Below are 144,179 nucleotides of genomic sequence, written 5' to 3' on the forward strand. Positions count from 1 at the left end.
GCAGATGTAATAACAGATGAAGAAGACATTGACGAAAATGTATTGAACAATGAGTCCGTTGTACAAGATGTAGCCGGTACTTTAGAGAGAAGCTCTCACTTTTGGATGTCCGACAGAGAAGAATGATGTTTTACCTATCAAAGAAAACAGGATCAGTATCAAAACGCAGGCGACTACAAGGAAGCAAATTGATGGGAGGACGGGTGAGCACAGATGTTCGACTAGATCCAGAAAATCATTTCATTGTGCCAAGTGAAATACAGAAGAGAATAAAACACAGAAAAGATGTGCTTACTGCAAGAAAAAGAAACAACAAAAATTTGTGATAGGTGCAATGTTCGTCTACACGACACGTGTTTTGCTTCATTTCAAACTGAATAGACATTCAATAATATTAAAACATTCTTTATTTATTGTTTGTGTTGTTTCTTACAGTATTATCATGGAGAATAAGGTTGTGAATTTGGATAGCGCATTTGGCCAAAGTCCCAAAAATGGGACCGACTGTAGTTTTTGTTCTAATAAACTGATAATTTTCAGAACAACTTTTTGTTCAATTGATCACTCAATGTAACGTATTTATGTATAAAAGTTTGCAAAAAATGTTCCGATATAGTTTTGGCCAGTAATGGGTTAACAGTATTTCACTTTTATAATGTTCTTTCCCGTTAAAACATTAAGATAATTTTTCTGAAACAAGAGGGGCGGGTTTTCTGCAAGCTTTGTTAATTTCCAGGTGATTTTCTTTGTGCGAACACTAACATTTATTACTCACGCCTGGCTTGGTAAAGATATTGGCACTATGCTTAACCACTACGCGAACTCATTAGTGCAATTCTTAATGCAACCATTTTATTTTCTCTCGTAATTTTTGTAAATTTTTTGATAGTTTTGTGCCCGAGCACGCCACGTTTACGATACTGGACGATTAGACCACGTAATCAGTTTGTGCTTTCTTTGGATAAATACTCAGTACTAAATCATTCCTAATGACGTAGACTTCAGCCATCCCCGTCGTGTTAAAACCAGAGCTATAGCCGTACTTTTTCCATGAGATAAGCGCCTTTGGTCCCTTCCGGCAACTTGTGCTGGAATCGGCTGAGCCGCGACGGCACCGATCACGGCAGTTGCAGTAGAAACTCACTGTAATTTGGTTTTCCAACTAGTAACTAGGACAACGTGTAATTTTTTCGGTCAGGTCTTTGTTTTTGCTTCTGGAACTCTCAACTTGCAGCCCATTCCGTAGTCTATTTGGTTTCTCGCATCTGCTCTTTGTGCTGCCAGTAGAATTGCGGTGCTTTGAGAACATTTGTGTCTGTGTGTGTGTGTGTGTGTGTGTGTGTGTGTGTGTGTGTGTGTGTGTGCGTGGGGGGGGAGGGGGAGGGGGGAAGAATTATGTTTTAAATGCAGTCATCGGGTCCATTAGAGAGGCAGGAGAAAGTTAATGACGCCAACTCCCACATAGTGTGGCCCAGAATAATATGGAAATAGAAGACCATTTGCACAGTTCATTTGGATTTGTGTTTGGATTGAAATGTGTGTAGAATAAAATGAAGGAAAATTTTTTAAAGGGATAAATGTAAAATATGTCTTAACCAAAATAGAAAATTAAACCCTCCTGCCAACTAAACCCACACAGTATCAATCAATAAGTAATGAAAGATAGTTACTGTCCCCCCTAAAACAATTTCAAAGAAAGTAGTTCTCATAGGCAGTATTCTTATCAGGTTCAGCCAGTAGTTATATCCGTAGGTGAGGTATGTAGGTCAGGCATGCTTATAGCACGCGGTTACCGCCTACCCCCGCATGCGTTGGTTTGGTGTGTAAGAACAGTTGCCCGTTGAGCAAATTTTTCCTGTAAAAGTGATCAAATTAAATGGAGGTTTATATGAAATGTCTTGCACGCATATCCTCAGTATGAGGTGCGGGAGGTGCTTTGTAGTACAGTACAATAATTAAAGAGAATTAGAGCCATCGAATGAAGATACAAGCTTTCGCTGTATGTCTGCCAAATTAAAATTTAAGAACTACGGCTAGAGGAGAAACATGCACACTTACCTAAATGTCGGTGCTTATATATCCGCACCAGAGTCGGGTTACATGTTGTAGACGATACAGCAACGCTCTCTGAGTGAAACTTTTTATCGTGGCTTATACAACTGGGATACCGCAGATTGTCAGGAGGATCACGTTGACGACTGTTTCTCCTAAACAGCAGTACACAACATAGCAGTTTGGTTCACATTGAAGGTGAGAGGTTTATGCTGCCCATGAAATTGGAGCAGATAAAGACAGTTACAAGTTCGCTGTGACACAGAATAGTCCATTGTAACTCCAAACTGTCGTTATTGAATCTTTCTTAGAGCTTTCAGTTATTGAAGCTGTAGACTGGTTATTGCATAAATTAAAAATGCTGGCTGATCCAACTACGTTTGAAAGCACTGATGTAATTTTAATAGAAGACGGCATCAAAAAGACAATTGTTTGGAAAGAAGTGTGCTACGTGCTTTAATGTGCTAACTATTATCATTTCTACGTAGGCGCACAAAGTAGGTAGATATAATGTCGTGTACATTGTATATACGGGGTGAATACCAATAAAATTGTCAAACCATAAGGATGGATTCCTGACTGGAAATGGAGGAAAGAAGGTCCTATTAACACGTATCCGGCAATGCATCGTTGCCACGGTAGATGGAAACGGTGGAGGGGCAGCACAGCTACACGAAAACAAGTACCCAAACAGAAACCAACCACATCACGCAACATTCTGTAAGTAGGCTGTTTAGGCTTTTTATTGGTAACGCCACCTCTGTATGAAAATCACTGGCTGTGCTGTGTGCAGTCTGTGGCTGCTTTGCATTGTTGTCTGCCATTGTAGTGTTGGGCAGCGGCAGCTGGATGTGAACAGCACGTAGCGTTGCGCAGTTGGAGGTGAGCCGCCAGCAGTGGTGGATGTGGGGAGAGAGATGGCGGAGTTTTGAAATTTGTCATGAACTGCTATATTTATATATGATGATATCAAGGTAAATACATTGTTTGTTCTCTATTAATATCTTTCATTTGCTAACTATCCCTATCAGTAGTTAGTGCCTTCAATAGTTTGAATCTTTTATTTAGCTGGCAGTAGTGGCGCTCGCTGTATTGCAGTAGCTTGAGCAGCGAAGATTTTTGTGAGATAAGTGATTCGTGAAAGGTATAGTTTAATGTTAGTCAGGGCCATTCTTTTGTAGGGAATTTTGAAAGTCAGATTGCGTTGCGCTAACAAAATATTGTGTGTCAGTTTAAGCACAGTCATGTATAATTGTTCAAAGGGGACGTTACAATTCCAAGAACTTTTAGGGCGTGTGTGTGATCGTGCGTCCTTTCAGACGAACGTGCAGGGATGCGGCGGACTGTGCGTACAGCAGATTTGCAGAAAAGGGTTCTATAGGATAGTGAGACGAACCCTAGTACAAACTCCAGGCAAGTTGCTGACCAACACGGTGTAAGCCAAAGTACCATTATGTGTATCCTCTATGACAATCGATACTACCCCTATCGCCTGCAACGAGTGAGACTATTATCAGCAACGGATTTTGATCAACGGAAAAGATTTTGTCGATGGTTTTCGCGCCAGACCATCACAACTATGGGATGTCTATCATCAGGTCACTTTTCCGATTAAGCAATTTTTACGAGAACTAGCATCATCAGTCCGCACAACCGTCATCTACAGACAATCCTCGGGGAATGGTTGAAGCCTCTCATTAGCGTCAATGTGTGGTCATGGATTCTTCGCGATCACACGGTTGGACGGGTTATTTATCGACAACGCCTTGACAGAGGACCGTACCTGGACTTCCAGCGGAATGCTCTGCCTGGGCCGCTTGAGATTGTGCAATACGGAAGGTTACGTGGTTTCTCTATGACGCACTACTCAACTCCCTCATTACTGTTAACAGACTCCTCAGCATCTTCCCGGACGTCGAATAGGACGCAGAAGCGATGTAGCATGAATCCTGGGGAGACATCTGAAACGCGTTATGTATGACGAATTAGACCCTGGCGTGCAGACCTTTCTGTAACGTGTCCACGGCGCCTGTGACACTATTCAGAGAGAGGTCGGAACGTGCGAAAGAGTGCCGCAATCCACGAAGACACATGTGAAGGCTTACATTCGTCCCATTGAGTCCAGTTTGAATATCTGTTGTGAGGTGGATGCGATACAACTCTGTACTGTGTTCTGGGATGAGTTTTTGTCATTTCGTGCACACCGTCCACTTCCAGGTACATGTTCGTTGATCATTTTCACCTCCAATTCCAGTCAGGAACTCGTCACTCCAGTTTCTCGATTTAATTAGCGTTCACCCTGTAATTCGGAAAATTACGCTGTGAGTTTCTCCTTTAGAAATCGCTTCTGAGTGTCTTTTGTTTGTGAGAATGGCTTGATATGCCTCGTGTAAGAACGAGAAACGTTTACAGCACGTTTTAGATTTCGGTAGTAGCAAGATCGTGACCTCCAGGAAGTGAGGCTTCTCTTTCCTCAGAATTGTTGGCTGCAACTGCTGGAACTGCCACTGAGGTCACCTGGCTGTTCTTCGCATCGTCAACTTCAGCTGACGCTGCTGTCTGAAGGTGGCCGAAATACAGGCCGGAACCGGTCATTTAATAAAGTACCACCGCCGTCTAGACTGTTTTTTCATTAATGTTATATAGACTACACGATCGTTGCGTCCTGAAAATGTAACCAAAAATTTCAAATAGTTTATTCTGCATACCCCGGCGGGATGAGTTTTCGTCATTTCGTGCACACCGTCCACTTCCAGGTACATGTTCGCTGGTCATTTTCACCTCCAATTCCAGTCAGGAACCCGTTACTGCAGTTTGTCGATTTAATTAGTGTTCACCCTGTAGATAGGAAAATTCCGAAAGAAAGGGTACTGTGGAGATGTTGCTCAGAAACAACATTTGGGTCCCAGCTTTGGGAACAATACAGCCTTACTTCACGTGGAAAACCGGTTGAAATTATCCACTTTTTCTGCATTTACTGCAACATAACATCCTACGTTGCGAAATCGGAGTGCCTAAACGAGATTTTGTGTTATGTTTATGTGACTACACGAAAAAGTGCAGGCTCTCAACCGGTTTTCTACGCGAGAGAAAGCTTAGTAGTTTTCTAGTAATGAATTTGATGCTTTGTGGTAAGTACTTGTCTAATTTGTTATAAAAAACTTCCATAATTTTTTAAAAGTCTATAACCGATTCTTTACAACGCAAATATCTGAAACTTTATGGCTGATTGAATTTTTAGGCCAGGTTATGACTCGAATCTGAGACTCCAATGCTGTGGATAACGTAAGACATGTTGCTGGAATATCTTTTCCTCCAGGAGTACTGGCACTCTGAACCATAAGGTGCAAGGTAGCTGGCGCTGTACAGATGCAGATGTAGTCGTAGTCCTAATATGTGGCCGGCCGGTGTGGCCGTGTGGTTCTAGGCTCTTCAGTTTGGAACCGCGCGACGGCTACGGTCGCAGGTTCGAATCCTGCCTCGGGCGTGGATGTGTGTGATGTCCTTAGGTTAGTTAGGTTTAAGTAGTTCTAAGTTCTAGGGGACTGATGACCTCAGATGTTGAGTCCCATAGTGCTCAGAGCCATTTTTTTTTCCTAATATGTGAAAACGAAAATATCATGAAATATTCCACGATACAACCATATGATGCCTTGCTAAGAAGACGAAACGCGTGTCAGTGCACAAATAAAATAAAAATTGGTTTCCAACCTGACTTGACAAGTGTTTAAAACTTAATGTGCAGCATGATAAAGTTGTTTTTCTTGTAAACTATTGCAATTTGTTTATTATCTCCTGCGAAGCTGATTAGTGTGTCTCAACAATAATCGTTATTTCACTTCCGGTTGATAGATGCCTCTGGTACTAGCCATTGCTTGCTGCTTGTACTGAGAGAGTCTGCAGTTCTGAAGCCGAGACTGTAATTACTCTACCAGCTCTAAGGATTGGATTGTGACCCCTTGGGCTTGCACTGTTTCTGCAGAGATTTATGTTCTCTATCTGGTGACAATTTGATTTATCGTTATCCTGTGCTACTGAGAGATCTTGACCACTGCAGTGTTCTGTCAGATTTCTCCATCTCCGTTCTCAGTAAATTGTACTGCAATTTGAACCCTTGACACCTTGCGTGCCCGTTTGGACCGTTCTGTGTGCAAATAATGTGAAGAAAGAACCCCTTGCTTTGCCAAGAACCGTGTTTCCACGCAGGCAGGTCTAATTCTGATGTGATTAACTTCCTTCAATTCATTAATTATGGCCTAATGGCTGAGTAAACCAAAAACTCCATAAGTTATGTTCTGGTTGCGATCAGTGTAAATGTATTCCAGTTGGCCAGAAGAACCACTGACGTTTATTTAGACTGGCGTTTAACTTGTTTAAGACATAGAGACTTGGTGTGATTCCGTCGTTCGCTTCGAATATCGGTCAAATTGATTGCAGTTTTGAAAGCTAGTGAATCATAAAATTAATTATATTATTGATGTTAAACTTGGTTCTATTCAATACATCTATTAAATATTGCTCATATCTTTAAATATTTTGGTGTCCTGCACGCAGATTTGCTGTAACGTACATTAGAATAGATGAAACCGAAAGTGGTTAAGCAGAGGCCGTAGCTTTCCGAAATTGCTGTCTGTAACTGACTGGTTGTTGCCCTACTCAAACCGAGCCTTCATGATTTGATATCTAACTTGCCTAAGAGATTAGAGCTTTAATATTAGTCACTTGTAACAGTTGTAACTTATTTTGCCGGTCTGAAGGCGAGTATTTATCTATACAGCGTGTTAGGCGTATAAGAGCAGGTATTTTTATTCGTGATTGAGGGCGGTGTACTGAACACATAACATCAAAAGTTACATCATTTGCAGCCTAACGATTATAGCTATTAGGAGTAATATGTTTTTAGCAAGGTTAGTACCATCGAGTTTATGAGACAACAACAAGTCATTGATGCTTACTTTCCCCTGAGCAGCAGGTGAGGTGTTGAAGGACGACTGTTAGATGCAGACAAAAAAACAACACACACACTAATGTGGGTACATGTTAGCACTGTATTCCACTAACGTGCTTTATGTTATGTTAACTCATCACTGTTCGTTTTCTGCGATCCAAAATTTTGGTAATACGAAACTTAATTTATTAGACAATCGTAAAATTTTCAGTTAGTTAAGTGTTACATTCAAGTTTCATGGCTTCTAAATAAAATTTTAAATGTTGTGAATAAGAGAAATTTATTAATATTGAGTATAGATTTAAGTGACAGGAAGTCGTTTCTGAAAGTATTTGTATGGAGTGTAGCCATGTATGGAAGTGAAACGTGGACGATAAATAGTTTGGACAGAAAGAGAATAGAAGCTTTCGAAATGTGGTGCCACAGAATACTGCTGAAGATTAGATGAGTAGATCACATAACTAATGAGGAGGTATAGAATAGAATTGGAGAGAAGAGAAATTTGTGGCAAAACTTGACTAGAAGAAGGGATCGGTTGGTAGGGCATATTCTGAGGCGTCAAGGGATCACCAATCTAGTATTGGAGGGCGGCGTGGAGGGTCAAAATCGTAGAGGGAGACCAAGAGATGAATACACTAAACAGATTCAGAAGGATGTAGGTTTCAGTAAGTACTGGGAGATGAAGAGGATTGCACAGGATACAGTAGCATGGAGAGCTGCATCAAACCAGTCTCTGGACTGAAGACCGCAACAACAACAACAATTTTTGTTTGTGGAGGATCTGTAACAAGCTACTAAACGGGATTCCACATTGATGATTATTTATAATAAATGAATTGAAGTTGAAAGAATGTTTATATTTTAATTCCTTCTAACACCTACTACTTAACCACCGGGACCAGCCGTACAGTCCATGACTGCAGCGCTCTTAATCGCTCGGCTAATCCCGTGCAGCCCTACCGTTTCATATACTTAACGTATCAAAGAAAATGTTATGTTGTTCCATGTCCGAGCCATCATTTACTGAGAAGTAAGAAGGTCTTCACTCATCACAACAACGGAGAAAGCATATGGAGCAAAATAAATCGTAGAGTGTCAAGAAACGTTATTCAGCTCAAGTAACCCTCGCAAAGCTTTGTCAGTTACACCAGAAAGGAGTACATTGGCTCTTACGTTCGCAGGAGAGACAGATCCTGATGTGTGACAAGTACGTAAAATGTGCCTTTCTGCTACCTTGACAGCGTTGTCTAAGCGCCACTTCGCAAACGCGCTAGCCTAGCGTGGTGGCACCCAGCCTAGTCTCGGGCGCTATGCTGAGACAGCAGAATTCGTCGCGCGTGCGTCGAGACGTCGAGACACGGCTTCACTCGACTCCCGCAAATTGGAGCGCTGTGCACTGCGTCTCCTGCCGCTTCACCTCCGTTCGTCTCCACCCCTTTCAGTCCTTTATCCCTCTTCATCTTCCCTCCCTTCACTTTCTGCCCCTCATCCTCCACGAGAAGGGCGCTATTGCACGAGTCCACTGGAGCGCGTCGCGCTATAGCTCATTCCGCCGTCCCGTCGTGCACGTTAGCTGGTTACGCATGTGCTTGCGCACACGCGCACTGCCCTCGATTGAGCCGGCGCGGCAGGTAGAGGCGGGTAATTGTGCTTCCGGCGGCGCCGCTGGCCGCACAGCGCGCTCCCCAGGCGCTATCGATACGCGGCCAGCGCGTTGTGACGTAGCAGGAGGAGGCCAGACCGTAAAGCCGCCGGCAGCCGCCGTTAAAAGCGCCGCCCCTGTTTACGACGCCGGCGGCGGCAGATGACCCGCGTAGAGCAGCGATGCCTCGAACTCCACGCTGGTAGCTCGGCTCCGACGGTTCGCTGCCCTCAACTTTTATCAGCTTCTCTTACAGGAAACATAGTATGAGGCACCAGTTCGGCTTAAATATCGGTAGAAGAAATGTGAAAAATATACATATCGTGGGAAATGTCTGGTATGTTTCTCAGTTAATTTGAAATGAGTAAAACTTTGAGGAAGTACAAAAACGTTCATGGTAAGTAGTACAGGAATATTAACCACTTGGGAATGAGATAAGCGGGAAATCCCGGGAACCAAGGCGAAATCGTTGCACGAAATATGTGAAGAAACTGAGAAACTAATTTTTGTCTGAAGGCTGGTTCAAATGGCTCTGAGCACTATGCGACTTAACTTCTGAGGTCATCAGTCGCCTAGAACTTAGAACTAATTAAACCTAACTAACCTTGAAACACGTATGTAACGTAGCAGCGATGGTGAGGCATGATAAAATCTTTGACCAGAGAGCCTTTTATCGTGGTTAGTCTGCGCTTGACCGCGTGAGTGTTGCGAGCAGTACGCTAGTAGTCGTCATGCAGAGCAGTCGGTCGGTAGTAGCAGCCCAGTGCGGTTGTGTGATGCAGTCTGTCGGCAGTAGTGGTCTAGTTCTGTCACGGTCGCGAGCGGGACGCAGTCGGCGAGCGTCGACATGGCATTCTGGTCAGGATGCTGAATGAGGTATATTGTTAATTAAGGTAATCATCAGATAATGTAAAGTTTATTTATTGTAATTAATTTCCAACAAGTGCCCCAATAATAATTTTGATTTCAAAGCAAAAAAAAAAAAAAAATATTATTTGCAATGCAGTTCCTCCAAGCCGTGGCTAACAATAAGAGCAGAAATTTGACAAGCAGTTTCAATGAGGTAAGAAATTAATTCTGATTTTTGCACAAGGGCCAAAGACCGATATTTCGGTTTAATTGAATTTTCATTGTCACTGAAGTTTCATTAGCACTGAATTGTTTTTCATCATTTTCGTGACAGCTTATACTTTCAGTCAGATTGCGATTCTCACTTTTATTGTCATTAAATTTAATTGCTAGGGAGGTTACACTTAGCGCAATGTCCATTAGCATTCTTAAATAATATTGTCATTTTAAAATTTTTGTGGGGAGGTTACACTTGGCGACACCCAGTCCAGAATCGTATTTCGTTGGGAATCTTTTGAAAAACAGTCAGATATCTGCTCTTATTTGCTTAGATATAATTAGGATTTGGCGCAACGCTTTTACTAATCTTGTGACTTTCTCTCTACAGGTCAACGGCAATTCGTTACTCTGTTGTATTTGTGTTTGTTGCTTTTTGCATCTGTGCTTATTTCTTTTGTGAACAATTGTGACTATTGTAAAAATGCCGCGAAAGACTGTGAATAGTGTATCGCGAAGTAATTTGAATGAAATTACCTACTTAAACAGCGTGACCGATAGTAATTGTGACCCGCAGTGTCATGATGACAATCCTGCGTTCACTGACAATCAGTGTATTCCAACCACTAATGATGACTTTTGTCTTAATGATGAGCAAACGAACTCGGTTATGTCCTCTGTTGATTTGACGACAATCGATGACGCGGGACGCTCTATTGTAATGAGCGCTGCCCAGCCTAACACAACCGGTTTACTAAATTTACGTGATGAACATACAAATTTGTCTAATGAAAATGAACAGGATACACAAAGTACGACGGATTTATTTAATTCCGAAATAGTGAGTGACAGTGTAGGTCCGACTGATAATCCTTTTTGTAAATTGCAGAATGACCAAATGGTCACACAAAGCGCGACAATTCCAGGTACACAATCAAACAGCACAGATAATGGAGTAGGTAATGTTACTTTGGATCAATTTATAGCAATAATGCTACAGTTCAGGAACGAACAGAACGAAAAACAAGACAAACTTAGTGAACAGGTCAAACAACAGAGTGTAGATAACAAACAAGGTAACGAAAAACTCAAACAATACTTAAATGAAAAATTAGACGACAATTCCAGACAGTTAAATGAAAAATTAAACGACAATTCCAGACAGTTAAATGAAAAATTAGACGACAATTCCAGACTGTTAAATGAAAAATTAGACGACAATTCCAGACAGCTTAGTGAACAAATTAGAGCCGTTGCCGCGCAGTGTCATGACACTAAGGAACAGTTGCGCCCGGAAATTGAGGCTTGTTCACGAAAAAATAGCGAAGAAATTAAGTCTGTTGCGCAAGAATTAAGGGAAAGGCAAACAGCCGCAACAGAAACACTCAGAGACGAAATTAGCGGAGTCGCTAAACAATGCTCTGAAAAGGCTACACAATTACGCGACGAGTTTAAAGCAATGACAGCAGAACTTTCGCGCACAATGGATGAAAAGATAGACGCGAAATTCGAACAACAGAACACTCAGATTGACGAACGCTTTAATCTCCACATACAAAACAGTGATACGCGTTTCCGCAAATTTATTGAGGATCAAAATAAAGTAAAACGTCAAGTAATGGAAACAATCACTGCTCAGAGACAGGAAGACAAACGTAAAATGTTTGCGAAGGCAAAAACGTATGTAGATAATAATATTGCCACAGTGTCCGACGAAATTAATACCATCAAACATTCGAACTCAGAATTACGTGACGAAATTTCGGATCTTAAATCGAAAACAGACACATACACAACCGATTTTCAAACAGTGACTGACAGACTCGAACAATTAGAACTAACACAGGATTCCGATGTCGTAAAAACCTGATGTTAAAAAACTGACCGAAACTGCACGTAAGTTGCAAAAACAGATTAATGCGTCCGATTCTAAAACCGATGAACAGGCAAAAATACTGACTGAAAAATATGATGAATTAGCCAGTCGTATTGATGCTATTGAAAGTAATAATGATAATAAATCAGACGATACTGCACCGATTTCATTTAACCAAATACCTGAATTTCAAAATTTACAGCAGACAATTAATGAGATCGATTCGTCTAATAACATGTTGCGTAGAAAATTGTCGAGTTTACAACAAGAAGTGACAGAGATGAAAAGTATTTCAGTTAATAACACATCACAGCAGACGCCACTTTGCGAACATCTGGCAGACTCGCGCAACGCGTATAATTTGGGTAATCTACAGAGAGTACGGGACTTAGATTCCGAACAACCACAGTTCAATAGATTCTCTTACAATCCTGAACCTGTTCCATCACACAGAGACGATAATTTTGATTACAAACATTTTCTGTCAGTGAGAAAGTTTAAAGTGTTTAAAAACGACAGAACACAGATTCACCCACTGGATTGGATACAACAGTTTAGCTTTGCTTTTCCACCGACTTCGCCTGTAACACATAAACTTGAATTTATTTGCAGTTTTTTGGAAGGCGAACCGGCCACTCGTATGAGACCGATCGCGAGACAGTGTTACTCGGTAGAGGAATTTCAGAATGCTTTTCTGTCAGCGTACTGGTCGAAGACGACACAGCGCGGAATTAAAGATCAACTAATTAGTTTGCCAAATTATGAGAACTCCAATTTTTCCAGTGTCACGCAATTTTTTGAACATATGGTACAACAGAACCAGTACCTAAGTGAACCGTACAGTGAATCTGCACTTATACAATTATGCATTTCCAAATTACCACGGTCATTACGAGTGTCACTTCTAACGGGCCAGCAAAAAGAAAACATTTCAGCATTCAGGGATCTGTTGCAGCTTTTAGAAGTACAGCAATCTGATTATTCATTTGTAAACAAAAACTTTTCGTATAATAACCAAGGTCAACAAACTTACAGTAATTATGATCAGGGACGTAATTTCAATAGGAAAAGTAACAGACGCTTTAGGAACGACAACTACCAAAACTTTAATAACTGCCAAAATCCTAATTAACAATACCGTCAAAATTTTCAGCAACAGGAACCACACTTTAGTAACAATAGAAGTGTTTCACAACAACAACATCAAAACCAGCCGGTTAGCATACCTAACCAACAATGGAATGCACAAGGTCAACCAGGCTTTAATGTTTCGCCGCGTGCACGTGTAGTCCCTGATACAAGAAATAGTAACGTACGGCAGCAAGGAAACAACTACGTACAAAGAAGACAGTATTTCAATTCGTATCGCAATGCACCGTATAGGAATGACTATCACAACAGACGTAAAAACGATGAGCATAATTACCAACATACGTTTAATAACAGTCGGTCTTACCAGCAACAAAATAATCAACAAGAACATATTCTCATGAATGAACCCGACAGTAGGTATCATCCAGAGCGTAACACGTCTGGAAGAAGTAATAGAACAGTTCAAATAGTAGAAATGCCACAGAATCCTCCTAATAATAATAACACGTCAGATAGAATCTGACTAGATACTGCACAGGACGCATCTTCCAATAACACAAGCACTACGTTTGACACGCAAAATGTTGTTCACGAAAATGTAATTACTTTTGACGATATCAGAGACACACTCTTGCAGGAAAGACCATTTGTTGAGAAAACTATTTCACATCCTGTCATCGAAATTAAAATTGGTTCATCGAAATTCTCAGCAGTAATTGATTCCGGATCACCTATATCAGTAATAAATGAGGAGACTTTTAACGAGTGTAACAAAGAGAATACTTATCCGACATTACCTTTAGGCAAAACAAAAGTGAAAGGAACAGTACCGAGTAAAGGAGTAGTCGTTAAATTACAGACGCATTTATCATTTTGTATTGCAGGTCATACCTTCCACTCAAATTTTCGGATTGTTCCTTTATTGTCAACAGACGTAATTTTAGGTACGAATTTTCTGGTACAACACGACGCAGTTATTGATTTTCAGAATTCTTATTTAATGGTGAAGGATGAAAATATACAATTTGCTATAGAATTTCAGCACTCACTATCTGCGGAAGAGCAAACAATTAATCGCACAGAGGTCATTTCCGCGTCACATAACATAGACTGTAATCCCACATTGTTCACGGATACGTACGTACACAACTATAATACTCCAGACGAAGCTGACTACGACGTAATACAGATGATTTCTGATAAGGTTAAAGAGAGCAGTGCAACTACACACAACGAACGAACGCAATTACACGAAATTCTTTTACAGCAAGCTCCAGTTTTCGACAACATTCCTGGTACTGTGTCCGGATTTATGTATGAATTTCAAGTCAAACAGCACGACACATTTAAAGCAAAGCATTATCCCATTCCATATATCCACAGAGAACAGGTTAAAAAGGAATTGCAGAATATGCTTCACCAAGGAATTATAGAACCAGCAGTTAGTCCGTACATAAACCCGCTACATATTGTTAAGAAAAAAGATGGCTCACTTCGCCTCGTACTTGATTCACGTCACATTAATGACATTATTATTAATGAAACAGATCGACCACAGACACTAGAGGAACTTTTACAGAAATTTCACGGTACAGCTATTTATTCTACATTAGATTTGAAATCGGGATTTTGGCAAATTCAACTTCATCCGAATTGTAGAAAATATACAGCTTTTCTCTGTTTTGGTGATTGTTATCAATTTTGCAAATTACCATTCGGCTTAACTATTTCTTCAGCAGCCTTTAGTCGCGGTTTGAACACAATACTTCCGACAGAACTTAAGGACAGAATTACGACGTACGTAGACGATATTCTTATTGCAGAAGCTAACTGGTCTGAACACAATGTGATTTTAGAACGTCTGTTACAAACTTTCCATGCACAAGGACTCACAGTTAATCTTAGTAAATCGCACTTTGGCAAAACTTCCATAAAATTTCTGGGACACGTAATTTCAGCAGAAGGGATTGCACCTGATCCGGAAAAACTTCAAGCTCTACGTGACATTACTATTCCTACAACAAAAAAACAATTACGCAGTTTTTTGGGTTTAATTAATTTTTTTCGTAAATTTATTCATCACTCTGCTTTAGACACACCCAGATTATGCCAATTAACAGGTAAAAACAGTATTTGGTCTTGGGATAAGCAAGCACACTCTGAATTTATGAACCTGAAACATGCTTTGTTGAATGCTCCACTTTTATCGCACCCAGATCTTACTAGAAATTTTTCCATTGCCACTGACAGTTCGAACACCGCTTTGGGCGTGCATGTTTTCCAGGAAATTGAAGAAGATGGTTCAATAGTAATTAAAAACATCACATTTGCAAGCCGCATTTTGTTACCTGCTGAACGAAATTACTCCGTTACAGAACTGGAAACATTATGTGTTGTATGGGCTTTTACGAGATTTCGGCACTTTCTTTATGGCAGACATACCACCGTTTACACAGACCACAGAGCGATACAATTTTTACTTTCGGCCAAATTTACTCACGACAGATTAAGTAGATGGAAACTTTATTTACAGGAATTTAATTTTACAATAGTTCACATTCCCGGCACACAAAATGTTATAGCAGACGCACTATCGCGTTCTCTCGGCAACAATCAGCAAGACGTAGCAACCAACATCTGCAAAACAGATTTCAGTGTCATGTACATTCAGCAAGTTGCATTTGAAAATTTTATTTCATCGTCATTACAGGACATAGCACAAGAACAAAATAAAGACAACGTGTGGAAAGAAATTAAACACCTTTGGGAAGATAAGAATAATGTTACGATTAGAAACCATTACACTGTACGCAATGACATTCTGTTTCGCCGCTCTCATCCTGACAGCAACAATTGGTTGTTATGCATTCCTGACGAACTGGTTAACAAATTAATCTGGTACACTCATTTAAGTTACGCACATTACGGAGCACGAAAATGTTTTCTTATACTGAGACAGAACTGTTATTTTACTAACATGGAGAAACGTATACGACGAGTTTAAGCGTCTTGTAAAATTTGCCAGAAAGCTAAATCTGACACCACTTCACATATTCCTCCTTTATATCCCATTGTACCTGTTAAATTAAGACATATGGCCGCTGTAGACATTTTTGGTCCGATTCCGAGAAATAACAGAGGTTTTTGCTACATCTTTGTCGCTGTTGAGCTCACTTCAAAATTTGTTACTTTCACTCCATTACGCAAAGCTACTGCTAAAACTGTTTCGAAAGAATTTGTAAAACATTTTCTATTTCATGTAGGGCATGAGATGAGAGTAATTTCTGACAATGGATCTCAATTTCGTAGTGCCATATGGACACGCATGTTACGAGCTAGAAACATTTCTGCGATTTATATATCCAGGTACCATGCTTCTTCGAACCCTTGTGAACGGTTAATGAAAGAAATTGGTAAGCTGTGCCGAATATACTGCCACAAAAGACATATTGATTGGGATACACACATACTCTCATTCCAAGATGTAATTAATTCCATTCCAAATGAATCCACTATGCTATCTCCGTCTGTTATATTGAAAAACGTTGAACCACCAAACAAAATTAAAGAATTAGTAAACTTCCCTAAATGTCGTCGACTAAGACACCACGAAATAATTGACATTGCGCTGAACAACATCAAACGTGCCGCAGAGCGCCGGAGAAGACAGCAAAAACAGGTTTGTACACGCCGCGACTTTCACGTTGGACAGAAGATATTAGTACGTACACATATTTATCCAGCAGAATAAAAGGTAAGTGCAGTAAATTTGAACTTCTATACGCAGGTCCATATCGGATTCGCAGCATCCCTCACCCCAATGTTGCACACGTCGAAACTTTGAGAACCAGAAAATCGAAAGGCAATCACCATATCTCAAACATTAAACCGTTTATTGAATGAAGACACTTTATAATTCAACACACTATGATGCCATTTACTAATGCAATTATATTCACCTGACTAATTGTTGATGATTTTCGTATTTTTCCTTGGCAAGTGCCCGACAAGGTAAGGTTAGCAGGTCGCTTTTCTTGTCGTTACACATCAGACCGTGCATATTTTTCCAGATGAACTTACGTATTTTATGAATAATTATGCAATTCTATGTAATGACGTAGTAATTTCATCAAATTCTCTCTCCATTAAAGTCTTTAATTCTCGCCTCGATTAACTACACTACATACAAGCTGAACACAACGAACGTCACATTTTGTCCTTTTATGTATGATTGTTTTCAAGTTTTGTTTGTATGCACTGTGAAATAGTTAAGATATAACACACACCAGTCGACTTTAACATTTTTTGCCTCATGCCATCTCAAGATCATGACTGTTTTACATTTTTTGCTGCTGCATTGTGATATTCTATGTACATTTTTGCATCTGAACACTGTCAATGTCTTTGACATACTACGTTTTCTGTCATGTTATGCTGTAGGGTTAATTATGTCACCATAAACTAATCATTGTTTAGTGGGTATATGATTTAAATGCAGGACATTAATCTTTGTTCATCAATTTCAGAAAGAAATGATGCGTGTAAGAAATAAATTCAACAGAAATGGGAGTTTCACCTACGGAATAAACGAAAGAAGATGCAATAACTTTATGGGGAAGAGTAAATGGATCAGGATTGCAGGCATTAACAAGAATATACTATACTCATCGTAGAATAGCAGTCTTAACTAATTTTTTCTTTCAGAATACAAGGTGATTGATGCAGGCTGTCAGACAGAACTACACATCTTAGTTTTAGTGATGAAATATGCTAGAGATAAGGAATGGTTGTGTAATGAGTAATGAAGTGATTTTTTGCAGATGATAATGAATGCTGATGAATAATGATGAAGAATACGGTGTTATGAATAATGAAGTTTTTCTTTACAGGTGATGATAATAATGAAGTAATGATAATATGGATAATGAATAATGAAGTTTTTTCTTTACAGATGAGGATAATGTTGAAGTTATGTATTTATGCTATATAGTTATTTAAGTATTTGTTGCAGTTTGCTTTGACAGCAGGCGTTATATTGCATAGTAGGATGACGGAAAGTTTTGGAAAGGACAGCTATGGAACACATTTTTATACACATTTCACTACCTGTTAATTCGAAGTTCACTACTTTTCAGCATAGTATGCGTTTCTTCTTTCAGGTCAATAATACATTTTGTATTTTTTCCAGGAGAAGCTTTTCATGATACTTACTAAACCTGTTACTTATTATACCTGTTCTAGTACTTGCATTTTTTTTACCCATTTGTGTCTATCATTTATAAATGTGATCACGGTGCTCCCTGCCGCCGTTGGATAAGCAGCTGAGCAGCAAGTCGTATACTCCTAGCTCACTCATTTGTTACATAGTTTAACTCTTAATTTCTTTGCGTGTTTTTGGTTCTTGCATTGTTTAATTCATAAATTTCGGCCGTATTATAGTATTTGAGAGTGTAGCATCGTGTTTTAGTACCTGAATAGTGTAATTTCGCTTAGTCTCCTTCCGCCGCCGAGCAGTGTCAGCAGTGCGCAAGTAGCAGCATTACTGCATTTACTAGGCAATATTGTATTTTAATAACCGTTTAAATTTTGTCGATTTGTTTGCGCTCTCTGTAGATTAGTTCAGACGTTCTTAGCAAAACAGTTTTTAGCATGGATAGGGACTGCAACTGCTGTGTTCGGATGCAGGCTGAGTTGGCATCCCTTCGCTCCCAGCTTCAGGCAGTGTTGGCTTCGGTCACACAGCTTGAGGCTGTTGCCAATGGGCATCACTGTGGGGGTCGGGATGGGGGTTTGTCGGGGACGGCCAGCTCGTCCCACGCATCCCCTGATCGGACTACGACTGTGGTTGCCCGGGATACTGCCCGCATTGAGGCTGATCCCTCACCTGTGGTAGAGTGGGAGGTCGTTTCAAGGTGTGGCAGGGGGCGAAAGACATTCCGGAGGGCTGAACGGAAAGCCTCTCCAGTTTGTCTGACGAACCGGTTTCAGGCTCTGTCTCAGGCTGATACTGATCTTCGGCCTGACATGGCTGCTTGTCCTGTTCCAGAGGTTGCCCCTCAGTCTGCAAGATCCGGGCAGTCGCAGAGGGTGGGCTTACTGGTAGTTGGGAGCTCCAACGTCAGGCGCGTAATGGGGCCCCTTAGGGAAATGGCAGCAAGAGAGGGGAAGAAAACCAATGTGCACTCCGTGTGCATACCGGGGGGAGTCATTCCAGATGTGGAAAGGGTCCTTCCGGATGCCATGAAGGGTACAGGGTGCACCCATCTGCAGGTGGTCGCTCATGTCGGCACCAATGATGTGTGTCGCTATGGATCGGAGGAAATCCTCTCTGGCTTCCGGCGGCTATCTGATTTGGTGAAGACTGCCAGTCTCGCTAGCGGGATGAAAGCAGAGCTCACCATCTGCAGCATCGTCGACAGGACTGACTGCGGACCTTTGGTACAGAGCCGAGTGGAGGGTCTGAATCAGAGGCTGAGACGGTTCTGCGACCGTGTGGGCTGCAGATTCCTCGACTTGCGCCATAGGGTGGTGGGGTTTCGGGTTCCGCTGGATAGGTCAGGAGTCCACTACACGCAACAAGCGGCTACACGGGTAGCAGGGGTTGTGTGGCGTGGGCTGGGCGGTTTTTTAGGTTAGATGGCCTTGGGCAAGTACAGAAAGGGCAACAGCCTCAACGGGTGTGGGGCAAAGTCAGGACATGCGGGGACCAAGCAGCAATCGGTATTGTAATTGTCAACTGTCGAAGCTGCGTTGGTAAAGTACCGGAACTTCAAGCGCTGATAGAAAGCACCGAAGCTGAAATCGTTATAGGTACAGAAAGCTGGCTTAAGCCAGAGATAGATTCTGCCGAAATTTTTACAAAGGTACAGACGGTGTTTAGAAAGGATAGATTGCATGCAACCGGTGGTGGAGTGTTCATCGCTGTTAGTAGTAGTTTATCCTGTAGTGAAGTAGAAGTGGATAGTTCCTGTGAATTATTATGGGTAGAGGTTACACTAAACAACCGAACTAGGTTAATAATTGGCTCCTTTTACCGACCTCCCGACTCAGCAGCATTAGTGGCAGAACAACTGAGAGAAAATTTGGAATACATTTCACATAAATTTTCTCAGCATGTTATAGTCTTAGGTGGAGATTTCAATTTACCAGATATAGACTGGGACACTCAGATGTTTAGGACGGGTGGTAGGGACAGAGCATCGAGTGACATTATACTGAGTGCACTATCCGAAAATTACCTCGAGCAATTAAACAGAGAACCGACTCGTGGAGATAACATATTGGACCTACTGATAACAAACAGACCCGAACTTTTCGAATCTGTATGTACAGAACAGGGAATCAGTGATCATAAGGCCGTTGCAGCATCCCTGAATATGGAAGTTAATAGGAATATAAAAAAAGGGAGGAAGGTTTATCTGTTTAGCAAGAGTAATAGAAGGCAGATTTCAGACTACCTAACAGATCAAAACGAAAATTTCTGTTCCGACACTGACAATGTTGAGTGTTTATGGAAAAAGTTCAAGGCAATCGTAAAATGCGTTTTAGACAGGTACGTGCCGAGTAAAACTGTGAGGGACGGGAAAAACCCACCGTGGTACAACAACTAAGTTAGGAAACTACTGCGAAAGCAAAGAGAGCTCCACTCCAAGTTTAAACGCAGCCAAAACCTCTCAGACAAACAGAAGCTAAACGATGTCAAAGTTAGCGTAAGGAGGGCTATGCGTGAAGCGTTCATTGAATTCGAAAGTAAAATTCTATGTACCGACTTGACAGAAAATCCTAGGAAGTTCTGGTCTTACGTTAAATCAGTAAGTGGCTCGAAACAGCATATCCAGACACTACGGGATGATGATGGCATTGAAACAGAGGATGACACGCGTAAAGCTGAAATACTAAACACCTTTTTCCAAAGCTGTTTCACAGAGGAAGACCGCACTGCAGTTCCTTCTCTAAATCCTCGCACAAACGAAAAAATGGCTGACATCGAAATAAGTGTCCAAGGAATAGAAAAGCAACTGGAATCACTCAATAGAGGAAAGTCCACTGGACCTGACGGGATACCAATTCGATTCTACACAGAGTACGCGAAAGAACTTGCCCCCCTTCTAACAGCCGTGTACCGCAAGTCTCTAGAGGAACGGAGGGTTCCAAATGATTGGAAAAGAGCACAGATAGTCCCAGTCTTCAAGAAGGGTCGTCGAGCAGATGCGCAAAACTATAGACCTATATCTCTTACGTCGATCTCTTGTAGAATTTTAGAACATGTTTTTTGCTCGCGTATCATGTCATTTCTGGAAACCCAGAATCTACTATGTAGGAATCAACATGGATTCCGGAAACAGCGATCGTGTGAGACCCAACTCGCCTTATTTGTTCATGAGACCCAGAAAATATTAGATACAGGCTCCCAGGTAGATGCTATTTTTCTTGACTTCCGGAAGGCGTTCGATACAGTTCCGCACTGTCGCCTGATAAGCAAAGTAAGAGCCTACGGAATATCAGACCAGCTGTGTGGCTGGATTGAGGAGTTTTTGGCAAACAGAACACAGCATGTTGTTATCAATGGAGAGACGTCTACAGACGTTAAAGTAACCTCTGGCGTGCCACAGGGGAGTGTTATGGGACCATTGCTTTTCACAATATATATAAATGACTTAGTAGATAGTGTCGGAAGTTCCATGCGGCTTTTCGCGGATGATGCTGTAGTATACAGAGAAGTTGCTGCATTAGAAAATTGTAGCGAAATACAGGAAGATCTGCAGCGGATAGGCACTTGGTGCAGGGAGTGGCAACTGACCCTTAACATAGACAAATGTAATGTATTGCGAATACATAGAAAGAAGGATCCTTTATTGTATGATTATATGATAGCGGAACAAACACTGGTAGCAGTTACTTCTGTAAAATATCTGGGAGTATGCGTACGGAACGATTTGAAGTGGAATGATCATATAAAACTAATTGTTGGTAAGGCGGGTACCAGGTTGAGATTCATTGGGAGAGTGCTTAGAAAATGTAGTCCATCAACAAAGGAGGTGGCTTACAAAACACTCGTTCGACCTATACTTGAGTATTGCTCATCAGTGTGGGATCCGTACCAGGTCGGGTTGACGGAGGAGATAGAGAAGATCCAAAGAAGAGCGGCGCGTTTCGTCACTGGGTTATTTGGTAACCGTGATAGCGTTACGGAGATGTTTAATAAACTCAAGTGGCAGACTCTGCAAGAGAGGCGCTCTGCATCGCGGTGTAGCTTGCTCGCCAGGTTTCGAGAGGATGCGTTTCTGGATGAGGTATCGAATATATTGCTTCCCCCTACTTATACTTCCCGAGGAGATCACGAATGTAAAATTAGAGAGATTAGAGCGCGCACGGAGGCTTTCAGACAGTCGTTCTTCCTGCGAACCATACGCGACTGGAACAGGAAAGGGAGGTAATGACAGTGGCACGTAAGGTGCCCTCCGCCACACACCGTTGGGTGGCTTGCGGAGTATCAATGTAGATGTAGATGTAGATGTAGACATATACTGCCTTGTTACACAACCTTGCTACAGCTGACTCATGACGAATGACGTTACCTATCCTCATTTGCAGCAATAGGCCAAAAGCAAACAGTGTTATACCTCAGCAATTAATTATCGATCCCAACGCAATGCATTGCTGACCAAAAAATGTATTACCAGTCCCAAATAGTGATACCAGTTTGAGAAAGTTCTGAGTAATGCTGAACAGCAATGAATAATATGTCACTTGGAAAATGATTAATTGATTATGCTATGCTGTGTAATTGGAAAGGAATGTGATTGTTTCATAATGCTTTGTAATTAGGAGAAGGCTAATAATACTTACTGTATTGGAATGACAAATGATTAATTAACTATGCCATACTTTGTAACTGGAAAAGAATGCGATTGTTTAATAATGCTTTGTAACTAGGAAAAGAAGGTTACTGATTCTATGTAAAACAATTAATGAACATTTTTCTGTAATACTACATACATGGTACAGAAATGTTCAATAAGTGGGCTATGAATGCCGCAAACTACTAATGTCCTTTACCTTATGAGCTAACTACCCTGAATTACTGCAATGTCCATTTGTCCTGTTTATCCTAATGATCATGGAGCACTAAATTTGGTTTTGCACTAATTCTACGTTGGTGTGCCTTGTAAGAGCGTGGTGTTGACACGACATGCTGTTCACCATCGTGAGCGATGAAGACATTATTATGGTAACACTGTTTGGTGTACCTAATGTACTGCCAAAATGAAAACATGGAACATTACTACGACAGTTCAGTGTCTCGGCTACGCTGATAAATTCTGATGGGAAAAGAACTTCAAATTGTGTCACATGGTGTTGTACTTCTGTGGAAAGATATGGACTTTCAGAACAGCTGTGAGCAATCTAAAGTGATACAACCATGATGCAATCCTTCCCTTTCCTATCCTAATTCTTGTCACATAGTGAAAATCATTTTTTTGCTAACATCATTTATGTTCATGGCTACACATTTTTTTCTACATCTACATTGATACTCCGCAAGCCACCCAACGGTGTGTGGCGGAGGGCACTTTACGTGCCACTGTCATTACCTCCCTTTCCTGTTCCAGTCGCGTATGGAACTCCAGTGCGAGTACATTTATGTCACTTGTCGATATGATTTTTTTGCCATTATGTTTATTTGTTATGAAAATGCTAAAGACATTTTTTCGATTTGTTCTGAAGTACAGTATATGTGCACTCTTGTCCTTTATATTGTATATACATTTTTTATTTTGATGATATGTTCTGAACTACAGTGCATGTGCACTTATGTTAGGTATTAATATGTTTTCTTCTGAACTTCAGTGCCTGTGCACTTTTCTCATTTTGCAATATGATTTGTACTCATTCTGTATATTCAATACTTCAGTGCGTATGCACTTATGTCATTTGTTACTCATTGTATATACATTTCGTCATTTGCTAATATGTTCTCAACTCCAGTGCGAGTACACTCATGTCACTTATCAACACGATTTTCTGCCATTCTGTTTATTTGTTCTGAAAATGCTAAAGAATTTTTTCAGTGCATGTGCACTTTGTTTTCTGTCAAATAATTTGTATATACAGTTTTCTGATTTACTACTGTGCTTTGTACTCACATCCTGTCTTTGTCTGATATATTTTGTACTCGGTGCGTGTGCACCACATTTAATTTATGTACTAAATTTGAATATTCTGTAAATTGTAAAAATTTCTTGCGATGGCAAGTCCAAATGACTCACCATCGCAGCCAAATTTTTGCCCCCCCCAGTGGAGGGTTATGAAACACGTATGTAACGTAGCAGCGATGGTGAGGCATGATAAAATCTTTGACCAGAGAGCCTTTTATCGTGGTTAGTCTGCGCTTGACCGCGCGAGTGTTGCGAGCAGTACGCTAGTAGTCGTCATGCAGAGCAGTCGGTCGGTAGTAGCAGCCTAGTGCGGTTGTGTGATGTAGTCTGTCGGCAGTAGTGGTCTAGTTCTGTCACGGTCGCGAGCGGGACGCAGTCGGCGAGCGTCGACATGGCATTCTGGTCAAGATGCTGAATGAGGTATATTGTTAATTAAGGTAATCATCAGATAATGTAAAGTTTATTTATTGTAATTAATTTCCAACAAATGCCCCAATAATAATTTTGATTTCAAAGCAATTTTTACAAAAAAATTTATTTAATTGAACTAACGATTTCCTTCCACTTCGCTTAAAGAAAAGTTTCAGTTAAATTTAAAAAATAAAAAAAAAATATTATTTGCAATGCAGTTCCTCCAAGCCGTGGCTAACAATAAGAGCAGAAATTTGACAAGCAGTTTCAATGAGGTAAGAAATTAATTCTGATTTTTGCACAAGGGCCAAAGACCGATATTTCGGTTTAATTGAATTTTCATTGTCACTGAAGTTTCATTAGCACTGAATTGTTTTTCATCATTTTCGTGACAGCTTATACTTTCAGTCAGATTGCGATTCTCACTCTTATTGTCATTAAATTAATTGCTAGGGAGGTTACACTTAGCGCAATGTCCATTAGCATTCTTAAATAATATTGTCATTTTAAAATTTTTGTGGGGAGGTTACAACCTAAGGACATCACACACATCCATGCCCGAGGCAGGATTCGAACCTGCGACCGTAGCGGTCACGCGGTTCTAGACTGAAGCGCCTTTAACCGCACGGCCACACCGGCCGGCTTGTCTGAAGGGTCGACCCTGCATGTAGGAATGACAAAACCACCTTTGGTGAAACTAGAAGCAGTGATAATTCCGCTGTTAGATGCTGAGGAGAGAGGAGATGCGGAAAGAGCACATTCTGTGAGGGGAGTACGTGTCTGACGACGTGACAGGAGAACAAACAGGAGTCGACAGCGATGAGACACGCGATCCAGTACTGGAATCGGAATTTAAAAGCGCTTTGAGGGACTTAAAATCAAATAACGGAGAAGGGATCGACTATATTCTGTCAGAATTTCAAAAATCATTGTGGCAAGTGTCTACAAAACAACTATTCACGTTTGTACAATTTATGAGACTGGTAATATGACCATCTTTCGGAAAACCATCATTCACACAGTTATGAAGACACCAAGACACGACAAGTGCGAGAATTGTCGCACAATTAGCTTAACAGCTCATGCATCGAAGTTGCTGACAGAAATGATATACAGAAGAATGAAAAAAAATGAGAATCAGTTAGATGACGATGCATTTGCCTTTAGGAAATGTAAAGTCACCAGAGAGGCATTTTTACGTTGCTGTTGACAATGGAAGCTAGACTAAAGAACAATCAAGATACATTCATATCGACATGGAAAAATGCATTAGACAATGTGAAATGGTGCAAGTGTGACAAGCCAAGAGCGAAGTGCTCGGTTTAAAAAGGGTGTAAGGCAGGATGTGTTCCTTCAACCCTGTTGTTCAGTCTGTACATGGAAGAAGCAAAGACGGAAATAAAAGGAAGGCTCAAAAGTGGAATTAAAATTCAAGGCGACAGGATATCAATGATAAGATTCGCTGATGGTATTTCTATTCTCAGCGAAAGTGAAGAAGACTTAGAGGATTTGCTGAACGGTCTGATCTAATCAATACGGACTGAGAGTAAAGCGAAGAACCGCGAAGGGAATGAGAAGTAGCATTAATAAAAACAGGGAGAAACTTAACATCAGGATTCGTGATCGCAAGTAGTTAAAGTTAAGGAATTCTACCACTTGCCCAGCAAAATAACCCATGATGTACGGAGCAAGGAGGACATAAAAAGTGGTATAGCTCTGGCGGGAAGGGTCTTCTTGGCTAAGAGAAGTATAGTGGTTTAAAATATGTGCCTTAATGTGAGGAAAAACTTTCTGAGAATATATATTTTGAGCACAACATGGTATGGTAGGGAAACAAACACTGTGGGAAAACCGGAAAAGAAGAGAGTGGAAGAATCTGAGATGTTATGCTACAGGGAAATGTTGAAAATTAAGTGTTCTGACGTACTGACTGTAGCTCGTTGTCGTGTCAAAATGTTGTCATCACAGCTAGCGGTTCATGTGAGTGAAGATATCGTCGGAGACTTGTTTGTAGGCAACCCGGTCAGGTTGCTCGCCTTAGTCACACTGTCCAGCCAGTGCAGCAAGGAGAGGTTCCCTGCTGTTTCGGGGTGGCATTATGTGCGGCCGACGTACGCCGTTGGTGGTTATGGAAGGCGCCGTAACGGCTGTACGATACGTGAATGCCATCCTACGACCGATAAAGCAACCATATCGGCAGCATATTGGCGAGTCATTCGTCTTTATAGACAACAATGCGCGCCCCCATCGTGCACATCTTGTGAATGACTTCCTTCAGGATAATGGCATCGCTCGACTAGAATGGCCAGCATGTTCTTCAGACATGAATCCTATCGAACATGCGTGGGATAGATTGAAAAGAACTGTTTGTGGACGACGTGACCCACTAACCACTCAGAGGGATCTACGCCGAATCGCCGTTGAGGTGAGGGACAATTCGGGCCAACAGTGCCTTGGTGAACTTGTGTATAGTATGCCGCGACGAAAACAAGCATGCATCAATGCAAGAGGATGTGCTATTGGGTATTAGAGGTACCGCTGTGTACAGCAATCTCGACCTCATGATTGTGGAAGTGCTTACTCTCTCAGCTACGGATGCCTTAACTGCAAGTACTGGCAAGCATACGAAATTGAACGCAGGCCTAAAAGTCTCTAACTCGTATTTCTCGAATACTGTTGAGATATGCGTCCTCCTGTCTACATATATTGATATCCCCGTCGTGCCCTACACACAATGATGATATGAACCAGATCCCTTAGAATTTCCTGAGGTCCCCTTGTTAATGTTGACACCCTTGCTTTTAATTTCACAGAAGACTGCTTTTACTTTTTTGCATGTTGAATCATTCCTTCCGACAACCATCCCTTTCTGATTTTTTCGCACTAACGTGGGAGAGGAATTCGAGGCGGCCAGAATCAAATCAGGCAGAAGGCGGGAGTAAGTTCTCAAGCCGTTTAAAAATAGCAAGTGGCAGAGTCATCTCTCCAAAGCAAAGTTTTTGTCAGCCTGACGAAGGTGGTGTCCAGATTAAGAAACAAACTCACAACTCCAGAAAAATACAGTGTCTGTTTTCCGAATTTAGATAGATTACAAGTCGTCTGGTCTGCCTCCTTCCATTTATATTCTAAACTGATCTGTCTCTTGTCATGACGCGATAGGCGGGAAACCTTAGTTTCAACATGATTAAAGTGTCATATACGTTATTTAATGCTGGGGAAATTATTTTATAAAACTGCAGTGGTTGTCAGTCAAAGCTTATAGTTTACATTCTAAGAGTGTGTGAGAACCGCTCAGATCGCACCCAGTTCTGAGAGGGACAGGGGAGACCAAACGGCATTCAGAGGCTTTGTTGCGGTTTACACGTGTCAAAGTGCCACATGAGGAGGCTCATGGAACTCCCCTGTCAACCAAACTAAGACGGGGTTCACTGTATTCGGCACGGTTCGGCTCTGTAGCAGGCTGAGGGCGGTAGTCTCAAGTGCTGGCTGCCATTTAATAATTTATGGTGAAAAATCACAAGTCTCGGAAAGTCTGGGCTACATGGTTGGAGGAGAAGCCTCGCGGAGTACCGGTCACATTGGTTAAGGTTCTGGAAATTTAGAAGCGTATAAACAATGCTCTGATAAGCCTTTCATCTACTGATGTCAGACGGGTATTCATAGAGCAAACTGGCGAGAACGATGTGCAGCCATCACGCTTCTGTCGGAAAGAAGTAACATTTTTACTGACTGGAGATTTCGGCCGGCACTGCGCATATAGTATGGCTGGGAGCAGGGACACCGGAAAATAGACATTATGGGTTCGGATGTGGAAGGTGAAGCGTCGCTGGTCTTAGACGTCGAGGACTCTGTCAGATGGTGGGTGCAACTCCCCACCCAAGGTCTGACAGTGTCCTCGACGTCTAAGACCAGCGGCATTTCACCTTCCACACGGCGTCCGAGTCCTGACTAGCGAGATTCTGGTTCTTCACTGCAACCGTGGACGGCCGACTTAACGCCACAGCAGATTGGTGAGAATATGCATCAGCTCCGACGATTTTTGGGCGTTGATATTTGCAACGCGGAAGTACCGTTGACACAGTACCGGTGAGCGCCGGCACAGTGATAGAATCGTTTTCATTTGTCACTCAATCAACCACAAGAGTAACTAAAACGTTTAGTGGGTTTCACTCGTATTAGTGATTGAATGTGCAACTAGGATACCGTAGTCCTCCGCTTAAATAGCTTCATACCTTGGGCATTGAAATCACCTTTTAGGATAGTCATGTCACTGACACACATGCGGTGTCATTGTCTTCAATATAGTAAAACATCAGTTTAATGTTATTTGTATTTCGTTTGAAGTATCTCGCAGTTTCCTTTGATTCGTTATTGTTATTATTACTATTGTTATTATTATTACTTATCGATTGTGTAAAAATAGTCATTTAGCCGGATTTTAAACAACTTCCTTAGCATTTCATGTTAGTGTCATTTCTGAGATAGCTACTCTATTGGGCAATTAAAATTTACCATCGGATCTTAACGGGTGTTTGACGGAGTCTGCGCAGTTCTAGCATTCCGGTACGATTTCTCAACCACACAGCGTGGAATTTTGCTATTTTTAAAGAGTATCATTTCAAAATTTGGAAGGTAAAGCTTTAGATTTCGTCTGAAATATGCAACATTATGAGAACTATGAGACTGCATTGTGTAAATCCAGAAGGGAAGCTACTGGGACGACTGAAAACCTTGTGACTAGTTCGGGGATGAATACAGTCTGGGATTAACTTAATGTAATAGTTTTTTTTTTTTTTTTTTTTAATTGACGATGGCTCTGTTTCTGACAAAAGAACCCTAGTGTTCAGTTGTGAAGACTTGAACATTCCAAGGCTGTTCGAAACAACTGAAATAAGTATACACCGTACACACTACTATGGGAATCGCAGAAGAAGAGATGAAGGTGTTTTCTATTTTGTTCGCTCTGCTCTCAGACAAAAGCCAAAATACATATGAAAGTTTTTTTTCTGCACTGAAAAGTAAGATACCTGAATGCGCATCAAAAATCGCCATGCTTGTTTCACATGGCTACAATTAAAGTTATGAAAAAAGTGTTCCTCGAAGCATCCGTTTCAGGTTGAAGTTTTCCGTTTAAGCCAATGACTGTGAACGAAAATGCAGGCACTAGGATTAACGGAGGATTACAAGGATAGAGAAGAAGTCCGCTGTTTGATTATATGCGTGCCCAGTGGCACATATTCCACGAAACGGTGTTCATGAAGCGTGAATGGTAATACTGGATGAAATGTCCGGTGGAGAAAAGGTCATGAAATTTGCACATATTCCACGAAACGGTGTTCGTGAAGCGTGAATGATATTACTGGATGAAATGTCCGGTGGAGATAAGGTCATGAAATTTGCAATGTGTCAATCAATGGATGGAAAATCTTAGCGTGCCAATGAAATGTGGAATGCTTTTAACCAGAGACACAATGCTGTCGAAGTTTGATACACAAAACTGCTCAGTAAACCATAAACACCCGAAATTATACTTAGTGATATATAAGCTGAACGAGGAAGCAGTAAAAGCTACATTTGAAATAAAAAAAATCCCATTTGCCTACCTCTTCAAAAAAGAAGAAAGATACATATATCTTCAAAACAGGTTCTGCTTTTGTGTTCGTGTGTGTGTGTGTGTGTGTGCGCGTGCTTATGCGTGAATTTGTGTGTGTGTATGTGTGTGTGTGTGTGTGTGTGTGTGTGTGTGCGTATGTGTGTGCTTATGCCCGAATTTGTGCGTTGCAGATGCTCAACGACAAAGTTATCTCAGCGCCCATGCAGAGGTTAACAGACAGGAACGTAGTTAGAATCCGAGAAAAAGTCGCTCTCTCTCTCTCACAGTGTCTCACGTTCACGTCCACAGTCACTAGCTCACACTGTGTAAGATTGCGTTAAAATAGACAAAGTTCTAAAACTGTCAATTAAAACACAAGTAAGACAAGGGAGAATTTAAAATATGTAGATTCGCAGGAATGCATGGCTGGTTGATCACTTTCAAAACACATGGATAAGCCAGCCGCTCTGGAAAACACATTAAAATTATCACCATAAAATTTTAGGGGAGAAGTCGAGCACTGCAGAAAACTTAAAAAACGTACCACATTCGTGTCATTGTTATGTAAAATAGAGGCCTAATAAGTTGATAACTGAGCTGCTGCCCTCTTGTCTGAATATAAAACACGGTGTACTAAAATGTAGCGTATAGTGATCTGCACGCCACAAGCTCCACACTGTGGAGGGCTCTCTCGCAGGAGGATGGAGCTACGCCTGAGAAGACTCGAGCAAGAAGGAGCCCATACCGTCTGTGAGGTTGGGATAAGATACGCTGTGAACGGGTTGTGGACTGTCTCAGACGCAATTTGTTGTCTCTCTCTTCTAGCCGACAATATATGAATATATAGGCTGAAGCAGAATTTCACCGACAAACTTTTTGTGGTGGTTGTATGGGTCAAACCAAGAAGAAACTGTCTAGTAAACACGAGTTCAAAAACTGTCTAGTAAACACGATCTCAAAACTGTATACCTTAAGAATTATGCACACTTTTCTATTTTTGCTACTGTGAGACATCTCTCATGCAGAAGGCAAGAAAATTGTCTGATAAACATGCCCACTAAAATGCACTCCTTAAGAGCTGTGAGCACTTTTTCATCTTAGCTACTGTGAAACAAATCTCTTCTACTGAACAACTGCTTAAAGCCCTTAACGTATGCATATAACAGCTGACGTCTGCTAGACATTTTTACTTGTTGTGGTCCCTACTAACACGTCTTAACATTCGTCGGTGGAGTTCAGGTTCGCCCTGCATAAAGACTTGGGGATTTAAGATGTTTAAAATCTCTGCCTTCCTCACAAACAGTTGCGTCAGTAATTAAAATTGTCTAGGTAGGAAGTTTAATCATTTGCTGCAGTAATGGTACAGAAAGAAAAAAGGTAAAAATAAATCGAACATAAAAAATTGCAAAATAAAAATAACAAAAAAATTAGAAAAGCATTTAAACATACATTGTACTATGTTCACGGAGGGTCCTACGCCCTGTTGAAACATATTGGGATGTTTTTATCACAAAACAGTTGGCAGAGTCTCTCCACTGTTGCACCTAAAATATTGTCAGCGGGAAACCCACGTTGAGGTCATGCTCCGTGAAACCCATGATCGTAAACTCCATGACATCCGGAAGGATCTGGGTGACGCTTGCCTCAGGTGTAGCTGTTCCATACTGCAGGCCTACAGCGGAAAACACATGAGGCGGCTCTAGGATGCGCATATTTCAGGACCTCAGCTTTCATTCCATGCCCCTGTCGGAGACATGGCTGAAGCAGTCGTCTCGGAATATGTAGACATTGACAACTACGTTCTTTTTTTTATCAGACTTGGCAAATACACGATAGGGTCAAGTTAATGTGATCATCTGCCAAAAGAGGGAATAACTACATTTTGGACCTCAGACATGTAGGAAGAAAGCAAATGAAATTCTGGATAGTCATAAGACTCCAGTACCGTGGCCAGCTAACTGTGCTATGATTCGCGATGGAGGATCCATAGCCTGAACAATCCGATCGAGATGGTTCCACAGACTCTACATTTTGAAGGCCAGGGGAGTGCATACACTCACTCCGATGCTTTTCGAAGCGAGCATGTACACTACGAGCTGTGTGACACATTAAACTCTTCTGCTGGTACATCATCTCATGCCGAGGAAAACTAAACTACATTTGGGGGTTACATGGTCTCAGAGGATAGATACTCACTTATGTTGATACAATGTGTCTTCCAGAATGACTAGATCACCAAAGTAATGTCACGGAAACGTGCCCCAGACCATGAAGCTCGCTCCTCCTTGCCAGACCCAATTGTCGTTGCAATACCATACTGCGAGCTAAGATCCCATAGATGTTCGGGCTCACACGCCGTTCCTCTTCGTCGAAATGCCTTTGCTGAAACTCGTCTATGGGTTGAACCGCACGTGTAACACTACACGCCCTAAGTTAGACACTTTATCCTCTGGCTAAATTGTCTGGCTGATGGCAAGTTTGCGAAATTGTATGAAAGAAAATTAATGTAACATGTAATTACAGTGATAATAAGATCGGGAGCTAAATGAACGACCCATAAATGACACAATGCGATTTTCTTAGAATAACGTTTATTCATAAAGAAAACTAATAGCGAAAGAGGTCGCATTTAGATCTACTATTACACTCGAGTGCATATCCATTTGACACAGTTCGATCATTTACAATCTCATCGCGAAACACAAGTGAAAAACTCCAACTCGATATTTACGCGAAAAGTTAAGAGTTCACACCAGACGCGCAGGTACTCACCACTCAGAGACTAAGTCCCGCGATACCACACAACGCGAAATTTTCTAAGTCGATTCACTTCCTAGCTGCCTAAAGACCGACTGCCCGCTTCCCCGTCTCAATCCGAACTGTACCCTTTCGTGTGTAGACCAAAATTGTTCCTCTGCCAGTCTCCGGCCGCGTTCCTGACTCGCCCAACATCTTCGCTCAACTGATTAGTGCAGTTCCCTTTCCTGAAGCCGTCCATCTGATTGGCTACAGCTTATTCTACATCGTTTTACATTTTAACATATTTAAAGAATCAAAGCTTGACCACTTACACGTTCTAATTAAAGGAACAATTATATCCATTACATCGCTATGGATCGGAGGAAATCCTCTCTGGCTTCCGGCGGCTATCTGATTTGGTGAAGACTGCCAGTCTCGCTAGCGGGATGAAAGCAGAGCTCACCATCTGCAGCATCGTCGACAGGACTGACTGCGGGCCTTTGGTACAGAGCCGAGTGGAGGGTCTGAATCAGAGGCTGAGACGGTTCTGCGACCGTGTGGGCTGCAGATTCCTCGACTTGCGCCATAGGGTGGTGGGGTTTCGGGTTCCGCTGGATAGGTCAGGAGTCCACTACACGCAACATGCGGCTACACGGGTAGCAGGGGTTGTGTGGCGTGGGCTGGGCGGTTTTTTAGGTTAGATGGCCTTGGGCAAGTACAGAAAGGGCAACAGCCTCAACGGGTGCGGGGCAAAGTCAGGACATGCGGGGACCAAGCAGCAATCGGTATTGTAATTGTCAACTGTCGAAGCTGCGTTGGTAAAGTACCGGAACTTCAAGCGCTGATAGAAAGCACCGAAGCTGAAATCGTTATAGGTACAGAAAGCTGGCTTAAGCCAGAGATATATTCTGCCGAAATTTTTACAAAGGTACAGACGGTGTTTAGAAAGGATAGATTGCATGCAACCGGTGGTGGAGTGTTCGTCGCTGTTAGTAGTAGTTTATCCTGTAGTGAAGTAGAAGTGGATAGTTCCTGTGGATTATTATGGGTGGAGGTTACACAAAACAACCGAACTAGGTTAATAATTGGCTCCTTTTACCGACCTCCCGACTCAGCAGCATTAGTGGCAGAACAACTGAGAGAAAATTTGGAATACATTTCACATAAATTTTCTCAGCATGTTATAGTCTCAGGTGGAGATTTCTATTTACCAGATATAGACTGGGACACTCAGATGTTTAGGACGGGTGGTAGGGACAGAGCATCGAGTGACATTATACTGAGTGCACTATCCGAAAATTACCTCGAGCAATTAAACAGAGAACCGACTCGTGGAGATAACATCTTGGACCTACTGATAACAAACAGACCCGAACTTTTCGACTCTGTATGTACAGAACAGGGAATCAGTGATCATAAGGCCGTTGCAGCATCCCTGAATATGGAAGTTAATAGGAATATAAAAAAAGGGAAGAGGGATTACCTGTTTAGCAAGAGTAATAGAAGGCAGATTTCAGACTACCTAACAGATCAAAACGAAAATTTCTGTTCCGACACTGACAATGTTGAGTGTTTATGGAAAAAGTTCAAGGCAATCGTAAAATGCGTTTTAGACAGGCACGTGCCGAGTAAAACTGTGAGGGACGGGAAAAACCCACCGTGGTACAACAACAAAGTTAGAAAACTACTGCGAAAGCAAAGAGAGCTCCACTCCAAGTTTAAACGCAGCCAAAACCTCTCAGACAAACAGAAGCTAAACGATGCCAAAGTTAGCGTAAGGAGGGCTATGGGTGAAGCGTTCATTGAATTCGAAAGTGAAATTCTATGTACCGACTTGACAGAAAATCCTAGGAAGTTCTGGTCTTACGTTAAATCAGTAAGTGGCTCGAAACAGCATATCCAGACACTACGGGATGATGATGGCATTGAAACAGAGGATGACACGCGTAAAGCTGAAATACTAAACACCTTTTTCCAAAGCTGTTTCACAGAGGAAGACCGCACTGCAGTTCCTTCTCTAAATCCTCGCACAAACGAAAAAATGGCTGACATCGAAATAAGTGTCCAAGGAATAGAAAAGCAACTGGAATCACTCAATAGAGGAAAGTCCACTGGACCTGACGGGATACCAATTCGATTCTACACAGAGTACGCGAAAGAATTTGCCCCCCTTCTAACAGCCGTGTACCGCAAGTCTCTAGAGGAACGGAGGGTTCCAAATGATTGGAAAAGAGCACAGATACTCCCAGTCTTCAAGAAGGGTCGTCGAGCAGATGCGCAAAACTATAGACCTATATCTCTTACGTCGATCTCTTGTAGAATTTTAGAACATGTTTTTTGCTCGCGTATCATGTCATTTCTGGAAACCCAGAATCTACTATGTAGGAGTCAACATGGATTCCGGAAACAGCGATCGTGTGAGACCCAACTCGCCTTATTTGTTCATGAGACCCAGAAAATATTAGATACAGGCTCCCAGGTAGATGCTATTTTTCTTGACTTCCGGAAGGCGTTCGATACAGTTCCGCACTGTCGCCTGATAAACAAAGTAAGAGCCTACGGAATATCAGACCAGCTGTGTGGCTGGATTGAAGAGTTTTTAGCAAACAGAACACAGCATGTTGTTATCAATGGAGAGACGTCTACAGACGTTAAAGTAACCTCTGGCGTGCCACAGGGGAGTGTTATGGGACCATTGCTTTTCACAATACATATAAATGACTTAGTAGATAGTGTCGGAAGTTCCATGTGGCCTTTCGCGGATGATTCTGTAGTATACAGAGAAGTTGCAGCATTAGAAAATTGTAGCGAAATGCAGGAAGATCTGCAGCGGATAGGCACTTGGTGCAGGGAGTGGCAACTGACCCTTAACATAGACAAATGTAATGTATTGCGAATACATAGAAAGAAGGATCCTTTATTGTATGATTATATGATAGCGGAACAATCACTGGTAGCAGTTACTTCTGTAAAATATCTGGGAGTATGCGTGCGGAACGATTTGAAGTGGAATGATCATATAAAATTAATTGTTGGTAAGGCGGGTACCAGGTTGAGATTCATTGGGAGAGTGCTTAGAAAATGTAGTCCATCAACAAAGGAGGTGGCTTACAAAACACTCGTTCGACCTATACTTGAGTATTGCTCATCAGTGTGGGATCCGTACCAGATAGGTCTGGCGGAGGAGATAGAGAAGACCCAAAGAAGAGCGGCGCGTTTCGTCACAGGGTTATTTGGTAACCGAGATAGCGTTACGGAGATGTTTAATAAACTCAAGTGGCAGACTCTGCAAGAGAGGCGCTCTGCATCGCGGTGTAGCTTGCTCGCCAGGTTTCGAGAGGGTGCGTTTCTGGATGAGGTATCGAATATATTGCTTCCCCCTACTTACACCTCCCGAGGAGATCACGAATGTAAAATTAGAGAGATTAGAGCGCGCACGGAGGCTTTCAGACAGTCGTTTTTCCCGCGAACCATACGCGACTGGAACAGGAAAGGGAGGTAATGACAGTGGCACGTAAAGTGCCCTCCGCCACACACCGTTGGGTGGCTTGCGGAGTATCAATGTAGATGTAGATGTAGATAATAAACGTTAAATTCTTTTACATAAAACCAATACAACTTCCTTCTTAACTTTGAATGTCACGGCCAGTAGCCTTGCACCAATGTGCTTTCTGATAAATAAATAAAAAACAGAAGTTACTATTATGCACTAAACTTTACGACAAATATTCTGTTACCTAATGATTCAATAATGTGTCATGCTGTCATCGTTTAATGTGTTTTTTGTGGAGGAAGTGATGATCAGATGCTTAACGGAAAATACCGATAATTTAAATTTACTACACCTTTTAAACCAATAAAGGTACATAATTGACATTTCCAACATTTGTCATTTTAATGATGCGTTTCTATATGAAACGTCGATCATTAAGATTCACCAAAGTGTTCAGATTTTAGCATTCAAGTCTTTGTTATAAACTTGTGAATTTCACAACTATTATAGATATGATCAGTATTCAAATTTTATTGGGTTCACCATGAAAATTCATGAAGGATGGTAGATTAAAATTACTGTAGCTTCATTCCCTTTATTACTACAGAATTAAATAGGTTTCCATAGATGTTTCCCTTTATGGCCGATCTTAGGTCCGCCATATTTAACACTCCCTGGGCACAAACGCCTTCAGCTGGGCTTCCCTATGACGTAGGTTCTCGTCTGTCTCACTCGCACACTACTGCGTTTAGGCATCAGTAGACAATAGATGGCTGTGTGTGTGTCCCCATCTCGTGGTGAATCGGCTCCCTTTGTGGCACGCGGTCCTGGACGACAGGGTTCGTTTCACAATTCGTGAAAGCTGACTCTTTCGGCCATATACTTAAATGAGAGGTTAACTCACAACATGACAGCTAATCCATGATGCATATAAGGTGATTCATGTGGAAAGGCCACCTGCAGCCAGTCAGTAGACGTCGATTTCCGCTACTGGAGTGCTAACTCCAACCTTCATCGCCCATGAACAGCAGTCAGCATGGGTGCACGAACCAGGCGCCTGCTGCTGATGACCATAAGCAGCAACGGTCACTGAACGGTCGTTGAGGAAACCCTGTTCAGCAGTCAGTTGCTCAGAAGTTGATTAGATTACTTTAATGTGATTGGACCGTTTATAACAAGCGAGGAAAGGGGGGCAGTTTATACACACGCAAACGTATGTCTCGAAGTCGAGCTCATATCTAGAAAGGAGGACAAACGGACCGAGTACATCTTCATTCAATTGAAACCATTCAGGAGCAACGCTCGTCTGTGTACTGTGTCACCCACAGTTTGACAGCTTTTATGTATTATCATTACACTAGTTCAGTCAACTTGTCTTCCGTATCGAGAACGATCTTAGACTTGCAGCATTCTGTGAATGACAACTATTAAGAGTACGCTGAGATGCTGTGTCCACTTTCTATGTGGGACTTTGGTAAATTAAATCGATTTGTTAGCTAGAAAGTCTCCGTAAATTAAAGGCGTTGTTGCAGAAATTTTGGTCTCAAGAAAGATTGAGTTGTTAATACGAAGCAGTTTTTCGCTGTTCAGCACACTCCTAAAACAAGAAAATGTATTACGGCATTGACGTCTTTGAATATAACTGAATTTCCTCATGCCAAGAACTGTTAGAGTCAACAAGTAAACAGTTAACTGAAATTAGGTTAATTTTTTTATTTCCGTTCCTCTCGTGAGAGCCAGTATACTCTGTAGCATTGAATCCGCAGTATTAGGTCTTGAATCGTTGCATGACTACATAGCACAAGTCTTCTAAAAAACTGTCCCTTAGTTCCTAATTGCTCTAGCGTTACCCCGATTCGACTTGAGCCACCCCTCTTTTTAATTATTGTTACCAGAGTAGATTTATCAGTGTCGGTCACATTACTGATACTTGTATCCAACTTGTTTTCGTCAAGTGCATTAAGCAGCCGGCCGAAGTGGCCGTGCGGTTAAAGGCGCTGCAGTCTGGAACCGCAAGACCGCTACGGTCGCAGGTTCGAATCCTGCCTCGGGCATGGATGTTTGTGACGTCCTTAGGTTAGTTAGGTTTAACTAGTTCTAAGTTCTAGGAGACTAATGACCTCAGCAGTTGAGTCCCGTAGTGCTCAGAGCCATTTGAACCATTTTTTTTGCATTAAGCAGCTCCATCTTCATTTCAAGTAAAACATTGCTTGGATTTTCTCATGATTTGAGGAGTGAAAATATTCTGTGCAAGATTTCGAAAATAACCACCATGTGAAACAAAGATCGCTCTGTTCGCCCATGAGAAACACAATGCACTGAGTAACAGTGCCCAGTTACTGCCATGTTCCTTGACTTCCAGAAGATGTTCGACGCAGTTCCACACTGTTATCAAATGAAAAAAAAACGAGCGTACGGAATATTTTATCGTATTTGTGACTGGGTTCCCCGCAATTCTTAACGGCCAGGAATCTTCAGATGTTAAAATAGCTTCAGACATACCCGAGGGAACATTTATAGAACCATTATTGCGTATTTCCAACATGACGCTATAGCAGAACTAGAAAATTGAAAAATAAATTCTTTATTGCAATTCCATACAATTACATTTTGCTAAGCGGACGACTACTTTTCAATAATCAAGTTCATTTTGAAGCCAGGACTATTAAAGCTAAAATACAAAATATTTATCAGAATTAAAAAAAAATTGGAAAATAAAATACAGTTCTTGAGAGTTCAGGAGAAGTTTACCGAACTGAAACATACCTGCACTAACAACGCTTCGCTAGACGACAGTAAGTTCACACATAGGTAAAATATGTACATGATACATAGTTACAGCGTGAACTCTTTTCAAAATGAAATGCATTCATAAACTGCACATGAACTAGACTAAGGGCTAGCGCTGGAGACGGTTCCATAGAAAAACAGCTGATGTCGATAACGTCTCGTTTGCTATCCCTGCGCGCGCCTATAGTCAGCGGCGCGTCGTATATAAAGTCCAGACAATTCATGCCCACCTTTGCATATCGTCTCACTTACCTTACATGGCAAACGAAAATGATAGTGTCTGCTGCTCCATTATCAAAATATACAGTTGACTGTACATATAAAAAAAATTTGCAACGTTAGTAGTGAAACGTCTCCTTAGAAAAATCTGTGAATTACTGTGCTGATAAACCCTTTACGTTATTTGATTTTCAAACAGCTGAGCAAAACTGAACGTACTCAGACATTTCTCTCTTTACGTATTCTGATCATCACTAAACTGACACTCAATATTTTTAGCGCAACGCAATCTCACTTTCAGTAATCCCTACAAAAGAATGGCCCTGACTAAGAATAACCTATACCTTTCATGAATCACTTACCTCAGAAAAACCTTCATTACTCGAACTACTGCAATACAGCGAGCGCCAATACTGCCAGCTAAATAAAAGATTCTAACTACTGATAGGCATAGGTAGCAAATGAAAGAATTTGATAAAGAACAAACAATGTATTTAACTTAATAGCGTTCAAAAGTCATTTTATATATATATAAGTTCATGACATCCAGTCTTACAAATTTACTGTCTCTGATGGACGCAACGCTACGCACTGTTCACATCCAACTGCCCAACACTACAATAGCGACTATTCGAACAATGCCACCCAGCCACAGACTGCACACAGCACAGCCAATGATTTTCATACAGAGCGCTACGTGGCGTTACCAATATAAAAACCTAAACAGCCTACTTACAGTAATAACCAACCTAAGTACGTTTGCACAATTGTACTTGCTAACAGTTAATTCTTTAAAATAACGAAACTATATTGACTACAAGGACCTCAGTGCTTGCAGTCTTACACTGGAAAAATACGAGTAGAACAAGTTCGGCATACGCGTCTCAAAACCATTATTGTTCTCAAGTTACATACATGAGCTAGTGTAAGCTCCACGTAGCTGTTCGCAGACGATGACATTATACACGGTCTAGCCACATTAATGCGACCACCACCTTGATCGACATTGACGTGCAATAACCACCTATAGACAGCAGGTGGCAGTACTAGCAGTGGAGCTTATACAGTGTGTCCCATTTTAGTCTATACCGGCCGATATCCCTGCAGCGGCACAATTCTGCAAAAATGGAGTCTGTAGTAAAAGTTGTAAGGTTTGAAGGTGGTCATGGAATAGTTACCTCGAAATGGCCTTTAACCCTGTTTTCAAGGCCTATCCAAGATCAAGTTCATTTTTGCAAATGGCAACCCCTATTTTTTGTTCCATATTAGCATTCTATGTGAAAAAGCAGGATACGTATTGTTTGTAGAGAACATTTTTTTCGAAGAACTAGTGGTTAGTTGCCAGGGAGCACTTCACTGTAACTTTCCCGGGTTATCAGTATCTCGAGAACGAAGCGAGATCGGGAAAAATTTAAAACGAAAATATTTTATGGTTTATGATCTCTGTACACTGGTGTAAGTTACGTGAACTTGAAATGGCCTGCAAATTCTTCAGTAGGGATTAACCTAACAGCAAATACCGTCGGCATTAGCGGAACCCAGTGAGCACCATTTGGAGGGTGCCTAATCAGATACTGGCATCAGTGAAGAGAAGGTTGGAGTTTGAGGCTAACTAATATGTGTCATTGTCGGGGAATTTGAAATCATGACTGGGAGGGACGGGGTTCAGAGAAATTTACCTTTGGAGACTCTGAAAATTTCGCGGCTGTGCTCTTGTCTGGCGTGACTGTCAATACTTTTTCTCTTATGGAATTAGAAAAAATGAGTGTTAATGAATTTAGAAAAGTTCCACCTCATCGGACGCAGATGAATTTCGCCTTTTGGACTCAGAACAATCACGTCTCTCGAGACCCTAACGAGTCCTGCGAAGTTAATTTTTTTTCAAATCCGTACAAGCAAAATTATACTTAAAACGAATGTTTGGAGCTCGTAAGAGAAAAATTTATCTGAGTCACCCAGACTCGCAATCTACTTTCTCGGGCCCGTCTTTCATTTCTGCACTGGCCGCTGTGGCCGAGTGGTTCTAGGCGCTTCAGTCCGTAACCACGCTGCTGCTACGGTCGCGGGTTCGAATCCTGCCTCGGGCATGGATGTGTGTGATGTCCTTAAGTTAGTCAGGTTTAAGTAGTTCTAGGTGTAGAGGACTGATGACCTCAGATGTTAAGTCCCATAGCGCTTAGAGCCATTTGAACCATTTTCTTCCCAGAAGATTGGTATTCTCTAGTAAGGAGTGCCCCAAAGCAATTCCAAATGGTCCTTGCGACTCAAGATTTCATTAAGGATTTCAAAGCCCACCTGTAACCACTTTTTAAGGAATCTGTCAAAAATTATAAACCACTATTCACAATATCCAAATATAGAACGTTTGTATTTTCAGGAGGTAGTATTTCAGTGTCTGAACCACACAGTTCGTTAGTAAATCAGAAATTTGTCTTCGTATTTGAATAGAACGGATTACCATGGGGTGTTCCATTATTTTATTATTTACGTCAAAATCGAGATATGTAAAGGTGCCCTCTTGAATGACACACATCCATTAGACACCTAAGTAATTTTCTGAAAGAGGGTCGGGATTCACGTTGTGGCGTAAGCAATAGCGAGCATGTGTGACAACCGGGTCGCGGACGCTGTAATAAGTCAGCTGTCCTGCAACACGCTGCCCGGATAGTTCGTCGAAGAAAAAACCTAATAAAACCCATAATAGTGAAAGTGATCAGTACATTTTATTTTTAGACTTTAATGTGTCCGAAATGGCTGATTACACGCCTTTCGAAATGGTGAGAATGATAAATATCGTAAGCGAGTGTCGCGACAATTATGCAGCTGCGCAAAGTTATCCCGTAGTCCGTCATCCCACGAAGTTTACAATTAGGTCTCTGGTAGGACGAGCTGAAAGAGGGACCTTGAAAAGGCAGAGACGAAAGACGGCCCGAGAGAGGAGATTGCGCTGGGAGTTCGTGCTATCGTAGCTGAAGATCCACACCTTTCGACTCGTCAGATTTACAGAATGCATGACTTGCCTCGATCAACGGTGTCTCGTGTTTTAAGATACTTTAAATTCCACCTATTTCGCTTACAAGCAATTGAGGTTGGGGATCTTGAGAGACGCCTGGCTTTTTGTCGATGGGCTGATATGCAAATACATCGTGATACTTTTTTATTCGCACACACTCTCTTTACAGACGAGGCAAACTTCGACAACATCGGAAGAGTTAATCTCCATAACGCACACTACTGGGAGGAAGCAAATCCTTTCTGGCGACGAGATCACGGATCACAGGGACGGTGGTCGACAAAAGCCTGGGCGGATATAGTTGGAGATTACGTGATATGTCTTGTTTTTTATTGCGAAACGTTGAACGTCTTGCGCTATCTTGATATTCTCCAGAATCTGGTACTTCCTATGCTAGAAAATAGCCCCCCAGACATACGAGCACGTATGTGATTTCCACATGATGGCACCCCTGTACATCAGGCCTTATCTGTCAGAAGGTACCTCAATGCAACTTACCCGAAGTGATGGATTTGTATCTGTAGTGCATTTCGTGAATTCCCTCCAAGATCGCCAGACGTAACACCATTGGACGTCTTCTTACCGGGAGATGTGAAGTAGAAGGTGGACTCGACTTCCCCGACGACGCCAGAAGATACAAAAGAAAGAATTGCGGCGGCTTTCCAGGCAGTCACCCATCAGACATTGAATGATGTCGAGACTATTTTCCGATATAGAGTAAAAATGTGTATCAGGCAAAGTGGGCGGTTGATAGAGCATCTGAGATCCTAAATTTCCAGTGAGAACCATCTTAATCAGCCCTTTCCACGGCCCGCTGGGCAAACTTCACGTGTTGCAATTTTGTTTCCGCTAATGCGGACGGTGTGTGCTTACCAGTTAATCCCTGCTGAAGAATTTCAGGACCACTTCAAGATCATGAAAATTTCACCAGTGGACAGAGTTCAGATAACATACAAAATTTTCATTGAACGTTTTTCCTGATCTCGCTTTGTTCTCGAGATACTGATAACCTGGGAAAGTTACACTGAAGTGCCCCTGGAGGCAAACCATTAGTTTTCAAAAAAAATATGCCCTACAAACAATGCATATTTTTTCACGTAGAATACCTTGCTTTGACTTTGAAAACAGGGTTAAAGGTCATTTCGAAGTAACCATCCCATGACCGCCTTCAGACCTTACAATCTTAACTAGAGACTTTATTTGCACAATTGTCCAGAGATTAAAATGAGTCACCCTGTATAAAACATGTCCGAGAGACGCAGAAAACTGTGCAGACGTTGTCTTAATGCGGAATTTGGTTAGGCGACAATCAGTTCACACATAGCAATATACACATATTACACAGTTTCATAGGCTGGCTTTCGAGCCAAAAGTTTCTTAGGCTGGCTTTCGAGCCAAGGGCGGAAACATTTCCAAAACGGCTAAGTTTGTAAACTATTCACGTGCTGCCTTGGTTAAATTGTACCGAGCTATCCAAACTTTGGAGGTACTAGCAGAAGTAAAGCTGTGTGTACCGGCCGTGAGTCGTGCTTCGGTAGCTCGGATGGTAAAGCACTTGCCCGCGAAAGGCAAAGGTCCCAAGTTCGAGTCTCGGTCGGGCACACAGTTTTAATCTGTCAGGAAGTTTCATATCAGCGCACACTCCGCTGCAGAGTGAAAATCTCATTCTGGAAACATCCCCCAGGCTGTGGCTAAGCCATGTCTCCGCAATGTCCTTTCTTTCAGGTGTGCTAGTTCTGCAAGGTTCGCAGGAGAGCTTCTGTAAGTTTGGAGGGTAGGAGACGAGGTACTAGCAGAAGTAAAGCTGTGAGTACCGGCCATGAGTCATGCTTCGGTAGCTCAGATGGTAGAGCACTTGCCCGCGAAAGGCAAAGGTCCCGAGTTCAAGTCTCGGTTGGGCACACAGTTTTAATCTGCCAGGAAGTTTCAAGGTTTCTATTGTTTTGCTAGGCATTGCCTGGGTATGTATGTATTCCAGTATTCTATTAGTATATATTCTAGTGTTCTACTGCTCCATCTCGTTCTTTCCCATCTCTCTGTCCATCTCTTTCTTCACCCTCTCTTTGTCTTCTCATCCTCCCCCTATCTCTACGTTTCTTACCCACTTTTCCCTGCACGCTGTCTCCCTAATCACAGTAGGAGGTTGCTGGTTCTTAGCCTTACAGTATTTATCTCCGCATTGTATGAAAAATGTGTACCAAATCTGGTTGAAATAGTTGTAGGGGCTTAGGATGAGCTTTCTTCCCGTGGATTAATTGCGCGTACGCACACGTACTTCCACACAAATTTCACCCGTGCTTCCAGCGAATTTTGCGCTGCAGTTTCATTTTTATGAGGTTCAGTTAGTAGTACAGAAATAATATATTAAAGTTTCACGCTTCACGAGGCAGTTTTATTGCATGAACAGCGAAAATCTAGTAAACTACAAACTTCTTCCTTTCATCATTATGTAGGGATTCTCAGCAAGAAAAGGTTTCTTTAAAGTTTCAAATTATACCGCTATGTGATAAAAATTATCCGGACAACCCCCAAAACCGACGTTTTTCATATTACGTGCATTGTGCTGCCAGCTATTGCCAGGTACTCGACATCAGCGACCTCAGTAGTCATTAGACTTCGTGAGAGAGCAGAACGGAGCGCTCCGCGGAGCTGACGCTCTTCGAACGTGGTCAGGTGATTGTGTGTCACTTGTGTCATACGTCTGCACGCGAGAATTCCACTCCTAAACATCGGCAGGTCCACTTTTTCCAATATGATAGTGAAGCGGAAACGTGAAGGGACACGTACAGCACGAAAGCGCACAGGCCGTTCGTCTGTTGACTGACAGAAACCTCCGACAATTGAAGACGGCCGTATTGTGTAATAGGCAGACATATATCCAGACTATCACTCAGGAATTCCAAACTGCATCAGGATCCACTGCAGGTACTATGACAGTTAGGCGGGAGGTGAGAAAACTGGTCGAGAGCCTGCTCATAAGCTACACATCACGCCGGTAAATGACAAACAACGCCTCGCGTGGTGTAAGAAGAGTAAACATTGGACGATTGAACGGTGGAAAAACGTTGTGTGGAGTCACGAATCATGGTACATAATGTGGTGATCAGATGGCAGGGTGTGGGTATGGTGAATGCCAGGTGAACGTCATCTGCCACGGTAAATTTAGGGGGCGATGGTGTTATGGTAAGGTCGTGTTTTTCATGGAGGGGGCTTGCGCCCCTTGTTGTTTTTCTTGGTACTGTATTATCACAGCACAGGCCTACATTGATGTTTTAAGCACCTTCTTGCTTCCCACGGTTGAGGAGCAATTCAGGGATAGCAACTGCATCATGGCAACATGATCGAACACCTGTTCATAATCCAGGGCCTGTGGCGGAGTGGTTACACGACAATAATATCCCTGTAATTGGCTGGCCCGCAGAGAGTCCTCACTTGAATGCTATAGAACGCCCTTGGGAAGTTTTGGGAGGCCGACTTCGTGCCAGGCCTCACCAACCGACATCGATACCTCTCCTCAGTGCAGCACTCCGTGAAGAATGGGCTGTTATTCCCCAAGAAATCTTCCAGCACCTGCTAGGAAGTGTTCCTGCGACAGTGCAATTTGTATATCAAGGCTAAGGTTGGGCCAACACCATACTGAATTCCAGAATTACCGATGGAGGGCGCCACGAACTTGTAAATCATTTGCAGCCAGATGTCCGGATACTTTTGATCACATAGTGTATGTAAGTTGATGGTGGAGGGTGGGAGGAAGATGGGAAAAGGAAGGGATGGGACTAGTGAAGTCAGCTGCTTGGAATCAGCTGCGATGATTGAAATTGTGTGCCAGATTGTGATTCAAACCAAGGATCTCCTGCTTACGAGGCAAGTGCGTTAACCTACAAACCCACGCGAGCAGTGCAGTTACCATAACTACGTGGAATGTCTGCGCCCGCCTCTCGGCCAACCCACATCCCCACCTAGCACTCCCTGTCCGCAGTCCTGGTCCATATCCTGACATTCCAGCGATAGGTTCGGACGTATTTGTGCATCCTCAATGCAGAAGGTGGATTCGATGCCCCGTCGAGGCGAATCAATTATATGAAAGCCTGGAGTCTAGGCGCTACAGTCTGGCACCGCGCTACCGCTACGGTAGCACTTTCGAATCCTGCCTCAGGCGTGGATGTGTGTGATGTCCTTAGATTACTTAGGTTTAAGTAGTTCTAAGTTCTAAGGGACTGATGACCTCAGAAGTTAAGTCCCATAGTGCTCAGAGCCATTTGAACCATTTTTTGAAAGCCTGGAGTCTTTTGTTTCGGATACTTCCGACATAATAGACACAACACATTCGTATGTTTGAAATTATGTGTAAAATTGTTGCAAATTTCTTAATCTGAATAAATCGGTGACTAAAGTACGGGCGTCAGTGCATTGTGGGCTATGCTGCTTTTTCGTCCCTCTCCAATCGCTTTCATGGGTAAATGGGTCTTACCCCTACAGTGATTTTTCCTGTCAGTAAGTGATATCTGTGCCAAGTTTGGTTCCAATCGGTGCAGCAATGTAGGAGAAGATGTGAAATACACATACATACACATATGTATACGTACATACATTTTTATAGTATGTATGGATTTAGTTACACCAGATTACGGTCTTAAAGACCTCCATTACATTTTTATAAAACCATCACACTATTAATAATTGACATTAATACTAATAATAGTAATAATAATAACTAACGGCAATATTAATAACAATAGTATCGTTTAGTATAGCACTGTGAAGTCGTGTTTAGTACAATGAAAAATGGAAGGCATGATGAAGGCGGAAAGACTGAAACTATTGTGACAATGGCTGTCAAGAAAGAAAATAATTGCTGTAAAGGACGCTACAGCCAAGAGACTGTGAAAGTGCTTTGGTAGGGGGTTCAGGTTTGACGACAGTGAGCTGCCGTGCGGAGTGGCTGCGCGTTTGAGAGCGCCATGTCACGGATTGCGCGGATCCTCCCGCCGGAGTTTCGAGTCTTCCCTCGGGCATCGGTGTGTGTGTGTGTGTGTGTGTGTGTGTGTGTGTGTGTGTGTGTTGTTCTTAGCGTCAGTTAGTCTAAGTAGTGTGTGAGCCTAGGGACCGATACCTCAGCAGTTTGGTCCATTAGGATTTCACACGCATTTGAACATTTGACAGTGAGCTGTCTACAAGTATATGGAAGTGATAGCTCCTGTTATCGCAACTCAACGACTAGTTGTCTGTTTAAGTTTGAAAGGAATTTCATTTCTCTGATATTTTGAGGAACGCTATACCAAAGTCGAGTTCCTGACACAAAAAATTATTTTTGAGGTCACTTTGTTTTGTGGTGCTTCAGAGAGGAATTTGCGTTGTTCACAACGAGTAATGGTACACTGATCACGAACAATTCAGATAGTAGTGTAAGCATTTATTATGAATTAGAGGGAGTGCAATTGCTGAGAAAACAATAGAAAATATTTTTCTTTATATCTCCGTAGCCACTATATCTGTATAAATTATTGTCCAGAATTGTGCCGAATTTATTTGCTTTAAGAAAAAATTATTTCTGTGCCGCATGCTACTAAGGCTGAAAGAGATTCTCTGAAATGAGGGGTAGTAAGTCTTTTGTGGATGACTAAGTTTTCTTTCGTTTTTGACGGGCTAAATTTCAAACACAGTTTCTGTTCCAACTCTGACAAGGCAAGTAAGACAGAATTTATATCCTGGATGTATGTGCACAGGTTTCATTGAAGGTCGTTATCGTATAACATTTGAAATGGAAGAAACTAGTAGAAGCTTCATTAACATATAACGAAGAAGGTAATGGAACTCTTAATACTACATCTCTCTATTGCGAACTTATTGTTCCGATCACCAAACGCTGTAGGTATGATGTTAGGTATGAGTAGAACCATTGTACAGTACGTGAAGCAAAATTTTGAGCTGTGAGTTTAGCAAATAGAACGTCAGACTCAACAGTGTCAAAAGCTTTGCTGAAGTCCAAAACACAAATGGCCATTTGTTCGTGCTTAGTTTGTTTCAGTTATGAGCCCCTTTAATGAGAGCAGTCGCCGTCCAGCGTTTTTTCTGGAAAACGGACTGGTGTACGTCTAAAAGATTGTCTGTGATGGAGTAATTAGTAAACTGATCGTGAACTGTGTATTTTGAAGCCTTAGATGATACTGGTAGAATGTAAATGCGCCTGTAGTCGGAGGTTGTTAGCAGATTCCTTTTTGGGTGATGGTTATGTGAGTACCTAGCTTTAGGCTGTTGTGAAGCTTCTGAAGGTTAAATGTTCAAATGTGTGTGAAATCCTAAGGGACTAAACTGCTGAGGTCATCTGCCCCTAGACTTACATACTGTTTAAACTAACGTAAACTAACCTATGCTAAGAACAACACACACACCCATGTCCAACGGAGGACTCGAACCTCCGATGGAAACGACCACGCAATCCGCACATGGTACCTCAAACCACGCGGGCACTCCGTTCGGCCACTGAAGGTTATTGGTTTATTAATAAGTTTCGTTAGTTGTGGCCTTAATGTTATGTGCTCTCCAGCTGCCCAAAGAATTGGTGAAATTGACTTCCTTATCATACTGAAATATACAGGCGGCAGTTTGAAATAATCGTTCGTATGACCCATTACTTCTTTAAGGGAATTTTACGTTGCAGATAAAGATGTCAGCGTGACGTAGTGCTGATTTGTATCCTCAATAGGAAGTTGTGCTGCAGTTGTGGATTTCGGTTTGGCTATTCCTAGACGTCATAGATTTCTGCACAAGACTGTGAACCTTTGAAAGCTCTCAGTTAAAAGATGAGTTTTCCTGAGTTGCAGTTCTCACAGACTGTCTAAATCTGTTCCGTTTCCGTCTGTAGGGGAGATGATTGTTGGAGGTTGGGTGTAGTTTACATGTCCTGTATGTTGCGTCTCTGATACTCTTAAGGTTTAGAAGGTCACAGGTTTTGTCTTTCAGGTTTCGTCTTTACACCCACTGTTTTTAGAGACGCATTGTTTGAATTGTTGAACATCTCTGCAAAATTTGTCAATTCATAGTTTATGTCGAACTTGTTTCCTGCCATTTCCTGTCAAGGAGTACCATAGATGTCAGTTGCAATATCAGACATAATCGTGCGCTTTAAGTCCCTAAATCCTTACACACCGCAAAGAGTAATTCATGAAATTTTCAGCATTAACAGACAGGTCAGGTGCAGAGATTCCATCAGTGGGAATTAGTCTATTTGGAAATTTAGTGGCAAATAATGTGTTGACAAATGTATTAATGAGATTAAAATAACGGTACTTTAAAAAAAAACCTTATAATTATACCAATAGCATACACAACGAACAATAAGGCGTGAATAATGGCTGCTACGTTCACCTATTAGAACCTGCGGTAGGATAGACGATTTTTACGAACAAAGCGTAAAGTCACTGTTATTGTTACTAATTGACCGCAGCCCACAAAAGTTCTTTCCTCGCAGTTTGTGAGAGTTGTGTCTTACGTACCTCTGTTGAGTGTAGCTGACTGTTTGTGTCTGTGATGATGAGAGAGGGAAAAACCTGTTGCCGGTATATAACGCGCTTCTCTCGCTAGCACCCTGAAAGCTGCCGAGCTTAACGTCCCTACTGCTAAAGCTCCATGACTCAGTGAAGAGGTTTGGAGTATAATACGGGACACTGATTCTAAGACGGGTGAACCCGAACGTAAAGATACCACATCTCTTCCCCTTGTCGCCGAAATGCTGGTAGCGAGATTTTCTTCCGCCTCCAGGAATCTAACTGGCTACCTACTAGTCAAGCGCCACCCCACAGACTTCCGTTAGCAACCTCCCCCAGGGCGGCGGGTGTCTAGGCGTCAACAGAAACCTACACTGAGGTTTAATTTACACATGAGACTACTCAGTTATTATTTTCAAAAGGTCTAGACCACTTTAAAAGGTGTATCACTTACATGTATCTCATACAGCCTTCGTTAACCTTTACAATTAAGTTTAGGATCGAAGTTTTCTTCGCGTGGCTACGGCCGTCGAAGTTTCGAGTCGTCCGTTGGGCATGGGTGCCTGTGTTGCCCTTAGCGTAAGTTAGTTTAAGTTAGATTAGGTAGCCCAAGGACCGATGACCTCAGGAGATTGGTCCCATAGTCCTTACCACAAATTTCCAAAGTTTTTTTGGAAGTTTTCATTTACCTTTCAGAGAATTCAGTGTGCTCTTCTTTGGACGTACGAAAATTATTGCTATTACGCCGCAGCTCACCCAAACATGTTGGAAGTGGAAGTGCATAGACGGTGTCGAACAACTTAAAAAAATTAAAAATAAAAGTAAGTTAAAAGAGAACCTGTTGAGACGAAAGTTATCTGTCACAGTCGCACGACTATTTTTACTGATTCTTCTTTCGCTTTTTTTTTTAAACGTAGGTACTAGGCACTTTAGAAATATGCTTTCTGTACCGAGAAACTGATCTCTGAAAACATAATTGCATATGTATTGTCTTTGACCCACTAAGTAGGAGTATGAAGAAATACTTTCGCGAAGCGTAGACGGCTCCCAGTAAGGGACAAACGTGCCACCTGTTCTACTAGGAAAGTTTTGCTGGGATGCAGAATGGGAGTAGCGCACTAATTCGAGGTAAGAGGTCTAGATTGGCTGGAGTGCAGAGACGGTGTTACGGTTGAGTCATTTACTATGTGCCGGCCGGAGTGACCGAGCGGTTCTAGGCGCTTCAGTCTCGAACCACGCGACCGCTACGGTTGCTGGTTCGAATCCTGCCTCGGGCATGGATATGTGTGATGTTCTTAGTTAGTTAGGTTTAAGTAGTTCTAAGTTCTAGGGGACTGACGACCTCAGATGTTAAGTCCCACAGTGCTCAGAGCCATATACTAACTATAAACAGAGTTGAAGTAATTTTCTCTAGTCCGCTCTCGGATTTCGTGCCTACAAATTTGTGTCTATTTTCTGATTATCGTTGTACGTTTTGCTGTAATGGTGATTACAGCATTTTCAGAACTTTAACGAACACTTATCTATATTAATCCATCCGAATATTAGTATCTATAGCTTGTTCTCGGATATTGTGTCAGGAAAGGCGTGTCTATTTTCTGGTAAGGCTTGCTGTAATGGTTTCAACAGTATTACCAGTTCACTAACGAACGTTTATCTAAATTAAAACATCCGAATATTATGTCTGCTGAATTCATCACAACTTCCCCAAGTGACTCTTTTCCTGTACTTTCTTATACGTATGTAATTCTTTTTGTTTAAATCGTTCATTTGAGGTGATGTGTTGTTTCGTGGTGTACACAATAAAGCTTTAAACGCAATTACATTTAGTCAATCAAGGATTCTGAGGGTTATTCGTGATCCCTTTCCATTTCTGATATCCTTAAACCTGAGTATGCACTTTGCAGTGGTCTTGGAGTAATCTCACGTACTGTACTTGGTTTCAAGCCTTCGACAGAGATACTAGTTTTCCTGATGCATTGCTACTCTCAACGTATGTTTATAAAACTCCAGTCATAAGGTAAGCAGACATTAAAATCAGGCAGTTTTTCACTTAATGTACGACGTAATTGCCTTGTGCTTTCAGTTTCAGATTCCTGAGTACAAGCGCTTACACACTGCGCCTTGCCTACAAGCTGGGTATTTACACGGCACTGACGTTTACTAACATCCTTATCACATTTTAGTACAAGGTGTGAACAAAAATATGGCAACACCACAACCACAATACATTACTGACACGGCATAGGAAAACCGTTAGCATTCAGAACTTCGTCTTCGAGTGGGTAACTGCAGTTATATTTTTCAAGGGAATCTCATCCCATTCTTCCTGTAAAACAATGACACCTTCGAGTAACGATGGGTGTGGATAGCGATCGCGCACCCTTATCTCCGAAGCAAACCACAAAGCATTAATATTGACATCTGCTGACAGTGATCGCCAGGAGAGATGCGATAGTTCATCCTCGTTTTAATGGAACGTCCTGGACGGTGCGAGCTGTCTGAGCAAGAGAGCGTGTTGTCCTGGTGCGCAGTACCATCGTTAGGGAACGAACACTGTACCGTGGGTCCGACGTGAAGAGTAACGCGATCTTGTAGAGTAAGCATGCGAACAATTGAACACCTGGGATGGGGAGCAATTTCATCAGCGAATTTTCGTCATGTTTCATTCTTAAGGACGTGAACTTGGACAGAATCAGCAAGCTTTGTGAATACTTACGTTCAGGTTGTGAGTTGTTTTTCCGCTTTCCCTGTATGTTGTATAAATCTTCGATACGGTGCCCCTTGAAACTCCAAACTCTTCGGATTGCTTGTTTATGGAAGCACCCACCATTATGTCACCAAAAACTTGCCCACGTTCGAAGTAACTTGGCGCCTACATAATACATCTACAACTACACACATCACCTTTCATATTACGACTGATACTTGCAACGAATCGAGGATATCGCACCGTTCGTCAAATGCAACAGCGCAAACAGCGATCTTGGCTAGCATCTACATTTGCGTTCAAGTATTCCTTTCTCTAATTTTTTCCACATTTTGCAACAAGTCCTGTACGTTCAAGGAGTTCAGTCAAGACCTTATTTACTCCCGTTAATATTAAGTTGTGGAAAGGAAGCTTTTCCTTTACCTTAAAAAATGTAGTTAGGTAGCATTATCATATGATTTCGTGGGCATAAAGTTAACACAGAGGAGGATCTGTTTCAGGATGAATATTTACATGCAATACAAATAGAAAAAGAGATTAGATGGCTTTCGACTTATGCCAGTGAAGTGGTGCTACGTATAATACCTTTGGTAGCTGGGCTATCACCAACACGACCTGATGCGCATTGGGAGATTAACAAGAGAGTTATGTAACAGGATCTATGAGAACACCCAATGGCAACCAAATGAAATGCAATATTTTAATTGCTGCAACATAATCTCTTCGTTTTGATGTGTCATTTAACTTTTACGGCTGGTATTTGTCATCATTCATGTAGAAGATTTAGTCTTGTGAAATAGAATGGCTTTCTTTCCTTTTAGGTACCCAGTTCATCGACCTTTCCTCCAAGGCTATTTCGCGTGTTCTGGGCTATTCATAAAGATGGGCCCAAATTAATTTTTTAATTGAATTGCATTTCACGTCATACACACATCATAAACGTTTTGGATCACCTCGGATCCTACAGTTCCAGACCGGTACAGAAAATTGGAATTGAGGGCAACATAAACATACTATCCGCCATTTTTACTGCTCATGAAAACCACACATTGCATGTTGTACCACCATACAACGAGACCTCCAGATGTGGTGCTCCAGATTGCTTTACACACATTTACCTCTAATACAAAGTAGCGCGTCCTCTTGCGTTGACGCACGCCTGTATTCGCCGTGGCATACTATCCACTAGTTCATCATGGCACTGCTGGTCCAGATTGTCCCACCTCAACGGCGATTCAGCCTAGATCCCTCAGTGGTTGGCGGGTCACGTCACCCATAAACAGCCCTTTTCAATCCATCCCAGGCATGTTCGATAGTGTTCATGTCTGCAGAACATGCTGGCCACTCTAGTCGAGCGATGTCATTATCCTGAAGGAAGCCAGTCACAAGATGTGCACCATGGGCGCCCGAATTGTAGTCCATGAAGACGAATGTCTAGCCAATATGCTGCCGATATGGTTGCACTATCGGTCGGAGGATGGTATCCACACATCGCACAGCCGTTACGGCGCCTTCCATAACCACCGGCGGCCTACGTCTTACCCACATAATGCCACCCCAAAACAGCAGGGAAACTCCACCTTGCTGCACTCGTAGGACAGTGTGTCTAAGGCGTTCAGCGTGACCGTGTTGCCTCCAAACACGTCTCCGGCGATTGTCTCGTTGAAGGCATATGCGACACTCATCGGTGAAGAGAACCTGATACCAATCCTGAGCCGTCCATTCGGCATCTTGTTGGACCCATCTGTATTGCGCTGAATAGTGTCGTGGTTTGCATAGGTGGAACTCGCCATGGACGTCGGGAGTGAAGCTGCGCATCATCCAGCCTATTTCGCACGCTTGAGTAGTAATGCGACATCCTGTGGCTACGCGGAAAGCATTATTAAACATGTTGTCGTTGCTATCAGGATTCCTCTGAACCATATTCCGTAGGTAGCGGTCACCCATTGCAGTAGTAGCCCGTGAGCGGCCTGAGCGAAGCATGCCATCGACGGTTCCTGTCTCTCTGTATCTCCCCCATGTCCGAATAACATCGCTTTGGCTCACTCCGAGACGCCTGGACACTTCTCTTGTTGAGAGTCCTTCCTGGTACAAAATAACAGCGTGAACGCGATGGAACCGAGGAGTTGACCGTTTGAATACAGACAACACGAGCCTTGTATCTCCTTCCTGTTGGAATGACTGGAACTAATTGGTTGTCGCACTCCCTCCGTCTAATAGACGCTGCTAATGTATGGTTGTCTACATTTATGGGGGGGGGGGGGGGGCGTCTGTGATATCTCTGACTGTAAAAGGGACTGTTACTGTGATACAATATCCGCAGCAACGTCTATCTTCAGGAGTTCTGGGAATCGGCGAGATGTGAAACTTTTTTTGATGTATGTACAAATCATCGGACATGAACAGTTCACATACCGAAGGAAAGATTAGGTCCCAATTATTTTTTTGGTCTTTTGTTAAGCAATAATTACGTGAACGGTCCCTTGGGCGGTGACAGTTGTGTAAATGGCAGCTAGATTAGTCGCCCCAATTGGCAGCTGTGAGTAAGATGGTTACGATGCGTTCTAGAGTTTGCACTAAAGGAGTTCGCAGTTACAGCGCAGCTGGCATTTCGTCTCAGATATAACAGCTTAATATACACGTTCGAAATATCGGAAGAGCTATTATGCATGATTGTACCTGAAATTTCTTCAGCTGTGTTTCAAGGAGTGCTGTTATATGTTAAGGTAAGTTTACGTCGAAAAGTTGTCAGTAAAGTCTTTAATTTCTTTTTCGCATTGGACACATCACTCTACAAAAGCTTGCTTATTTCCCTCCAACTGTCTAATCCTTTCAATTTTTTTTTATAATAGCAGTTCGTACGGGTGCGGAAAATTTCTCGCACATGATAAAAAATTATCAACCTTAATTTTGTCTCTGTATTCTACTTCATCGGTACATTCAAACATAATAAATTGACCACTGATTAGCTTCTGAAGGTCGAAGTTCACAATCACTCACTCCGTAAATCACCAAAAAATTTTGTTCAGACACGTTGTTTACATATAAACTAAAACTTTTTTATTGATTGGCGACTCCATGTAGTGTTCTGTGCACCACGACCAGATAATGGATATAAATGGAAGGAGAAACAGCATTGGTCGTATTTTTTTATTATCCGCAAAATCGATTTTCGGTCACTTAGTGACCACCCTCAGTGCTGTAATGTTTATGTGATCGCTCTAAGCTTGTTAATACCAGTGCCTAACAATTTTAATTGTATCTTTCAGCACTGAGGATGGTCACTAAGTGACCGAATATCGATTTTGCGGATGATGAAACATAAAAAAATATGCGACCAATGCTGTTTCTCCTTCCATTTATATAAAACGATGACATGGTTACATGTTGGTGGGTTTTATTATCTGTCCATAGGCCGAAATTTGCACTTCTGAAATAAATAAATAGTACAGTCAACAGTGAATGTGATGTCCCTAAAAAAATACACACTCGTTAACAGACACAAGGAATGGCTACTGAACCAACGAACACTGGACCCGACATCGATACCTGGAGAGGAATCCCAAGTCAAACGAACTCACAGCGCTTCTGTGTTACCCACTGCAGTCCGAGCCCCAAAGCAAGGTAAACCGCTTCGTTTGCTCCTATTTGTTGCCCTTACATACCAAGCAAATGTCTGCGAACGAAGCAGTTGATGTTCGTTGTGCTCTTGTGTACGCATCTTCATAGTATGACGTCAGGCGAATACAAGACAGCTGTGTTTGTCGATGTGTGACACTAGCAATACCTCAACCAAATGCATGGGAGGTGGCGATTGCTCTACAATACCTACTGCTCACAGCTTATGCCGGCTTTTCTTAAGAATGACGAAGAAGAGAATCCTGAGTTTCATAGTGATACACTAGAAGTGATTGAGGATGATTCGTCTCTACAGCGCTTAAATTGTAGTAAGAAGCTACGTTCCGTATTAGTAGACGAAAGCTTATTGACCATTCAATCTTTCGGAAAGCACTGTAAGTGGAATAACGTAACTGGAGATGGTGGAACAATAGATTCTGCCTCAAATTACCGAAGATTCACGAGGCTTCATGTTCCAATAGGATGGAGCTCCACCCCATTGGCACAGTCATGTCCGAAGATGTTTAAATAAATCCTTTTCTAAGCGATGGGTATGTTACAGGGGAAGTCAAGACCTGGCCCTACAGTTCTGGCTACAGAGGCCTCCAGATGTCAAGCCCTGTGATATTTTTTGTGGGGCTATATTAAGGAAGAAGTTTACGTCCCACCTCTACCAACAACTCTGCCCCACCTACGGAACTGTGTCACTGCTATGGTGAACTCCGTAACACAAGACATGCTTCTTCATATTGGGAACGAGTTTGGCTATCGCTCAGATGTTTCCTGTGAGCAAAAGAGTGGCGCATTGAACATTTGTAATCTGTCTTAAGGAACTTTGAAACTTCCTCTTTTCATTGATACGTAGTCTCTTTATATATAATTTATACCTAATAAAACACAAATCAATTACACTGAGTCCACATTTTTGAATAACACTTACGTCTTGGAGATTCAGTGGAAGTACGCTTCCTTTCTGGTCACCATAACCTAGAAACGACCAGGACGCTAACCTCGTAACAGACGATCTTGAGGCGACAAATAATAGATGAAACGATATGCTACCAAACGTTACGAGTAATTGCCTATTACTTATACATAGACATTTTTGGATAGAGAATTTCTCTGTGATTCCTGCTGAATTTTGTGGTTTTTTTTCTCTTTAAGTGCTCAGGAAATATTCATCGCCTTTTGCAGTGTAGCATCTAAAACACAAGTATTTCACGTTAACTGATACCTTAAATTTCATAATATCTCATACTTGATCGTCTAGTGTACATTAAATTGTATGAGAGTGGGAATTCTTTATCGGAACTCTGTTCTCTCTAAATGCATTAAAGATAGAATCCTTTTCTCTTCTTGTTCTCTGCAACAGATTCCTTTCCGTAGGCTATATTAATCACAGAATGGCTTATGCGCAAAAAAAGGAAAATTTAAAAAAAATTTAAGGTCATAAGTAATAAAATTTTGTTTTTTATCTCGTAGATTGATCTAGATAACCTCAGATTCATAAAATCATATAGCTCGACATATAACAAGTGATTGATGCCAGGAAGTCCATTAGTCTTGTATTACTATGATTCGGAGAAGAATTTTAGAAAACGAAAAAGTTGGCTAAAATGGTACAGTAGTTTCCGTTCTATAAGCAGCAGGTTTCGCTACTCGCTCGCACCGGGAAATAGAAACAGAGGCGGCTCCACAGCCAATTTTATTAGACGACGTTGCCGGCCGCGGGTGTAACAGAACCCATGTGGACGGGTGGAAAGAAATGTGTCAGGCTTCATAATACGTATTTATATGTGTCATGTATTATGCATTTCTTGTACGTGGATGTGAATCTGCACATGAACTTTCCTACTCCTCCTCACACCTTTCCGCAAAGCGTGGCCAAATCTTTATTTGGGAAGTGTTTCTGTAGTATAGTAGTGCCAACCTTACTCCTGACTAGGGGATCATAGAGACAGCACAGGCAGGTAAAAGTCAAACACTTTCCAGTGTCACAAGATTTGGGGTGGAGACGTTGGTCACGGCCAAGTGGTTCGACCACCCCCTCCACCGGGGCCCAGGAAGACCTCCGGATGCCCGCCATATTCTAGGAGTGTTACAGAAGACGGGTAAGTGAGCAGACGTGCCCTCAGTGCATCTGTCTCAATGTTCACGCATGGAAGAGAGGTATTTGAATATTTGCACTAATTCTTTTACTTCCAGGTTCGGATTGTGTAAGGAAATGAATGATCTCGTTAATTTATGAAATTTGACCCCTGTATTGCATCTGGTCCTCAGTTTGCCCGTTATCCTCCTTACATAGAGGATGTCCTGTGTAAAATACTGGAAGACGTTGGTGGTATACATTTGGCCAACGCAATTCCGTCTTACCCGCAGAAATGTGCTTGCAGGTTAGTATATAATATACCCGAGCTATAAGTTGGAAAATTGTAATATCTTTAAACTGAAACAATTGCTGCTATTGCTATAAAGTCGAATGATAATGTTTAAAATAAATAGGAAATCAACTGTCATCAATCTTTAACATACCTTAAAAATGACAAAGAATTTATGTTAAAGGAATTTATTTTAAATAAAATCTATAGAATGCAGGGACCCACACATCAGTGTGTGAACCCTCCAGCGCCTAGTATCGTAGAGAAAGGACATGCTCTCTAGGTAGCGCTCTCAAGCTCCCCTCCCCAGTAATCCGTTGCGCAGTTTTGATTCAGGGCTTGACGACATCAACTTTCATCGGGCTTCCCTAGGCAAGGAGGTAAGACGGTAATCTTTCATGGTGTCATGTATTGAGCTACTGTTCCTTTTCATAATGTCCGTCTGTAATTTCACCAGTTTAGATGGCATTGTGGAGTTTATGCACAATCCTCTGGGTACGATGTCAAACAAAACGTGTTGCGCTAACAATAGCTAGTTAATACTGTCACATGTCGTATGGAAAGAAATCGATATTCTGATGAGCGATCGTCAAATACCATATAGGGGTTATGTAATATTCTACTAAATATCCTCCGATGTGTTATTGTTGAATGACCTACTGTGATAATCCAGTGGGCCACCTGTTACTTCAGGCTGTTTCAGTTACACTGGACGGTAGACAGCCTGAACGATGACTGTAGGGGATAAGATAGGAGCTATGTGTCAACAGATTTTGAAACCGAATTCCAACAGTTCAACTGTCGTTTCTATTCTCCATGATTACTCTCTGTCTTTTCGATATCGCTCTTTCCATGACTGACCATTAGCCTGAAACATATTTCATGAATTCATCTGCGATACGGGAATTTAGCATTATGTTTCTCCACCACTCGAAAATTCGACATACAGAGAAGAGTATGTAAAACTAGTTTTACAGCAACGCAAGGATGCTTCACCAAGAAGTAATTTTAGACTTACACCATTCCTGTATAATGCCCAGTGTTTTTTGTATATCACTACAAATTATTCAGAAACATAAAATAGTGCAAGATGTCTGAAAGATGAGTAATATGGTGTCATAAATAAGCTTTGTAACCTCACGCTTTGAATTCCCGTCTTTTCCAGCAAGTTGGGTCGTGAACCCCAGTTTCGAGAGAGGGCGTGGGTATCGGAAAACAGACAGACGCAGCACCATGTCGAGGCTGTCTGTAGAACTGTAATTCCATCTTGGGCTGGCAACCAGCACTGGGTCGCTCTGAGCAGCGACTGACAAACTGACAAGTCCTGGTGTGACGCTGGGGCCTTGGGTAGCTTGACAGCCAGTCTTGTTATGCATCACGCACGCCTGACCTCGTCTCGTGGAAACCAGCACTGCATCGTCGTGGCAAGCAGCTGACACGAGAAACTGAAGGCATGAGAATGATAAGTGGATAAAGACCACTTTTTTAATTTCAATTATTAGCAGAAAATACAATTAGAATGCATGCTCCGTCTATTGGTGTGTGAATGTTGCTAAAATACCTCCCACAGAAGGCGCTCGATGGCTCTGCAAGTTATCACCTCATAGATATCCACTTTTCATTGAGAATGAGAAGTGGACGAAGACCAGTTAAATCCTGTTCTCACTCTGAAGGTGATATTTATACCATGGCTACATTTACGTGTTCCTCTGATGAAAGTGTTGATGATCCTAGTTATGTTTGGAAGATTTTAGTGACAGTAATGTTAATGTTAATCACGAATCTCCTAAGAAAGCCTAGAAAAGATCTAGAAATGTGGCACAATGGGAACAAGTCAACAGAAAACAACGCAATAATGGACAAGCATACATGTCCACCAGTGGAGAATTAGTTCTAGAACAGAAATCGTCAAGTATGGGTTTAGAACCTGAGTATATTTTCTTGCTTAACTAATGAACGCAAGATGTATATGTACCATGAAGTGACGGGAAACAAAGGCCGTAATGACACAATCTCATTTTTTAAACATTATAGAGATAACATTATACCTCCAAAGGTACAAGCTTTGTATCTCTACAGCGACAGCTGTGGAGGTCAGACTAAGAACCTACTCATGGTGAAGTTTCTATCTACGTTAGCTGCTAGTGGAAAATTTGACAAAATAATATATCACTATCCTGAACGTGGCCATTCATTCTTACCTTTTGATAGGGCGTTTAGACTTATTGAGAAATTAAAGAGAAAGAAAGAGTATGTCTTCTTCCCAAAAGCCGGCCGCGGTGGTGTAGCGGTTCTAGGCTCTCAGTCCGGAACGGCGCGACTGCTATGGTCGCAGGTTCGAATCCTGCCTCGGGCATGGATGTGTGTGATGTCCTTAGGTTAGTTAGGTTTAAGTAGTTCTAAGTTCTCGGGGACTGATGACCACAGATGTTAAGTCCCATAGTGCTCAGAGCCATTTGAACCATTTTCTTCCCAGAATATTGGTATTCTCTAGTAAGGAGTGCCCCAAAGCAATTTCAAATGGTCCTTGCGACTCAAGATTTCATTAAGGATTTCAAAGCCCACCTGTAACCACTTTTTAAGGAATCTGTCAAAAATTATAAACCACCATTCACAATATCCAAATATAGAACGTTTGTATTTTCAGGAGGTAGTATTTCAGTGTCTGAACCACACAGTTCGTTAGTAAATCAGAAATTTGTCGCTTTGAAGAAAGAAGTGCATCCTAATGAAATTAATTCGTATTTAGCTACAAATTTATGCAATTCACCATTGCCAATAAATCAGAAGGAACTCGATGATATTATGAAATTGGGAAAGTTTATTCCTCCAGTGTATAAGCAGTGGTATGACCCTACTGAAAAATTGGTGTGAATGATGAAAATAATTAATGAAAAGGCTACCATGTATAATAATGTGCCTTATATTTTCTAATTAATTTGTTAATTTTTCCATACAGCCACATAATATTATCTGATGCATATTACAAAACAAAATAAGTTAAATAATTCAAATCGGTGGTGTTTCAGTTCACACATCAGTGATTTTGTGGTGGAAAAAATTCACAACTTTGATTGATTATGAGAACTGGATAAGTCCATCGATATTTCCTGTTAATAATTTACTTAAGTCTGGCATAATATTTCTTTTATTACTAAAAAATGATAAAAGATATCGATAACATTGCTGACACTACAAAAAAATTGTAAATGGTGAACTAAATCAATTTTTATAGTATTCCTAGATTTTGTCAGACGTAGTGAATTTGTCTTTAACTACTTATCATTTTCATGCTTTCAGTTCTTCTAAGTACTTTCACGTAAAATTACCTTGGCCAGCTAACTTGGGAACCGGATCGTAAAAGTAATATGTTATATTTACTGGTCACCAGGAATCCCGAACTTAGTTGACGTAGAACAAGAAATCAGTGATCATATCGGCATACCAGCGCAGAAAACCAAAGTGATCGCCCCCTCAGCGATCGAGCACGTGAGATTGCACCTAAAACAATCGATCCCAGACTGGTCACGATGGTGCGTCCATGCACCTGACTCCGCCGTTTCCGCCAGCAGCAAATACCAATCAGGATGAACATTGCTTCAGTGGTTCACGGGTATCGCATCGGATAGTGATGTGATGGCTGCAAATTGCTCAACATTATCGAACGCGATGTCCGTCAACCACTGAAACAGTTTTTAGGTCCGGCACGTCTCAAACAGGCGAACTGTTATTTATTTCTATCCATAGGCGTGATACTACAGTGTTAAATAATGTCGCACCACGGAATATATCTAGTAGAGGGCCAACCATGACTCATTCTCCTCTCAGTGTTGGTTGCAGAAATTCCTAAGAGCCTGTAGGCTAATAAGAGCATTGTTTATACAACTGAGAACTTCCTACACGCCAGTCGAACGCGACAGAAAGACCACCAGGTTCTGTTCGCACTGCAGTAGGAGTTTAAGAACAGTGTGTTCCCTCCATATTTTATCAGGTGGCGGGCCAGTCTTTAAGACTAAAACTCGCCATCCGGCCATCGGACAGTACCATACGCCACAATATCGAAAATCCTGACTTTCCTTGATTGACACGAGAGTCCCACGAGGGTCACTCGAGTGTCTCTACATCCACGCATTCGTGGAAGCCAGGGACTTAATCCCCTGAGTAGCGAGCTGTCTGTCCCGTTCTTAGCAGCGTTGTGCACCTCAAACGATACTCCAACTCCCGGGGAAACGAACTGCAAGGTTTCCCATAATTATCTTGGCTGAAGCGAGATAAGTTGAGATAGAACACACCGGCACTTCTTATGAGACACAAACTCAAAATCAAGTACGGTAATAAGAGATCAATAGATTGATTAGAATCATGTGTCTCGCATATTTCCAGTCATGATAAGAAGCAGATAGTGTCAGCTTATTAATAGAAGAAGGCAGGCCAGGCTCCTTGTAACGTTTCAAGATATTTCAGCTTAGCGAGGGAGACAACAAACATATTTCAGATTACCTGAGCGGCCAACGTGAAAACTCTTCTCCAGCTCCGAGAATATTGAGCAGCCATTAACAAAGATCAGGATCGTTGTACAATCGCTTTGGATAGGTATATCCGAGAATATTATGAACGATGGGAGACATCCGTCGCTGTTCGACGGCGGTGTTAAAAACATGCCACGAAAGCAAAGGGAGCTTCACTGCAAATTTAAATGTAGTCAGAGCTTCACACATAACGAAAAACTGAACAAAACCAAAATAAGCTCAAGGAGAGAAATGCGTGAACAGTTCAACGAATTCGAAAGTAAAACCGACGTAACAGAAAATAGTAACCAAGTTTGGTCTTGTGATAACCGTATCGAAGCCATCTGTCCACGCACTCTGTGACAATAACGACCTCGAAACAGAATATAACAGAGAAAATGACGAACGATAAACCTCCTTTTCCAAAGGTGTTTCATTGAGGCAAATGGAACTGTAGTTCCTGCTTTAAATAGTCGTACCAACGTCAGAATGACTGTTATCTAGACAAGAAACTATGGGATAGGAAATCAACAAAAAACTGAAATGAGGATAAACCATCGAGCATCATGTGATACCAATGCGAATCCACATAATATGAAGGGATATGTACCTCTTCTACCAGCAGTGCACTGTAGGTCGCTGGAAAAACGAAGCGTTTCTAGAGATTTTAAAAACGCACAGATCATCTCTGATTTCCATATGAGACGTAGAACTGACAAACTATAGTCCTACTCGTATACACGTGACGTTGGACTGCTGTAGAATTTTGTAAAATGACATATTACCGCGTATTATGACATTTGTGAAGACCTAAAATCTGTTTACGAATAAAAAAGGAGTTCCGAAAATAACGAGCGTTTGAATCTCAGTGTTGTGTACATAGTTCCCCGTAGTCAGCGCGTACACAACTTTCCCACTAGAGCGCGCCCCGCTAAGCACAACAGTGCAGGCGCAGCACTCATCCATCTCCGCACTACGAGATGGCGCTGCCTTACAGACGGACCAAATTCTGCTTCCGCCGATCCACGTATTAATATGTAACGTAGCCAATGAGATTGCTGCTAACGTAGAATCTTTTCTCCTCGCAGATCACTCTCGCGCAGTGATACCTGAACGCGCGAGGTATTATAACGAATGTACAGACCTCCGATCAGTCAGTGTGCATTTATCTGCACCTGTCTGTACCAGTCTACATTAGTCTGAACCAGTCTATTGTCAAGTTTCAGTCTGCCCCTAATAAGATTACCATATTCCTGTACATAGCCACGAAGATAAATGAATAGACACTTTGTCAAGTATCTGAGATATGTGAGAATAAGATTAATGTACCAAGACCAAAGGAACTTCAGATTGTCAGTTTTGGTCACCGTCAATCTGCTACTCTAAGCATGCAAGTGGCATTTCTATCGTCTGACCTAACGGGAGAAGATAAACACGCCACAATAAGACCACGAGACATATTGCTGACACTCGCCTACTTCGTTAGAGCGACAAGTCAAAGAATCTGATGGTGTGTGTACCGAAGGTCTTACAGTAAGCACACCACACTCAGCCAGCTCTCTTCGCCCACAACACCCAGTAGATACGGCCTCCTAGGCTGACGACGTGTTCGTTGAATTCTTGAAGCCATTCGACACGTATCCACACTGCCTCCTAATGAAGAAATTACGAGCTTACGAAGTACCTGAGCAGCGCTGTTATTGGACCGAAGAGGCGGGGGCCCATCACTGTAGTGTTGCCTAGCGTGGTTTTTTAGGCAGAATTCTTTACAAGTCTTTAATGTGCCAACCTGCTGTGATCCGGAACTTAATGTGTAACATCGATTACATGTGTAGTAAAGGACATCTGGAAATGATGCGTGAAGTCTCGAAGTCGATCACGCAAAAAATTTGTAAAACCATAGCTGCAGTCTGATGCTACTTTATTTTTTATTGTGATTGTACACTGCAGCAAAAAAAAAAAAAAAAAAAACAGTACACTATTTTAGAGGTTTACAATTCACTCAAGATTTGTTATTGCAACAGTGCATGTGGAGTATATGAAAGGACAACATTTATAGATCAGTAGCACAAGCGGTTCTGAGGTAGCAGGTATTGATCCACGTTGCAACACCCATATTATTACGTGGTGTAGCCTCCATGTGCAGTCAATGCAGGGGCTTACTCAGGCATACAGTCGATCGTATAGATCGGAAACGTTATGCCACCCTGCTCGATGTGTTCACGTAGTTCTGTAAGAGTTGTTGGTTGACGAACGGCAAGAGTCTCTTCACATCTCACACGTGTTCGATTGGAGACAACTCCGGAGAGCGCGATGACGAGGGATGTTGCTGAAAGCCTTGCGCGGCACGTTGACTTTCTCGGGCAGTGTGTAGGTGAGCATTATCCCGTTGGAACAATACACCATCCTCGTATTGCGAAAACGGTGAAACATCGACTCTAACAACCTTCTGCACGCGGCAGGCGCTGGGTAGCGACCTCCACAGAAATACCAAACGTGTACGAGAGTTCTAGCATATAGCACCTAAGACCATAAGGCCCGTGATATGGCAGTGTATGCCTTGGACGAATGCATTCTACGAGACAGCGCTCACCAGGTCTACGTCGTACGTGCGAACAAGCATCACTTGCGTATAGACTGAATCGGCTTTCATCACTGAAGACCCTTCCACCTCCCAAGCGATCTTCTGACGCCAACAGTCATGCCGTGCAAGTCGATGCTGCGGCATGAGTGGAAGACGGGCAGGAGGTGTACACGCTCTTAGTCCCACTGTTAATAATCGAATCGAAAACAGTCACTGCTACGCATAAAGTACGACGATCTGGCAGATGTCCGTGCTGGTCGGACGTCATAACATCATTTACATGTGTCACAATGTTGCAAAAGTTACGCAGCCGATCCAACTTGTGTGAAAGGACAATCCCGCCATTTGGAAGGCCACAGTTTAAACCCTTCCATACTTGCTCAAATGGCTGTAGGAAGCACGAGTGCCTGCTTGCATCGCACGTGTGCACCGCTCTGACCCTTCTGGCTGTGAGCATTCCCTATTAAAGGGTACACAAATAGCGCTCTAGTAGCTATGCCACTATGCTATCTGTTGTTGGATAACGTTCAAACCACTATCAGCACATCAGCTATCCTTCATGGGATGAAAATCGACTTCGTCTTTCCTGGTATACAATTGTTGAGTAGCAGTGCATTTTGTACCCAATACCATCCTCTACGTCGCACCAGTTACTGGGGCCAAATCTCGGTGACAGATAAAAGCTGGTAAGGTTCATTCTTGTCGGAGTATCCATACAATGATACGTCCATCGCCGGCCGAAGTGGCCGTGCGGTTAAAGGCGCTGCAGTCTGGAACCGCAAGACCGCTACGGTCGCAGGTTCGAATCCTGCCCCGGGCATGGATGTTTGTGATGTCCTTCGGTTAGTTAGGTTTAACTAGTTCTAAGTTCTAGGGGACTAATGACCCCAGCAGTTGAGTCCCATAGTGCTCAGAGCCATTTGAACCATTTGATACGTCCATCGCGTTGCTGTGTAAAGGACGTGGACTGTCCAGAAAAAAAATTACATGGTTCCAATGTTGCCATTGACCACAGCACTTCCAGGATTCCTCTTTCTACTAGCACCGCAAGGGATGTGATAACAGTGGCCGCTTAACTGAGAGCCCTTGGTTCTTCAGGCATTGTCGGGAAGTCCATGAGTATATTTTTCTCACTGAAAACAGTTTCCCTCAGTTTGTTTAGCTCCTGTACGATCCTGCACGACTGGGCGAACAATAGGCCGATCCTCTCGAGCGCTAATCGCGTGTAGTTATTGAAATCTTATATCGCATTGGAAATGACACTACTTATTTCATTGATTCCAAAATCACATGAGGACCATGAGATCCTTACCTAGAACGACCATGGGACAATAAACTGCATAATTAATAGAGCTCATTCCTGCTGCTTTAGAAGCCATACAGCAGCTGGTAGACGTCCCTCCTTCTTACATGATGCATAACACTTTTTTTAAAATCGTCAATCTTCTGACTGGTTTGAGACAGCACGCCATGAATTCCTCACCTGCGTCAACCTTTTCCTCTCAGAGTAACACTTGCAACTTATGTACTCAATTATTTGCTGAATATTCCACAATCCCTGTCTTGCTGTACAGTTTATACTCTCTGTAACTCTCTGTAGTACAGTATAAGCTATTCCATGACTGCTTAACAGACGTCCTCTCGTCCTGTCCCTTCTTCTCGTCAGTGTTTTCCATGCATCCCTTTCTCCGATTCTGCAGAGAACCTCCTCATTCCTTATCTTATGTGTCCACCTAATTTTCTTCTGTAGTACCACATCTCGAATACTTCTTGTCTTTTCTACTCCGGTATTCTCACTGTCCATGTTTCACTACCAGACAATGCTGTGCCCCAAACGTACTTTATCAGAAATTTCTCCCTAGGTACATGTTTGGCACTAGTACAATACTTTTGGCCAGGGAAATCCATTTCATCTGTGCTAGTTTGTTTTCTATGTCCTTGCTCCTTGCTCCGTTTGTCATGTCTGTCCTAAACTTCATCTACTCCGGGACCATCAATCCTCATGTTATGTTTCTCGCTTTTCTCATTTCTGAAGCTTCTCATTACTATCGTCTTTCTTCGATTTACTCTCAATCTGTATTCGGTACTCATTACTGTTCATTCCATACAGCAGATCCTGTAATCTTTCATCACTTACACTGAGGATAGCAATGTCATCAGCGAATCTTATCGTTGGTATCCTTTCACCTACAATTCGAATTTCACTCATGAACCTTCTTTTATTTCCGACATTGCTTATTCGAGGTATAGATTGAAAAGTAGAGGCGAAAGACTACATCCATGTCAAACACATTTTTTAATCCCAGCACCTCGGACTTGTTATTCCATTCTTATTTTTACTTCTTGGTTGTTGTATATATTGTATATTACCAATGTTTCCATAGGGCTCACGCCGAATTTCCTCAAAATTTCGAACATCTCGCACCATTTTATACAGTCAAACCCTTTTTCCAGGTCGATATATCCTACGAACACATGTTGATTTTTTTTTTGTCTCACTTCCGTTATAAACCGCAACATCAGAACTGCCACTGCATAATTTTCTTTATTTGCAGAACTTACAAAACGTTACTCGAACCTGGCTTTTACATATGGGCAGAGACGCATGTAGTAACACACTTGTGAAAATGACGTTATTTCATATGCAATTTAATTACCAACAATACATATGGGGTGTTTTACAATTCATGTTACATCCTTCTAGAGACTGTAGAGGGGACTTACTGGATTAAGTTTTACCCAGGAACCTGTGCTCGGAATTGTCATTCGACGACACTACAGAGGCCGGCCAGAGTGGCTGAGCTGGTCTAGGCGCCACAGTCCGGAGCCGCGCAACCGCTACGGTCGCAGGTTCGAATGCTACCTCGGGCATGGACGTGTGTGATGTTCTTAGGTTAGTTAGGTTTAAGTAGTTCTACGTTCTAGAAGACTGATGACCATAGCAGTTAAGTCCCATAGTACTCAGAGCCATTTTTTGACAATACAGAGCGCCAAAGTTATAGGCGCCAGCACCTGTAAATGTATGCGTACGCAGGGTGATTTCGTTTTGATGTTAGAAACTTTCTAGGCTGATGGGAAAGATAAATGTACGAATTTGATGGAAGGGTTGCTGTAAAGTAAGCGAAAAGCCGAAACAGTTCTGATGCCGCATATAGTGCAATACATATAGTGGTACTGTTGTTGCTAACACCGTAGCGCAGACAGCTTTCGGAGAAGGTAGTATGGCCAAAACAAGGCAAAATTATCCAGTAACGCGGGCTGTAAAATGTATAACTGAGGAGCTGTGAGCACTTGTTCATCTTCGCTATAGTGAAACACTTCTCCTCTTCTTAACAAGTGCTCATAGCTGTTACGGTATGCATTTTGAAGCCCTTGTTTAGCAGACAAATATCCATGTTTTGATTCATACTACCCCCTCTGAGAGTTGCCTCTCTACAATCCTAACAAGAACAGTACCTGTGCATGTCAGAGGTAACAGAACAGCTTTTGCGTATAAGTTACGAATCGTTACTTTTCGGTACATTGGACCCTTATCTCAAATTCGTACGTTTATCCATCATTCTAAAAATTTTGTAACATCATCACGGAACCACACTATGTATACATACATTTACAGGCGGCGGCGCCTATAGCTTTGACGCTCTGTAGTATTGTTGGGTGGCGTTTCCGGAGATGGTTTCCTATGCAAAACTTGATCTGCAGTGTCTCTGCATCCGGTATAGCCTTCTCTCTTATTCTACAAAGAGTGGTCCGGGAAAGCGACAGCTCTCTAAGAGCGCCTTGCTAAATGCAATAATACGCGATTCCGTGTCCTCTGGTAAGGGGGCCGCGTGTGACAGATTGGCCTGCCCTGCGCCACGCCTGCCGTTAGCGCACTCAGCGGATGAGCGCCGCCTGGAGCGCTGCCAGGCCGGCAACCCGCAACGCAGCCCCGGCGTGCTGTGGAGACCCGGGCCGGGCGTTGCAGTGAGATACAGCCCCGCGTGCAGCCACCACTTGTTTTTCCGAACTCAGGTAATTATCGGAGAACGTTTACTGCCAAGGGTTAATTCATCAGCGTCTGGAGAACAGGAAAGGAGTGCCGTCGCCGCCGCTACTGCCTGCTTGTCCCTTACACACAATGGAGGAACTCGCGAGTGCAGCCTATCTAAAGTTTCTGCGCAGGTATACAGCGAGGATACTGTCATGAAACTCTGTAGATGACCTAATACACCAATTTACAACGGGTGTTATAGCGAAGGATATGAACATTACCCAAGCGTAATCTTACGTGACGTGCATGATATTCAAAACAATATGGCGGCGCATGTGACTTTGTCGTCATGTTCTTTTGTAGACGAGCGGATCGGTCAGTGCAGTAAGTGGCCTTCCTCAGGACGATGAACTGACTATCTCATAAATAACAAAATATGCCGATAAAGCCTCTTGTAACATTTTGTGTACAGAAGAACATGACCACCAGTCCACATACCCGGGATAATATTACGGATTATTAATATTTTTTCCTTCTATTCAAGTAAACCCGTGCATTGACTGTGAATACAGCGAAATAATGCTGATGGTTACGTTAAAAGTATAGTGTGTTGTACTGTAACAAGAAACACAGGGCACATCGTAATTCGGAATAACACAGACGCTGCAATATCGTATTTATCCACCTCAACTGGGCAAGCAACTTTTAAGTGAAATGTCTCCCCTGTAAATGGATGTACGAGTACAGTTTGTATGCACATGGTTGAGGGTATACGAAAGTTTGGGTGTGGCGCTGCGTCGTGAATGGATGGCCAAATTGTGAGGTGACCGCTAGCGGTAAGTGGGAAATCCAGTTTCGAGTCCCGTTGCGATACAATATTTCACTTTTGTCATTCCATTCTACAGCTGATGGATGTCCTTATTCGCAATTGCGAATGCATGAAATGTATGGAAGTCTGAGTATGGCCTGGATCTCGACGTCAGTCGCGTCCGGATAGCCGAATTATAGGGCGACCGCAAGCGATAAATAGGATATCCGGGTTCGTGTCTCAATACAGCACAAATTTTCACCGTCTTCATTCCATTATCAGCTGATGATTGTTCGCATTCGCAACTGCGAATGCATTTCATCAGATTCTTTTTCTGTGTGTTGACAGTTGTTGGAAGCCACACTGATAATACCAGATTAATGTATGGCGATTGTGTTTAAATAATGAAAAGCCCAGAACAATGAGTGTAAGAAAGAGAAGGAGGCCTATTTAAGTGTATTAACACAACGGGGATATGTGGTAAGTCACATCTCAATGAGATTACAAAACGTGTTTATTTATTCCTTGTTAACAAGTGACGCAGGAATTAATTGGCATCCGATGGCAACCTTCACCGCCGCACGAAAAGGTGCAACTGGATATATTCGCCACTGTGTTGACCACGTGGGGATAAAGGATATGGCAAGAGACAATTAACTGCTGTGACCACTATTCGTTAATAATGAGTTAAAGTCAAAATACGTTTTGTGTCACTATAACTTTTCAATTATTGTTTGAGACATCTATAAATAGCAAATGTATGGCACATATTTACAGCCACGATTGATTACAATATAAAACTATAATTATTTCAAGTTACTGCACTGCAAAAGTTTTTACTTTAGTCTGTGGAGTAAATCTTTCTGATATGAGCTTCACGTGTTGGTAACGTGATTTGAAGTTATGTGAAAATTACCTACGAAAAGAACCAGCAAATAATTTAAAAGTACTGATTTGAAGTCAACAACAATTACAACACTCAAGTAGTTGTGAAAGGCTGCCTCTGGTCACTGCATATTACGAACGCACGAAGTAAGCTCTGAATATTATGGATAAGACATTTCTGAATTGTGGAAAGTGGCTTATAGCATATCATTCATAAAGTGATCGTAGCGAGTGTATATTCCAAGAGCAATCTGGAGTTAATTGAAATTAACTGTCTCATGCATCAGAGAGCATTGGATTCAAGTCGCGATATTTAGCAGTTAATCCTACTTAATAGACATTACGACTAGTCTGAGTACAGTATTACATATTTAGAATGCGAACGACAGAATAGAACAGAACATGGCCTGCCGGTGATCAATGCTTTAATTTGGTGAATATCCAATTTTCATACAGTGCTTAACAATAACTAAGCTGTATTTACTCGAACGTAAATATCGCTTAACGCAGGGATTGTGACATTTTAAGAAGTGGAAACTAAGATTTACCGCTCGTCACGGTAACAACGAAAAATCAACAACGTCGCCACAATGCATTACAAATCTACATTTGACTAAATATGGTTGAATACCTTAACAAATACACTCTAGACTTACTGCCCTTAGTATGACGCCAAAATCGGGTAAAACCACAAAACAATCAAATAATAATTAATTTCTTCCAGGATTTTCATAAGCTTTGTGAGTGATAAAGTGAAGCGAAGATACGTAGCTAAACTTACGTATTGCTGCTTCATTACGCTACTGCACATCAGAAGCCCATCCTGCGACAAATGGTGAACATGTGCAGTACATCACACCATTTAAATATTGGGAGCTAATACTAAGAAACAGTTTGAAATGAAAAGAATGGACAGAAAAGGCTCGTTCGGACGGCCATGCTCGTTAAAGCGCCCACTTCGGGCCCCAGTTCGGATCCACCTGCCGCATTAAAGATGGGGGCTGATGTGCCGCTGAGCCTGGTTGTCGTTTTCGGTTGGTTTTCTACGTAGTACTGCGTTAATACAGAACTAGTAACTATTTTACCATTTTATGCTCTTTAATATTACAATCATATGTGGGACCATAGTCTTACTACAACTGGTCATCTAAACAAAAAATGTAATAGCGATTTTCTCCGGAATTTTTCCAGACTTTATTATATTGCAGATCGCCCCTATTCTAGCAATTCAGGATTGTAAAGATGTGATTATTCTTACCAGAATCGATGAAGAGATAAACAGAATGTATGAGGACGTTGAACGGGCAATACAGTACGAAAATGGAGACGAAAAGATAATAAAAGAAGAGCAGGGACCTGGAATTCTGCGAGAGAGAAAGGAACAGAAGACAGAGTTATGGTACAGTGCCGAAATGGTAGTAGAATCGAAAGAGCAGAAATAATTCTTCAGTTAGCAAAAAAATTATGTCAAATGCAAACGCATTGTACAAGGATCACAATAGGAGGGGGTGGTCTGGGAAAAGACCCGGAGACACAAGAATATGCCAGTTATATGACATCGTGATAAGACAGAACCTAAAAAATCAGACACTGAACTGTAAGACATAACAAGAAGCAGGTTTCGACTTAGTTACAATTTAGTTAGGATGAAGAATGGGTTAAAGTTTAAGAGACTTGTAAAATGAATCAGTGTTTAAAAGGGGATACTCAAGTAGTGAGGAATGAAGATGTGCGCCTGAAGTTGGCAGTAAATGCTGTCATTATTAATATCACTCTAGGAAGATCAGTTGAAGTGGGATGGACAACCTTACAAATGTTTATTTCTGTAACTGGAGGGAAAAACATAGGTACAACAAGTTAAGTACGCAGAAACAGTGGTTAACAGAAGAGCGAACGCAATTGATCGAGGAAAGAAAGAAATACAAAAATGTTGAGCAAAAACAGGCTCATAGCAGTAAGAATGAAATAACTAGACAGCACAGGGAAGTTCAAGTGATATTTCTGCAGGGAAGAAATCGGCATATAAAAGTGTCAAAATAACCTTCGGTGAAATTAAAGGCAAAGCTGCCGCCATAAGCGTGGAATTCCACAGTCAAATCCCAAAAGAAAGGCGCAAATTTGTACAACGGAAAAATAACACAGCCAACCGGTTGCAAAAAATTTTTTTATGCATTGACCTAGGTTTCGACAGCTCTAAGCGTGTTTTCATCACAATGAAATTTTTACCACCGTAAAGTTATATTGCGAGAAGGCAACAGCTGAAGATTGGACCAGACGTGCTCAGATAAAAGATTAACAATTGAAAATATTCCACTCTTTGCTACCTATACCTTACAATGGAACAGTAACATATAACATCGGTACGTGGGTGAACATTATCTTGTTGGAAAGGATCCCGTTGAATGCTACTCATGAATGGCAGCGCAACAGGTCGAATCATCCGGTTGACGTACAAATTTGCAGTCAGTTTGCATAAGATAACCACGAAAGCGCTCGCGCTGTCATGCGAAATCGCATCCCAGACCGTAAGTCCAGGTGTAGTTCCAGTGTATCTAGCATGCAATCATGTTGGTTCAAATAGTTCAAATGGCTGTCAGCACTATGGGACTTAACATCTGGGGTCATCAGTCCCCTAGAACTTAGAACTACTTAAACCTAACTATTCTAAGGACGTCACACATATCCATGCCCGAGGCATCAAGCGCCTACAACCGCTCGACCACACCGGCCGACCAATCAGGTTGGTAGCAGGCCCTCAACTGGCCTCCTGATAACCAACACATCGCCATAGATCCCGCCACGATAGAACCAGACTTCTTCAGGAAACACAACAGACGTTCACTCTGCTCTCCAATGAGCTCTCACTTCTTTCATCAGAAAACACAACAGACCAACAACGTGCCCTTAATGAGCTCTCATTTGGCACAACTGAAGGCGAAAATCGCATTGGTTTGGGGTCAGTGGAATGTACATTGTAGTGCATCTGGCTCGGAGCTGTAGTTGAAGTAACAGATTTGCAAAAGATCGTTGTGCCACTGTGGTGCCAACTGCTTCTCAAATTGTTACATCAGAAACAGTACGATGCGCCAGAGCCGTACTCCGAACACGGTGGTCTTCCCTCTTTGCAGTGCCACGTGGCCGTCCGAAGCACGGGCTCCTAACGATCGTACACTCTCTTGACCACCGCTGCCGCCGATTATGTACAGTGGCTACATTCCTGCCAAGTCTTTCTGCAGTATCTCAGAAGGAACATACAGCCTTCTCCAGCCTCGTTCAAAGTGAGTGACGTGTTAATAGTGGAGTCTTTGTCGACTGAAAGATATCCTTGATTTACATCAACTCACCAGGTCAAATCTCAAAGGTAACTAACGCTAATTTTCGTCTTCATCCTCAAAATGACGAGACTAGCTCCACTCTTATGTGACTGGCGTGATGTCTGAATAAACATCATCTTTCAGTTGTAGAAACACGCCCACTAACTTTCCTTTAAGTCGCACAACTCCATCTTGGTGCTGCGATAATTTTCCGTCATTGTATATTCATGAGTTGTAGATCGGTACGTATGCTACAGTATGCGCTACGTAATATGCTCCAATACGCCGCCCACAAAATCGGAGTTTTTGAGGGGCTCATGTCTTGGGTCCTGTAAGTTATAAAAAGATAGGGTTAAGTGTTCTGAGTAGCCCTTGAGACCGTACAGTACAGGATCAAAGTATGAAAATTTTCCTCCTCCTTAGGGAAATGGAGCAAATCATTTGGTTGTTTTCGCATTTGACATGATCTACGATTTGCCTCAACGGGATTCATGGGGGGCCATTAGTTCGTAGACAATCCCACCACCGTCCAAGAAAAAGGTTATCACCAAAACTGAGCCGCGAATTCTAAGGTAACTATGCAGAGCAAATGGCTCAGATTTTTACTCTATGTCCCCAAGATCCCATTTTCAACTGACGTTGAAAAATTTCTTGATGCGTTTATCCGTTTCCGAGATGCAATTTACGCTACTTATTCAAGTAAATTACATGTCTAAAACCCGTTATGAAGCAAGACGTTGTACCTCATGATGCAGTCAGGCAAGTCTTCACATTTTTTACGTCTTCATCTGTTTTTCTTTTTCTTTTTACAGCTCATAAGTTGGTGATAAATCAAAACACATTACAAAGAAAAAATTAAAGGAAACAAAACGCATATTTCATTTTTGAGTTTACAGCGATGTCGTCCACCGGGCACTCTTCACAAAGAAAATGATAATGTGTTCTCGAATAAAAAGAGAGACAAAAACGAAAATGTCCGTTGGTGTGTGTGTGTGTGTACGTGCGGTCCTCGCTGGCGCTTCTGCTCCGGGAACATTGTCTTATAGAAATAATGGAGATAACCGTTTTCTTGTGGCCAGCGTGTTACGTTTCACCGTGTTCAACATCAGCTGCTCATACCCGGGACATCCAGCTGGGCGGGGGATCTCATAACGCACTCCCCAGGAAATTAGAAAAATAATGTTGGTGTTTCAGGTTGCACGCAATCGCTGTATGTCGGTCACGCAGGTGGGAATGGAAGTCTAGCACATTCGTCGGGCAGTCGTGAAGCAGGTAAGGCACCGGATGGGCTAGTATCCATGTCACCGTGATCGTCGTGGTTCTTGGGTGGTATGTTCTGTCCGGAAAAAGAATAATGGCTTGTGGTCCTGCATGGGGAAGGAAGGAAATCATTTTCGTCACTAATGCCACACTTCCGCAGACGGGCCGCACATACAACAGAGGGCGTCGTCAACTGTAACCTGACAAGCTTGACATAATGGGGAGTTCAGCATACTTATGGCGCGGGGACGGGATTCGGTGACTTGGTTACCGTATCTCGTCGTTCGTGTTTCTTTGTCCGTATGGTATGACGAATTGTCCGCAATGTCGCCGTCTAGTAGACTTTGGGTTGACGCACTTCCGCAGGATTGGAGGGGAAGCTACTCGTGAGTATACGATAGATGCTGCGTCCTGCCGACAGTCTGTTGGACCGGAGATCGGCCATAACGTTGTTATATTCGAGAAAAATATCTCTGATATGATGAAATGGTTGTGAAATGTTCTTCACCGTCACCGGTGCAATTCTGGAAGTTGCTGCCAGTTCGTCTGTCAAGAGTGCTGACAGACTCGGATGTTTTCTATCCCATATTTTCGGCATCGCGCTGAGACAAAGGGCCAACGTACGTTCGTGAGCGTGTACAAGTAGTGGATTCAGGGCGTCATATAGGATCTTGAAGAGTAATCTCGCGCTAACGAAGTATCCAGATGCTGCACATAGAGGAGAATACGTGACGCCAAGAAAGTATTTATGTAGATTAGCCGTTAAATCATGTCCAAGGCGCGTAATCTGATCGCTCTGACAAGATTCCGAAAGACTTGGGGCAACCTCTTGAAGCTGATCGCCTCTGTGCGTCTCACGTTGTTGGTAAAGACGGACCCCAGTCTCGTTGTACTGTCCCGCGTTTGGAAAAGTGCAACGCATTCCAGTTCCAGTACTCGAAGCGACAATTTTGTCTACGTTCATTGGGCTAACCTTAGCAGCGAATTCTCTATTGTTCCAGTCCAACGCCGCATTTGTGTCGTTGCAAGACTGCACCACCTGTAGTAGGTCGTCTGCACACACCTTGCGCTGAAAGCGTGTCTGCGTATCCTAAGTCCTGTCAAGCGTTGGCGAAGGCCGCTGAGAAGTGGTTCAAGGACCAGCGTATATAAGATCGTGCATAAGGGACAACTTCATCATATCGAACTCGTAACAGTAAAGGGCCCCACCAATTGGCCATTCGTAAGCACTTCGCATGTGGCTCCTTGTGGTATCCCCACCATCGTGACGATATAGGGCTGCGGGAACCTCATTTGTGTCAACAATTCGGTAATACAGGTATAACTGATCCTGTCAAAAGGTTCGGACGAAGTCTATGGATTTCAGAGCTCCACGTAGTCCACAAGCTTTCGCCAGTGCGATCGGATCCCGCTATTCGCCGAGTGTTGTCTGGATGTTTCTATCGCCGCCTAGGGATATCTGATAAAATAATACCGTGCCGCCATCAATGTGGTCTTGTTCTTCTTCACGTAATGTATTAGGCAAATTGCCTGTTACGGTACCCATCACTTGCAAGGTCTTCCTATATTTCTTCTTCCAGAAAATATATGATTTAGAGCCTTTACCTGGAATCTTTGTCCACCCACCTGGCCTACATATTCTTTCTATTTTCTCTAATTTTCCTTTAGTTTTTCATTTAGGTTACGTTTTTCTAAAAGTTTCACTGTATCTTCATTTATTTTTCGATCTTCTCTTGCACATCCTTCTACTATATTTAGAAATCTCGTTTATTGAGACTGTATTCTACTTTGTTGGTGTCTTGTGGCCCATGCTTCACTTCCATAGGTATGGGTTGGTACTGCTATTGTTTTATAAAACTTAAGCTGCGTTACTTTCCTAGCTTTATTCTGTCAAATTTTTACCATGGTTGCACATATTGAAGCGCATTTATTAAATTTTTGGTACACATCACGGTTATATTTGTATCGATGCCGCTTCCTAGATATTTACAATGTATTACTTGCTCGAAGGTTTGATTGTTCAAGAATATTTTAGATCATAATGTGTCTCTGTACTGAAATGCCATCACTTTCGTTTCATATACCGACAATGTTAGGCTGTAATCTGTTCTAAAAGTTTCCCTGTATCTTCATTTATTTTTCGATCTTCTCTTGCACATCCTTCTACTATATTTAGAAATCTCGTTTATTGAGACTGTATTCTACTTTGTTGGTGTCTTGTGGCCCATGCTTCACTTCCATAGGTATGGGTTGGTACTGCTATTGTTTTATAAAACTTAAGCTGCGTTACTTTCCTAGCTTTATTCTGTCAAATTTTTACCATGGTTGCACATATTGAAGCACATTTATTAAATTTTTGGTACACATCACGGTTATATTTGTATCGATGCCGCTTCCTAGATATTTACAATGTATTACTTGCTCGAAGGTTTGATTGTTCAAGAATATTTTAGATCATAATGTGTCTCTGTACTGAAATGCCATCACTTTCGTTTCATATACCGACAATGTTAGGCTGTAATCTGTGGCTAACTGCTACAACTTGTAGACTCGTGTTTGAAGGTCATCTTCATTCTCTGTAATCAGGGTTAGGTCATCTGGATATAACATTACATTTAGTCTAAAGTCACGATCTAAAAGAACTGCATTTATGTTTAACATTTTCCATTTGCTGATAATTTCATTTATATAAGTACTGAATAGCGCTGGAGAAATACAGCATACTTCTCGAACTTCTCTGTTTGTTTTCACTGGCCTTGTTGATATATTTCCCACATCTGTAACCATTTCGGTGTTTGTGTATAGACTCTCAATAACATTTATGTGGTGAGATGGACAACCTTGTTGAGCAATGATATTCCACAGCCTCTCTCTCTTCACATTATCGAAAGCTTTCTCCAAATTCTCAAAAGCAAGATGGTTTTTCCGATCGAAAACTCTTCTCTCGTTTCCGTAACTTGTTTCAGTGTTAAATCATTGTCAATAGTTGATAGTCCTTTTCGAAAACCTAATTGCAATTCAGATATTAAATTTTCCATAACATTCCTAACTCTTGCATTTAGGATTTCGGCACATAACATATAGGGTAAATGCAGGAGGGCTACTTCTGGAGAGTTGCCACATTTATTTTTATCGCCATTTTTAAAGACTGATACTACTTTGGCTCCGTGCCAGTCTTCTGGTACCTCCTTGTTTCTCCAACATTAAATAAACTTGTGGAAAATTCTTAGACGCAGGAATAGCCCTACATATTTCCACAGTTCCGTATTGATACCTCGTAATCGGTGTTTCTCCATCAGTTCTCTTATAGCAGTGTCGTCTAGCCGTTTTTTGTCATTTACTTTAGGTAACATAAGATTTAAAGTATCATCATAACACAATTTTTTAAAACGAGCTATCCATTCATCCTTTCTCATATGTATAGCACGTGTACGATCATTTTCTTGTCTGCAGAGATTTCATCGCTCTGTAAGTGTGTCCGCCATGTAAAATATGCTCAATGTAGTTAATAAAGCGTTCCCATGATTTTGGGTGCCCATTACGCATTGTTTCTCTCCTCTTCGATTTGATTATACTTTTCATAAATGGGATTATTAATGTAGGTCTTGAAATGTACTTGTTCTCATAATTACCATTTTCCATCTACTGCATCCAAATACACTCCTGGAAATGGAAAAAAGAACACATTGACACCGGTGTGTCAGACCCACCATACTTGCTCCGGACACTGCGAGAGGGCTGTACAAGCAATGATCACACGCACGGCACAGCGGACACACCAGGAACCGCGGTGTTGGCCGTCGAATGGCGCTAGCTGCGCAGCATTTGTGCACCGCCGCCGTCAGTGTCAGCCAGTTTGCCGTAGCATACGGAGCTCCATCGCAGTCTTTAACACTGGTAGCATGCCGCGACAGCGTGGACGTGAACCGTATGTGCAGTTGACGGACTTTGAGCGAGGGCGTATAGTGGGCATGCGGGAGGCCGGGTGGACGTACCGACGAATTGCTCAACACGTGGGGCGTGAGGTCACCACAGTACATCGATGTTGTCGCCAGTGGTCGGCGGAAGGTGCACGTGCCCGTCGACCTGGGACCGGACCGCAGCGACGCACGGATGCATGCCAAGACCGTAGGATCCTACGCAGTGCCGTAGGGGACCGCACCGCCACTTCCCAACAAATTAGGGACACTGTTGCTCCTGGGGTATCGGCGAGGACCATTCGCAACCGTCTCCATGAAGCTGGGCTACGGTCCCGCACACTGTTAGGCCGTCTTCCGCTCACGCCCCAACATCGTGCAGCCCGCCTCCAGTGGTGTCGCGACAGGCGTGAATGGAGGGACGAATGGAGACGTGTCGTCTTCAGCGATGAGAGTCGCTTCTGCCTTGGTGCCAATGATGGTCGTATGCGTGTTTGGCGCCGTGCAGGTGAGCGCCACAATCAGGACTGCATACGACCGAGGCACACAGGGCCAACACCCGGCATCATGGTGTGGGGAGCGATCTCCTACACTGGCCGTACACTACTGGTGATCGTCGAGGGGACACTGAATAGTGCACGGTACATCCAAACCGTCATCGAACCCATCGTTCTACCATTCCTAGACCGGCAAGGGAACTTGCTGTTCCAACAGGACAATGCACGTCCGCATGTATCCCGTGCCACCCAACGTGCTCTAGAAGGTGTAAGTCAACTACCCTGGCCAGCAAGATCTCCGGATCTGTCCCCCATTGAGCGTGTTTGGGACTGGATGAAGCGTCGTCTCACGCGGTCTGCACGTCCAGCACGAACTGAGGCGCCAGGTGGAAATGGCATGGCAAGCCGTTCCACAGGACTACATCCAGCATCTCTACGACCGTCTCCATGGGAGAATAGCAGCCTGCATTGCTGCAAAAGGTGGATATACACTGTACTAGTGCCGACATTGTGCATGCTCTGTTGCCTGTGTCTATGTGCCTGTGGTTCTGTCAGTGTGATCATATGATGTATCTGACCCCAGGAATGTGTCAATAAAGTTTCCCTTTCCTGGGACAATGAATTCACGGTGTTCTTATTTCAATTTCCAGCAGTGTAGTTGCTCCTCTCGGTTTCTTTATCTCCTTTTCTTCCTCACATTCTCATTAGCAATATTCCATACGGCTGTTTTAAGTTATTCATTCTTCTCCCAAGTCTTTTACCGTTTCTAAATTTGCTAACGTATTTCCCAAACACTTTTGACAGAGATCTCTTATGATGTAAATAGTCTTCACGGGTGTGCCACCGGATGACGTTGTGCAAATCCCACAATATTTCCGCGGAGCAACTGTCCGACATCAGTAGGTGGTTGAACCTCGCTGGTGACTAGGTACGACTGACAAGATCCGCATGTCGACGCCGCTGTAAATAGAGCACGCGCGTGAAGATTGCGCAGGCGTGGGAACCACGCATGCGCAAAAATTTGCAGATAGTTGGCGCCAGACTCAAACGCCCTCTGCCGGGAAACGCAGAGTGGCCGTTCTGTGCGTGCTCTGACGGTGTGTTTACTAACATGCTGCCAAAGTTATGACGGGTCTATTATCGAAAGCTCTTTGCTTTCTCGTCGTGATTTAAGAGCAGCCAATGCAGGGTTCCAGGCTGTATTGAATTGAAATCCCGCATCCCTGTTGATAAGGTTATCAGCTGTACGGATATGTATTGCCTCCCTAATGACGCAATCCCAGAAAGAGGATGCTGGGGATAAAACTTCCGTCTTTTCATAAATCATGTGATGTCCTGTGTTCAGACAGTGTTCTGCAGTTGCCAACTTGTCCGGTTGGCGTAGGCGTGTATGAAGGAAAGCAGATGGAACCTTGGGACACAGCGTATACCGCAAGTCAACGTATACAGATCTATATTTGCAGGCCACAAGCTGCCATCATCCAGCACAATGCGGTAGTGCATTACGTACGCTAGTTCATAGAGCGCGTGTGGTATCTGACTCTGAAAGCGTGCCGAGTGAGATGCAACATTTGAAGACCCGTCAAAACGGTTTTTCTGAGAGACAGATACGTAATGCATTCAGGCCCAAGCGAGTTCAATCTATAGAGCAGAATGAAGATACGAAGACACCCACCACCTTGGCCTTCTTGCCGTACTTTGGTCCCATGTCGTCAAGAATTGGAAGAGTCCTCGAAAGGTATGACATTAAGTGCAAAACTGAGGAACCTGTTAGGTTCGGTTAAGGATGATCTCGGTCTGAGGAAACGTGGTGTGTACAAGATTCCTTGTCAGTGTGGGGCGGCATATATAGGTTAGACATGTCGCACAGTACAAGTACGTTGCGATGAACATCAGCGTCATACACGCCTACGCCAACCGAAGTCGGCAATTGCAGAACACTGTCTGAACACAGGACATCACATGATTTATGAAAAGACGGAAGTTTTATCCCCAGCATCCTCTTTCTGGGGTTGCGTCATTAAGGAAGCAATACATATTCGTACAGCTGATAACCTTACCAACAGGGATGCGGGATTTCAATTGAGTACAGACTGGAACCCTGCATTGGCTGCTCTTAAATCACGACAAGAAAGCAAAGAGCTTTCGATAGTAGACCCGTCACAACTTTGGCAGCATGTTAGTAAACACAGCGTCAGCGCACGCACAGAACGGCCGCTGTGCGTTTCCCGGCAGAGGGCGTTTGAGTCTGGCGCCATCTATCTGCAAATTTTTGCGCATGCGTGGTTCCCGCGCCTGCGCAATCTTCACGCGAGTGCTCTATATACAGCGGCGTCGACATGCGGATCTTGTCAGTCGTACCTAGCCACCATCGAGGTTCAACCACCTGATGATGTCGGACAGTTGCTCCGAGGAAATATTGTGGGAGCTTTCTAAACCGAGGCGCTTCTGTCCAATTAAAGCGGCTGATAGTAGTCGAATTGAGCCCTCTGCTGAAACTGTTAGCGAATTCACACAATTGATTTTAGACAATAGCGTGGGCGGGATACCGATCACGCCGGAGAGTCCTGCGGAGCGGAACTCAGTTTCTTCTCTTTCTCGGAATCCAGACTTCGAGTAGCACCGACCTCTTCTTGGAAGGCAGAGCCTCTGGCTCTTCTTCCACAACCGGCCACCTGCCGTTACCCACTTCAATTAATTGTCCGACCTCTTTGACTGGCCTAAACCTACTAACTTCCGACCGTAGGTGCACCTTCAGTACTCCGTACATTAAAATATATCCTCTTCATTGTACTTAATTCCATTTATTGTCTAACTGCAGCCCTGGATGCCCATATCAAATCCTGACCGCTCGACCACCTGCATACTGCCGCCAAGAGGCATATTTAACAAACTTCTTTCCCCTTCCCTGACATTTTATACATTAGCATTGGTGTCAGATGTTTGTCTCCCCATCCCCAAACCACGTCCCCTTTTACAATTGTTGTCAGAAGTGGGATGTAACAATTATATCCCCCTTCTCGGCAAGTACTCTTTTAGGAATACAGGCATGCATCAATGCAATAGGTCGTGCTACTGGCTGTTAGAGACACCAGTGTGTGCAGCGGTCTGGATCACCACCTCTGAAGGTCTCGCTATATGGTGGTACAATATACAATGTCTGATTTTCATGAGCAATAAAAAGGGTGGAAATGATGTTCATGTTGATCTCTATTAAAAATTTCTGTACAGGTTCCGGAACTCTCAGAACCGAGGTGACACAAAACCTTTTTTGATGTATGTGTTCAAATTGGTTCTGAGCACTATGGGACTTCACATCTGTGGTCATCAGTCCCCTAGAACTTAGAACTACTTAAACCTAACTAACCTAAGGACATCACACACATCCATGCCCGAGGCAGGATTCGAACCTTCGACCGTAGCAGTCGCGCGGTTCCGGACTGAGCGCCTTAACCGCGAGACCACCGCGGCCGGCTGATGTGTGTGTAATAGATTTATATCATCTTTCTTACTAGGTGAATTTGTGTATGTCTTTCTTTATAGGTAAACTACTGGCAATATTTAAACAAATAAAAGTAGCAAAATCTCTGAGTGTTTCTCCACCTTCGTTACAAATGTTTTCTCAAATGTGCTTACTATTTTTCTGGGGCATAGGTTGCTATTATCATTAGAATTCTCCTTGGACTTTTAATTCCTACTAGTTCAATGCGTTCATTTACATATTCATAGTCTATTTTATCTTCCTGTTTTCTATGAAAGTAGAAGACAACAACTTTACTTGCTCTTTGTTCCTGCTTTACTCCACTGTAGATCATAATATAGACGTCTATGTATTTAGTTCCAGACATTTTCTTCTTTGTTTCTGTAATTTCTGCATTTCTGTTTCCCCCTTTTTCAGTTAATTCGGCTTCCTTAGGAGCAGTTCTCCTAGGTTTCAGCTAGCAACTTTTCGTCCTCATTAAACCATTTTTACTTGTTACTATTTCTTGTCCATGTCGTATTCCGGTAATCCGTCCTGTTTCCCAGGCTAGATTGGATACTGAATGTACGTTTTCTGAGTACCTGAATGGAACACTGTCCTATTTCGCGTAAGTCTGGTGACGGGACTCCCATCTCTGACCTTTACCACCCACAGCTTGTAACTCACGTAACCGAGTATCGTACAGTAATTCCTCTGTACTCGATGTTATGGTTATACCGCCAATACTCTCTCGTCAGAGCCTTGTCTACTCGGCAGGGTACACCTCTGACAGGTGGGGCTCACAGTTGGATGTGAGCGGCTGTATATTCGCACCATCATCCCAACGATTCTGGTGAAAATCTTACAGTCGCGGTTAAGTAGTGTTAGTGGGCAGTTGTTTCTAAGTCTTGTGCCGCCTGTAGGTTTAGGTATTGGAATAAAGTGCCCTTTACAAAGGAAGGCGGAAGTGGGACATCGATTGATATTAGTTCGCAGCACATTTCAGTCGACCAGGGAGCCACCAAGTGTTGAAAAGGTCAAACAGAATTCCAATCTTGTTCCGGCCTCTCCGGCATCTTATTGGGCGCTTCATTGCCTATGGCTTCTACCATTTCGTCCTCGATAATATCCTCTAATAATACGGCTTCCACCTAGTGATAGAGCGTTCCATAGAGCGCGTGAGTAACGTCTAGTAGGGCTGTCCCGTCTCGTTATTCTTCGGTGTATAATCGGGTATAAGAGTCAAAGAAAGCATTTTATATGTCACTTTAGTTTATTCGTAGGTTAGTTTGGGGGGGGGGGGAGGGAACCAAACAGTAAGTTCATCTGCCCCACAGAATTAGGTAAGGATGGTGAAATGGGTCGTGCCGTTTCAAAGAAACGATTCCGGCATTTTCCTGAAGTGATATAGGGAAATCACGGAAAACCTATTGCAGGATGGCCGGACGCGGGTTTGAACCGTCGTCCTCCCAAATACGAGTCGAGTGTGCTAATTACTGCACTTCGTCGCACGGTATGTCACTTTGTGCCATTATATGTGCGCCATCCTTTGTGTCAATGCTATGTATTACGGCTCTGCGGTGCCGCCTACGTTCGTTAATGGCATAGTGCATCGATTGGCGCAATAGTGCGGCGACCCAATTCAGTGTCCTCGCGTGGACCGCCGCTCCTTCAAAATGAGAACGCATAATAGCAATGATTCTTGCCTTTGTTGTACCCTCACCTGTCGTTCAGGAGAGGTGGTCTCGTTGGTACATTCTAGTAATATCTCTAAATACAAGTTTAAAGTCTCCTGTCTCCACTGTGAATGTGCGCGTCCCAACACAATCAATGCACGCCGGATCACCCGTTCCATATATTCCAACCAATAAAGTAAATGCGCAGGGTATATCCGTCGAGGCCCTCACAAGATCGCCAGCCTTCTTCAATAACTTGGTGACGCTCTGGAGCTTTAACAAGGGCTACATTCATTTTCCACAGACTGCCTCATCTCCATACTAGCTGTCTTTGGAGCACTATCGTGCAGATAGTACACCGAGAGGTGGGCGAAGGCCACAGTTCTACTTCGTGGATGTTAGTTTGGAGGGGGCGTGTGACGTAGACGCGATCGATGCTGATGTCGGAGTGGCTAGTTACATACGTATATTCGATTCGGTCTCCATGGATATGTTCCCACGAATCTACAAACTGCAGAGTTTTTAACAATATTCTCAATTCTTGGCATGGGTTATAAATGGTTCATATGGCTCTTAGCACTATGGGACTTAACTTCTGAGGTCATCAGTCCCCTAGAACTTCGAACTAATTAAATCTAACTAACCTAAGGACATCACACACATCCATGCCCGAGGCAGGATTCGAACCTGCGACCGTAGCGGTCGAGCGGTTCCAGACTGTAGCGCCTAGAACCACTCGGCCACTCCGGCCGGCGGCATGGGTTATAAAGTGGTAACATCCTTCAGCGTCAGCACAGAATTGAAGCCGTCGCCCAGGGTGTAATGAGCTTGCCGTCCTAGAAAGAGTGGTGCTATTTCTTCCGCCAAGAAGCGGAATCATTCTCTTCATTTGTCCGTGCCTGTCACTTAAGTTCAGTCACCGCCATTCTGCGTGCCAGTGGTAGATAGGCGAGGTCCTCCGCTACGATGCCCTCCTTAAGAATATTGCTATGCCATTACCGGTTCCTGAAGTTCGTCTCCGGAAGGTAGGAGACGAGGTACTGGCAGAAGTAGAGTTGTGAGGACGGGGCGTGAGTCGTGCTTGGGTAACTCAGTTGGTAGAGCACTTGCCCACGAAAGTCCCGAGTTCGAGTCTCGGTCCGACACACAGTTTTAATCTGCCAGGAAGTTTCATATGGGCCATCATCAGTTATAATGTGGGATCTGTGGGGGCCGGGGAGAGGGGGAAGGGGGAAGTTGCAGATAGCTGGGTCCAGTTTTGTGAAGACGACTCTTGGGGCCGAACCTTCTTAACCTCTGCTTTCTCTACTGTGCCGAATTCTGAGACATACTGAGGATCTACTTGAAAGGTCTCGATGGTGGAGAGAAGGCCTTCGCATTTGGTGGTATAGTGTCGGTCGCCGTTGGAGATCCCAGAAATCTCTACTGTTACGTCGTCATCGTCTGTCTGTTCCCCTTCATCTTCTCCCGTACAGAGAGAGTAGTCGTCCGATGGTGTAGGACATCTTTCCTTTCTCCGTTTTGGTGACCTCTGTTTCCGCTGTCGTACACCCATCTCTATATCTGAATGCTGTCTGGAAGGCCCGTCGACTTGGAAGTCAGGGACAAAAGTTTGTGTCGGTACCACCTGCCGGCCGATTTCCATACTCGTCTCCGTTCCCGCAACATCGGACTTCTATTGCAGCTGCTCAGCGGGGTGCTCCCCGCTTGACATCTCGGACGCATTATCATCCACCTGTGTCGTCTGTTCCACGGGGTCGTTCGTCATTTGATTCAATGTGACGTGCAAGGGGAACTTTTCGGAAGACAGCAGCGTACGAAAGAGGCACGGATGATGTCGTGGGTGGCGGTAGAGCTTCGCCCATCTGTACTTGAATTATTCTCGTTTGGACAAACTCTGAGCATAAGTGGCCCTCCTTGCCACAACGCGAGCAGATTATTAAAAGATCTTGTAACTTGAGATTCGCCTACAACCCACATAATTTCATTGAAAGAGGACAAATACGTTTCTAACATTACCGCTGGATATATTTCGTAAACCACATCAAATACTGACGAATCGATTTCACAGACCGAACGTGAGGAGAGGGGCTAGTGTAATTGTTTAACACAAACCATACGTTTTTTTAAATGGAACCCCGTTAGTTTTGCTAGCACATCTGAACATATAAACAAATACGTAATCAGTGCCGTTTGTTGCATTGTAAAATGTTAATTACATCCGGAGATATTGTAACCTAAAGTTGACGCTTGAGTACCACTCCTCCGCTGTTCGATCGAGTGTATCGGAAAGCACCGAATTACGTAGGGATCCAAAGGGAACGGTAATGGACCTTAGGTACAGAAGAGACTGGAACAGCACATTACGTCCACATGCTAACACCTTTTTATAGGTCTTTTTCACTGACGCACATGTACATTACCATGAGGGGTGAGGTACACGTAAACACGTGGTTTCCGTTTTCAATTACGGAGTGGAATAGAGTGTGTCCCGACATGTCAGGCCAATAGTGGCCATCATTTGCTGCACACAATTGCAATCTCTGGCGTAAAGAATGTCGTACAAGCCGCAGTACATCTGGTGTAATGTCGCCGCATGCTGCCACAATACGTTGTTTCATATCCTCTGGGGTTGTACGCACATCACGGTACACATTCTCCTTTAACGTACCCCACAGAAAGAAGTCCGGGGGTGGAAGATCAGGAGAACGGGCTGGCCAATTAATGCGTCCTCCACGCCCTATGAAAAGCCTGTCGAACATCCTGTCAAGGGTCAGCCTAGTGTTAATTGCGGAATGTGCAGGTGCACCATCATGCTGATACCACATACGTCGACGCGTTTCCAGTGGGACATTTTCGAGCAACGATGGCACATCATTCTGTAGAAACGCGATGTATGTTGCAGCTGTTTGGGCCCCTACAATGAAGTGAGGACCAATGAGGTGGTCGCCAATGATTCCGCACCATACATTTACAGTCCACGGTCGCTGTCGCTCTACCTGTCTGAGCCAGCGAGGATTGTCCACGAACCAGTAATGCATGTTCCGTAGATTCACTGCCCCGTGGCTTGTGAAACCCGCTTCATCGGTAAACAGGTAGAACTGCAATGCATTCTCTGTTAATACCCATTGACAGAATTGCAATCGATGATTAAAGTCATCACCATGTAATTGCTGATGTAGCGACACATGAAACGGGTGAAAGCGGTGACGGTGCAGTATGCGCATGACACTACTTTGACTCAGTCCACCGGCTCTCGCAATGTCCCGTGTACTCATGTGTGGGTTCATGGCAACAGAAGCTAACACACCAACTGCACCCGCTTCTCCTGTGACGGGCCTGTTACGGACCCGTTCGCGTGCTACGACCATACCTGTTGCATACAGTTGGCGGTAGATGTTTAGCAATGTGCGGCACGTTGGATGCTCTCAGTCCGGGCACCGTTCTGCATACACCCTGCAGGCTTCAGCTGCATTTCGTCGACACTCGCCATAGGTGAGTATCATCTCCGACTTTTCAGAGTTCGAATACACCATGGTCACAGTTCCTACAACACTACACTATCACAGACGTCTGGTAACACGGTGTACTACAGTTGGTCTGCGTGCGGAGACGAATGCAGAATAACAATAGCAGCAGAGCGCTACATGCGGACACTGCGACAGCTAGACCAAACCACAACAGTGCACTACAGCCACACTCGTAAACACGGTCGTCATCGTAAACATGTCCCTGCAGATGCTGCTCGCCGACCGTGGCCCGTGTCTGTTACAACACGCAACCGAACGTCGGAGGTTTCAAGCGTCAACTTTAGGTTATAATATCTCCGGATGTAATTAACATTTTACAATGCAACAAACGGCACTGATTACGTATTTGTTTATATGTTCAGATGTGCTAACATCACTAACGTGGTTCCATTTAAAAAATAACGTAGGTTTGTGTTAAAAAACATACTTCCGTGCATTTTTGTATGGTTTGTATTAAACAATTACGCTAGCCCCTCTCCTCACGTTCGGTCTGTGGAATCGGTTCGTCAGTATTTGATGTGGTTTACGAAATATATCCAGCGGTAATGTTAGGTGACTCACCCTGCATATTGTAAATAAGTGTGTTAATGTTTTATTCATTTTGTAGACGTCTGATATGATAACCTAACTCGTGAACTACGGACGCGTAGAGATGTTTATTTCTTCATCCACAGATGGTGCACAGTGCTTCCGAGAAATCTGGGACGTTGTGCACCCTATAAATAGTAAAGCTCGCAAAAATGTGGTCTAAATAATATGAATGAATGAAAACATTCGCCCTACTCCTTCTAAATAATTTTCTTGCGTTTTCAATTTTTTTTTTTTTTTTGAGGTTACTTGTGGTTATCCATTTCCATTACACTCTTTCTGGTTTTAGCTTTTGTTACTAATGAAGGTACATTTAACATGTCAAATTGTTTGCTCCGAAGAAGTCCGTGACATTCGAAGAAACCTTGCTACCCCGCGTGTTATTTAGTCTGTCTTGCGAAAATGACTGTACACAAAGCCTATAGGACCATTTGAGTCCTGATTTACGCCGATAAGCCTCGACAAGAGCTATTGTCTTTCTGGTTCTTTCTCATAAATGTTTTAGAGTTAATGGTATGTTAGCCTCTGTGCCTGTATCAGGACAAAAGAGGGTTAGTGGGCGGTGGGCCATCAGTCTTCGTTCAGTGTGAAGTCTTGTCAAAGCGCGGAAACGACATCGATCCACGTGTTAGGCGATTAAGGAGTTGTGGAACACGTTAAGGCACGGATATTTGTATTGCTTACAGTTGTCAGTTCACTCTTGTGTGCAACAACCAGAGTATACTGCCGAGCAATAATTTCAGTATGTAGTGTGGCATCTTGTAGTCAGTCATATATCTCCTTTCACTACAAACGACAGGGAAGGAATGCCAGTTAAGTTTTTATATTGTAGCTTTAGAACTCTTTTGCTGATGTAGTACTTCTTCATCAGGTTTATCGTCAAGCAGTTATGAAGATGGATGGCAAGATATACATTTATTATTTCTCCTTACTTAGCGTAGCGTCACTGATACTGCGTTGATATATTTACAATAGAAAATGTCAGTGATCATGGCACACTTGGCACATTATATTGCAAGTGGTTAACGTTCGATGCCCTAACACTTAAATCTTTTTTAAAATAAATTAAAAATATTAATCAAGTGTGTCAGATATGAAGGACGGTATCCTTTACGCAATAAACTAGAAAGTCTAATTCTTGAGCCGGTGGGGCATTACCGTGGACTCCGAACCCACAATACTGCGCAGCGTCCAGCTTAGAGGACAAAATATCGTACATACTTTAGTTTGTAAAAAGCATACCCATTGTTTTAATTGCATAGTGTACATAATATGAGAGGTTATGAAACTTGTCTCCATCTCGCTGTTCTCATTGTTATCTGAACAGAAGTTCTAAACCTTTTCCCAAGTGGATGGCGACTATTTTTAATGTGTTGTAGCTTCGTCGATCAATCGAAGGATGCATACTCAATTTCTTTGCATCATTCGTGTGTCAGAATTCGAGTCTCGTAGCTGGTCATTGTAGGCCTACTGTTTCACTATGTCATTCTTGTGACGCGACAGATTTAATTCCTCATCTCAGTTTCCCCTGCCTACGCAGTATAGCATGGGTCTAGAGAGAATATGATCTCTGTCTCAAGCAGTCTATGGGAAAAATTATTGAGTTAAAGCACTTTTTCTCCCAGAAGACAGACCTGATGAATTACTGAAATACCCATCGTCACTCGTTACGCAGTTAATTTGTCGGCTTTTCCGATCTGGTTTGTGGATATCAGCCAGCATATAAATAGTAATAGATAATGATAATAGTATTTCATCATAGTAAAATTTCTAATGGTGCTTAATACAAACTTTGTGCATCTGAATTTTGTACGTAAGGTCAGTTCATTGTAAGTTTGACCGCGAGTGACTCTGCTGAAAATATTTATTTATCGGACTTCGTAGATTGAATAGTTCCAAAGCATTGGTTCGTGCTGGACCATTCATAAGATTTGTAACGCGGAACCTTTAGCCATTCCAAGACGCGGTTTAATCAGAACAATAGCTTGCAACATAAATGAAACACAAGATTAAATAATATCACTGTATTCACAAAATATTACACTAAATTAAATTGCATTGACACGTTAATTCTGTTGCTGTGTGTAGCTATGAGTACGCCTAGTGAGATTGTGTCTTAATAAAATAGAATAATGGCGGGGTGCCAAATAATTGTCTGCAACGATGATAGATATGCGTTCGATCTGGACCGCCAAAACATAAAAAAAGGTGTCGTCTTCTGGGAAAGACAGTTGAACCGCGTAATTATTCGAATGTTCCAGCGGTTGACGCCACAATCGATACAACCGCTTATACTAATTAATACCTGAAGTAATTCTTTATTTATATTCTGAAGTTATATCTACGTTTTTTGCAAGATATCAACGGCCATCCTGCAAATGTGACTTTAAACACACAACACAAATTAAAGAATAATCGTAGATAATTTATGAGCGAAATTTGTGAGAGAAGACGCGGGTATGGAGAAACATATTACGGACACACAGGAAACCCAAAATTCTGAAATGACTAATGAAGTGTGGGAACACCGTTGACAGCTTACAATCGTCTCGGAAAGGATAAATATAGGCCATGTGTGAGTTTCAAAGAAATCTTATACCTTTCTTACTGGAAAACAGTGGCAAATTGAGGTGACGATGATGGAGGTGGAAACGCATCACGCACACTTCTGTCCACGGTAGACCACAAAGGCTCAAAAACACTGAGATCTGGTGACTGTGGTAGCAGGGGAGATGCGAAAATTCATCCTCCGGCTCACAAAAACCGTCATGGACGATGCGAGTTGTGGGAAGACGGGCCCTGTCGCCTTGGAACACTAAATTACCGTTGCGGAGTAAGTATTCTAGCGTGGGATGAATCTGTTCCGACAAATGGGCACACAATTGGTGGCGGCAATGTGACCTCGCCGAGTAACCATGAGGCCCATGGAGTACCGCGATGTGACTGCTAAATTATTATCGAACCCTGGCCACGTTTCACTTTCGGCAGCAGCAGTCTGCATCAAAGGCATAGGACGGCGTCGATGAGACGTAAGATCGGCCACAAGTTGGAAACAGTGTGAAAGGTGACTTACCCAAATAAATCACTCTGTTCCATTGCTCCATAGTCCAGGTTTTGTGGGTTCTGTAGCACGTTTTCCTGTTACGGGCATTAGCATCAATGTTGTGTGATTCCTGCAAATTCCAGTTCTCCCTGAAGTTCCTTTCGTATTGTTCTGTGCTTAGGGGCTGACTGGCAAGTGCCACATTCAGTTCTGCAGCGACTTTTGCAGCTGTCGTCCTCTTATTTTTCGTCATAGTCCTCTTCAATAACTGTCTGACGTGATCACTCAATACAGTCACTCAACAAGCAGTTTCGCTCGTGTTGTGACTTAGCGAATGACTTTGCTCCGTTTTTTCTCTGTGTGGTATAAACCTTCGTTACGGTGCCTGTTGAAGCACGAAACACTTTGCCTCCCTTCCCTACGAAAACTCTCACAACAGAAGCACAACTATTTTGCCCGTTAGCTGCCACATACTGCACCCACAACTACACAGAAACCTGTTCTGACAGCAACTGACACTGGCAACGTATTGAGGACTTTTTACCGGTGCCTTTTGCGGTCAAAGATAACACTGCCACTTGCAGTTTTGGCTAGCACCTCCATAGGAGTACTCCACTTGAAACACTCCCGTTTACATTACTTTATTGGGTTTTGTGTAATTTTCCGAAGCCGCCAAACAGTTAATTATTATATTTATATGACCGTGTGCTTAATGGATGAAAGGTTCAAATGGTTCAAATGGCTCTGAGCACTATGGGACTTAACATCTGTGGTCGTCAGTCCCCTAGAACTTAGAACTACTTAAACCTAACTAACCTACGGACATCACACACATCCAGGCCCGAGGCAGGATTCGAACCTGCGACCGTAGCAGTCACGCGATTCCGGACTGAGCGCCTAGAACCGCTAGACCACCGCGGCCGGCAGTGGATGAAAGGCCATCGTTTTTTTTTTTTTCTGCTGTGGTTTCGGGGGTATTCCAACCAAGTGCCGCTGTTCTGAGACTGAATAGTGGACTGATTGAAAGTTTGTCTATTATTAAGGACCACAAACGTTGCGATGTACAAACTGATACGTATTTTCTACTAACACAAAAATTCTGAGGCGGTTGCTACCTTCGCCTTACACGTCTAACTACGGTTATATCTTTTATTGGCTGCTGATTGTAAGTACTTCGTCACACGCAATGATGATGGTTAAAATTCACAAAAATCCTCACAGCAATCCATGGTTGTTGCTGGCCGACGCGGTTGACGCGAAACACGTAATTCGGCACTTGTCACTTTTGGTTTCATATCATTCGTGAATCGGTATCGATGAGGGTCCACCCCACGACGATCAAGGGAACGCGCTCATTTGTCACACTCCAGTGAATTTACCGACCACTCGACCACCATTCTTGGCCGTCTCTTCAGCACCACTTCTCCCTCGACACTCTCCAGTACTACTGCTCACTCGACACTCGTCTCACTGCCTCCACTGCCTCCTGCAGCGCTCGACAATCGACTCCTGTCTGCTATCGACCTGGGTGTCGCATACCAATATCTATGTTCGTTGGATCACGTATCCCTTACACACTTCACTTCAGACCCATGTCGCTAAAATCGATTTAGGCAGGGATTTGAAACATATCCTGTATTGGAACATAATGAATTATCTCGAAGAAAAGGATTCGTTGATAAAAACCGAATACCGATTCAGAAATTATCGACCTCGTGAAACGCAACTAGCTCTATATGCATACTAAGTAATGAGTGCTATCGACAGGGGATGTCAAACTCATTCCATATCTTTCCAGATTGCTCTTGATGCCGTTCCTCACAGTTGAATTCAAATGCAATTGCGTGCCTGCGGAGTATCGTCTCAGATGTGCATTGGATTACTGTTTTCCCATCAGAAAGGTAACAGTTCGTACTAACTGGTGTAAATCCGTCGAATAAAATAAAGTAATATCTGGCGTTCCACAGGGAAGTGTTATAGACCCACTGCTGTTCAGTATCTATGTAACCCGAATTAGGAGACAATCCGAGGAGATCTCTTAGATTACTGGCGGATGATGCTGTCACTGATTATCATACGATAAGAACCAGTTTCAAAATGATTTTGACAACAAAAAGTGGCATTTGTCTATACATAACGAAAAATGTGAAATCACCCACATGAGTACTAAAAGAATCTGCTACATTTCGGTTACACAACAGTTCTAAAGGCTGTGAAGTCAACTACATACTTAGGTATTACAACTGCGAACAACTTCAGCTCGAACTATCACGTAAATAATGTCATGGGAATGCTAATGAAAGACTGCAATTTATTGGCAAAACAGTCAGAAGACGCAGCAGGTCTACTATAGAACTACCTATACTATCCTTGTTCGTCGCCTTGAGGAGTATCCGCATGAGATAGGACTGACGGAGCACTTCGAAAAAATTCAATGAAAAGCAGCTAGTTTGGAATCATCGCGAAACGAGGGAGAGAGTGCCTCTGATGTGATACGTGAATTGCGGTGTCACTCATTAACGTGCAGTCCTAAAGCATCGACTGCACACCGATCAGCGCAGCGCCAAGAAACGGCATCTTGAATGTGCTGAAACGCCCACTAATGGAATGAGTGGGCAGCGCCACATCTCCAGGAAGAGGAAGAGAGAAAACAGTGTCCCCTGTCAACGGTCATTTAACCAGCCTGCCATAGCTGGTCGTCACGGTTCCGTCGCAGACCGCTAGAGCGTCACTACTCTGTAATAGGAAGACGTCATTTAGCCTACGTTCTACGAGTAGTAATAGATTGTCAATGTAATTGCATATACTCGCAGGAAGCACAGAAAGTTTAGCCTTGTTTCTTACCTTAGTAAAAATAAAGTTTTCTATTAATCAGAAAGTGTTTTGTACCGATCGTTTTGGATTCCTGCCACCCGCCATTGCGACTTCTCTCCTTTTTTCTCTGTGTCCTTGCTTACTCAGGCATTCTTCGTTGGGGCAGGATCTCTTCGTCAAATTTCAGTAATCAGTTTTCTTCTTACAATCTGAAAACATTTCGTTGCACATACTTACATTGGGGAAATGATCATTATATTAAAATAAGAGACGTCATAGCTCACACGGAAAGATTTAAGTGTTTGTTTTTCCCGCGAGTTGTTCGAGAGTGGGACTGTAGCTAAATAGCTTGAGTGTTGTTCGATGTCACCCCTGCCAGACGCTTAATTGTGAACTGAGAGGGTCATGTCGATGTCGATATAGACGAGTTCGTGTTGAAACATGTGTTTCTTGCGGTATTTTCATATTTTTGTGCAACACATGTCTGATAGTGAATCTGGGAGATGGTGATTATCCGATCTCTCAAACAACCGTCAGTTACGTGAGATTGATTGCCTTTAGTGTAAAACTGCTGACATTAAGCTGTCCAGAAATTTCCGGAGTTTGTTTGCTGATAGCGAGATGTGATCAGTGCTTGAAACACAATGTCATACGACATTGCCCATGGAAGATAGTATCATCACAGCTGCTCGAAGTGTTACTTCCAAATCTTGGGAAAGCTTTCATGTGTACGTAAAGAGCGATGGGATGTTGCCCACTGTGGTCACCACACAGAAGTGCGGTGGTTTCTTAATCCGTAGGTGGCTTCCAGACCGACAGGATGGTAAAAAGGCACACGATATTGAAAGGAAAGGTATTCTGTGAGACGCGCCCTCATTATCCAGCACGGAAGCCTCCTCCGTCTCTAGCGCAAAGTGCTGACGATAATTAGAGTTTTGCACAGGACTTTTAACTATTCATTTCAGATCAACACACTAAAGGACTGCAGGAGTCCCGTATAAAATTAAAACATGAGCAATCGAAAGAAAACCTAAGGAATTTTAGCAATGATGACAAAGCTTGTCGCCCTGCAGACCTACCTGACTTTACTCTCATGATAACAATTTAAGCAGTAACTACTATGGATATTTTTTTACATTTTAGTGTGCTTCTTTTCAGCAGACAGAGAAATATAACTTCGGAATGATTTTCGCATTGAATTCAGGAAACAATGGATGTTCTATTTTCATTTACATTGATTATTCAACGTCCACTATAACCATGATAATATCATCTCACTTGAATTCCCCTGGACAATAATTTTATCATCTTTAATGGGAGCTCTACCTCCTGCACATTAAACCATTTCTGCGTTCGCACAGATAACGGAGTTTCCTTAGGGGACCGTGAATACACTATTTCCGCTGTCGACAGAATTAATCAAGTGATATTGCTGCCATAGTCATATACGGACTGCAGGAGTCCCGTATAAAATTAAAACATGAGCAATCGAAAGAAAACCTAAGGAATTTTAGCAATGATGCTTGTCGCCCTGCAGACCTACCTGACTTTACTCTCATGATAACAATTTAAGCAGTAACTACTATGGATATTTTTTTACATTTTAGTGTGCTTCTTTTCAGCAGACAGAGAAATATAACTTCGGAATGATTTTCGCATTGAATTCAGGAAACAATGGATGTTCTATTTTCATTTACATTGATTATTCAACGTCCACTATAACCATGATAATATCATCTCACTTGAATTCCCCTGGACAATAATTTTATCATCTTTAATGGGAGCTCTACCTCCTGCACATTAAACCATTTCTGCGTTCGCACAGATAACGGAGTTTCCTTAGGGGACCGTGAATACACTATTTCCGCTGTCGACAGAATTAATCAAGTGATATTGCTGCCATAGTCATATACGGACTGCAGGAGTCCCGTATAAAATTAAAACATGAGCAATCGAAAGAAAACCTAAGGAATTTTAGCAATGATGCTTGTCGCCCTGCAGACCTACCTGACTTTACTCTCATGATAACAATTTAAGCAGTAACTACTATGGATATTTTTTTACATTTTAGTGTGCTTCTTTTCAGCAGACAGAGAAATATAACTTCGGAATGATTTTCGCATTGAATTCAGGAAACAATGGATGTTCTATTTTCATTTACATTGATTATTCAACGTCCACTATAACCATGATAATATCATCTCACTTGAATTCCCCTGGACAATAATTTTATCATCTTTAATGGGAGCTCTACCTCCTGCACATTAAACCATTTCTGCGTTCGCACAGATAACGGGGTTTCCTTAGGGGATCGTGAATACACTATTTCCGCCTGTCGACAGAATTAATCAAGTGATATTGCTGCCATAGTCATATACGATAGGCCGCAAAGAGTGATTTGATGTAAAGAAGCTGGATCAAGAGGAAAATTCACAGATTTGAGAGTGGGAAATCTTGTTCTCTACGGCACATTGAAAAAATCAGTAAAAGTGCGTAAGATGCCGAATTCAGGTTATTACTGAAAGCTAGCGGTTTCGAGTTTTGTAATAGAAAGTAGCTTTCGTAAGACGAGCAACATTAGAAAATCCAATGTACCTACAGGCAGGAGGTGCTCTGCTCATGAAATGTTATCTTTTGAAAGTCACACTTGAAAACTTGTGATTTCAACGTTGGCTAAATTGTTGCAACATTTAGATCTTTCCTAATACTTTTTCTTACGGCAAAAAACAATATGAGGAAATGTAATATTAGACTCTGGTGTAGTCCATCGCTCACAGGATGACTTCGTGATTTTACCTTGTTACTGTTCTTAAACAACAGTTATTGTTTTTGGAAACCCTTAACACATCAATAAAGAGCAATAGGACCGTGGAGAACCAGCCTACACTAATTATTAGCCGGCCGCGGTGGCCGAGCGGTTCTAGGCGCATCAGTCTGCAACCGTGCCCCTGCTACTGTCGCAGGTTCGAATCCTGCCTCGGGCATGGATGTGTGTGATGTCCCTAGGTTAGTTAGGTTTAAGTAGTTCTAAGTTCTAGGGGACTGATGACCTCAGAAGTTAGGTTCCATAGTGCTCAGAGCCATTTGAACCAACTAATTATTATATCTGTTTACACGAAAGCGAACTGGCAAAAATACAATCAGGAACATGTGGCGCATCGCATCATATTCGAATAACGTACAGAACTTTTCTCTCGGCAGATGTTTTACCCTTTCGATAGAGAGAATTTTGCTGGTATTAAGCATTTAATTACATTAGCCGTTTAATTAAAATACGCCATTTATTAATACACAGAACACAATTTTAAAAAAGGGCTGGGGGAGATTTTATTTCCATACGCAGCTGTTTTTTTAGCAGTGTGGCTGCTGCTGCTGTTTTCCTCGGTTGATAATGCGAAAATTACAAAAGACTTGCACTGGCTTTTAGAACCCTACGACGAGATCTCAGACTAAAGGGCTGCAAATGGACCTCCAGACTGAACTGATACGACCGTACAAGAAATGCGTGACATTGGGTGCACCAAAAGAATGACTTTCGAAACAGCTGGGATAAAAGTATGACAATTCATTTCTCACGTCACATGTTTGCAGTTGCTTCACCTTCCGGTTGCAAGATGAAAATTATCGTTACAGCTTTGACGTAGAAGTATGTCGTTAAATTGGGGTGGACGAAAACGAAACTCTTATTTTTGAGAAGCTTGGACTTATCATTCTGATTTAACAGCTATTGTGATATTCCTTGAGATGCACAGTAGAAACATATTTCACAAGTCCGACGGAATAAATTCGGAAACGAAAAAGCATTACTGTATGTAATTATACTACATAGTTGGCTATGATTAAAATGATGGTATTCCGAGTGCTGCAGTGTGGGCTGCATACAACGCAGGCATGGGCGAAGGGAAGGGGCTGGAGCTATCTAATGCATGATAACAGCTTTTCTGGAACATTTATAAGGATATGATCACTAGTTACAAAATATGTTCAACATGTTCTTCCCACTCAGCATCATCCTGCATTCATGGCAAGTTTAACAGTTGGTTGTAGGACATCCAGTGTAATCAGAGTGACATGTCATCATATGCCCGCATCTCGTGGTCGTGCGGTAGCGTTCTCGCTTCCCACGCCCGGGTTCAAGGGTTCGATTCCCGGCGGGGTTAGGGATTTTCTCTGACTCGTGATGGCTGGGTGTTGTGTGCTGTCCTTAGGTTAGTTAGGTTTAAGTAGTTCTAAGTTCTAGGAGACTGATGACCATAGATGTTAAGTCCCATAGTGCTCAGAGCCATTTGAACCTTTTTTTGTCATCATATGTTATGCTTCAGATCAGGACGAGTCCGGTTAAAGCCCTAATAGATACAATCTTTCATGTGTTACCACTACCAGAAGTTGCATGGGTTAAAGTCATGGGATCTGGAAGGCCACAAATCGCGAATTTGTCTAGAGTTGATGCAGTCACTAACAACGGCTTCACAAAACAAATATTACACCAGGAAAGTAACATTTAGTGTTGCCCATCTTGCATAATAATAGTGATGTGGACACAGTTTCGTTTTTGCAAATGGACTACATCTCCTAATTCACTTCACTATTTCCCTGTTGCTTGCAACAGTTCATTTTTTAGAGTCAACAATCTACTGGCGGCCTCGAGTTCCTCTCCTGTGCCAAAATATTCATCTCCATGTGCTACCTACATCCTCATTTACTTTCTGGATGTATTCCATTCTTTGTCTTTTTCAATAGTTTCTATCCTCCACAGCCCATCTTGTACCATGGAAGTTATTCCCTGATGTCTCAACAAGTGACCTGTCATCGAACCCGTTCTTCTTTTCAGTGTTTTACATGTATTCCTTTCCTCGCCGATTCTCTGGAGTACTTTCCCATTCCTTCCTTACCTTATGTATGCCTAATTTTCCACATTCTTCTGTAATGATGATAATGAGGTCCCATACTCCGAGGAGCGTAGAGTATGATGTGGGAGACCCGCACCGCCGAATAGGCAAAGTCCTGGCGGAGATGGCTTGCCATTGCCTACTTCCGACCGTAATGGGGATGAATGATGATGATGAAGACGACACAACAACACCTAGTCATCTCGAGGAAGGGAAAATTCCAGACCCAACCGGGAATCGAACGCGGGACCCCGTGCGCGCAAAGCGAGAACGCTACCGCGAGACCACGAGCTGTGGACTCTTCTGTAGTACCACTTCGTAAATTCTTCGATTCACTTCTTTTCCGGTTTTCCCACAATTCATGTTTCACAACCAAACAATGGTGCGTTCTAAATGTTAATTGTCAGAGAAATCCAGCGTTTAATACTAGTAGATTTATCTTGGTCAGGTGTGCTCCTTTTGCCAGCGGTAGTCTGGTATTTATGTCCCCATTGCTCTGTCCGTCATAGGTTACTTTAATACCTAGATAGCAGAATTCCTCGACTTCGTCTACTTCGTGATTCACAATTCTGATAGTAAGTTTCTCGCTGATCTTATTTCCCCTGCTTCACAATATTTTCCTTTTTCTTCGACTTACACTCAAACCACGCGCAGTAACCAATCGAATGATCATTCCATTCAACAGATCCAGTAGTTCTTCATCACTTTCACTGAAGACAACAATATCATCAGCGAATTTCATCACTGACATCTTTGTACCACATATTTTAATCCCGCACTTGAACATTTGTTTCATTTCCATCTTTTGCTCTTCGATGTATAGATTGAACACTAGGGGTGAATCACTGCGTCCTTGTCTCACACCGTTCTTAACTCGAGTACTCCGTTCTTCGTCTCCCGCCCTTATTGTTTCCTCTTTGTCCTCGTATATACTGTTTATTTCCCATATTTCTTTATAGCTCACCCATTCTCTTCGCAGAATTTCAAACACATTGCACCATTATACATAGTCGAACGACTTTTCCAGATCGATAGAACCTATGGATGTGCCTTGATTCAGCTTCAGTATTGCTTCCAATATCAACAGCAAAGTAAGATCTGCCCCTCTGGCACCTTTACCTCTCCTAAAGCCAAACTAATCGTCATCTGACAAATCCTCAATTTTCTTTTCCATTCCTCTATGTACTTCTTTTGTTCAGTAACTTGTATACATGAGATTTTAAGATCACTGTGAGATAATCCTCACACTTGTCGGATCTTGCTGTCTTCGGAACTTTGTAGTGATGTTTTTCCGAAAGTCTGATGGTATATAGCCAGTCTCATACAGTCTACACAACAATTTGAGTAGTCATTTTGTTGCCAGTGCCACAATGATTTTACAAATTCCGATGGAATATTAAGTATCCCTTCTGCTTTATTTGACTTTAAGTCCTCCAAAGCTCCTTTAAATTTTGACTGCAGTACTGGATCCCCCATCTCTTCCGTATTGACCCTCTGTTTCTTCTTCTATCGAGTCTTCAGACACGTTCTCCCCCTCATAGTCGCACTCAGTGTACTCTTTCCACCTGTCCACTCTCTCCTTTGCATTTGACAGTGGGACTCCCACTGCATTCTTAATGTTACCGCTCTTGCTTTTCATTTCGCTGAAAGTTGTTTTGGTGGTCGTCCGTGCTGAGTTAGTTGTTCTGACAGTCAATTCCTTTTCAGTTTCATCGCATTTTTCATACAGCCGCTTCGTCTTAACTTCGCTGCACGTCCTGTTTATTTCAATCCTAAGTTGACTGCCATCTCTGTGTTCCTGAACTTCCCTGAACATTTTTGTACTTCCTTCTTTCGTCGATCAGCTGAAGTATTTCGTCTATTACCCCATGGTTGCCTCGCAGTTACCTTTCCTGTACCTATATCTTTAATTCCAACTACTGTGATAGTCCTTTTTAGAGACGTCCATTCCTCTTGAACTGAACTGCCTTCTGAGCAGTTCAGTTTGTAAACAGCGGCAAAAATTGAAATGCCGATATCAGTAAATTTTAGTCCTTCAGGAGGCCAAGGAATTTTCACCGTGTTAATTTCTTTAAATAGGCTAAAACAGTGATATGGCAGAAGCGTTTAGTCTTAAATTACTACATTTTTCGGCTATTGTTGCGAAAAGGATCGCTATGAAAAGTAGTTGTGTTGTACCAATGTATTCTTCTTTTTTTATAACTTAGGAAATGTGGAAAGAGCATCGTCAAATGTCACCACAACTTTCTCAGTCTTCTGGTAAATAAAAACGTAATAAGTATTAGCCTCTCCCCGATGTTATTCAATCTTTATATTGAGCAAGCAGTAAAGGAAACAAAAGAAAAATTCAGAGTAGGTATTAAAATCCATGGAGAATAAATAAAAACTTTGAGGTTCGCCGATGACATTGTAATTCTGTCAGAGACTGCAAAGGACTTGAAAGAGCAGTTGAACGGAATGGACAGTGTCTTGAAAGGAGGATACGAGATACAAGGGAGACCATAAGGGAACAATTGTCACAAATGGGGGAAAGAAATATACTAGGAGAAGAATGGGTAGCTCTGAGGGATGAAGTAGTGAAGGCAGCAGACGATCAAGTAGGTAAAATGACGAGAGCTAGTAGAAATCCTTGGGTAACAGAAGGAATATTGAATTTAATTGATGAAAGGAGAAAATATAAAAATGCAGTAAATGAAGCAGGCAAAAAGGAATACAAACGTCTCAAAAATGAGATCGACGGGAAGTGCAAAATGGCTAAGCAAGGATGGCTAGAGGACAAGTGTAAGGATGTAGAGGCTTATCTTACTAGGGGTAGGATAGACACTACCTACAGGAAAATTAAAGAGACCTTCGGAGAAAAGAGAACCACTTGTATTGATATCAAGAGCTCAGATGGAAACCCAGTTCTTAGCAAAGAAGGGAAAGCAGAAAGGTGGAAGGAGTATATAGAGGGTCTATACAAGGGCGACGTTCTTGAGGACAATATTCTGGAAATGGAAGAGAATGTAGATGAAGACCAAATGGCAGATACAATACTGCGTGAAGAGTTTGACAGAGCACTGAAAGACATGAGTCGAAACAAGGCCCAGGAAGTAGACAACATTCCATTAGAACTACTGACGGCCTTGGGAGAGCCAGTCCTGACAAAACTCTACCATGTAGTGAGCAAGATGTATGAGACAGGCGAAATACCCTCAGACTTCAAGAAGAATATAATAATTCCAATCCCTAAGAAAGTATGTGTTGACAGATGTGAAAATTACCGAACAATCAGTTTAATAAGCCACAGTTGCAAAAAACTAACGCGAATTCTTTACAGAGGAATGGAAAAACTAGTAGAAGCCAACCTTGGGGAAGATCAGTTTGGATTCCGTAGAAATACTGGAACACGTGAGGCAATACTGACCTTACGACTTATCTTAGAAGCTAGATTATGGAACGGCAAACCTACGTTTCTAGCATTTGCAGAATTAGAGAAAGCTTTTGACAATGTTGACTGGAATACTCTCTTTGAAATTCTAAAGGTGGCAGGGGTAAAATACGGGGAGCGAAAGGCTATTTACAATTTGTACAGAAACCAGATGGCAGTTATAAGAGTCGAGGGACATGAAAGGGAAGCATCGGTTGGGAAGGGAGTGAGACAGGGTTGTAGCACCTCCCCCCCACCCCCTATGTTATTCAATCTTTATATTGAGCAAGCAGTAAAGGAAGCAAACGAAAAATTCGGAGTAGGTATTAAAATCCATGGAGAATAAATAAAAACTTTGAGCTTCGCTGATGACATTGTAATTCTGTCAGAGACAGCAAAGGACTTGGAAGAGCAGTTTAACGGAATGGACAGTGTCTTGAAAGGAAGATACAAGATGAACATCAACAAAAGCAAAACAAGGTTAATGGAATGTAGTCGAATTAAGTCTGGTGATGCTGAGGGAATTAGATTAAGAAATGAGACACTTAAAGTAGTAAAGGAGTTGGGGAGCAAAATAACTGAAGATAGTCGAAATAGAGAGGATAAAAAATGTAGGCTGGCAATGGCAAGGAAAGCGTTTCTGAAGAAGAGAAATTTGTTAACATCGAGTATAGGTTTAAGTGTCAGGAAGCCAATTCTGAAAGTATTTGTATGGAGTGTAGCCATGTACGGAAGTGAAACATGGACGATAAATAGTTTGGAGAAGAAGAGAATAGAAGCTTTCGAAATGTGGTGCTACAGAAGAATGCTGAATATTAGATGGGTAGAGCACATAACCAATGGGGAGGTAATGAATAGAATTGAGGAGAAGAGGAGTTTGTGGCACAACTTGACTAGAAGAAGGGATCGGTTGGTAGGACATGTTCTGAGGCATCAAGGGATCACAAATGTAGCGTTGGAGGCCAGCGTGGAGGGTAAAAATCGTAGAGGGTGACCAAGAGATAAATACACTAAGCAGATTCAGAAGGACGTAGGTTGCTGTAAGTACTGGGAGATGAAGAAGCTTGCACAGGATAGAGTAGCATGGAGAGCTGCAACAAAGCAGTCTCAGGACTGAAGACCACAACAACAAACAACATTAGCAGTAAAAGAAAAATACTTACTTCATTCCATATCATGTATATTTTACGACATTGCAATGGTACTAACGTTACGTTTTCATTATACAGGATGTCTCACGAGGAATGTTCAGTATTTTGGGATTTGACAGGAACGAACATTTGAACCGATAAAGTCTAGCATACGTCTGATCTAAAACGCAGACTTTGACATCGACAACAGACCAGAGTGAAGTAAGCAGGTCAAAAGTCGCCCTCAGTTAACTATCAAGAGCTTTGGAGATGAAGGTAGCAAGTCGATCGCAGCGGCCGTTCGACGACGACGACCGTTATTAATATGCAGCGGTATTACGAACCTAGTAGAAAAATGTTATACTTGTACATTACCAAGCAACGAAAGCAGTTTCCCGTTTTCTGATAAATCAAACTGGGAAATATAATCTTATGTTATCTTCATGATATTTTATAGCATTGTGAAAAAATACTGGGTCTTGGACACAACGAATCCTGTATTTGTTAGCAAGAAGGCAAACATTGAAATGAGATGCCAACATGATAACATTCAGTTACTATAATTATTTAGTGCTGAAAATGGGGCACTGTACCCCAGGGCTGTATATCTCGCCGTAGTGTTCGATGGATGAAATCTGCAATGCCTGCCATGCATTCGCGGGAAACTTTTATGGCGTTCACGAATGGCGGGTACTTGGCTGTGTAAGACTGAAGTGCCAACTTTATGGGTGTCGTAAATTCTAGCGAACGGTCCTAAAGGAAATGAAGGACAGTCGGTTTGTGTTAGCGCCATTACAGTGTAGATGGTAAGCATGGAGAACTAAGCACTGTCGATTACTAAATACAGAAATGTGGACGTTCACATATTAAGGATCCCGAATTATACAGCGAATTCCATTCCTGTTGTAAAATTGCGTCACATATTTTTGGAGTAGTCACTATAAAGTACTTCTTCCCATAGAAATAAATGTCGTTGCCCAGTACAATGAAGTCACCTATAGAATGACAAAATGAACGGAAAATAGCGATCATCATGTCAGTATTCATTCCGAAGAGATATCAGAAAGTCTGATTTTTATCTCCGTCCCGTTATTGTGTCCATTTTTGGGGAATTTTCTGCTGTTCGGAGCTCCACGAGTGCCTCATTGCTTCTGTTGTTTTCAGCTTAAACATTTGTATCTGGGAAGCCCTAGACTCATAACTAATGAGGACTTTTGCCAAGGCTTTCTTCCGTCTTTCATAAGACGAGCAGTTTTGAGTTTCTTTTCTGCATGCGTTGAGTATATGCTGTTAGTCCTATTTTGTAAGAGTCACAAACACTCGAGCGACGTCGTATGATGTGGCACAAGCGCGTTTTGTAAGCAATCTCCTTTTCTGACGTTGCATTTACCACTATCTCACCAACTAGTTCAAAAATGGTTCAAATGGCTCTGAGCACTATGGGACTTAACATCTATTGTCATCAGTCCCTAGAACTTAGAACTACTTAAACCTAATTAACCTATGGAGATCACACAACACCCAGTCACCACGAGGCAGAGAAAATCCCAGACCCCGCCGGGAATCGAACCCGGGAACCCGGGCGCTGCGGGAAGCGAGAACGCTACCGCACGACCACGAGCTGCGGACACCAACTAGTCTAAGTCTGCGTTCTGTTTCGCCTATGACCTTCCTTCCTTACGTGATCATTCTATTTCATGTTCCCACACCACGTTACTCCCAGGTTGTAAGACTCGAATGATTCCTGTTGTGGTTCATTGATACAGTAGTACTAGAAATCATAGTTTTACAATTCTGAACATTTAAACCGAGTCCCACTTACAAATCTTATCAGGACTTAATTGAATATTTGTTAAGTTTCTTTTCAAACAGTTCTCCACTGCACAACGTCATCATCTACGCAAAGCATTAGGTCAGTATTAATATTGTCATTTATATACAACATGAACTGGAAGCGTTCCAAGCAAGAACCATGTGATACTACTACATTTTTTAATAATTTTCAGTTCATGATACCAGTTGCGTCCTTCCTTCTCAATTAATCTTCAGCGCAATAACAAATTTTATTTGATCCCCATATGATAGTTGGTATTGATAATAAGTTATCTAGTATGTCTTAAGATTCGTCGTTTCTTTTAGTACATCTCAACAGATATAGGATTTCATCCTCTCCTTTCCCTCCTTTTCGTCCTCAACATAAAAACAATACTGCTTTGCACAGGCGCTGTGATGGTATGCATGATGGTTTAGACACTAAAGCCGAAGGACGATTTAAGCTTTAGTGGAGAAGGTTGCTTGGTTCTATAATCTGTAGGGAATGGTAAATGCACGGAATTAAATAAATATTGCAGTATTATATGCAGTAGCCGTCAGCTTCGCTGGAGCCGAAATAGGAAGAAGTAAGCAAGACAATTCATTCAGTGTTTGCTAAAGTTAACACGTTACCTTCAAGTGATTTAGATGCCAGAAATGCGTGCCCAGTGTCTTAAGCACTATGCAGTCTTGTGAAGAGCATATTCAGCAACAGTGTGTACGTAGTGCAACAAAAGCCATTTATTATGTTTATACCAAATGGTGGTTTTGAAGGGTAACATTTTTGACTCGGTAACCATGGTGGAAAAGCTGGATTTAGTTTTTGCATGAATTTTGATTACCTGCGACGTTACTATATGTTCCTCCTTTCGGACACACTTGAATGTCGGATTGCATCGAAATTATAAAAACACAGGCACTGAAATATCTTATTTATTCCCCGTGTAATGGGACATCCTTTCCTAACATCACCTTTTATTCTAGAAGTAGCTGATACTAGAATTAATCCCGAATCTGGTATAGGTGAACATTCTCGGGTGTTTCACTGAAAGAATTTCATTTGATTTTGCATACGATGCATTTTATTTCAGGTTAAAATGTATAAAAAGAAATTAAGTTGTTACAGTCGATACTAATAAAATTATTCTTCTTGTAGTAATATCTGAAATTAAGAAATTTCTGGTATGCTTAAAATTAATATTATTAATTGCATAATCTAACGCTAATTATTAACTTTCCTTCTAGGTTCATTTCTAAAATAGCGTTATAACTTGGAGATGATTCTTCTTTTGTCAAGAAAGTCTGTAAACTCTCTCGCTTTGTAAACTCTTTGGAATATTGTGAGTATCGCAGAATGTGAGGAGTAGTGGGCATGCCTCTGATACAAGCGCATGTGTTTTTTAATTTTATGTACAACAATCTAATTGATGATTTTATGAAAATGGAGATTGTGAAGTCAGTGTGATATAGAAGAATGGGATAAAATAAAAGAAAATCATATTAACCGGCAGTACTTCATCAGTTCAGCCGCGAGAATGCACCCCTAGAAGCAAGAACTGCAGCCAACAACAACAACAACAACAACAACAACAAAAGAAAATGAAGTTTTTCTTTTGTATATCTATTGCCTCTCGAAGCTTTTGAAACTAATGAAAAGACTAAAAAATTAATTGTGATGCGTGGGAGATTAAGATTACAACCGATAACGCGCAAACGTCTTTCAATTAAAATATCTAAAACATAAGAGACAATCAAGTGAAAAAAGTCAGACGGGAAGAAAGTAATTTAAATGTTAATTGTTTCAAAAGTAATCGCCATAATCGTTAATTTATCTTGTGTAAGCCAAGACGGTTCATCGAAAAATATTTGCGGTTGCGTATGGAATCACGACAGTACCCTGGCGAGTGCCTTTTTGTCCGAAGCAATTCGACTGCCACAAATGTCTTTCTTCAGGGTTCCATAAATAAGGAAATCGCATGGTGAGAGATCTGGTCAACATGGAGGCTGTGTAAAGGCTTCCCAGCGAAAGTTCTGCAGCGTAGTGAAAACAATCTTGGCCACATGTTGTCCTCTATGAGTCCCGTTCCCTCCCAAGTGATTTCCATACTTTTGGTGCTCTGAAGAAAGACATTGGTGGCCGTCGATTTGCTTCCGACGAAGAGATGCACGCTGAGTACAATAATGGTTTCATAAGCAACTGCAAACATCATTCCAAGGAAGCAGTGACCGTCTTGTCTCGCACTGGGATAGAGGTATTCAAGGTTATTGAAACCACTTTAGAAATAAAGTTTACTCACTTTTTCCACGTTTCTCGTTTTCAATAATAAATGAAAAACACCAGTTTGCTTTTGTTCTACAATATTCTCGTTTTTATTTGGCGGCCTCTTATACTTTTCAGTAGGACAAGTTGGCAAAATAATTAGTTATTGTATCAAAACAAAAACTTCTGCAGGTAGCTACAGTTCATAAAGCCCCACACAATTAATAGGTTTTAAGAGAAAAAGACTCCAAAACTAAATAAATTAAAAACTGGTAAACAACACTTCAGCATAACCTCGATTTTGCGTGCATCAGTCATTGATATTCGCTACTGTCAGATTGATTTTCGTTTCCACAGTACGGAAGGAATCAAGGGAGAAAGAATATTGGGTCTTTCTGCCGACGACGATGTTATTAAAAACGGAATACTACGTCAGGCTGGCAAGGGTTATGTAATTCTGCAAAACAATAGATGATAGCCAGATGTTGATTCGAACCAAGCTAGGTGACATTAATACGAGTGTGTGGTGTCAGCGCGTTGTTTCAGTTTACTCTCCCTTGTCTTGGAAATATGGTATTTCGTCTGCATGTCGACTCCAAATCAAATCGAGGAGAAAGAGAACTACAATCATTCTGTTTGTGGAAGAAATACGAACCTGTAGACCGATGTGTGGGGATGAACGTAAATTTACACATCTGTGAGAGAGAAATAAAATACCTCATGACATTAATGGCAAGTAAATAATTTTAATGTTGCTTATCGAGAAATAAAAGTAATCTACTGAGAGACTGGTGCAGTGAAATATTTGTTTTAACACTCTATGGAACACTTCAGACTTGTGTGAATGCTGGACACTTCACCAAAATACTTTTGACTCAGGAGGAATGTGAGTATACAGGAAAATATCATCAGCACCTTGTAATGACGAAAAATAGCTTCGACAAGATCTACCCTATATTAATCAGCAAAGTTCAATCCTTAGCACCACGGAAGAGTGAGATAAACAGAAAAAATTAATACTAATACCTCATTACTTCCGCCTGAATGGCTTATTCCAGAGAAAGCAAAATCATACATATACAAACAGAATCAGTACAACCAGGAAAGCACATTTACAAAAACTGGTTAGAAAAATTTACAATGGGAACCATAACCATTGACATAAATTGCAAGAGAATTGCAAAACGAACAAGATATGTGGTTTAGGAAATGTGCTTCCCGTATGTAGATAAATGTGTCTAATAGTAACGAATAGCTTCACAGAGAAGCGTAGTTAATAACAAACCTTCGTAATTCATGAAGACAGTATCTATTATCGTTCATATAATTTTGGTCTTTGGTGATTCAGCTTTTTTCTAAATATATGAAAACGAAATAATACGTAACAGAGTAGCCAAATGCGGGAGATATACGAACAGATTAGTGAGGTGCGGCCCAAGCATTCTGTATGAAAATCTTAGCATGTTATTTAATAAATGTATGTAGTATGGGGAGGAAATGCTAACAGAGGGGAACTTATCGTATCTAAGCCCGACAGATACAAATAGAAGCATGAGAGTGTGTAGCAGACACACTTATCGTGGCATTACAACACGCAAACACTGTTCGGAGGTTGTACGGGTGATTTTAAAGTCAAGAATGGAGAAGATTTAAATGAAGTTTAAGAACAAAGAGGTTTTAGAAGAGGCAGGTAATGTGTAGATAACATCTTTCCAAGTCAAACTATGGAGAAGAGATTGGAGAGATTGGAAAATAATCATTTGGTGTTCATAGATCCTGACAAAGCATATGACATAGTGTCAAAAGAGCTATTTTTCCTGGCGCAGTGGTCAGGAAAGTGACAAAACTTTTTCTAAGAAGTATCATAAACCTCTACAAGTTGGCTGAATGTGTCGTTAAAGTGGGGAAAGACATTTTTAGAGAGATTTCCAGAATAACTAAAGGACTGAATCTTCACCCTGTGTGCGACCTCTTTCAGATGTATTTGCAGAGGGCACTGGAAGAATGGTGTAGAAAGTTCATGGGCATCGATATGCAAGTACGGAACCATTGTATGTACACACTTTTCTATGCTGATGATCAGGTCGTTGCAGCAAACTATGAAGCAGATGTATCTTACACGCTTAGGAAGTTGCAGGAAAAGTATAAAAAGTGAGGATTTAAAATAAATTTTGAGAATACGGAATAACTGCGTTACGGCGAGGTGGGAAGCAGCTTGAACACAAGCGCACATCATGTTAACGTGTGTAAAGGGCTAAAGTACATAGGTGGTAGCCCATAATGTGATGGAATATGTGACAAAGGTATCCAACAACGTATCAGGCAGGAAAGAGTGACTACCAAGAAATTAAATTCTGAACTTGTTGTTGTTGTTGTTGTAGTCTTCAGTCCTGAGATTGATTTGATGGAGCTCTCCATGCTACTCTATCCTGTGCAAGCTTCTTCATCTCCCAGTACATACTGCAGACTACATCCTTCCGAATCTGCTTAGTGTATTCATCTCTTGCTCTACGATTTTTAACCTCCATGCTGCCCTCCAATGCTAAATTTGTAATCCCTTGATGCCTCAGAACATGTCCTACGAATCGGTCCCTTCTTCTTGTGAAGTTGTGTCACAAACTCCTCTTCTCCCCAATTCTATTCAATATCTCCTCATTAGTTATGTGACCTACCCACCTAATCTTCAGCATTCGTCTGTAGCACCACTTTTCGAAAGCTTCTATTATCTTCTTGCCCGAACTATTTATCGTCCTTGTTTCACTTCCATACATGGCTACACTCCATACAAATACTTTCAGAAACAGCTTCCTGACACTTAAATCTATACTCGATGTTAACAAATTTCTCTTCTTCAGAAACGCTTTCCTAGCCAGTTCCAGTCTGCATTTTATATCCTCTCTACTTCGACTATCTTCAGTTATTTTGCTCCCCAGCTCCTTTACTACTTTAAGTGTCTCATTTCTTAATGTAATTCCCTCAGCATCACCCGACTTAATTCGACTACATTCCGTTATACTCGTTTTGCTTTTGTTGATGTTCATCTTATATCCTCCTTTCAAAATACTATCCATTCCGTTCAACTGACTTCCAAGTCCTTTGCTGTCTCTGACAGAATCACAATGTCATCGGCGAACCTCAAAGTTTTTATTTCTTCTCCTTGGATTTTAATACCTACTCCGAATTTTTCTTTTGTTTCCTTTACTGCTTGCTCAATATACAAATTGAATAACATCGGGGAGAGGCTACAACCCTGTCTCCCTCTCTTCCCAACCACTGCTTCCCTTTCATGCCCCTCGACTCTTATAACTGCCATCTGGTTTGTAAATAGCCTTACGCTCCCTGTATTTTACCCCTGCCTTTCCCGTACTTAGGTGCTGAAAATGAGGTTAAAATGCGTTCCTGGAAATGCGTCATGGAACATACAACGTGCTATTGTATCGAGTGGTGAGAAATCAAGAGAAGAAGTAATAAGAACCTTGACCATTTGAGAATAGCATATACAATTTTCCGACTCGACCACGTAAGAAACGAGGAAATAAGAGAAAGGATACAGAATCATTACAGTAGTACGGATAGAATAGAAGAAAAGCAGCTAGGTTGGTTAGTGGATGTCAAAGGAGTGGATGAAGACATATAGCCCAACAGACTAGTTTCAAGTTAAACTCCTGTAAGGATAAGAAAAAGAAGACTTCGGAAAGAGTTGTTAAGGAGTATCCAAGAAATGATTAAGGAACAGAGGATGAGGGAGAATGGCGAGGACGTGGGAGAATACGGTGACACCTGTAAGACACCTGCAGCAAGAAGATGTAGTAGCCGAAAGTATCTAAAAGACGGTGTCGTCAACAATCGACCACCGCAGTGGAGCCATGAAGAAAGACATTTGTGGCCGTCGGCAGAAAGGTGCTCGCTAGGGTACTATCATGATTCCACAGGCAACAGCAAACAAACAAAAATGGTTCAAATGGCTCTGAGCACTATTTGACTTAACATCTGAAGTCATCAGTCCCCTAGAACTTAGAACTACTTAAACCTAACTAAGCTAAGGACATCACACGCATCCATGCCCGAGGCAGGATTCGAACCTGCGACCGTAGCGGTCGCGCGGGTCCTGTCTGACGCGCCTAGAACCGCTCGGCTACACCGGCCGGCCAACCGCAAACATTTTTCCATGAAAGCACTGACCGCCTTGGTTCACAGGAGTTATATTAACGATTATGGCGATTATTTTTGAAACATTGAACGTTTCAGCTACTCCTTTCCGTCTGTCTCTGTTTAATTTGACTGTGAATTATATTTAATGAAATAACTAATATGTTGAATATTAATATAACCCTAAAACACAGTTTTTAATTTTTTTAAAAAAGGAGAACAAATTTTTCTTGCTTCAAAATCTGAGCAGTCCTTATCCCACCACTTATGGTATTTGCTACATTACACCTAGTCTTCCTCTGGGGGGTCAATTTGGACCACAGCATATGTAGGACACTGCACTATATTTACTTTGTCAGTTTCTTTCTGTTGTTTTAATTATTCTTGTTTTGTGATGTGTGCTTATTTGTCAGTGAACATCTATTTCATTGTAGATCATATCGAAACCCTTGCATTCTATATTTGCTTTCTACGTTCATGTTTCTTCATTTAAATATTCTTGTTCCTCCACGTTTGTTCATTTATCAGTGAACATCAGTTTTACTGGTGAGCATATTAAAAGCCTTGCACTTCAGCTATTTCACCCAAGGCCTTGCTTTAGGAAACGGGTTACAACCTATAAAACATCGGTACCATTTGGTCTTAATGTAGTAGCTGCTTTTTAGAGTATTGGTTTTTAATTATAGTACATTAGAATGTTATGAATGCTGTGGATTAACATTTAGGTTTGTAGTCTGAGTCAATTTATATTCTGTTTTGCTATCATCTGTAACAAGACAACGATCTCTAGATTTCTCAGCAGCAAAATCACGCTAGTTAAACACAAGGAGATGGTAAAGATCGATCTCACAAACTTGGAACGCGTTATCTGTACTCCCGACGATAGCTGCTTCGAAACAGTCAGTGCTCAATAGATGACGAGATCGTCAAATTGTGCCCCTCGAATTGCCTCAGTCAACTTGCGCCAATACCTCAGTCAGCTTACTCAAATCGGCTATAGTAAAAGAGTTAGAGCTTCGAGTAGAGTTAACAAGAATAAACATGAGTAAACAGTGACTGTGAAACGCATATTGTCTAAGGCAGACACGTGAGCAAACTTTAATCAAATATATAACCACTTATTCCACTAGAGCTAATGCTGAACGTCTTGAAAATCATAACACATCAGATAATATACATGGCAGTTATCTGACCCATACCGAAGTGAACGCCAGAAGCTTCATTGTACGAGTTATCAGTGTCTGACAGATCGCTATGAAGATGCTACACAGAAGTACACACTTAAACTGAGTGATTGGCCATGCATCTCCACTCGTCAATTTGCCCAGTCTACCCAACTGCCTTTGCAATACATTCTGACACAATACACCAGTATTCCGAATTGAACTGTGAACCCTGAGTCACATCCCACAGAAACACTACTGCATATCTTGCTGGACTGTACTTCCTTTTATTCTAAATGTGAAAGGCGATCAAAAAGTTTCCATTAGAAGGCTGTACAGTCCAGTATCAGTATATCAATCTGGCAAAACTACCGTGAGCACTGAGGCAATCATCTCACCAATGCACCAGGTTCAAGATACCTGTTAGGTAAAACAACGTGTTCTGTTGTGTGAAGACGCCCGTAACTTCATCGTCCGAGAATCTCAACCTTACAAGGCCTTTCTAAGGGACTACATGCATGATGATAGTCTCTTGGGGGAGATCAGGACTATCTGGAGTGTGCTCGAGTGACTAGACTTGGTGTAACTCGTGCATTACAACACTTGCGATATGGTGCCATGCGTTATCGTGACCAGCAATGAACATGGCGCACTATTCCACAACCGAGGTTTCCGACAGACATGCTGCCCCATACAGTTCCTTCATTCTCCGATGGATGTCTTTCAGTATTTGTCCTTCATCGGCCAAGAACCAAATAAGAGCAATTCGATAGTGTTTGGACACATTTGGTAATACGCACTAATGCTGCCATAATTCATGTTTCTGCATTTATCGCATTCACAGCAGTAACACAGGAATACTACATTAATCCGTTACCTAAATGTCACTGCTCATGTACACGCATCAGAGTCAATGGTATGTTGCAGATACGCTGTAGCAACGCCCTCAAACCGAAACTTTTTGATCACTCCTGATAACACTAATCCAGCACAAGATTAAGTCACGAACAACAATACCAAGAATATGATGTGTATGTAGCTCTGCAGAACTCCATTGTCTGGTGACTGATGTGACATGTGAAAGGAACTAAAAAATGGTTCAAATGGCTCTGAGCACTATGGGACTTAACTTCTGTGGTCATCAGTCCCCTAGAACTTAGAACTACTTAAACCTAACTAACCTAAGGACATCACACACACCCATGCCCGAGGCAGGATTCGAACCTGCGACCGTAGCAGTCGCGCGGTTCCGGACTGAGCGCCTTAACCGCGAGATCACCGCGGCCGGCGAAAGGAACTATTGTAGTCTGTTGTAATTTTGTAAATGCAACATGCTCCTCTCGGTCACTCCCCTGAAAGCATTGGGGCAATTAAATATAGAGATTTACTAATCATCTAACAGGAAAGTACGCAATAAAACAACGTAACTTCACCGCAGAGACCTCAAAGATAGTCTTGAGATTTTGTGTCTGGAGAAAACTGAACAATCCTTAATCTGCTTTTTTCCATAATGCTATGAAGCTTAAGAATCGCATTGTTCAAAACACAGCTGAGCTACGTTATTTTTACTGAAGTGATTCGATTTCCCTTCAGAATCAGACATTCTTTGGATCTAGAAAAGTCGAAAATCGATTCAGTTTCGATCTGTCCACTTGCAATCCCAAATGCAGCTTATAGAATTTTCTATTATTATTATTAACTCTGTTATGTGTAACACTTTGTGGAGTAACAGTGTGTCATAGTGAAACTCCACGCGCTCAAGTGGTTACTTAGACGAATTAACCAATTCAGCTTAATCATTAAAAAAAGTAATTTGTAGAAAAACGTGTTAATTCATGTAACATTTTCTTACGCTAAGAATGGCGAAAACAGAAAAACCATCAAACGATAAGTGGTAGAGCTGCTTGAGTTATACACTGAGGAGAAAAAAGCTGTTGCATACAACGTAATGTGTTGTCGGGCCTCCTTTTCCGCGCAGTATGGCAGGAAATCGACGCGGAGTGGACTCAACAAGTCATTGCAGGTCCTCTGCAGAGATATTGAGCGTATCATACCTCTATCGTGGACCAAAATTTCGAAAGTGTTTTTGATGCAGGATTTGCCCACGAACTGACCTGTCGATTAAGTCCCATAAATTTTCCATGGGACATATGTCGGGCAATCTGTGTGGCCAAATCACTCGCTCGAAGTGTCCGGATTGTTCGTCTAATCATTCGTGAGCAACTGTGGCCTGGTGACATGGCGCATTGTCATCCATAAAAATTGCATCGTTGTTTCGGAACTTGAAGCCCACGAGTGGCAGCACATAGTCTCCCAGCAGCCATATATAACCATTTACAGTCAATGACCCAGACCATACCAAGTAAACATAGCCAATACCATTATGGAGTCATCGCGAGCTTGCACAGCGCCTTGTTGACAACCTGGAACCATAGCTTTGTTGGTTCTGTGCCACGCTCTACCATCAGCTCTTACTAAGTGAAATCGGGACTCATCTGACAAGGTCACGGTTTCACAGGCGTGTAGGGCACAACCGATATTGTCACGAGCCCAGGAGAGGCGCTGCAGGTGATGTCACACTGTTAGCAAAAGCATTCGTGTCGGTCGTCTGCTGCCATAGTCAGTAAACGCCTAATGTCACTGCACTGTCCTAACTTTCGTCGTACGTCCTATTTTGATTTCCGCGGTTATTTCACACAGTGTTGCTTTTGTGTGAAAATGATATCTCTACAAAACGCCGCTGGTCTGGGTCGTTAAGCGAAAGCCATCTGCCACTGCGTTGGCCGTGGTAAAATTTGGTAGTCTGTTCACACTTTTGACGCTGTGGATCTCAGAATATTGAATTCCCTAATGATTTCCGAAACGGAATGTCCCATGCGTCTAGCTCCAAGTACCATAACGCGTTAATTCTCTTCATGTGGCCTTAACTTGAGGTAGCCAGATAACGTGTGCGGGGTCAGATGTGGTCGGCGGCCATCAAACATTGTAGTCATCGTGACTAAGCCAGCTGGATCTGGAAATTGGAGGGGCAGGTACAGGGATGCAGAAAAAGAGCATGAAGTAAATGTTAAGATACTGTTTTCCAGCGGCTTATACCCCTCCAAATTGGTTCGTGTGGATGAATTTACAAGCAGACCCACACCAAGAGAATATTAGTCAACCTTACATTTTATTGAGTCAGAGAGTAGAGCAAAGCTTGTGTCCAGCAGAACGCTCTCGAGTATAAAGGGTGGCTAAGTGCGATGTAATGGCAAACTGTTAACTATTACAGCTTTGTGCTTCTGCATTTTCTCATGACCTATTGATCACGACTTGCAATTTACCAGAATTTGTCGGCTTGGAGAATCTCCAGCTCTCGAAAGTTTCCCAGTGAGCTATGATAAGCCATCCATGGCAAATAAAATTAACTGCATCTGCCCGACATATTGTGTATTGTGTTCTGGTACTTTTATTTTTCCTTATTGACCTTTCTGCTTCTAACATCAGCACAATCGTACTGCAGCAAACACTGCGAATTCTGATAAATTCCATCTTTGATTCTCTTTCCATCAATTTCTTTCCTTGACAACACTGGACTTGCAAAGTCTAGATAACTTTAACAACAATATTAAATTCGTTCTGTGCTCTTGTGATATCAAATTGATACGCTAGTTCATTAAATTGGTGATTTAATCATATGATTATTATAATTGTTTTATGACTTCCTCGAGATACGTATTGTTATGCTAATTGATTTATTATTCGCTGGGGATAATCTATATTTCTGAGAAACCCCACACCCCTTCCCCTCCCCCTCAACTCCCTCCCCCACCACTCTGGTAAAAGGAATTGCCACACCCTCCCCTCCCCAGTTCAGTTCTGAGTAACATTTGCCCCGTCTGAAAAATCAGCCAACCTTCCTCACTGCCCACCCTTCATTCTCCCCTCCAAGAAACCCAGCGTCACTTTACATATAAAAATAATTGGTGCGAAATATCTCAACTGTGGTATCTCCACTCTTATGACGTCACCTGTAATCCTATTGGTACATACTGGTGGATACAGCATCGGTCACACAACCCATCGGTTTCCCGGAAACAATGAAACACTTTTGATTAACTGTTACACCTTATTTACATACGTGGCAGGAGATATCTTACCAAACTGACTGACTGCGCGAAATATTGATTTTGCTTGGAAAAAAAAGCTCGCTTAAAACACTCACATACCTAGCGAAAAATTAGTCTTATGATCGTTCCGTCCGCCGATTACAGGAATGCAGGAGTGCTGGGAACTGCGACGGGTGCGACATTGCATCTTCACATGAACGCCGGTCGGGAGTGGTCCCCTCACACACTGACCACGCCGGCAGTAGGGCGTTCATCTTCCGAAAACTCCGGGTGCCACCGCCGCCAGCCAGGGGAGGTTCGAAAGCAGCGTTCCTCCAGTACATGTCTGTGAGCGTTATTCTACAATGTCTGACAGTTTGCAAGTTTCTCTCCAACTCACTAGGGTGACAACGTTAATGTGGTGAAACAACTGCCTTGTAAACCAAAGAATACATTGATTCCTTGTAACGAGCCATTGCTGTGTGCCCCTAGTCCACAATACCACTCGAAAACGTCCTACAGCCGCTGCTGGAAGAATTTTCTGGTAAACCAAACTGACAATTGTCCTACATCTCTTCTGCTTCAAACACACACAGATCGTGGTTCAATACATGCTACCACAATTGACGGAAAATGTCTCACTGATATAATTACACATCGAAATTCTAGAGCCGGCCGGAGTGGCCGTGCGGTTCTAGGCGCTACAGTCTGGAGCCGAGCCACCGCTCCTGCCTCGGGCATGGATGTGTGTGATGTCCTTAGGTTAGTTAGGTTTAATTAGTTCTAAGTTCTAGGCGACTGATGACCTCAGAAGTTAAGTCGCATAGTGCTCAGAGCCATTTGAACCATTTTTTTTGAAATTCTAGATAAATACCACCACTCGTAAACAATGGAACATAATGTAACACATGCACATGAGAAACACATATATATTTTCCAAATTTAGTAATTTATTTTCGAGAAAGGAACCGTCTCCATAGTGCTATGTATATGAGAGGTCCTTATGCACCGTCATCTGAGAATACCAGCATCATCCTCCACTTGTTCCACCAAACATATACAATCGAAGGCAGTCCAAAGCATACTGATTAGTTCTCAGAGAATGTACTCTCCCCATCGGTTACCTCAGGAACCAACAGGATCCCAGCATTCTTTTTCTCTCCCACCTCAATATTGATGGGAGCCAATATTAGTGCAGGAACGCTACATCTGGTCATGTGATCTCTCATTTGCCATCTATCAGTGAAGGACTATAAAGCATCAACAGCAGCTGAGATCACAAACCGCCTCTGTCTCACAGAAGAAGCGGAGGGGTAAGAACATGTGATTTAGGTCCGTACCCTTGTTCAACACCCCATCTTTGTTTGGGGATTATTATTGTTTCTTCTACTTTGTTCAGCACCCTCTTTCCGTACCCTTGTTCTACACCATGTCTTGGTTTGGGGATTATTATTGTTTCTTCTTCTTTGTTCAGCACCCTCCGGTATGTCCAAACCAGCAGCGACCTCCAGTTTGTCTTGACCAGCTGCAGCCTCAGGCCTGACTGTGGCCAGCAGCGGCAGCAGCACTATGGGACCTTGTAGCACACACGACTAAAATGATGGAGCAGGAAAATTAGCTGTTTTTTGATGAAGGCACCCAGCCAGCCAACATCTCTCAGAATAATGCTGCCGGGGGACATATACCACATAGTGCAGCTCATTGCTTGTTTCCGACATATGTACCATCCCAGATCATTCTGGTGTCACGGCAAGGACACTGTGCTGATGTGAGAGAATCTGGCAGTTCTTCCCATTATTCTATTGCTTTTAACTTCAACTTATAATTAAACAGTTGGCGGTTCAAAGCTCCTAAATATTTGTATAGAAGCATCAGTGTACAATGACTGACATGCTGTGTTAGAGATCGAAAATGCACTGAGAAGTGTTAAAGTACAGTTCATGGAGGTGGAATGGGATGAAATATGTCATAAATATTTGTATAGAAGCATCAGTGGATAATGACTAGCAGGCTGTGTTAGAGATCGAAAATGCACTGAGAAGTGTTAAAGTACAGTTCATGGAGATGAAATGGGATGAAATATGTCATGCAAATCCCTACATTAATCAACAGATGACATCCATGGATCGTCTGTCTCCTCCTCCCCTGGATATTAATGGTGCTAGCCCAGTGCTACCTATCATATCATTGCATGACAAAGTTGCACTCATGGTGAGAGCCGGCGTTGATCCATTTATCTTCAGTACTCCACTATTAAAAATTTTTTCAGCCTATAGATGGTGCTATCCGTTGTGTTACAAAGACTGAACCATGGGCTTCCTTATGTTCAAACTGTGTGTAAAGACGCTGCGCAATACTTGTGTATGTACAGTGTGCATGTAGAATAATATGATGCCAAGAGAAGAAGCTAAAGAGATACTCACTACTTTTAGTGAAATAAATGGTGAATACTGCCCTTACAAGGAAACTTTATTTTGCGAAATTCTGTACAGGTGTGACGATAAAGAAAGAACCAGTTGATTTTTTCATGTAGTGCATCGTATCTATGACTTTTCATTGAAATTATGTATGTGCCCACAAACAGTGTTTTTATTTTGTTCGTACCTCTCACAAAAATGTTACTGCCATCAGTATTTTCAGCGAAATGTGTAGAATACTGAAACAGCAGCAAGCTGTCTGAATCACCTCGTCATTTTTTCACTACACTCAGAATCATCAGTTATATATATATGCACACAGCCTTGCCCCAGTGGTAACATCAGTTCCCATGGAATCACCTAAGTTAAGCACTCTTGGGCTGGGCTAGCTGTTCAGTGGGTGACCATCTGATCTGCCAAGCACTGTTGGCAAGCGGGACGCACTCACCCCTTTTGAGGCAAATTGAGGAGCTACTTGATTGAGAAGCAGCAGGTCCGGCCTCACAACTGACATACAGTTGGGAGAACAGTGTGCTGAGCACATGCCCCTCCGTATCCGCACCCAGTGACGCATGTGGGTTGAGGCTGACACGGCGTGCGGTCGGTACCATTGGGCCTACAAATATATATTTACACAAATCAAAAAAAGTTTTGCATCAGGCCAGTACCCTCAACTCCTGAAGATAAACGTTGGCTGTGGATGTTGTATCACAGACACAGTCTCTTTGACTGTTCAGCCGGCCGGAGTGGCCGAGCGGTTATAGGCGCTACAGTCTGGAACCGCGCGACCGTTACGGTCGCAGGTTCGAAACCTGCCTCGGGATGGATGTGTGTAATGTCCTTAGGTTAGTTAGGTTTAAGTAGTTCTAAGTTGTAGGGGACTGATGACCTCAGAAGTTACGTCCCATAGTGCTCAGAGCCATTTGAACCATCTTTTTTTTTTTTTTTTACTATACAGAGATGTCACTAAACCCGTCCAAAGATGTAAACAATCACACACGAACAGTGCCTATTACACGGAGAGGATCTGGCAGCCGATCAGTTCCAGTCATTCCACCTGGAAGAAGTACATGCTTTGTGTTGTCTGTAGTTCAACCATGCCTAGACAGTCAATACCACAGTTCAATGGCGTCTGCATTTTTACTTTGTGCCAGGAAGAGCTCTCAACAAGGAAAGTGTCCAGGCGTCTCAGAGTGAACCAAAGCTATGTTATTTGGACATGGAGGAGATACAGAGAGACAGGAACTGTCGATGAGATGCCTCGTTTAGAAAGCCCAAGGTCTGTTACTGCAGTGGATGACCGCTACCTACGGATTATGGCTCGGATGAACACTGACAGCAACGCCACCATATTGAATAATGCTTTCTGCGTGGCCACCGGACGTTGTGTTATGACTCAGATTGTGTGAAATGCGCTGCATGGTGCGCAACTTCACGGTGCGCATGGTGCCCAACCCGACGTCGATGGCGAGATCCATCTTTGCAACCACGACATCATGAAGTGCGATACAGATTGGCCCAACAGTATGCTGAATGGGCCGCTCAAGATTAGCATCCCCTTCTCTTCCGCGATGAGTGTCGCATATGCCTCCAACCAGACACTAGTCGGAGACGTGCTTGCAGGAAACCCGGTCAGGTTGAACGCCTTAGACGCACTGTCCAGTGAGTTCAACAAGGCGGAGGTTCCCCGCTGTTTTGGGGCGGCGTCATGTCGGGCCAACGTATGCCACTGGCGGTCATTAAAGGCGCCGTGACTGCTGTATGATACGTGAACGCCATCCTCCAACCAATCAACCAATCAATAGTGCAATCAAATTGGCAGCATATTGGAAAGGCATTCGTCTTTATGGGCGACAATTCGAACCCCCATCATGCACATCTTGTGAATGACTTCCTTCAGGATAGTGACATCGCTCGACTAGAGTGGCCAGCATGTTCTCCAGACATGAACCCTATCAAACATGCCTAAGATTGACTGAAAATGGCTGTTTATCGAAGATGTGATGCACCAACCACTCTGCGGGATCTACACTGAACCGCCATTTAGGAGTGGGAAAATCTAGACCAACAATGCCTTTATGGACTTGTGCATAGTATGCCACAACGAATACAGGCATGCATCAGTGCAACAGGATGTGCTGCTGGGTATTAAAGGTAACAGTGTGTACATCAACTGGGACCACCATGTCTAAAGGTTGTCTCTGTATGGGGGTACAACATGGAATGTGTGGTTTTCATGAACAATAAAAAGGGTGGAAATGATGTTTATGTTAGTCTGTATTCCAATATTCTGTACAGGTTTTGGAGCTCTCAGAACTGAAGTGATGCAAATACTTTTGTTGTATATATATATATATATATATATTGATACTGACCAGGCCACATATCTCACGAAATAAGCATCAAACTAAAAAACTACAAAGAACGGAACTCGTCTAGCCTGAAATGAGAAACTGTGGTTGGCCAGCTAGATGGCACTGCCATATGTCAAACGGATAACAACTACGTTTCTTAAAATAGGAACCCCAATTTTTATTACATATTCGTGTAGTATGTAAAGAAATATGAAAGTTTTAGTTGGACCACTTTTTTCGCTTTGTGATAGATGGCGCTGTAATAGTCACAAACGTATAAGTACATAGTATCACATAACATTCAGCCAGTGCGGGCGGTATTTGCTTCGTGATACACTGCCCATGTTAAAATGGACCGTTTACCAATAGCGGAAAAGGTCGTTTTCGTGTTGATGTATGGCTATTGTGATCAATATGCAAAACGGGCGTGTGCTATGTATGCTGCTCAGTATCCTCAACGACATCATCCAAGAGTCCGGACCGTTCGCCGGATAGTCACGTTATTTAAGGAAACAGGAAGTGTTCAGCCACTGGTGAAACGTTAACCCTGACCTGCAACAAATGATGATGCCCAAGTAGGTGTTTTAGATGCTGTCGCGGCTAATCCTCACATCAGTAACAGACAAACTGCGCGAGAATCGGGAATCTCAAAAACGTCGGTGTTCAGAATACTACATCAACATCGATTGCACCCGTACCATACTTCAATGCACCAAGAATTGTATGGCGACGACTTTCAACGTCGTGCACAGTTCTGGCACTGGGCCCTAGAGAAATTACGGAACGATGACAGATTTCTTGCACGCATTCTATTTAGCGACGAAGCGTCATTCACCAACATGGGTAACATAAACCGGCATAATTTGCACTATTGGGAAACGTGTAACCTCCCCTCCCCCCCCCCCCCCCACTTATCGACCTTAATGACAGTGAAAAATTAAACGGCGAGTACCTACTGGAAATTTGCGAAAAGCAATCGTCACCGAAGTTTATCTGTCGGTAAAGAGGGAGGAAAGGGATTACATCTAATTGAAAGGAAAAATGCAAATGAAATTGGTGGAATTTGTTTTTGAGAAAAGGGTAAAATTACTAAAGAAAGTAAATGTGCGGTCGTCAGTGTTATGGACAACTACTATAATAACTGAAAATGAAAGGTTATTGCACATATAATTAACACTAAAAGCGTGGCAACTGAAGGTTGACACGTGTTGTGTGAAAACTGAAAGTTTGTCAGAAGTAATGAATTTTGCTATACTCTGACTTAATTTAGCAAAAGAATTAATAAAACCGGAAGATCGAAAGTTAATTTAGTGACTGAAGTTAATAGTGAGCTTTCTTTCTGAAGCACATCGAAATTCAGTAAAATATGGTTAGTCTTGGACTACCTCAACATATATTTCTAAAGTGACTTGAATCTACGTAATTTAGAAATAAGAGATTTAACTTTGAACTTGAATTAAATGATTGTGAACAATTAACAATAGTAACATTTAGTACGTCCCAAGCCGAGCTGCAGTCACAGGTAAGCTAAAATATGGTAACAAAACTCTCACTCTTAATTTCTGCTTGCGTAATCTAAATATTGTAGCCAGCTATGAATACTTTAACTGAACTTTGAAATTAAAGCAGTGAAGTGGAATGATATTACTTTACTGCTGGCGTTTGAATTTCAGCGACACTCGGGTTCATTCCAGAAAAGGAAGGGACCCTGCTTGGTAATGCAATTGGGACAATGAGCAACAAAGGTTCGTGCTAAGTTGCTGTATTTTTGTGATGCAACAGTTTTAAAAGCCGAGGTCTGCCATACAGTTCTAAAACTTTACGTGCTTCCAGTCTTCCTTGTTGGTTGATTGAAGGTTTGAAGTCATCGATCGAGGAGGTGGCGAAAGTCACTCATTGTCGGCCGTCGCTGTTGCAGAAGCTGGATGTTGGCGCGCTTTCTTCTCGACACTGTCACCAGGCGAAACGGGCTCTTGATGTGCGCCAGCTAATGCTTCCCGTCCGCAATATCGTGTCAGAAACTATCATAGCAAGTCGGACGCAATTACATACTGCCAAACCCCGAAAGCGCGGCAACTCACGGTAGCGTCACACAACACACCTGCTCAGCCGCACTACTCCAGCCAGACTGTCTCTGCTCTGCCCGCGCTCCACGCGGCAGAGTTAAGACTACCAAAGATCCTAAACACATTGGTTCTCCACACAACCTACCGATGTATTCGTTCGATGGCATAGTTTTTCCTAGGCAAGACCCAGCGTAAAAATACAAATAATATTTACAAAACAAACCAATTATACATCGACATCACTGCATAAATATACAAATAGTAAAACAATTACAATATACAAAGACACCGAAACGTCATATCTTCAGGAAACAAAATAAGGAAAAAAATTATAGTACAATAAATGGAAATAGGAGGATATGCATGTCCGGCGTTACACGTGCCCCAAATTGTCTGAGGATTTTCGTGTAAACTAAACAGACTCAGAAAATGTCCCAAATAGGCTGATTAACCATAAACCAATTTTTAGACCATAATAATTGAGTGGAAACACACCTAATCTTATTCCACTCTGTCATCTTACACAAAAGAAAACAGGTTGACAACATATTAAAATTCATAGAAAACATAGAAAATGGTTTAGCTATTCTATTAATGACATAGAATACACATTTGTATATAACATTTTCATGATTAATATTCTCGTCATGAGAGTCCACTTAACGCTAAACAAGGAAATAATATTCAGCAGATCGAAAAAAACATAAATATTGACAGCAGAATTCTTTTATATCAGCTGTCCGGGAAGAGAAACAACTCCGCCTTCCGTACCCACAAGTACAAAGAATGCCGACCGGCACAAGAGCCGACAGCGGCTCCGTCTCGCCAGTATTGTTGCGCCCGCCTGTGCGGCACGCTTGATCTCACTTGCCTGTGTAACGCCATTTCCAGAACGTCCGTTTCACTCAATTCTTTTGGAAAAACTCACTCCCGAGTAATCTCAAGGAGTCCATTAATACTATCACAGTGGATAACTCAACACTGTCCATCATCACACGCATGTACTAGCCTGAAACTTAAAACAGCGTCTAAGTACATCGGCAGTGACTAGTAAAACACACATTCATGAAATCTTACAGCTAGTTACAAAATCATATTTACATTCCTTAATCTACTGTGAGTCAGCTGAAAACTTAAACTAACAGCTTGGATTTTTCAATTGATTAATAATCAGTTACTCTTAAATCATTTAGTCAAAATTAATTACTTATTAATTACAACTTCTTTAATGTCCTCTTGGTCAGGCAAAAGCATGGCAATCTAGCAAATCGTTAAAGCTTACACACTATATTTACATATTGTACAAATTACCCATTCTGTGGTATTAATAAATCCTAGGTTGGTACAATTTCAAGTCTACAATGTTCCGTATACCTAATAGTTTTCCAGAGCTTGGATACTCTAAGCAATAAGCATTTGTGTGAGGCGTACCAATGACTTTATATGGTCCATTATAACTAAACTTAAATTTAGGGATTTCTTTGTCTATCTCGCTCGATTTCTCATGACCTTTTACAAGTACTAAGTCTCCGATTGCAAACTTAGCAAAACACGCTTTAGCGTCATGACGACGTATGCGAGCATCGGCTTTTAGCTTCATTATTTCTCGCAAAGATCTTTTTTCACACCAATACTAATGTCAATCCGTGGAGGTAATTTGATTATCTCTTCCACTAAGCTTTTACGTCTGTTATCTAACAGGATTTCCTCTGGAATAAATCCCGTAGACTCATGTCTCAAGGTGTTCATAATTCTCTCAAATTCTGCTACATATTTGCACCATACCCTATGGTTGTGGTGGCAATAGGTAAGGCAAAGTCGGCCTAGCTAGCGCATATACCTTCTTAGCGGGATTTCCAGCCGGACAGTAAGCTGAAATATGGATCACTTCGACCACATTACTTGCCATGCCTTCATTCCACAACTTAGTAAATTGTGCCCCGGTGTGTGATAGAATCGCCTTGGGCTCACCAAAATGAACAAAATAATCGTTCACAAGCTTGCTATAGACCGCTTTGGTTGTAGCTTTCCTAATCGGGTATAGTTTGATGAACTTGGAAAAAGCTTCTAGCACTACTAAAATGTAGGCAAAGTTTCCTGATGACTTGGGCAAAGGTCCGTACAAGTCCACGCACAGTAATTCAAAGGTGTCGTTAGGCCTTATACTTTGCATAGGACCACGACTCGTACAGTTGGTAACCTTCACCTTCTGACATAAATCGCAAGTTTTCACTCTGTCAGTAACGCGTTTTAACTTGTTGCTAAAATGCACTACTTCACTCAGCTTTTCCGTACATTTCTTTGGTCCACAGTGACCATACGCCAAATGGTAGTAGTCTATTATTTCCGTGACGTATTTGGTGGGCCAGCATACCCGCCAAATATTACTATCTTCACTCTTACGTGTGTACAAGATATGGTCGTATATCTTGTAATACTTCCTTAATTTGTCTCCTTCTGGACTCCTTTCGTCATATCGGGTTTTCACCATATTTAAACAACCGTCCTCGTTCTGATGACGACGTAGATTCTTACAGATGTTCATTATTAATTTACGTCCCTCAACTTCTTTAAAATAGTGTAATTTGACCACTCCATCTGCCTCATCTTTTAATACATCTTGATTAGACTCGGGCAACGGCGACAGCGCATCCGCTACGCAATTGTCGGTCCCTTTTACGTAACAGATGTCATAGTTAAATTGTTGTAAATACAGCGACCACCTAGTCAGTCTTTCGTGAACTAGTTTATAATCCTTCAGATAAGTGAGCACCTTATGGTCCGTATGAATAATCACCTTACGGTCCCATAGGTAACCCTTGATCTTGAATCCCCATACGATAGCGAGACACTCTTTCTCAGAACTCGTGTAGTTTCGCTCACTTTTTGATAAAGTTCGACTCGCGAAAGCTATCGTTCGGTGTTCCTTATCCTCTCCTTTACCAACTTATTGGAACAGTTATACCCCCACCCCGTAATTCGACGAATCCGTTACCAGATCGAAGGGTAGCGATATATCAGGATGAAATAGTATGTTAGATCTTAACAACTCTTCTTTTAATCTATCGAAAGCGTCCTGACATCCGTCAGTCCACGCAAACGGAACATTTTTGCGTAAGAGGTTATTCAAATTTTCATCATTAAACACTTGTCCTTTTACAAATTTACGGTAAAATCCTGTGAGCCCTAGAAAACTTTTTAACTGTTTCCTAGACTTGGGTGGAGGACAATTCCTTATTGCCTCTAGTTTCTCTGGGTCTTTCGTGATACCAGCGTAGGTAATCACATACCCTAACAATTTCAGTTCCTGCTTTACAAATTCGCATTCCTTTAGCTTTAGAGTCATTCCGCCACGCGCACTGCTATGAAAACTTCATCTAACAAGTCACAATGGTCATGCCAAGTGGCATTGGCCAGCAATAGGTCATCAACATATACAGTTAATCTAGAACTCAAAGCCGGCCCTAGCACTTTGTCTAGGGCCCCAATGAATACAGACACAGATATAGTAAGTCCAAACGGCAGTACCCTGTACTGATAACACCTGCCCGCAAACAAGAAGCCGGCGTATGGCCTAGATTCTTCTTCGAGTTCTATTTGCCAGTAACTTGCCGTCAGATAGAGGCTAGTCATGAACTTAACGTCATGAAAATGTTGCAAAATTTCCTCCATACTCTCTGGTCTTTCTGTTCCGCGTTGAAACGTGCGTGCCACAACCACAACACGCACGCTACCATCCCGTTTTGCTACAATGACCAAACCATTATTGTATGGACTCGTACTTCTTTCAGTCACTCCCCATTCGATCATCTTATCTATCACCCGTCGTACTGCTTCGTTTTTTGGACAGCGGTATAGCATACGGTCTCACGAAGAATGGTTCGTGCGGAAATACATGCAACTTGCATTTATATCGTTCCACAAGTCCCGGTTTGTCTGAAAACACACCCTTATTCCTCATTATTACTTCATACAGGCCTCGTCTTTGTTTGTGTGTTTGACACACCGTCTACAATACTTTCCAATTCACTTTCTACATTATTGTCAATACTGAGATTCCTCACATTACAGTAGTTCAAATTCATACCTACGTCAATAGCATCCGGCCAGTTAACAATGTGTATAGGCTGGTATTGCCTATGCACACCGTCTCCTGCCTTGTCAAAACTAACTACTATTGTTTTATCTTGTGATGTACATGTCAAAGTTTTGCTTTCGCAATTAATCACTGCACGGTACTTTAATAGCAAATCTAACCCGATAATTACTTCCGTAGTTACGTCTGGCACAACGACAAACTCTTGTTCAAATCGTGCCCCACAAGTTGACAAAAATCTGTTTTGTGACCGGTTTACTGGCCTTCCCAGTAGCACCGATAATTTTCACTCCTGTTACTGGCATATCTACGATGCCAGGTCTGTCTTTCAGTAACTCAAATATTTTCCCAGATGCAGCACTCAATTCTGCACCGGTGTCAATCAACACGTTTAGTTGTAGGTCGTGCATATTAACAGACACTACTATGTGTCTACACTTATACTCGACTGTTTCTTTATTTTCCCACAATAAATCCTCGTCTATATCCAGGTCATTCCAGAAAAAACCATCCGGCTTTGATCCTAAATCCGGCTTATCTGGCGGCTTTTTCAGCCTCTGTTCACATACAGTTCTAATTTCAACACGTTTGTCCTGAGGCTTAGTCTGTAGCTTCGCCACCAATGCCGAAACCTTTCCCTGTAACTCGTCAACTAGTGAGTGTTGCTTTAAAGCAAGTGAGTATGCGGTCGTCAGTCCTATGGACAACTTCTATAATAACTGAAAAAGGAAGGTTATTGCACATATAATTAGCACTAAAATCGTGGCAACTGAAGGTTGACACGTGTTGTGTGAAAACTGAAAGTTTGTCAGAAGTAATGAATTTCGCTACACTCGGACTTAATTTAGCAAAATAATTAATAAAACTGGAAAATTGAAAGTTAATTTAGTGACTGAAATTAATAGTGAGATTTGTTTCTGAAGCACTATGAAATTTAGTAAAATAAGGTTATTCTTGGGCTACCTCAACAATCATTTCAAAAGCTACTTGAATCTACGCAATTTACAAATGAGAGATTTAACTTTGAACTTGAATTAAATGATTGTGAACAATTAACAATAGTAACATTTAGTAGGTACCAAGCCGAGTTGCAGTCACAGGTAAGCTAAAATATGGTAACAAAACTCTCACTCTTAATTTCTGCTTGCGTAATCTAAATATTGTAGCCAGCTATGAATACTTTAACTGAACTTTGAAATTAAAGCAGTGAAGTGGAATGATATTGCTTTACTGCTGGCGTTTGAATTTCAACGACACTCGGGTTCATTCCAGAAGAGGAAGGGACCCTGCTTGGTAATGCAGTTGGGGCAATGAGCAACAAAGGTTCATGCGGCCGTCGCTGTTGCAGAAGCTGGATGTTGGCGCGCCTTCTTCTCAACACTGTCACCAAGCGAAACGGGCTCTTGATGTGCGCCAGCTAATGCTTCCCGTCCGCGATACCGTGTCAAAAACAATCATACCAAGTCGAGCGCAATTACATCCTGCCAAACCCCGAAAGCGCGGCAACTCACGGGAGCGTCACACAACACACCTGCTCCAGCCAGACTGTCTCTGCTCTGCCCGCGCTCCACGCGGCAGAGTTAACACTACCAAAGATCCTAAACACTTTGGTTCTCTACACGACCTATCGACGTAATCGTTCGATATCATAGTTTTCCCTAGGCAAGACCCAGCGTATCAATACAAATACACTCCTGGAAATTGAAATAAGAACACCGTGAATTCATTGACTCAGGAAGGGGAAACTTTATTGACACATTCGTGGGGTCAGATACATCACATGATCACACTGACAGAACCACAGGCACATAGACACAGGCAACAGAGCATGCACAATGTCGGCACTAGTACAGTGTATATCCACCTTTCGCAGCAATGCAGGCTGCTATTCTCCCATGGAGACGATCGTAGAGATGCTGGATGTAGTCCTGTGGAACGGCTTGCCATGCCATTTCCACCTGGCGCCTCAGTTGGACCAGCGTTCGTGCTGGACGTGCAGACCGCGTGAGACGACGCTTCATCCAGTCCCAAACATGCTCAATGGGGGATAGATCCGGAGATCTTGCTGCCCAGGGTAGTTGACTTACACCTTCTAGAGCACGTTGGGTGGCACGGGATACATGCGGACGTGCATTGTCCTGTTGGAACAGCAAGTTCCCTTGCCGGTCTAGGAATGGTAGAACGATGGGTTCGATGACGGTTTGGATGTACCGTGCACTATTCAGTGTCCCCTCGACGATCACCAGTGGTGTACGGCCAGTGTAGGAGATCGCTCCCCACACCATGATGCCGGGTGTTGGCCCAGTGTACCTCGGTCGTATGCAGTCCTGATTGTGGCGCTCACCTGCACGGCGCCAAACACGCATACGACCATCATTGGCACCAAGGCAGAAGCGACTCTCATCGCTGAAGACGACACGTCTCCATTCGTCCCTCCATTCACGCCTGTCGCGACACCACTGGAGGCGGGCTGCACGATGTTGGGGCGTGAGCGGAAGACGGCCTAACGGTGTGCGGGACCGTAGCCCAGCTTCATGGAGACGGTTGCTAATGGTCCTCGCCGATACCCCAGGAGCAACAGTGTCCCTAATTTGCTGGGAAGTGGCGGTGCGGTCCCCTAGGACACTGGGTAGGATCCTACGGTCTTGGCGTGCATCCGTGCGTCGCTGCGGTCCGGTCCCAGGTCGACGGGCACGTGCACCTTCCGCCGACCACTGGCGACAACATCGATGTACTGTGGAGACCTCGCGCCCCACGTGTTGAGCAATTCGGCGGTACGTCCACCCAACCTCCCGCATGCCCACCATACGCCCTCGCTCAAAGTCCGTCAACTGCACATACGGTTCACGTCCACGCTGTCGCGGCATGCTACCAGTGTTAAAGACTGCGATGGAGCTCCGTATGCCACGGCAAACTGGCTGACACTGACGGCGGCGGTGCACAAATGCTGCGCAGCTATCGCCATTCGACGGCCAACACCGCGGCTCCTGGTGTGTCCGCTGTGCCGTGCGTGTGATCATTGCTTGTACAGCCCTCTCGCAGTGTCCGGAGCAAGTATGGTGGGTCTGACACACCGGTGTCAATGTGTTCTTTTTTCCATTTCCAGGAGTGTAATATTTACAAAAGAAACCAATTATACATCGACATAAATGCATAAATACACAAATAGTAAAACAATTACGATATACAAAGACACCGAAACGGCATATCTTCAGGTAACAAAATCAGGGAAAAAATTATAGTACAATAAATGGAAATAGGAGGATATGCATTTCTGGCGTTACAAACGGAAAATCCACAATGGCTGCGACTAGTGGAACATCAGCGACTTGGCGGGTTAAAGTACGGTGCGGCATTATGGGAGGAAGGATATTTGGGCAACATTTTATCGATGGCAATCTAAATGGTGCATTGTATGCTGATTTCGTACGTAACGTTCTACCGATGTTACAACAAGATGTTTCACTGCATAACAGAATGGCGGTGTCCGGACAGCAAGCGTGCGATTGAAGCGGTATTGAACAGCATATTTCATGACAGAATGGTTGGTCGTTGAAACACCATACCATGGCCGCACGTTCACCGGATCTGACGTCCCCGGATTTCTTGCTGTGGGGGAGATTTGAAGGATATTTGCTATCGTGATCCACCGACAACGCCTGACAACATGCGTCAGCGCATTGTCAATGTATGTGCGAACATTACGAAAGGCAATCTACTAGCTGTTGAGAGCAATGTCATTACACGTATTGCCAAATGCATTGAGGTTGATGGACATCATTTTCAGCATTTATTGCATTAATGTTGTATTTACAGGTAATCACGCTGTAACACAGTTCACAAAGATATATGTATCACATTGGAACAACCGAAATAAAACGTTCAAACCTACCTACGTTCTCTATTTTAATTTAAAGAAACCAACCTGTTACCAACTGTTCGTCTAAAATTGTGAGCCATATGTTTGTGACTAATACAACGCCATCTATCACAAAGCGAAAAAAGCGGTGCCACTAAAACATTCATATTTCTTTACGTACTACACGAATATGTAATAAAAAATGGGGGTTCCTATTTAAAAGAACGCAGTTGATATACGTTTGACCTATGGTAGTGCCATCTAGCGGACCAACCAAAGCGCCACCTGGTTTCCCTCTTCAAGCTACACAAGTTTCGTTCTTTGTAGTTTTTTAGTTTGACGCTTGTTTAGTGAGATATTTGGCCTGGTCACGATCAATGGACCACCCTGTATGTATTATTAGGATATTTCTGTTTCTGTTGTCATATGGGTGTTGTATTTTATTTAAACCATACTCCAGAATCATGAAACAGTGGGTATGGGATAATGCTAATCCCCTTATAGCTTTCAAACAAGACAGTTTCAATTTAAAGCACATTCACCAGGTGCATGTAGGAACCAAAATATCGTTGAGTGATTTTGTAAAGATATACGTAGAATGCTGGAATCATACACAGTACAGATTTCTTGTTATTGATAAATCAAGAAAACTGAATGACATTGGGTATATATGCAAATCCGACGAGTTTCTTTACATATAGATATGAAAACAGTTATGAGTGCATTAGTTAACATCTCATCATGTACAAGTTCGCTTGTATGTCAGGCACTCAGCGACAGATAATAGGTCTGTACATGCGTCTGTACATAGATGGAATCTTTCAACCCCTCTATTGTAAAGTTAAAGACCTAGAGACATGTGCACAGATCGTTCTGGGACTAGTCAGTGAGTAGATGCAAGGCTTAAGGAACTTGAGATGTACACTGGGAGAATTTTGAGAAAGAAAGTAAACAACTCAGGTTCAAAAGTTGATGGAATAGAAACGAATGTACACAACATAAATGAAATTTTGATAGAAATGGATGAACTGTATGTAAGGTGCCTTCACTATTGTGTGTTTTGCATGGAATGCATGAAGGCGGTCCTGGTGTTCTCAAATGTTGGTACGTATAAGGCTTCTGATATATTAAGCCCTATGGCAAGGGTTTCCCTTTTCTCGAAATTAAATTATGTCATTTGCAAAACATATGTGTGATTCTCATGTATGTATGCGTGTTGCACTATGAACCGTTGTTTATGAGTGGATGCTTTTTAACTACAATGTTGACATAATTAGGGTAGTGAGGCAATTTCCATCTGTTCAAAGACGGTTCAAATGGCTCTGAGCACTATGGGACTTAACATCTGAGGTCATCAGTCCCCTAGGACTTAGAACTACTTAAACCTAACTAAGCTAAGGACATCACACACATCCATGCCCAAGGCAGGATTCTAACCTGCGACCGAAGCGGTCACGCGGCTCCAGACTGAAGCGTCTAGAACCGCAAGGTCACAGCGGCCGACTCCATCTGATGTATAGCATATACTGAGCGTAACTGTCAGTATCGTTTCCCAGAGAAATCTTCCAGCAGCAATTGTAGGACCATTTCAAGTGGAACTGTGGACTGCGGCACACATCAAAGCTTTGTTACAAAGAATCGATATTTTCTGTGGTGTACAATCACCTTGCAGGCTGTCAGGCACTGTAGAACAGCTCCTACAGAGCGTAACAGGAAGAATGCGGGTGGCGGTGGTGTCCAGAAGTTGCAGGAGATGGACACACAGCTGCCAATATGGTCAAGGTGCGAGTGGGCCTCCCCTGACCAGTTTGCATGCAAAGACGCAATATCCCATCGGGCGCAGGCTCGGTATGCCTTCATTTGGTAAATGGTGGGTTCAGAAGAATTTTTCGCCAGTTATTAGTTATGATGAGTGTTTTGAGTGAGCTTTTAACACAAATTGCATTATTGGGCACAGCCAATTAATTTTATGAGATATCTTCTGGCAAATATGCAAATGAGCTGTAGCAATCGAACGAAAGTGTCTTTTTTATCTGGGGAACTGATAGTTCCAATGGATCTGAGCACTATTGGACTTCAATTCTGAGGTCGTCAGTCCCCTAGAACTTAGAACTACATAAACCTAACTAACGTAAGGACATCACACACATCCATGGCCGAGGCAGGTTTCGAACCTGTGAAGGTAGCGGTCGCGAGGTTCCTGACTGTATCACCTAGAACCACTCAGCCACTCCGGCCGGCGGGAACTGACGGGTTTTGGGATCGACGCAGTAAGGAGTTTTACTTAAATGCACCACTATCCCCAACTGAACATGAGATGACACCATAAGAGTGGAGGTACTGCAACTGAGATATCTCCACCAATTTTTTTATATGGATGTGACACAAGGTTCTTGGAGGGGAGGACAAGGTGTTGGGAGGGAGGTAGATTAGCTGATTTCCCAGAGGGGAAAAGCGGCTCAGAACTGAACTGGGGAGAGGAGTGGGTTACAATCCCTTTCCCCAGAGAGGTGGGGTAAGAGGGTGAGGGGAAAGGGAAGAGTGTGCAGTTTCTCAGAAGTACAGATTTTCCCCAGCAAGTAATAAATCAATTCGCAAAATAAATCAATTAGCATAGTTATAGGTTCTGATATGAAAAGTGATGCAGAAAGTACTTTGCCCAATACTCAGAGTTAGTTTCTCTTTATTCGTATGTGTACTAAAATTCAATATGTGAGACTCTATTGAAACTTAATTTGGCGGAAATCTCATGCTACACTACCTCATTCTGATGACTTCACTGGAGGCAAGGTCATGTGAGTTTGGCGGGTTAAACCGGGTTAAACAAGTGTGGTTGGCCTGAGGGGGGAATGCAGGTCAGTAGTACACTGCTGATGAAGGGTCAAGTAACCCTGTGACCTGCCACTTATTCTAGCAGTGGAATACGTTTACTAGTGTGTTGTCCAGCATAGTTTGTCACTGTAAGTTCTTTCAGAGTCAGCTAGTGTAAAATATGTTGTGCTTTTCAGGAAAGAGAAGAACAAAAAAAACCATTAGTACTGCCTAGACATAGATGGTAAAAGCAAATTTTCCCAAATCTGATAGAAACAACCAACAACACCAAAATGCTGCCCTTAGTATGGTGTCAAATAGAAACGAATGGGCTATGATAATTACAATAATTATTCCAATACCACCACCTTAAAACTGTCCGCCCCGATAGCAGAGTGGTCAGTGTGACGGACTGCTGTCCTAAGGGCCTGGGTTCGACTCCCGGCTGGGTCGTGGATTTTCTCCGCTCAGGGACTGGGTGTTGAGCTGTCTTCTTCACCATTTCATCCCCATCCGGAGCGAAGGTCGCCCAATGTGGCCTCGAATGCAATAAGACCTGCACCAAGGCGGCCGGACCTGCTCCGTGTGGGGCCTCCCGGCCAATGACGCCAAACGCTCATTTCCATTTACCTTAATACTGAACATAAATAATAGCCACTTCCTCTGAGTTTATATTATTGTTAGTGTCACGCAAAATATTTACATAAGCAAATGGTGTAGCAGAGGAACAATTCACAAATACTTACCTCATGCTAGCTGGTAAGAAACCTGATAACTACATGCACAAAATGGCAAACAACCAGTACACAAATCACCACACATGAAATGTCCCTACAACTGAACATAACGTTCAAATAGTGCACTGTTATATGTATATATATAAAACTTACGATCCAGCACTCACTTCAGAGCACAATTCAACTAATGTGGCCATAATGGCTAGAAGTTCAGCCCCACAATGCATCGATTACTTCTAACACTTAATTGCCAGCCTTAGTATGAGAAGTAAGGCTCAACAGTTCAGTCTTAAGTAACAATGTGGCCTGATGTAGCAACAAAATTTCTCTTAAACCCACAAAGGACCACACAGTTACACACATGACTTCAGCTCAGTCGCACAAACACCTCACTTCAGCACCCCTGCTTTCCTCATCAAACCCAGCCAGCTCCGTGTCAAGACTACCCTGCAGCAAACTCCGTGCATGAGACACACCAGCTTCTATTTTCTGGGATCGAGTTCCTCCAGACACAGCAAAGCATGCTCAAATGTTCAAATGTGTGTGAAATCTTACGGGACGTAACTGCTAAGGTCATCAGTCCCTGAGCTTACACACTACTTAACCTAAATTATCCTAAGTACGAACACACACATACCCATGCCCTAGGGAAACTCGAACCTCCGCCGGGACCAGCCGCACAGTCCATGACTGCAGCGCCCAAGACCGCTCGGCCAATCCCATGCGACAAAACATGCTCCACACCGGGTACCATTATATGTCACATACACAGCCCAGCCAAATCAAAGGGTATGTAAGGAAGCTATCGATATCAAACTTCTGCCAACTGGCAGTTATATGTGCACAGCACACTCTCGCCCTCCCCCCAACCCCCAAAAACAGACCAAGTGGGGGTGATCATTCATTAGAGCACTCCTTGGCATCCTTAATCCCATCAGCCACCTGAAGTTGGCTAAGGCGCTTCCTTAACAAATTTCTGGTGGGGAGATCTTGCACTAAGAACTCTACTGATGAGTTCACCAAGACCACTCTACAATGTCTCACAAATGATGAGATGATTTTTGCGGTTGCATTGTGTCCTGTAGTCCAGTGCGCCAAAAGTACATTACATAACAGTCACTGATCCACAGTGAGATGGCATATATTCCCTTGTTACAGGTGATCACCTACTTCCAGTGTGAAAGCCTTATATTTCTGCTAGTGGCCTTTCAATTGCCTTGATGATGAAACTTCCTGGCAGATTAAAACTGTGTGCTGGACCGAGACTCGAACTCGGGATATTTGCCTTTCGCGGGCAAGTGCTCTACCCAAGCACGACTCACGAACGGTCCTCACAGCTTTACTTCTGCCAGTATCTCGCCTCCTACCTTCCAAACTTTACAGAAGCTCTCCTGCGGACCTTGCAGAACTAGCACTCCTGAAAGAAAGGATATTGCGGAGACATGGCTTAGCCAAAGCCTGGGTATTGTTTCCAGAAAGAGATATTCACTCTGCAGCGGAAGCATTTCCAGACGCTAACATTTGGGCTTGGAAGACATGGAGTATTGCTGAGACTACAGGATTGTTGGCTAAACAGCCTTATGGTACTCTTGTTCCAAGCATGCTATTTGTTTTGACTACGAGAAGGAAGAAGAAGTTGAATGCTGATGAGTACCTCTTTTTATGGGCGAAAGACGGCAATGGCAATTGTAAAATAAAGATTAACGGTGATTGTATGATTTATTATAGACAATAAAGTGTGTTCAGTCCTGTCCTTATCTCTTTTCCTTATCTCCCTCCCTTTTTTTATTCAAAAAATCTATTCACTTTTTGTTTTGCCCCATACAACAGCAAGTGTCAGCCACCTACTACCTCCAAACACTGCTTGTACATCAAAAGTGAAGTTCAGATGCAGTCCACGAAAAACATTTGGACCTCCAATCAATTGCTGTTTATTAAACTGCTCAGCCAAGTCAATATCAATCGCCTTCAAACTGCGATACACAGATACACTGCGCCGCCAGCGACGACACCATGCACGTCACCGTTGATCTATGATGCCCGCGAAAGGCAAAGGTCCCGAGTTCGAGTCTCGGTCCAGCACACAGTTTTAATCTGCCAGGATGTTTCATATTAGCGCACACTCCACTGCAGAGTGAAAATCTCATCCTGGAAACATCCCCCAGGCTGTGGCTAAGCCATGTCTCCGCAATATCCTTTCTTTTAGGAGTGCTAGTTCTGCAAGGTTCGCAGGAGAGCTTCTGTAAAGTTTGGAGGGTAGGAGACGAGGTACTGTCAGAAGTAAAGCTGTGAGTACCGGGCGTGAGTCGTGCTTCGGTAGCTCAGTTGGTAGAGCACTTGCCCGCGAAAGGCAAAGGTCCTGAGTTCGAGTCTCGGTCCAGCATAAACTTTTAATCTGCCAGGAAGTTTCATATCAGCGCACACTCCGCTGCAGAGTGAAAATTTCATTCTGCCTTGATGATGATTGGGTTTTTATTCTCTGGTAGATGGTCTTTGACTTTCCATAAATTACAAATGGTTCAAATGGCTCTGAGCACTATGGGACTCAACTGCTGAGGAGATTACTCCCCTAGATCTTAGAACTAGTTAAACCTAACTAACCTAAGGACATCACAAACATCCACGCCCGAGGCATGATTCGAACCTGCGACCGTAGCGGTCTTGCGGTTCCAGACTGCAGCGCCTTTAACCGCACGGCCACTTCGGCCGGCCATAAATTACAGAGTGATGATTTCTCTGGGTAGGTAAGCATCAGTTTGGCGGGGGAGGTCCAGTGGGTTCATGAACTGTGGAATTAAGTGCCAAACCCGGAGACTCATCGCTCTTAAAGTGAGATTTCTCATGCAATATATTAAAGACCCACTTAAGATTTCTATTTTCCCTTTCAGCAAAAGAGGGTGTGGGTGATAAAGTGTTTTGGCTATGTGGTGAAACGAGAATTTTTCAATTCCAAAGACTTCAAAGCAGTGGCATATTCACTTATGATGACCTGCAGTGTACCAAATATGGTGAATACGTTGCTTAAATGTCTGGTTGTTATACTGCTGGACAACAACCATACAAAACAGGAAAACCTATCCACCATCACCGGAATGAATCTGTTCCGCAGCTTGGTATGTAACAGTTGCCCCAAAGAGTCAGTAAAAACCCTGTCTTCATGGTGAGCATCTTGGTATGAGCTGTTTCCCCAGTTTGATATTCTGACTGGGTTTTGGCTTGGCAGATTCCTCACCCTTAGCCACTAATTTCCTGACGTATCTAGCTACTGGAAGCAGTTTTCAGAATACTTCCTTCCAATTTTACAGATGTAAATTAACTGTCATTTATATTGTTCATTCGACTTATGCTGCTATACGGTCTCACTTACAACGACTGTATATGCCACAAGTGAAGGGCACTTGGATGCAAATATCAAAACGTTATTATGAGCTATGGACCTTGAGTAACTGTGTTGGTTCTATCGATGTCAAACATTTCCGCATTCAGTATTCCCCAAATACTGTGTCGACACATTACAACTATAAAGGATTCTTTTCAATATTTCAATTGGCTTTGTATGACGCAGATGGAACGTTGACAGCAATAGACGTTGGAGACTGCGGACAGAACAGTGATGGCGCTGTGTTCTGCAAATCAGCACTCAGAGAACTATTGCACAGTAATAAATTGAGAATACCCGAAGCAGCTCCTTTTCCAGGCGGGGCAAATGACAATCCTTTTCCGTTCTACTTTGTGGCGGATGAAGCACTCAGTCTCCAGCACAATATAATGCGGCCATTTCCAAAAAGAAATTTAAATGATGCGAGAAGAATATTCAACTTACGTCTATCAACAGGTAAAGAAGTGTGGAATGCAGCTTTGGAATGCTAACCTCAAAATTTCGTCTATTTGACCGACAAATTTATACCAACAGAAGTAACGCTGTGCAGACTATTAAGGGGAGGTTTACGATCTTTTGGTTCAAAAAATCGTTTTTTTTTTATAAATTGCATTTTTGGATCCATAAAAGTATTTAGAATCCACCCCTGAAAAGGTTTTTCCGAATACGGGGCGGAACTGTTTGTTACTCGCGGTTGAACAAAAAAATGCACCTGCATGAAATCGGCCTTTATCACGCACCAGTTTTTTTTCTTTCGGAAGAAGAGTTATTGCACTGGTGCTTGGAAGGAAACATAAAAAATTCAAATGAAAGTTTGAACGCTTGTGTTTGGAAGTTAGCCCCCAAGCATTTACGCCCTGGTGCGAAGACTGTGGAGATTGCGACGTTCCTGCCTGTGAGCAGCTTCGACGAAGGGTATTCAGCAGTTCTGAAGACCATGACAACGATGGACGTCAGCCTGGGACTCTATTCGACGCAAATCGCCAAGCATTCGGACGACCACCGAATTCTAGCGGCCGAAAACCGCTTGTCACCGGAGCAGCGCAGGATGATCCTGATCGAGCAGAACGCCCTCTATGAGGAAGAGGAAGGACTAGTCATGGACCCGGAATAGCAAATTGAACGTAAGTTGCAAAAAATTGCATTTATATGTACTCAAAACTTCAAACGCGTTTTTCTCGAAATGACTTTTTCTTTCGTGCGGTATGGTAACTTCTAATCTACTGAACCGACTAGCATGATTCTTTGTTTCCGACGAAGCTAACTAAAACCATGGTTCAAATGGCTCTGAGTACTATGGGACCTAACATCTATGATCATCAGTCCCCTAGAACTCAGAACCACTTAAACCTAACTAACCTAAGGACATCACACAACACCCAGTCATCACGAGGCAGAGGAAATCCCTGGCCCCGCCGAGAATCGAACCCGGGAACCCGGGCGCGAGTAGCGAGAACGCTACCGCACGTCCACGAGCTGCGGACGAAGCGACCTATATTGTCTAGAAGTTGTACCATGTTTATTCCGATCCATCAACTATAAATACTTTTATTTGGCCGACGAATTCGAAAAATCGACGAAAAAAACCCTATTTTATTCTAATGGCCGCCATTTTGCTTCCTATGGTCCAAATAAGTTAAACGGGGTAGAACTTCTAAAGAATCTTATTTGCTTCGCTAACGTCAACTCAATTTTGATTTTAGACGAGCCGGCTGACCTGTGACATACCGCGTGTAGAGGTCTACATCGAAATTTTGTTTCATTCCGACGGCACTTGCGCCTTTGCTCTTCGACATTTCCGGTTGAAAAAATTCCAGTTTGTAGACGAAATATCAATAAACATTTTCACAAAATTGGACACTGATATCTATAACCACCCCCCCCCCCCCCCCTCATGAACCATGGACCATGCCGCTGGTGGGGAGGCTTGCGTGCGTCAGCGGTACGGATAGCCGTACCGTAGGTGCAACCACAACGGAGGGGTAGCTGTTGAGAGGCCAGACAAACGTGTGGTTCCGTATATTACAACTAGACTGTCGACTATCAGTCATGAGCTACAACCCAAAGCACAATAAAACTATGTTTGGCTGATTTTCTCTGTAGATGACACTCAGCAGAGAAAGCGTCTGCAGTGCAGTATGAATTCGGTAGCGCGACGGATAGCTCATCTGACCGCCACTGTTCAAAACCTGGAAATTCACTTATTTGGAAAGGGTTTGTAGTATGGAAGACATCACCACAGACTCCAGTACAACGAAGTTTAGGAAGATGAGGTTATGAAAAGAGATACAAAGCGTGCACAACACGCAGCTGACACAAACGTAAGGTCTGTGATGTTTGGGAGTGTAAACTGAAGCAAACTTACTTCATCTTTATGTAAGACGATGAAACTGCGAAAGTTTAAGCAGTAAGGATCCTAGCTGGACAGAACGAAGATAAAGACATTGTTTCTAATGAAGTAAAAGGTGTTGGTCACATTAACTAGAAAATATCTTTTTGAACGTGACGTGTGTGACACCGATTGCAATTGTAAGCACACCTAAACAGCAAGAAAAACACAATAGCGTTCTGTTTCTGTTCGGTGTGGTCAAGTTTCGTAATTGTGATTTGCTTTTTCATATGAGAGCACTAGCGAGTCATTTTACAAATAAGATAAAATTTTCCTTCGGATCAGATTTGAACTACATATCTTTGGACCTCATCTTACAGAATTCGACGGTCTACCACTGTAACAACAGAGATACCGAATAATTAAGGTGCAGCCGGGTACAACGAAAGTTTTCACTAGGAGTTCAATTTCGTTGCATGAAGCTGTCCTTCGTTGTAACAGTGGGAGAGAATATCTCGGAGATAACTTAATGTTAACTTCATAGTGCAACACAATTTTTAAGTAGGGTAGTGAACTTGTACCTCGACGTGGTGGCAATTTCCCGGTACAGTGCAACAACATTTTACGCTTCTTCTCATTCTCCGGAATACTCAAAAAAAACTTTTCAGGAATTGTTGTAGATGTATTTCTACAGTATGGTATTACACATCGTTTGCAACCGATTTTCAGAAACATAAATTCCAAAACAAAACATCACTGTGAATTAGAAGTTTGACAGTAGGAGCTGCGAGCTAGCCAGTGCTGTCATAGGCATCACATGACTCGAATGAAGCACTGAAGTGGGCTTCAAATTATTTGAATTTCATTTCCGTTCTTATAAAAGAATACTGGAATTCAAGAGGGAAGAAGCACATTGTTAGTATAAAATGACATAATTAATTATTTACAACAATTTCCAGAAATCAGTCAAATACCCTATTATTTACCACTGGATGATATCCTTCTGTGTTAGACTTGGGCACTGGCGACATGGGTGAGGATTATTGTGATACAGAGGACGTAATTACACATTCCTCCAACTCTTGATTGTCAGTGGGGTAACCTATGGGATGACTGCTGCACAGGTATTTAATCAGTCAATTATGATTTATTTTATTAGTCATACACAGCCTCTCAGTGAGAACTTTGTGATATTGCTTCAACACATCTAACAATCTCCCTTCCCGTTCTTCAGTCAGTTGTGTGGTATCAAACGCTTATTGCTTCGCCCTTACAGAACAAACACCATGCTTGCTCCCATGCTCACACGAGGAAAACTTCTACCCGAGCCTAAACTTAAGTGTGAAGACTATCTACTTAATTCAACACCCTACCCGTCACTGGCTAGGGCCTCCCACGCCCAAGTACTGCCTGACATTTCACATCTGTGCCTCTTACGAAAAGTAACTCCCTGTAGCTGAACAGATGAAGACACCACAAGTTGCTAATCAACAAGAAGTTGCTACCAAGTCTAGCGATGCTAACACCAGTTCACCACTGACGGTCACACACCAGTATGCGACACCCTTGGCTTTACGCTACTACTTTAGTAGCCCACACAGGTTCATGCATTAAAATGCTACAGCCAGGCATCGAGTCCTTCCCCCTTTATCACGCGGTACCAATCAATCATTTACAAAGTATCCTACATCCTTGAGACTGAAACATGCTCTCACTTGCTCCTTCTCTGATATTGTCCCTCCTCCCTAACATTGAATATTCCTGATGTAGGGGACACCCTGTTCTTATTACCACAATGGGCATTCTGTATGCTCACGACCATATGGTCCAGTTCCAAAAGCGTTCATGGTTCACTGAAGAATAACGGTCTTCCAGTCTCATTCCCTCCAATATACTATCCATTTCATTACCCTCAGGCATATTGTCAGAAGGCTGTCACTAGATTCTGTTCCAGTAATTTTCAGCTTAATTTATTCAGTGTCGGCCCTGCATAAAGAGCTTCCAATATCCACGTAGCAAATTTAACCTGTACCATCGGATATAGATTCTGAAAAACTAGTAAATCAAGGATGTATAACACCTTATCTAG

This window comes from Schistocerca americana, chromosome 3, assembly GCF_021461395.2.
Source record: "Schistocerca americana isolate TAMUIC-IGC-003095 chromosome 3, iqSchAmer2.1, whole genome shotgun sequence".
Lineage (NCBI taxonomy): Eukaryota > Metazoa > Arthropoda > Insecta > Orthoptera > Acrididae > Schistocerca > Schistocerca americana.